The 144179-nt window shown below is 40.7% G+C and overlaps 1 protein-coding gene across 5 annotated transcripts; it reads right to left on the bottom strand.

Moving 5' to 3' along the window:
- Window positions 1-24151: 24151 nt before the first annotated feature.
- Window positions 24152-143686, bottom strand: LOC124721877 (molybdopterin synthase catalytic subunit-like). Of its 5 annotated transcripts, none has more exons than XM_047247021.1 (11): window positions 143564-143686; window positions 129926-130057; window positions 129527-129658; window positions 108394-108522; window positions 108181-108312; window positions 77783-77908; window positions 77567-77698; window positions 55195-55357; window positions 40507-40736; window positions 40371-40421; window positions 24152-24534 (listed from the first exon to the last, which is right to left on the bottom strand). In XM_047247021.1, exons 2-11 carry the CDS (start codon window positions 130037-130039, stop codon window positions 24436-24438), a joined length of 1308 nt encoding a protein of 435 aa, XP_047102977.1. In that variant the 5' UTR covers window positions 130040-130057; window positions 143564-143686; the 3' UTR covers window positions 24152-24435. The 5 variants fall into 5 exon arrangements, with proteins under 5 accessions (XP_047102977.1, XP_047102978.1, XP_047102975.1 ...); XM_047247022.1 differs by having other exon boundaries at window positions 129973-130057; XM_047247019.1 differs by lacking the exon at window positions 143564-143686 and adding an exon at window positions 143399-143458.
- Window positions 143687-144179: the final 493 nt, after the last annotated feature.

Below are 144179 nucleotides of genomic sequence, written 5' to 3'. Positions count from 1 at the left end.
TGATTATAAACTTCTGCTACCGTCTCGACCTGTGTGACTGTCTCTGTTTCATCCTCTACCTCACTATCATAATCACGGCCGCAACGCTGCTCTAAGATCGCGTCCAAATCACCTTCCTCATCAATGACCCTGGCGTCCTGTCCTGCTAAAAATGTGCCCATCTCATCTCCGAACCTATTCCCGTCGGTAAACTGCCCCTTATCCATTATGCTATCCTCTTTTGTTTTAGCGTCGCTCGATAATAGTCGTGCCTTACTTCTCGTTATCATTCATGCAAAACAAATTTATCAAAAATGCACAATAAAATTAATCTACTCCATATATTTTTTACACATAGACCTAAAGTTTCAACAACGCCGCTCCAACGCTGTAATTATACGCACGATTTGTTGTGGTACAGAAACCGCACACAAACCCAACAAAGTGTGATGTGATACGGACACACCATCAAAGGAACACAAAAACAATGAACAAAAAAAATATATATACTGAAAACAAAAACTGTAATCATGCACCGCTACTTAAAACTAAACGCGGAACTACCAGAAAAAACTTGGGTATTAATCAATAAAAAAAATTAGAGAAAAAAAATTTGAATGTTCGTACTAAGAATACTGTTTGTTAATCAGTGATTCTCAGGAAAGATCCGAGGCTAAGGGTCGCCATATTATGCGAGGTGCCGGGGCTAGCAGTGTATTTAACACTCAATTCTTCTAGAATCTACATATGTACATGATGCTCTAAGCCCTCTAATCAACCCTGCCAGTGGAGTAGAAGAGAGTTTGGCACCTGCAATAATTTAATTTGATAAATAAGTTAATTAAGCGAAGGTTTCATTAACATAGTGAGGAATGATGTGGTTGCTCTACCTATTAAGAGAATTAAAGTTCTGTCCAAAATAACAATATGATTTATTAAGACTAAACACAAAATAATAAACAACAACACATGAAACATTAACAATACATCAAATTGGCTCTAATTGGATACTTAAACAAACGCTGTGAATGTGTTGTCCCTAAACTAGATTGTGAGGATTATGACGAAGTGATATGTGCAGCCAATTCCTAGCAACTCAATTCTTAGAGAAAACACATAGCCAACCCAACATTAATTGCTGCTACCCAAGACAGAACAAAGTTAGAAAAAGACGAACAGGCGCGCTCTGCTGAGCTCTGATTATCACCTAGGAAAATCCCTATCTGCCGGTGCTGCGGACATACATTACCAAACCGACTTCTTGACTCCCAGGACACGATCTGCCGTACCGGAGCCGTTGGCTGGTTGCTTCGACGTCCTCGACCGAAAGGCGAGAGCCAACTACCTACCAGAGCACCCGTACAAAACCGAACACAGAACATTCCCGCCCCCACGACAGTGGCCGTGGTTAAACGTTCCAATCAGCAACTCGAAAACCGGCGGAAAATTCCACTCCATTGCCGGAACGCTACCATTCCACCAATGGAGATTCTTGGCGCCAATTTCTGCGCCGATCTTGCTACGTCACAGAGCTATGCCCTGTGCAAGCCAATCACAGTTACTATTTTGCAGAAAGCGCGGGAATTTTCTCGCCACAGCTGCCTGGGTACACAAGTCATTCCCACGCCTCGCTGGTAGCCCGCCAGAAAGTGTTTTCGCTAAGTTTCTGCGAAGTAACGGAACCTCTAGCCCAGCCGCTACTTCTGGCCCTGTGGGTGTGCCTCTTGACAATGTCGGCGTCTGGAAAGCATTCACTCGACCCCCTCACACCTGTCGGCTCATCCTTTCAAAGTCAGACCGAGCCCGCCTGTCACTGGACCACCCAGGTGACGAGAGACGCTGCGTGGGAAGTCCGCGTGTGAAGGAATAGCAACTTTCCACCGCATGCAATTAGAGAGGAGAATCGTAAGATAGAAATATGAGAGGGGGCTCATGCCACCTCTCAAACCTATAGCAATTCATCGACAAATGGAGGTTCAGTATGGTGATACATGTTTGTCAAAGCAGCAAGTCTACGAATGGAGTAGGAAGTATGCAAATGGTGTGACTTCAGTGGAAGATGCTCCTCGTCCAGGTCAGACACAATGAGTTGTGACTCCACAGAACATAGCAGCAGTTGAAGCCATAGTGAAGGAAAACCGCCTAGTGACTCTGAATTACATTGCGGCATGTTTACAGATTAGTCATGGGTCAGCACACCACACTGTGCATGATGCGCTCCAGTTTCACAAAGTGTCTGCAAGATGGGTGCCACGGCAGCTGACTCCTGAAATGAGAGAACGACGTGTTGATGCTTGTGAAGAGCTTCTTCGGCGCTTTGGGCGAGATGGTGATGGTTTCCTTGCAAGAATCGTTACTGGTGACGAAACCTGGGTTCACTTCCACCAACCGGAAATGAAGAGAGCGAGCAAGGAATGGCGCCATTCCTCATCACCAAAACCAAATAAGTTTCGAACAGAACCATCAGCAGGGAAGGTTATGCTGGCTCTCTTTTTGGGATGAAAAAGGCGTCATTTCGGAGCATTACATGCCTAGAGGGACCACTGTCACCAGTGCATCATACACAGATCTCCTAAAAAAATCATCTGCGGCCTGCAATCAAATCAAAGCGACAGTGCATTGCTGTCAGCAGGTGTCCTTTAGCAACATGACAATGCAAGACCCCACACTGCCCGTACAACAGTTGCAACAATCACAGACCTGCGTTTTGAGTGTCCTCCTCATCCACCATACCCACCAGACCTTGCCCCAAGTGATTTCCATATGTTTGGACCACTCAAAGACGCAATGGGAAGAAAGAAGTTCCGTTCTGATGAAGAGGTACGCCACGCGGTGCACGAGTGGTTACGCGGACTACCAAAAGAGTATATAAAGACAGTAACTGTTCTCGAAAGAACAGATACTGTTGATGACCATGCAGCTTTTCCCTGGCATAAATGATGACTAACTGAAACCCTCAGCTGCCAACAAGTGTTGTTGATATACCTCGATGTGGACAGCTGAAAATGTGTGCCCCGACCGGGACTGGAACCCAGGATCTCCTGCTTACATGGCAGACACACTATTCATCTGAGCCACCGAGGACATCGAGGTATATCAACAACACCTGTCGGCGGCTGAGGGTTTCAGTTAGCCATCATTTATTCCAGGAAAAAGCTGCACGGTCATCAACAGTATCTGTTCTTTCGAGAACAGTTACTGTCTTCGTATATAAAGTTAAAGGCTACCCAGCCATTGACCTTCGTCTGTGCGAATGTGCACAGGTTGCCCAAACTCTTACGTGAATCGCCAAAGCGTGCGCGAGTAATGAGTGGATGGGCAAATGTCTATAAGGTAAATTACATATATAGAATTGTGGACAGTTGGGAATGTGAGTCTCACGGGAAGCGTGCAAGGGATAAGTCCCTGCAGTCGCGCTATTCATCTGTGTCCTCGGTTAGTGTGTCTGCCATGTAAGCGGGAGATCCCGGGTTCGAGTTCCGGTCGGGGTACACATTTTCAGCTGTCCACATCGAGGTATATCAACAACACCTTTCGGGAGCTGAGGGTTTCAGTTAGTCATCATTTATTCCAAAAGAATTTTTTCCTAAAGGAATTTATGCACTTTGTAAGCGCTGAAGGACTTGAATTGAGTATGGGAGAGATTATGTTGAAAAGTGATACAGCTTTCTACCACTTCTGCACAATAAATAATATTTAAAAAAATATTTAAGGTTTTCATTTGACTCACCCTCGTACATTCACAATTATTTGCTGGCTGAATCCAAATTACTGTCTTCCTCTACAGGTTTTACCCCCTACAGCTCCCTCTAGTACCATGGAAGCCATTCCCTGATGTCTTAACAGTTGTTCTACCATTCCATCCCTTCTTCTTGTCAGTATTTTCCATATATTACTTTCCTCTCTGATGCTGCGAACAACCTCCTCATTCCTTACCTTGTCAGTCCACCTAAATTTCAGCATTCGTCTGTAGAACCACATCTCAAATGCTTCAATTCTCTTATGTTCTAGTTTTGCCACAGTCCATGTGTCACTACCATACAATGCTGTGTTCCAAACTTACATTCTCAGAAAGTTCTTCCTCAATATAGGGCCTACGTTTGATACTGGTAGACTTCTGTTGGCCAGGAATGCCCTTTTTGCCAGAGCTAGTCTGCTTTTTGTGTCCTTGCTCTAACTGTCATGAGTTATTTTACTGCTTATCTCGCAGAATTCCTTAACTTCGTCTACTTTGTAACATCAGTCCTACTGTTAAGTTTCTCACTTCTCATTTCTGCTATTCCTCATTACTTTTGTCTTTCTTCGATTTATTCTCAGTCCATATTCTATACCCGTTAGACTGTTCATTCCATTCAGCAGAGCTTTCAATTCTTCCTCACTTTCACTGAGGATAGCAGTGTAATCAGTGAATCTTATGATTGATATCCTTTCACCGTGAATTTTACGTCCACTCTTGAACCTTTATTTTAATTCGATCATTGCTTCTCTGACGTATAGACTGAACAGTAGAGGTGAAAGTCTACATACTTGTCTTATGCCCTTTTTAATCCAATCACTTCGTTCTTGATCTTCTCCTCTTATTATTCCCTCGTGACTCTTGTATATGTTGTGTGTGTTCGAATGTGTGTGATTTCTTAAGGGACTAAACTGCTTAGGTCATCAGTCCCTAGACTTACACACTATTAAAACTAACTTAAATTAACTTATACTAAGAACAAAACACACACACACACACACACACACACACACACACACACACACACACACACACATGCCCGAGGGAGGACTCGGCCCTCCGGCAGGAGGGACTGCGATATGTTGTATATTGCCTGTCTCTCCCTATAGCTTACCCCTATTTTCCTCAGAATTTCGAACATCTTGCACCATTTGACACTGTAGAACGCTTTTCCCAGGTCGACAAATCCTAGGAACATGTCTTGATTTTTCTTTAGTCTTATTTTCATTATCAACCATAACGTCTGAACTGCCTCTCTGATACCTTTGCCTTCCCTAAAGCCAAACTAATCGTCATCTAACAGGCCCTCAATTTTATTTTCCATTCTTATTTACATTATTCTTGTCAGCAACTTGAATGCATGAGCTGTTAAGCTGATTTTGTGTGACAATTCTCGCACTTGTCAGCTCTTGCAGTCTTCGGAATTGCGTGGACGATATTTTTCTGATATTCGGATCGTATATCGCCAGACTCGTACACTACACATCAACGTGAATACCGTAGTCGTTTTTTTTTTTGCCACTTCCCCTAGTGATCTTAGAAATTCTGATGGAATGTTATCTATCCCTTCTGCCTTATTTGATCTTAAGTACTCCAATGCTCTTTTAAATTCTGATTCTAATACTGGGGCCGTCTATATCTTCCTGTCGACTCCCGTTTCTTCTTCAATCACATCAGACAAGTATTTCTTCTCACAGAGTCGTTCAATGTACTCTTTCTACCTACCTGCTCTCTCTCCTCTGCATTTAACAGTGGAATTCCCATTGTACTCTTAATGTTACCTCCCTTGCATTCAGTGTCACTGGAAGTTGTTTTGACTTTTCTATATGCTGAGTCAGTCCTACTGACTACCATTTCTTTTTCGATTTCTTCACATTTTTCATGCAGCCATTTCGCCTTAGCTTCTCTGCACTTCCTATTTGTTTAATCCCTAGCGACTTGTATTTCTGTATTCCTGAATTTCCCTGTACATTATTGTACTTCCTTCTTCCATCGAACAACTGAAGCATTTCTTCTGTTACCCATGATTTCTTCGTATTTATCCTCTTTCTTCCTATGTTTTTATTTTCAATTTCTGTGATGCCCTTTTTAGAGATGTTCATTCCTCTTCAACTGAACTGCTCACTGACCTACTCCTTACTGCAGTATCTACAGAACTTCAAGCGTACTTCTTCGCCCCACTATTTAATAAAACCACGTGATTCTGAGACTCACAGCTCAGAAACTATTCAGTGTTTCTTTTCTTTAAATTTGCGGCTCGATTTTAGTGCGAAAAATTGTAAAACCATTAAACCTTTTTTGGGCTTTTCTAAAGAACCGCCCATGCAATAATGGTGCCTCCATAAACCGATTAAGGTCCACTGCAGAACACATCAAATGCGAAAAGAATTGATTTGCTCCATGGAAGTCTGTAATAGTTTCATCCTGTACTGAAGGGTAGCGAGACTTAAGACGATCCTTCTATTGGGTTTACAAATGGTTCCTAGCCTAAGGGCTATCCAAATTACCTGACCCTACCTTTCCATCGCCAATAGAATGCGAAGTAGGGCTATCCAAACTACCCGACACTACCTTTCAATTGCTAATAGAATGCGAGACATTAACCCCGGAAGGGTTCCATGTTTTATGTGCGGCGTTTTGAAACATGGTAGCGCATGCTGTTGCATGCATACCGATAGTTTGAGACTGTATTGATGCGGTATTTTTTGAACTTAAATTTTATGTAATTCTCATCATGTTTCGTATTTATACCGAATAAAGTTTTAAAATGAATAAAACTACCGCCATAATGTTGAGAATTTGATTTAAAAATAATATTAGTAACGTCTGTGTGGTTGCTTCAGTGGAGAGCGGTGGAATAAAAAAAAAAATACTAAATAGAAACGAGCGGCAAGACCCTACCGGCTGCACAGCGCCGTATTACGCAACACTATGCTCCGATGTCTCCCCTGTTGAAGGAAGCCCATTGCAGCCCAAGTACAGTGCAGGTGTGTAAATATTTATTATTTAATTATTTTTCCCACGCTTCAGACCAGGCCCCCATAAAACTTAAAACTGAATTCAATGTGTAATAAAAGGAGGTTCGAGCCTATTTAAGTTTAATCTTTACGGAAACAGTGTTTGTAATTACTAAATGAAGTAAAGCTTCTTTTTTTAAAAAAATGTATTAATTATTTTTATGTTACTGCTATATACCTGCAACCAACAACGAACATTCACCTTCAATATGAATCGTAGTTCACTGAAATACGATGCAAGGTTCGTGAGTTACATAGCAGACAATATGTCTCGTTCGGCAAATAGCAAACTTACTGAATTTTAACTCGAAAGCTAGTAAACAATTAAGAGATAACTTATTGGAAGTTGTTTTCTTTTACAGTAATTGACAGATGCGAAAGTTACCGATTATTTTAAAAAATACTGAGGTTCACTTAAGTTACCGATTATTTTAAAAAATACCGAGGTCAACTCTCTCTCTCTCTCTCTCTCTCTTTTTTTTTTTTTTTTTTTTTTTTTTTTTACCGATTTTAAATGAAATAGTCCATGTGTCCAGACCTGCCGACGAGATGCACTTACCAACAAGATTTGCCGCCAGCATATCAGGCTGGGTCAGTGTTGGCTAAGTTTGGCTTGAATGAAATGGGCTCAAGTATATTATATTTTTGGCTCACTAGGAGATTATTGGATGTCAGGGGCACTCGGTTACAGACATCCTATAAGCTTCACTATTGACAAGTTTAAATGTGATTCTGCTCTTTATTTGTACAAATGTTTTCTGCTCATTACTAACATTATGACAGTTCCATTGCCATTTGAGTAGCAGAAGTTGTGTTTCTCCCAATCCCATCTGTGATGATAATTGGTAGCGATCCTTATTCCTAATGTTTCTGTTTCTTGAAATCTTTGGTGACTACAGTTTGAGGTTTATTTTCTTTTTCTTTGTAGTGACCTAACTGGATATGAAACACTAATGTACATTATATAAATTTTTTAAAAAATGTAGATGGTGTCAGAGATCTGAGATTTTTTTGGGTATTTTAATTGTGGCATTGCAAACTGGCTAGTGTGAGAATTCAGGTTGATAGAGTTCTGTGTAAGTAATTCTGTTCTGTATTTTCTTTTAATGGGTGTATTTTGAGGTACCTATAACTGACACAGGTGGGAAGGGGGGCTCTTGATTCCGATTTGTCAGTTTGGTAGCACCACACCTAATTACCACCACAGGACCAGAATTTTCAGTGTATGCAACCTGTGCTCCAATTCTAAATGTCAAAACAGTTTATGGCAGTTCAGCTGCTGATATTTTGTGATACTGATCTGAAGGAAGATCTTGTACTTGAACAGAACTTGACCCCACCCCTCTCCCGCCACCAGAAGAAAAAATTATCGATGCCTCTGGTAGATGGACAACTCCTTGTACTACTGATGCATTATTTCTACCTGATAGAGGTTTGTTAGGTGGTCTTTTGGCACATACAAGTAGTATATCTTCAGAACACTCCTTGACCCTGTGTTCATCAGCACAGTGGCTGCATCTTGTTTGACAACTGTGTTGCTTGCTGCTGTGCCAACAATGAAAACAGTTGTAGCACAGCAATTTTGAATAGATGTAAGGTCTTCTTATATTCCATACTCATCACCCACAGCAGACAGCTTGTCAGCAAATGTTATGTTTTTGTAGACAGGGGATGAATTAGACAATTCTACACCACAAGACATTGTATACTGCATATTTCGACAAAACACAGTATCTGGTGTGCTTTGAATATAACTGCAAATAGTAGTAGTCTCCTGTCTGCATTACCATGCATTTTCCTCTTGTACAATCTGACTGACAGTACTAGTACCTCACATATCATTTCTAACAATACAGGATGGTTATAACTGAATTGGTTGGTTGGAAATAGGTTCTTGTCCACTTTATTTTTTTCTTTTTTTTTCAAATTATGTTTACCACAGATAACTGATTTTATATCTGTCCATGTCTCAACAACAGAAGTACTCATTTCGTGGGTACTGAGTTAGAGAAGGGGCTGTGTCCAGATAAACAAGTGTACGGTGGACCTGTCCCAATAAAAAAATGAGAAACTATATATATATATCGAAAATTCTGCAATATAGACCTGATGAGCAGAACCCATTTTATAATAGTAGCTGCTAGTGGCCAACGATGAACAGACAAGATAATGACGATGCACACTCAACATTTTCTGTATTTTGATTGTGACTGTAATTTTGTTACACAACAATTAGCTGTGTATGCTCATAACACTCCCTTTTATTGCCATAATGAATATGAATAATATGTATTTGCACAAGACAACCCTTCCACTGCAGACAGAATGCTAGTTGCTTCATCAACATAGCACAAAGGGTCATCTCCAGCACATTCAAACTGATTACTGACCACATTCCAGATGCTGGTAGTTTAGCATGCATAAGATATAAAAGGGCAATGCATTGATGGAGTTGTCATTTGTACTCAGGTGATTCATGTAAAAAAGTTTCTGATGTGATTATGGCCACTAGATGGGAATTAACAGACTCTGAATGTGGAATGCTACTTGGAGCTAGACGTGTGGGACATTGCATTTTGTAAATTGTTTGGGAATTCAATATTCCGAGATCCACAATGTCAAGAGTGTACCAAGAATACCAAATTTCAGCCATTATCTCTCACCATGGACAACGCAGTGGCCAGTGGCCTTCAGTTAATAACCAAGAACAGGGGCATTTGTGTAGAGATGTCAGTACTAACGAGCAAGCAACACTGCATGACATAACCACAGTTATCAATGTGGGACGTACAACGAACGTATCTGTTAGAGCAATGTGGCAAAATCTGGCATTAATGGGGTATGGCTGCAGACGACCAACATGAGTGCCTTTGCTAGCAGCACATCACCATCTGCATCTCTCCTGGACTCGTGTCCACATCAGTTGAAAACTGGAAAATTGTGGCATTGTCAGATGAGTCCTGATTTCAGTTGTTAAGGGCTGATGGTAGGGTTAGAGTGTGGCACAGACCTCATGAAGCCATGGGGAAAAGTTGCTAACATGGCACTGTGCAAGCTGGTGGTGGTTCCATAATGGTGTGGGCCATGTTTACATGGAATGGTTTTCGTCCTCTGGTACAATTGAATCAATGATCCACTGGAAATGGTTATGTTCAGCTACATGGAGACCATTTGCAGCCATTCATGGACTTCATGTTTCCAAGTAACAATGGAATTTTTATGGATGACAATGTACCATGTCAGAACATTGTGGACAATTCAGTCCTTCTCTGGCAACACTTTCACAATTGTGGATGGTGGTAAAGGCAGCATGGCTCAATATTTTTGCAAGAGACTTACAATGACTTGCTGAGTCCATGCCACATCAAGCTGCTCCACTACGTCAGAAAAAAAGGTCATGCAACACGATATTAGGAGGTATCTCATGACTTTTGTCACCTCAATGGATATTCAACTGTGCATTAATTAAAATATGTGAGTTTGTCCACAAACAAGGACATTATGAAATCATTAATGGTGATTCATACATATGGAAAAACTGGAACCTCTCATGTCTCTTGACAACTACACAACTAGTTTCCAATATCCTAGTAGACTACCTGCCTTCAACAGTACTGCACTTGTTCCCAAACAAAAAAAAATCATATTTGACGACAACAAGGCATTTTCCATTCCACATTCGCATTGAAGAAATGATTTGTAGAGCAAGTGGAGATTTTCTTCTCTTGATTGTTTCTCTAACCTATCAAAAGTAACACCTACCAAGCAAACATAGGACTTCACTTTGTAATAATTTGATGGGGGATGGCGTCCACAGCTTACATGTTGTGGATGTGGTTGTTTCCACTTACAACTGTAAAATATTTTCTTTTCTACTTATTGAGATTGAAATTTTGGATGAGGACCTTACAATTGTAAGAAATACATTACCATAGCCATTATTTGTGCAGTTTATGACTTGCTCTCTTTCATACTTGCTTGATGGTCGGCATAATTGTATTTGAGACTTTTCCCTGAAGATGAAGAGTAATACTCACAACTGCAATCACAACAATTTAAAACTAAAATCTATAATTAATTTCCACTCTGTGGCAGAACATGTGTGAACATGAAACTTCCTGGCAGATTTTAAAATTGTGTTCTGGACCAGTACTCAAAGTTGGCCCATTTGCCTTTTGCAAGTACATGCTCTACAACTGAACTATCCAGCCACGTCTTACTATACACTTGCTGATTTGAGTTCCAGTATGGCAAACAGTTTTAATTTGCCAGGAAGGTTGAAAAGTAAAACATTTTACAGCCATAAATGGAAATGTTTAATACTTCACAGTGTAGCACATGCAAAAGGCACTTACCATAGGTATAAAACGAATGAGGCAATGGATTCATTAAGACACTGGCAATGGATTCATTAAGAGACTGAGGAGGATGGAGGCTTGTGCACCGTCCAGTCATTTTGATTTAGGTTTTCTATGGTTTTCCTAAATCACTCCAAATGCCAGGATGGTTCCTTTAACAAGACTTCAGCAGACCACCTTAAATTAGATTAGATTAGATTAGTTTTTCGTTCCATAGATCTGTGCTGAGGAGATCCTCGTGGATGTGGAACAGGTCTTCTTTTTTTTTTGTTGCTTAAGTAACAATAATAATAGTATGAATATGTACATAATTTGTTTCTATTAAAAAATTCGTCAATGGAGTAGAAGAAGTTGACCACTAGTAAGTCTTTCAGGCTCCTTTTAAACTGATCTTTATTTGTAACTAAATTTTTTATGTTTTCTGGCAAATTATTGAAGATGAGTGTTCTTGAGTAGTGGACCCCTTTCTGAACTAAAGTAAGTGCTTTTAAGTCCTTGTGCAGATCATTTTTGTTCCTGGTATTGTAAGTATGAACTGAGCTGTTTGTTGGAAAAGGAGGTATATGATTTAGGACAAATTTCATTGAGGAGTAAATATAATGAGAGGCAGTAGTTAGTATACCCAGTTATTTGAAGAGGTTTCTACAGGATGTCCATGAATTTACTCCACAAATAATACGTATTACACGCTTTTGGACTCTGAGAACTATTGTTTGACTTGAAGAGTTACCCCAAAATATTATACCATATGACATTATGGAATGAAAGTAGGCAAAGTATGCAAGCTTTTTCATTTTTATGTTGCCTATGTCAGCTAACACTCAAATTGCAAATATATATATTTTTAAGGCATTTCTGCAGTTCTGTGATGTGCTCCTCCCAACTGAATTTATTATCAAGTTGTAATCCCAGGAATTTAAGACTGTCAACCTCTTGTATCTGCTCATCTTCATACTTTATGCATATGCTGGGTGGAAACCTCTTACAGGCTCTGAATTGCATATAGTGAGTCTTTTCGAAGTTTAATATCAGTGAGTTGGCTATAAACCATTTATTAATATCCATGAAAATATCATTAGCAGATCTTTCTTGAACTACACTCGACACACTACAATACTGGACATTAAAATTGCTACATCACGAAGATGATGTGCTACAAACGTGAAATTTAACCGACAGGAAAAAGATGCTGTGGTATGCAAATGATTAGATTTTCAGAGCATTCACAGAAGGTTGACGCCGGTGGCGACACCTACAACGTGCTTACATAAGGAAAGTTTCCAACAGATTTCTTATACACAAACAGCAGTTGACCGGCGTTGCCTGGTGAAACGTTGTTGTGATGCCTCGTGTAAGGAGGAGAAATGCTTACCATCACATTTTCAACTTTGATAAAGGTCGGATTGTAGCCTATCGCAATTGTGGTTTATCGTATTGCGACATTGCTGCTCGCGTTGGTCAAGATCCAATGACTGTTAGCAGAATATGGAATCGGTGGGCTCAGGAGGGTAATACGGAATGCCGTGCTGGATCCCAACGGCCTCGTATCACTAGCAGTCCAGATGACAGCCATCTTATCCGCATGGCTGTAATGGATCGAGCAGCCACGTCTCAATCCCTGAGTCAACAGATGGAGACGTTTGCAAGACAACAACCACCTGCACGAACAGTTCGATGACATTTTCAGCAGCATGGACTATCAGCTCGGAGACCTTGGCTGCGATTACCCTTGACGCTGCATCACAGATAGGAGCGCCTGCGATGGTGTACTCAACGACGAACCTGGGTGCACGAATGGCAAAACGTCATTTTTTCAGATGAATCCAGGTTCTGTTTACAGCATCATGATGGTCGCATTTGTGTTTGGCGACATTGCAGTGAACACACATTGGAAGCTTGTATTCGTCATCGCCATACTGGCGTATCACACGGCGTGATGGTATGGGTTGCCATTGGTTTCACGTCTCGGTCACCTCTTGTTTGCATTGACGGCACTTTGAACAGTGGACGTTACATTTCAGATGTGTTACGACCTGTGGCTCTACCTTTCATTCGATCCCTACGAAACCCTACATTTCAGCAGGATAATGCACGACCGCATGTTGCAGGTCCTGTATGGGACTTTCTGGATACAAAAAATGTTTGACTGCTGCCCTGGCCAGCACATTCTCCAGATCTCTCACCAATTGAAAACGTCTGGTCAATGGTGGCCGAACAACTGGCTCGCCACAATACGCCAGTCCCTACTCTTGATGAACTGTGGTATCATGTTGAAGCTGCATGGGCAGCTGTACCTGTACATGCCATCCAAGCTCTGTTTGACTCAATGCCCAGGTGTATCAAGGCCGTTATTACGGCCAGAGGTGGTTGTTCTGGGTACTGATTTTTCAGGATCTATGCAACCAAATTGGGTGAAAGTGTAATCACATGTCAGTTCTAGTATAATATATTAGTCCAATGAATACCCGTTTACCATCTGCATTTCTTCTTGGTGTAGCAATTTTAATGGCCAGTAGTGTATTTATTGCAATACTTGTATCATCTGCAAACAAAACGAACTCTGCTTCTCAGAGCATAACTGATGAGAGATCATTAATGTACACAAGAAAAAGCAATGGCCCTAAGATGGATCCTTGTGGGACACCACATGTAATTTCTTCCCATTCTGATGATGACTGATGACTTAATTCACTAGTCCCTTGCACTGACACCCTTTGTTTCCTGTTAGCAAGGTATGACTTTTTTGCAGCACTGCCCGTGACACCATAAAATTCTAATTTATTTAAAAGGATGTTGTGGTTACATAATCAAATGCCTTTGACAAATCACAGAATATTTCTTCTGTTTGTTATTTAATGAATTAAGTACATTTTCACTGTAGGTGTAAATAGCCTTCTCGATATCAGAACCCTTCATAAATCCCAACTGTGTTCTTGATAACATGTTATTTGTGGTCAGATGGTTGAGAAGCTGCCTGTACATTACTTTTACTAAAATTTTTGAGAATGCTGGAAAAGTGAAATCGGTCTGTAGTTTGATGGTATCTCTTTATCCCCTTTCTTGAATAGAGGCTAACATCTGCATATTTTAATGTCCCAGTTATAATTGACTGGTTACACAAGTAACTTGTATTAAACTCACAAGAACATGCCTTAATTAACTTTGTTGATATTTCATCGTAACCACTAGAATGCTTTGTTTTTAAAGATTTTATCATGGAAGTTATTTCTTTGGTGAAGTGAGTGACATATTCATGTACCTGAAGCTATTTGTAAAGGCTAGTTTCAGATATTCAAGGGCATTATTTACTGATACTGACAATCCCATTCTATCAGTAACGAATATAAAGTACTTGATAAATAGATTTGCCACACTATGCCCATCGGTTACTAATGTGTCATCTACCCTTAATGCTATTTGCTCCTGTTTCTTTCTGGTTCTACCAGTCTCCTCTTTCACTATATCCCATATTGTTTTTATTTTGTTCCCTGACATTGCTATCTTCTTCTGGTAGTGCATTTGTTTAGATGCCTGAATTACTTTTTTTAATATTTTACAGTATTTCTTTATACAAGGAATACTGTAAAATATTAAAAAAAGTAATTCAGACATTGATAGCATTGAAGCTATTCTTGGTCGACAGATACATTTTCCTTTTTGTCTTACAGGAAATCTTTATTCCTTGCGTAATCCATGGTTTTATTATAGACTTCTGTTTAATTTGAGTAACTTTTAGAGGAAAACAGTTTCCAAACATGGTACTGACATTGTTCATGAATGTGTTATATTTTTCATTCATGTCATGAGCACTATAAACATCTTTCCAGTTCATATCTTTGAGCAGTTTTCTAAAACACTCAATTTTTGGTTGACTGACTACTCTCCTGTACTCAGATTTAGCAGTCTTGATAATCTGCTTAGAATTTCCATCTAAAACAAGGAGCTGCATGTCATGATCTGATAAGTCCATTTATTACGGGTTTTATGGTATGATTTTGTTCCTTTGATTTGTCTATAAAAATGTTATCAATGGTTGTCCTTGAGGATTTAGTGATCTTAGTTGGAAAGTTTAAAGTGTGAGTTGGATTGAAAGACAACATTACTAACTGCAGTAAACGTTTACTGGAAGATTGGATTAGAAAATCTGTATTAATGTCACCAGCAATCAAAATTTCTTTGTTTCTTCCTGTTAAATAACCCAAAAGAGCTTCTAGATGATTTATGAATAGATTATAATTCCCTGCAGGTGCTCGGTAAACAGTTACTATTATATAGGATCTGTAACTGCTTCTGTTGCACATACTTCTAGATGCTGCTCTAAACAGAATTTATTAATGTCAATGTTCCTGAATTTATGGCAGTTTTTAATAAATGTGGCGAGTCCTCCTCCATCCATACCTACCGTATTTACTCGAATCTAAGCCGCACCTGAAAAATGAGACTCGAAATAAAGGAAAAAAAAATTTCCCGAATCTAAGCCGCACCTGAAATTTGAGACTCGAAATTCAAGGGGAGAGAAAAGTTGTAGGCCGCACCTCCAAATCGAAACAAAGTTGGTCCATTGTAATATGAGACACAATTTAGGTCGAATGAATGACGATACAGCTACAGTAGTTTGGTTCGAGTCGTAAGCTTAGCAGTTAAGCTTTACCACGTAGCCATTGCTATGCGTCAGGCGCTCCGTCCGTATTTATACGGGTGCCCTTCCTTTTTCACGTGCTTTGCCTGGTTTGAATCGATTGCTTATTTTGCCTTGCTCTGGTAAGTGCCGTCACTCTTAAGCTGAAAATGCATTACTGCGCTGTGTCATGCATTGTTTGTCGCATTTTGATAGTGCGTGTTTACGTCCTGTCGCGGCTCGCGGCATGGCTTGCTTTTGTGCGCGCTACCGCCGCGTACAATTAAAAAAAAAGAAAGAGAGGAATCGTCTCATTAGCTAAACAATGGCAAGAGACTGCTATTTGTTGTTACTTACACTGCTGCTTTCTTTGATAATGATCAACAAGAATCAAATAATAGACTGCGTATAATAGAACATGTTCTGAACGAGAGTTGGGCGAAAATTTTTCTCCGTTTGAAAATCTTTGCGGCCGCTTCTTTATTACATCAAATTCTGCACAGAAATTAGACATATTAGATTTAAAAATCTAGCCACTTGCCGTGCTTCATTTCTGACTGTATCACTGTTAGGCATAAGAATAATACGAATATAAACATGACACGATACGTATATTCTTCCGCGTTTGCTGTTGTCTCACTCTAGTTTCGTAGTTTATTTGGCAGACAGGATTTAAATGAGATAGCGGCAAACACGAAAGAATACATGGCAAAATGTTTATATTCGTATTATTCTTATGGTGAAGAGAATACTGTATGTGATTCAAATTTCATCAGGTTCCTATTAGCAACCATCTCTTCTCACAGATAGGAAAAAATTCAGAACGTAGAGTTGGCCATATTGACAAACATCCCAAACAGTCTTGCCAGTCAGATTCTCGTAGTACACTGAAATTGTGCTACATTCGAAGATGAACAATACGGAATTTGTATTTACTTCGTTGGATAATGTATGAAAATGCAGTGGTCGAAACTCGCGGCGGAGAAAAAAGCTAGTCTTCAACTTTTTTTTTTTAATTTATTTACTGACGCAGACGTTTTGGCGCCAGTATTTATCTTTGTGCCTACAATGCATGCCTGCGTAGCGCTACATATATTCGACGGCAGAAGTTAGCTGTGGCGGCACCCACCAACATTTTTCATAACTTCCGCTTGCTTTGCACTCGATTCTAAGCCGCAGGCGGTTTTTTGGATTACGAAAACCGGAAAAAAGTGCGGCTTAGATTCGAGTAAATACGGTACTCTGCAGAAGTAGGAAGCTAGCTCGAATCCTAAAATGTCTAACATATCAATACCAGTGGTCACTTGACGTTCAGAGAGGCAGATTATGTCAATTTGGTTAGATGAATTCATTTCATCAATACAAATGAGTAGTCCATCAACTTTATTTCTGAATCCCAGAATGTTCTGGTGTAATAAAGATAACTGATACTGCATACTAATGGGATTATAACTGCTTTGGCGAAGATGAACTGGCAGTTTCTGATTACTTTCTGTTAAACATTGTTTAAATGGAGGCTGTATGCTAAAATCTGACTCCTGTTCATCTGTTTTCTCAAACTGAGTGTGTCTGCCAATCTCTCTTAAAACTTGTTTTCTTTTCCCCTTCCCTATCCTAAAAAAGGCATCCCTCTGACACCTGTGACAACTGGTATTTTACCACATGTCGCAGTGTCCCGCCTTAAGTTTTCTGCAATCAACCCAGGCAGTTTTCCCTTCCCTTTCTTATTGAGGTGAAGGCCATGCCTAGTGTAGTCCCACCTATTGATAGCATCCACAGGAATCAAACCAATATGGGACCCGATATCCATCCTAAACAGCCACTCCAACTCCAAGTTCACCCTCCCGACGGAAGAGTTCAAATGAGGCCAATCATGGCGTCTCAACACAGACACAAACCCCACACTCGTATGCTTCGTTGCTGGTGCTGATGCTCTCTCTATTAAACACACATGTATATGTGTTATTTAGAGACTTTCCCAAATTAATAACTGCTTGAATGGTTCACAGGCATTGTGTCAAATGATGATGTGAAAACTGCACAATATTTTCATGAGGCAGCTGCTTATCATCTTCAGGCACTACTCATGCACTGCTGTTACAGCTCACCAATTTCAGTGTTGATTCGCTAGATAAATGCCAATGGGGCTGTAATGTCATCATAGAGGACACTGATATCCAGTTCCCCCGTCAGAGAAACACATCATGGTCTCCATGGATCCCAGCATAAGAGCAGCACATGTTGATGCTTGGCTTAAGTGCCCTGGCTTTAATTACTCAATTGTGTTCACTTATCACATACGTTTATCTACAGTTGATAATGCCTCAGTGTCACCAGTGCTGGTTCCCACATTTCCCTGAGTTGGTACTGTATGTTCCTGTTAATTAAGCCCTCAATTGTATGCAACTTGACTGCTTCTTTAGTGATGAAGTTGCAGAAAATGGAGATGGATGACTCTTGAAGAGAAACCACTTCAGTAAGCAATTTTTAAGCGTACATGTTTCAAAGATGTTTAGACAATTTTCTTATAGTATGACCACATGGGACAGCAGTGCTTCCTTCATTTTTGAAACATCTTAACACCCTCCAACTGAGATCTGCTTCACCGTGGAAGTTGAGGAAAATAGAGACCTCCTGTTTCTGGATATCATGGTTCATGGAAAAGCAGGCGGCTCCTTAGGTCACAGTGTGTTTCATAAACCTACACAAACTGAGCTGTACCCCAACCTAGGAGCTGTCATTACCCATCCCAATGCAGTGGTGTATGATGGACTTATGTTCATAGAGCTAGAGCTATCTCAGATCTGAAGAGCTTATCACCAGAGCTTAGCCATATCTGTTTTGTGTTTGCTCACAACAGGTATTCCAAAAAGCAGATTCACCATGCATTTCAACCAGCATGCACTAAACATCATTAGGAATAGCCAGAAGAAATGGAGAACACCATGAGGAAGGTTCTTCTACCTTATGTTGATGGTGTGCACTTTAATACTGGCATGCTATTCAAGAAAAATCAAATAAAGTGTCTTCTAGCATACAGTACAGGTGCAAAGAATGCTGGTTTCCGTTAAAGACAACCTAGGTCTATGGAGACCAGGAATATATGAGGGCTATTAGGAAAGTAAGTTCGAATTGGTCACAAAATGGAAACCACTGTGAAAATCAAAAATGTTTTATTTGCAATAGTTAGCTACACCTTACACCAACTTCTCTACACAGTCGCCGCTCTGACTAAGGCACTTGTCACAGCACTGTACTAACTTTCCAATGCCCTCGCCAATTCTCTATGCTCATCTACAGCTCGTTGTCTGTGCCAGAATGTTGTCTTCATAGCCAGCAGTTCATGTGAGGAGACATGGAACTCAGGATGGGCCAATTACAGGCTGTGGGTGATCAAGCACTTCCCATCAAACATGCTGCAGGGGCATCTTCATTGCCCCTGCACAGTGCGGCCAAGAATTGTCATGAAGAACAAAACGATGACAGTTATGTTATGTGGACTGCACAACATTAGGCAAAATCTCTCACCGAGTGCTCATACTTGGCAGAAGACTATTTTCTAGGCATCTTTACACGCTCATTGTGCACTCAGAATTGAAAAGAGCAATGTTCCTTGATCAACGGGCATACTAGAGGCACTACCCAACATGTGTGTGCAAAACTTCATCAGATTTTCACAGTGGTTTCCATTTTGTGACCGGTCATAACTTACTTTCCGAAGAGCCCTCGTATAAAATTCCAAGCCAGTTTGGGAAATTTTATATTGGCCAGATATGTCACACTGTTAAAGACAGATGAGAGGAATACAATGATAGGAAAAAAAATTCATACACCAAGGAGCAGCTGTGCAACATAAATGAAAGTTGATAGGCATGTTTATATATCTGAAAGATGTCTATTCAAATGCCATGCTAATCGCATAAGAGTGGCACTAAGAGGGTGCAAATCTGGTTTGCTTTAAATACATGCTGTAATGATCATGAGTGTTAGTTCTCTTTGAGATTGGATCTGGTGAGCTGATATTAGTCAAGAATGCTTTTAAGGTGACAAAGACGCCATTATCAACACCTCACTGAGTTTGAACAAGATTGTGCAATAGGGCTATAAGAAGCCGGATGTTCCTTCTGCAGTACTGCTGAAAGATTTTGCAGCAGGAATGTAGCCACTGTAAATGATTCCCGACAGCGGTGATCATGAGAACATGTGGTCGCAGGAAGACCAGGCTCCAAATGGCCACTTGGCTCTACTGAGAGGGAAGACCATAGTTCAACATACATTTCTGCCGCATCTACTGCATCTGCAGCAGCAAAATTTGAGCAGCAGTTGGCACCACAGTGACACAATGAACTGTTACAAATCAGTTACTTCAAGGGCAGCACCTAGACACCCTGTAGCCTGCATTCCACTGACCCCAAACCACTGCCATTTGCAGTTTCAGTGGTGTGAAGCAAGAGCTCATTGGGTTTTCTGCTGAGAGCTTGTTCTGCTTTGGTGCCAGTGATGGCTGTGTGTTGGTTAGGAGGATGCAAGTCGAGGGCCTGCAATCAACCTGTCTGCATGCTAGACATGCTGGACCTGCACTTGGAGCTATGGTCTGCAGTGCAACTTCATATGACAGCAGGAGGATTCTTGTGGTTATCTCACATACCCTGACTGCAAAACTGTGGGTAAATCTGGTGATTCAACCTGTTGTGCTGCCATTCATGAACAGCATTCCTGGGGGTGTTCTCCAACAGGATAACACCTGCCCACATGGTGTTGACGTAGTGCCTTGACATGTTCAATCACCAGATCTGTTTCCAATCAAGTACATAAAGATCATCATCATCAGACGACAACTCAGTGTCACCCACAAACGGCAGCGACTGCTCCTGTACTGACAAAGTGTAACAGGCATGGAACTCCAGCCCACAAACTGACATCCAGTACCTGTACAACATAATGCATGCACATTTGCCTGCTTACAGTCAACATTCTGGCAGTTACACCCATTTTTAACGTATTAGCATTTCACATTTGCAATGGCATATTTCACTCTTCCATTAACCTGTGATGTTCCAATGTTAATCACTGAAATATGTTACCTAGAAAAATGTATTCCTGAAATGTCACTAATCTACAGTAATTACTTTCTGGGTTGTGATTTTTTCCATCAGTGTAGATGTCATACAAGATCGAGTCAGCTAGAAAAAACTGCTATTGCCCAACACCATCTTTCCATGCAACATAACAGGAACTACAAAGAGACCAAGATCCTATCATCCGCCTCCAAGTACTGGAATTTCATCTTTAAAGAAGCAGTTGAAATATGTATAACTAATGAGTTAATTAACTGACTCATGGGATTTTGACTCAGCAAAGCACGGGAATCAGAAATGGTGACATTAAGGCACCACCGGCCACAGATAAATGAATGTGATGCTTTAACACAGTTGGGGAATCGAACCAAGACGGTTAAGCTAGACATCAACACCTAGCCTGCACGTGTAGTGATGTCTACAGTTAGCAGCCACACTTTAACGTACTGCGTATGCGGTAACTACAGCACATTTCTCCATCAGAGGACTCTGGATGACTGTGACCTCTATAACGATTTTACAACCTCACCTCTTGGTGCTTGCTCTTTCCTAGTGAGCCAGTGCTTAAACTGGTGAGCCACAACACCAGTGTGTTAAGCACACGGTGTCAGGAATATATCAACACCTGAAAATTATGAGTAGTTGCCTCGTAGGAATATTTGCAGTTTACACAACACTGTCTCATGCAACGATAATGAACCATTCATTCAGTCAGTATGTCAAGAAAGTCTCTAACAGCAAATCTTATAACTCTACAGGGAGGAGTCAGTTAGTAGAGTACACGAGTTCAATGAAAACAACAACAAGAGAAACAGATTGTCGTGCTCTCTCACATTTCTATTGAACTGATGTCTGCCATTTTTAAACATTATATAGACTCTGGGCCAATGGCTTTGTCACAGTGGTAACACCAGTTCCCATCAGATCACCAAAGTTAAGCTCTGTCAGCCTGGGCTAGTACTTGGATGTGTGACCATTCAGACTGCCAAGCGCTGTTGGCAAGCGGGGTGCACTCAGCCCTTGTGAGGCAAACCGAGTAGCTACTTGATTGAGAAGTAGCGGCTCTGGTCTCAGAAACTGACATGCGGCCGGGAGAGCGGTGTGCTGACCACATGTCCCTCTGTATCCAGTGATGCCTATAAGCTGAGGACGACACGGCGGCTAGTCAGTACCATTGGGTCTTCATGGCCTGTTCAGGAGGAGTTTAGTTTTAGTTTTTAGTTTTATATAGACTCTGGAGCTGCTAAGAATATCAGACAAGATTCCAGCAGGGCATTGATGAGAGAAAGACTCTGCTCTACAAAGTGAGAATTACAGTTTCCAGAAGCTTGCTTTCACTTCTGCTTGGATCAGAGTGTGTTTTGTAAATCTAAAAAAACTGACCTGTATCTATGATTTGTCATCACTCATCCCAATGCAACAATGTATTACAGACTCTCATTCACAGGGCTACAGTTATCTCAGATTGAGTGAGCTTATCAGCAGACCTTTGCTCTGTGTTTATCCTAAATGGGTACTATGATAAACATATTTTCAATGTGATTTGAGAATACCACGCACTAAAACCTCAAAAGCAGCCAGAAGAAATGGAGAAACCCATGAGGATTGATTTCCTATCTTATGATGGCAGTGTGTCCTTTAACACTGGCAGACAATTCAAGAAACATCAAATAAATTGTGTCTTCCCACTCTGACATGAGTGCAAAAAATGCAGGGTTCCATTAAAGATCACCTATGTATAACATTAGGAACATATAAAATCCTGTCCCAGTGTGAGAAGTCTTATATTGGTCAGGCATGTCACACAATTAGAGACAGATCTGATTAACACAGACATCGTGCAAAATTGGGTCAGCCTGAAAAAAGTGCAGTTGCTGAACACTGTCTTGACACAGGACACAGAATCCACTACAGAAGCAGTCAAATTACATATAATTAATGACCTAATTAACAGACATGTGATTTCAATCCTGCAAAGCATGGGAACCAGTACTGGCAGCACTAAGATATCATTGGCCACAACCAAACAAATGTAATGAGTTAACACTGTTGGGGAATAAAAACCGAAGCATTTAAGCTGGGCATCAATGCCTTGCCCACATGCATATGCTTGGGTCTGTGGCAAGCAGCCACACTTTCCCACACTGCATTTGCAGAGACTGTGGCCCATTTCTCTGGCAGAAGGCTCCGGATGTCAATGTCCTCTGTGACGATGTTGCAGCCCCACCATTGTCACCTGCACTTTTCCAGTGAGACAGCACATAAACTGGGAACAGCAATGCATCTGTAGCACCTGAAGATGACGTGCAGCTGCCTCATTTAAATATTGTGCAGCTTACACAACACCATCCAACACAATGCCTGTGAACCATTCAGTTTTGTGTGTATATGTATATGTTAGTTTATGTAACATATTTTTCCTTATATTAAGCTGGTCCTACGATGAATAAATTACAATATTATACTAAGGCATTTTATGGTTTAATGTTATTCGAGATAGAGGACCAGCTCAGAGTGGGCATGGATGAAGGGAATTTGCCATGGCCTTTTCACCTTTAACAGTTTAAGCATACCAAAGAAAACCTAAATTTCAATTAGCATGTGATGATTTTCAATGTGCTTCCAGTGAATGTGCACATTTAGTAACATATTACGACTCCTGCCACCATGAATCCCACCACACCACACAGCATGGTTGGACATGCCAGAATACTACTACAAACATCTTATTACAAAAGCATTATGTTGGATTTCTTACATACAAATGGTAGAGGAGGGCTTGCTAATGATTAAGTAGATGTTCAGTATTCAGGAATATAGAAGATAGAAATATTATAAGCTATGAAGAGAGAGACTGAAAGGACATAGAAAAATGCCTGATAGTTCATGTGCCCAAATTTCTACGTCTAGAAAGGAAAAAAATTGGAATTAACTTCCTGTTAAAATAATTTCGAGACAGCCCCCTATCAAAGACTGCTATGGATTATTATCAAAACAGCTTGACAAATGTTTCAATACAATGGAATGAAGAAGCAAAATGCAACTAACTAATTATTTACAATACACCTGAATGTCAAGATCCAACACTTCTCCTGGTGTATACAATTTCAGATCACCATGCCTGGAATGTTATTCTACAGCTACAATTTATTTATCTCTGTATCCTGTCTTTTCTTCCTCTTCCCTAACCCTTGATGTACCTCACTCGGTCTTCTTCCATATCTTTACACCCATTCTCTATTTATTTCATATCTCCATGTCACATGATGTATTACAACCTGTCATCTGAACATACTATGTGGACAGCCTGTTATTCCTACAGAGATCATTTTGAGTTTTTCATAGTAAATTTCAAACCATTTACATTCATCATACTATCTTTGTTTACGATTTGAAAGTGCTCCATCTTTTGCAAACAACCAGAGCCAATTTTCTATTTTTTTCCAATACATTTTCATATTTTCAATTCACACAGACATGGACTTCAAGACTGTTGCAGACAATATCAGAAACACTCCAACATTGTCAATATTGTTTGTACTTGACTGCTCGTAAATTCCCATTCCTTTTTCCTTTCAACACAAAAACAAAGTTGTTCTACAAAAAGTTTGGGATAAAAACCAGTACAATTTGTTATTTCCATTTAATATCATTTCACTATCTCTTTCTGGCTTGAAGTTTCAGGTTTCTTTTCAAACTTCTTTTGAAGCTCTGATATTTTAGCATCTAGCTCATCAACAGTACATCTCTGAAAAAGAAATAACAATTGACATTAAGCAAAATTTGGTAAAATAATGGTGAAAAAATAATAATGTGTGTCACAAAATTTAAACACTGGTTTGTTACAATGTAATACAGTAATAAGAGTAGGGTAAAAGAGAGAGTATGTGTGTTCTCTACGAAGAGGTGACCATTATGCTCTTTCAAAGCCATATTCCCCTGATATTTAACTCACAACAATGATATCCAGTAGTAGTATCCAACAACAATTTTAAAAATATGCAATATGCATGTTTTACACATGATAATGATTACTATTAAAGTTACTGTATCTATTACTCTAAAATGAAACTTCCATTTTGCAGCACAGCAGCAGAACTCCTTTAAGAGAAAGCAAATGAAACCCCAATGAAGTTTACAACTGCACTAGTACAATAGCTGTACATTGGGGAGGGAACACCAAATGACTACAACCATATTGTGCATGTTTTAATTTATGATGAAGCTGAAATTTTATATTTGACTGGTGTTTTTCAGCTATATTTTAACGTACTTCTGCCACAACGTGTGATCCAGTTGTCAACATTTCCTTCTGAAGAAGGCATTTTTGTAAGTGTTGAAACCATGGTAAATGAGTTTTTAAGAAACCCATTTTGCAACTGATTGGCTGTTTACTGTTTCTACAAGAACAGTGAAAAATACTTGTACTGTCCCAAGTTATCTGATGTTTCTACTATATTCGGTATAGGATTTCATCTGTAATTGTTCTACTGCTTAAATAATGATACTTGGCCACGCGGGATTAGCCGAGCGGTCTAAGGCGATGCAGTCATGGACTGTGCGGCTGATCCCGACGGAGGTTCGAGTCCCCCTCGGGCATGGGTGTGTGTGTGTTTGTCCTTAGGATAATTTAGGTTAAGTAGTGTGTAAGCTTAGGGACTGATGACCTTAGCAGTTAAGTCCATAACATTTCACACACATTTTTTTGAATGATAGTTGCAACAGAACTTTCACCTCTTTGTCCCATCCACTGACTTCTTAGGCATGGTGACAACAGGTCCCAGGGACTATTAATTTCTTCTTAATGCCATAATACAACTGTTGATTGACAAACTCCTCCATTATTGGTTGTAAATGATGAGGTATCCTATATGATTTCCTATAAACCAGAAATTTGTCCCACAATTGCGGGATTCTGTGTTGAGGAATGGGTGTCACCAGCAATGGTCCATTAGGACTGAACAAGTCTGCATTCTTTAGCAACAGTTTCTCCATAGCTACCCTATCTTCACCATTCAGATGCTGTACTTTCTCACATAAAGCAGATACATATACTGATGGTTTGCCTATGGCAGAGGTCCATATTTGACATGAGCAAATCATTTCATCTTTAACATCCAAATTGGCAATCCTTTTCCCAAAACCCCCTCACTGGTGAGAAAATTATCCACTCTAACTGGAACCACATATGCTGCATTCCCTTCCCGCATGCGCACCGGGCTCCTATGTATAAAACAATGTCACGTATGCAATTCACTATTGTCTAATTAATGGCTCTAACACACACACAACATTACTTGATACGTTGGTATCCACACTCCCCCAGAGCAGTTTCCGTGTCTCTTTTGGCACTCTATCATGTGAGCTGAGCCTTAATAACTTTGTGCACAGTTTACTTGGTTCTACTCTCATGACTGGAGAACCCTGTAAAAGTGTACCTTTTGCAGCAGTCTCTCCCAGCTGGAACAACGTTCCAATGATTTGACAATCTGATGTGAAAGATTAATTTCTGTGTCATGTTTATTTAAGAAATCCAACCCCAGGCTTGCATAGCAAATCTTACCTACAAGGGGAAACACTTCTAAATTTAATCAAATATGCTTAGCTCCAATGAAAGAACTGAGCAACGTTGAACATAGTGACTCCACATCATTGTCCCTCACTTCGTGTAAGCTATAGTGGGGAGAATTCAGTATTTTCCTACCCAGGTGGTCCAGGCTCACCACCAACACGAGGCCCATGTGCAATAGAAACTTATGTTCTTTCCTATTTATTACACTACCTAAGCACCACTACACCTCTGCATGTCTTTGTTGAGTTGAATTTTAATGGGAATGCTGTCGAGCAGCTTCCAAGTCCATGTTGGTGCATAACAACCCTCTAGCATGTCTTCCTCCATTTTGTTTCTTATTCCTAGAATTCTGCATAAGTTGTCCTCCCACTTCATGCTCATAGCATTGTGCCTGGTGGTACCTCTTGCTTCCAAATGTGATCCACATCAATGATATTTTACCTCTGTGGAAAAAAACACCTTACTTATTCTGCACTCATGCCCCTATATCTACTTACTATGTTTCCCTCCTGTGAACAACAGACCTTACCACTGCAATCACAACGGAGGGGTTGAGAGGCCAGACAAACTTGTGGTTCCTGAAAAGGGGAAACAGATTTTTCAGTAGTTGCAGGGTCAACAGTCTAGATGATTGACTGACCTCGCCTTGTAACATCTACCAAAATTGCCTTGCTGCGCTGGTACTAGGAAAGACTGAAATAAAGGGGAAACCACTACCATAGTTTCTCCCCGAGGTGATGGCATTCTCTTGTGTAAAATTTTCCAGAGGTAAAAAAGTCCCCCATTTGGATCTCCAGGTGGGGACTAGTCAGGAGGATGTCATCATCATGAGAAACAAAACTCGTGTTCTATCGGTCTGAGTGTGGAATGTTAGATCCCTTAATTGGGCAGGTTTGTTAGAAAATTTAAAAGGGAAATGGATAGGTTGAAGTTAGATACAGTGGAAATTAGTGAAGTTGGATGGCAGGAGGAACTTGACTACTGGTCAGGTGAATATATGACTGTAAATACAAAATCAAATAGGGGCAATGAAGAAGTAGGTCTAATAATGAATAAGAAAACAGGAATGTAGGTAAGTTTCTATGAAGAATATAGTGAACGCATTATTGTGCCGAGACAGACACTACAAGCCCATACTCACTATAGTAATAGAAGTTTATCTGCCAACTAGCTCCACACATGATGAAGAGATTGAAGAAATGTATGATGAGATAAAAGGAATGATTCCAATAGTTAAGGCAGAGGAAAATTTAAATTTGATGAGGGGCTGGAATTTGACAGTAGGAAAAGGATGTGAAGGAAAACACGTAGGTGAGTATAGACTGGAGAAAAGGAATGAAAGAGAAAGTCACTTGGCAAAAACTTGCACAGAGCATAATATAATTGCTAACACTTGGCTTACAAAACATGAAAGAACGTTGTATACATGGATGAGACCTAGAGATACCAGAAGGTTTCAGATTGATAATATAATAGTAAAACAGATATTTTGGAACCAGATTTTAAATTGTAAGACATTTCCAGGGGTGGATGTGGACTGTGACCACAATTTATTGGTTATGAACTGTGGATTAAAACTGAAGAAACTACAAAAAGATAGGAAATTAAGGAGATGGGATCTGGATAAGTTGAAAGAGTGAGAGGTGATTGAGAGTTTCAGAGGGAGCATTAGGCAGCAATTGACTAGAACAGGGGAAAGGAATACACTAGTAGACAAATGGGTAGCTATGAGAGATGAAATAGGGAAAGCAGCAGACGATCAAGTGGGTAAAAAGATCGAAAGGAGGAAATATAAAAATGCAGCAAATAAAGCAGGTGAAAGGGAATACAAATGTCTAAAAAAATGAGATTGACAGGAACTGCAGAATGGGTAAGCAGGAATGGCAAGAGGACAAATGTAACGATTTAGAAGTATATTTCACTATGGAGAAGATACCACCTACAGGAATATTTAAAGAGACCTCTGGAGAAAAGAGAACTACCTGAACGAATATCAAGAGCTTGGATGGAAAACCAGTACTAAAAAGGGAACCTCCACATCGCACCCCCCTCAGATTTAGTTATAAGTTGGCACAGTGGATAGGCCTTGAAAAACTGGACACAGATCAATCTAGAAAACAGGAAGAAGTTGCGTGGAACTATGAAAAAATAAGCAAAATATACAAACTGAGTAGTCCATGCGCAACATATGCAACATCAAGTATGATGTGAGCCCAGGAGCGGCATGGTCCCGTGGTTAACGTGAGTAGCAGTGGAACGAGAGGTCCTTGGTTTAAGTCTTCCTTGAGTGAAAAGTCTACTTTTTTTATTTTCGCAAAATTGTGATCTGTCTGTTTTTTCATTGACGTCTCTGTTCACTGTAATAAGTTTAGTGTCTGTGTTTTGCGACCGCACCGCAAAACCGTGCGATTAGTAGATGAAAGGACGTGCCTCTCCAGTGGGAACCGAAAACATTTGATCGCAAGGTCATAGGTGAACCCATTCCTCCACAGGATAACACGTCTGATATATTCTATACGACACTGGTGACGGCATGTGTCACATGACAGGAATATGATGTCGACCCACCTAACTTGTACACTGGGCGAATGGGTAAAAAGATTCTTCTACCTTGCCCGATTTAGGTTTTCTTGTAGCTGTGATAATCACTCCCAAAAAAGTGATGAAAACATAAGAGTTTGTCACATAAACTGCAACAAATGAATGCAACAGTTTCACAGTCGCGCAGTTTTCCCTGTGCTCTGTCAGAACATATGTTTTTAATGTTTTCAAATTTTTCCGTGTGTAGACCGTCAAATCCAGCATATGTCCAAGCAAATCTGAACATGTCCTGAAATTCTGGAGAGCGAAGTTGATTATCTATGAGTGCCTGAACTTTGATAATTGACACACGATCACGTAAACAATACTGCTCTGCGTACCTGTGCAGCTTCGCAAAATAATTGTCTGAAAATAAAGGAATTAATCTTTTCGCTCGAGGGAAGACTTGAACCAAGGACCTCTCGTTCCGCAGCTGCTCGCGCTAACCACGGGACCACGGCGCTCCTGAGTTTACATTATCCTTGATGTTGCCTATCTTGTGCATGGACTACTCAGTTTGTATATTTTGCTTATTTCTTTCATAGTTCCACACAATTTCTTCCTGTTTTCTCGATTTATGTGTGTTCAGTTTTTCAAGGGCTATCCACTGTGCCAATTTATAACTAAATCTGAGGGGGTAGCGATGGGGAGGTTCCCTTGTAAGCAAAGAAGGAAAAGCTGAAAGGTGGAAAGAGTACATAGAGGGTCTATACAAGAGATATGAACTTGAAGGCAATACTACAGAAAGGGAAGAAGACATAGATGAAGATGAGATGGGAGATATGATACTGTAACAAGAATTTGTCAGAGTACTGAAAGACCTAAGCTGAAACAAGGCCCTTGGAGTAGGCAACATTCTATAACAACTAATGATATCGTCGGGAGAGGCACCCATTACAAAACTATTCCATCTGGTGTTCAACATTTATGAGGCAGATGAAATACCCTCAAGAAGAATGTAATAATTCCAAAGAAAGCAGGTGCTGACTGGAGTGAACATTATTGAACTATCTGTTTAATGAGGCACTGCTGAAAAGTACTAACACAAATACTTTACAGAAGAATGGAAAAACTGGTAGAAGATGACCTTGGGCAGGATCAGTTTGGATTCTGGAGAAATGTAGGGATCACACGAGGCAATACTGACCATGTGACTTCTCTTAGAAGTTATGCCGAGAAAAGGCAAACCAACATTTATACCATCTGTAGACCTCAAGAAAGCTTTTGACAATGTTGACTGGAATACTCCATTTGAAATTTTGAAGGTCACAGCAGTAAAATACAGGGAGCAAAAGGCTATTTATTACTTGTACAGAAACAAGATGGCAGTTATAAGAGACAAGGAGCACGGAAGAGGGGAAGGGATTGAGACAAGTTTGCAGCTTATAACAAACGTTATTAAATCTGTACATTGAGCAAGCAGTAAAGGAACCCAAAGAAAAATTTGTAGTAGTTATTCGAGATCAGGAAGAAGAAATAACAAGTTTGAGGTTTGTCGATGACATTGTAATTCTGTACGAGACAGCAGAGGAATTGGAAGAGCAGTTGAACAGAATGGACAGCAGCTTGATTAGGTTAGATTAGATTAGTATTTGTTCCATAGATCATGAATACGACACTTCGTAATGATGTGGAACGTGTCAGGTTAATATTTTTTTTTTTTTTTTGGGGGGGGGGGGGGGGGGTTGGGAAATTACCCACTTACTATATCCAAAAATTCATCTAATGAGTAGGAGTTGCCATTAAGAAAGTCTTCTAATTTCCTTTTAAATGCTATGTGGCTATCTGTCAGACTTTTGATGCTATTAGGTAAGTGACCAAAGGCTTTTGTGGCAGCATAATTTACCCCCTTCTGAGCCAAAGTTAGATTTAACATTGAGTAGTGAAGATCATCCTTTCTCCTAGTGTTGTAGCCATGTACACTGCTATTACTTTTGAATTCGTTCGGATTGAGAATGATGTAAGATGAACATCAACAAAAGTAAAAGAAGGGTAATGGAATGTAGTTGAATTATATTAGACGATGCTGAGGGAGCTGGATTAGGAAATGAAACACTAAAAGTAGTAGATTAGTTTTGCTATTTGGCCAGCAAAATAACAGATGATGGCTGAACCAGAAAGGATATAAAATGTAAACTGGCAATGGCAAGGAAAATGTTTCTAAAGGAAAGAAATTTGTTAACACATTTAAGTGTCGGGAAGTCTTTTCTGAAAGCAGTTGTATGGAGTGTAGCCTTGTGTGGAAGTGAAATGTGGATGATAAATTGTTCACACAACAAGGGAATATAAGCTTTTGAAATGTGGTGCTACAGAGAAATGCTAAAGATCAGATGAGTAGTTCATGTAACTAATGGGGAGAAAAGTAATATTTGGCACAATTTGATTAAAATAAGAGACAATTGATAGGACACACTCTGAGACGCCAAGGGATCACCAATTTAGTATTGGAGGGAAGCACGGGGGTAAAAATCATAGAGGGAGACCAAGAGATGAATACACTAAGCAGATTCAGAAGGATGTAGGTTGTAGTAGTTATTTGGAGATGACGAGTCTTGCACAGGATGGAGTAATGCGGAGAACTGCATCAAACCAGTCTTTGGATTGGTTGACTGATTTGGCAGGAAGGGACCAAACAGTTAGGTCATCAGTCCCATTGGATTAGGGAAGGATGGGAAGGAAATAGGCCATGCCCTTTCAAAGGAATTATCCCAGTATTTGACTGGAGCAATTTAGGGAAATCACAGAAAATCTAAATCATCATGGCCAGATGCGGGTTTGAAACACTGTCCTCCTGAATGCGAGCTGTGTGTGCTAACCACTGCGCCACCTTCCTCGGTCCTTCAGACTGAAGATCACAACAACTGTCTAACTATTATCGCTTCACTTGAGACAAACAATCCATGTAACGACAGCAGCCAAATCCTTCAGATTTTCCATCTGTAACCTTGTCAATGTATAAGCGCCCTTAAAAAAAAAACATCTACTGGCTTGCGTTCAGCCTGCTGCAGGATAACTTTGTCTGTCTCCCCATGTCCTGTTAACATGGAATTTAGGTGAATCACATCATGAATTTTTCTTTTCGTGTGTAGGAGTTTACACCTGCTGCTTCCTAGTGAAATTGTTTACCCTCAGTGAGCCCCGAACCCAGCCCTATGAGGTCATAATTGCAAGATTAGATGAATTTTTTGAGAGTCAAATACACACTGCTGCTGCATGGTACAAATTTTTCTGCACTAGTGATGGGGAGCTCGTGAATGAGTCGTTCAAATGAATGCTTCACTCCAGTGAAGTGTGAACTAACCACTCAATTTCAATGAACTGGTACTTCAAACTCTTCACAGATAGCACACTCCACACTTTTTTCTAGTTCACGCACTCTCTTCCCTTCTCCCTCCCCCACTACATCGGCGCTACGTCACTCATCCTCCCCTCACTTCAGTCCTCCCTCTACTGCCTGTCGACGAATCATGCGGTGTTTGTGGGGAACGATAGGTTTACGATGGGTTGGGTTGGGAAGGTGAGGGGGCGAGGGGAAAGCAGCGTCAGTTGCTTCCTGCAGTGCTGACATCATTACCCATGACTATTTGTGCAGTTATACTTCGCGTCTACGGGTAGCCTACCGTTGGCAGCGCTTGCAGACAAATGAATATTAAAGATACAAACGAAGAGGCTGGCTTTTTGAGCACGCACAGCCAACATGAAAATAAAAGGTTTGTTAATAACACTGAAAGAGGGATTTTACCTGAAATCGTACCAATGACTACATGTGACAGTTTATGTTTTAAATCTGGAGGGTTATTATTCTCAACAAAAATAAAATCTACAGGAAAACTTCTGAATAATTACTTAACGTAGGTATATAGACTTTGTGACAGTGGTAAACATACTCATTCTATTTTGGATTAAATTTTAAAAGGAACATAAAACTGGACTGCATTTCGCTGGTATCCCTAGTTTTCAGTCCATGAATACAACAAACAATGTTTCATTTGGCAAATAAAGACTTTTTTGGGCGCTTTATGAGAAAATGTCGAGCAAGATTAAATGTAATACCTTCTTTATATGTGACAGGCTTCTCTGTTTATCTTTCCTTTGTCCCCTTCGACCACGCTCTATTTAACTCAGACGCTGTAAGAGCGTAAAACGTTGCGTGCACATTACTGCATAGTTCGGCCATCTGTTGGTAAAATTATGAAGTATTACGAAGCGTTACTGTACGAGTGAGGAGAAGCGAGCGTAGCCGCGGCTGAGCGGCGAACTGGGCAACTTCGCCAGGCTTCCGTACTTCGTGAATGAACTACTTCATTTGAACGCTTCACGGGAAAGAGTGAAATGAATGAAGTTCACGGGAATGAACGAGTTCGACCCATCTCTATTCTGCACGCAACATCATAGTGATTAAGCCTATGAAGAATGGATTGCGGAATTGCAGGGCTTGACTAGAGACTGTACATTCAATTGTGTTGTGGTGTAACTTATCACGACAAAATGTTTCATGATGCTATTATTCAGAATCTATCAGATCAGAAACTGAAGGCCAAAATTCTAAAGCATCACAACCTTAGACTCAGTGAAGTGCTGAAGTTATCGATGCATGCAAAGTTCAAGATTTAGCCGAGCAAGATTTCTGTCCAACTATTATCACTTCACTTGAGACAAAGAATCCGTGACCCACCCACAGTCCCGGCCCCAGCACTTGCAAGTCAACACCGTGTAAACAAGGCTCGATACACTAGATACTGCGTTTGCCATACTGGTGCGACACTAATTACACTACTTTAGCTCCGCACAAAGCGAACTCATGGGTGAAATGCTATATAACCCATGATCAGAAGATTGCTTCTTCAGTAAAGCTGAATGCAATTTTTGTCATTGCATACAAAACTGGTCTGCCCACAAAAGTCTAGAAACCCCTCCTCTGTTTCACATAGGGATAATGCAAAGCAGGAATGAACGGAAATCAATGTCGTTTAAGGTTCAGATTCTGCTCAAAAACCAAACAAGTGAAGATGCAGAAAATGCACAAGTTTAATGCGAATACCACATACTTCAAAAAGGCTCTCCTAGAAATTTACAGAAATGCTCTACTGTGTAGGCGGACACAGAGCACAGCTTTTCACAAACACAGAATGGGCAACTGTATTCAGAAAACACACAGCAAACTGCGGATTACCTTGCAAATTTGTAACTAGCCAATGGTTTTTCAGCTAGATATTACAGATTCTGGGATGTTACTTAACCTAGATGAAAAAATTGTCCAACCACCTTTGCAAACATGAAGTCTGCATGTTACTGCCTACAACAGCGACAACATTTCAGTGCTTGGAACATGCCACTTCACAGCAAAATACAAAAACAAGACTAAGGAAATATTGAAACAGGAGAAAACTATAGGGGAACTTGGAGCAGAAGTCAGAGCCCAGAATTGCAACGAAGCCACAGCCAGACAGCAGATGCTGGTCACTGAACTGCACAATTGGCTCCTGTGTCGTCAAACTACAAGTGCCGAAATCAGACCACAAACCACAGACATCGGCTGCAGCCGGCCGTCCCTCCTTCTTGATCAGTGTCCCTCAGCATCAGCAAGACATCCATGACACCATACTGGGTGTCAGAGCCCTGGGCCAGCCTTCAAGAAGCCACTCCGGCTCACCTGACTTCCACGTCATTGACGATTATGAAAGACCCCCAGTCACTGCCCTGTTCCAGATGGTTCGCCGTGGCCCACAAATGCAGTTCTTCGGTGAAATCAGCACCGTGAACCAGCATTTAAATGCTGGCCCATCTGAGTACATCACATTTGGGCATAGAGGGGCCACACCTGGCACTTGCTGTGAGTCAGCTGGGAATCCTCACTGCGAACTCTGCCACCACCGGTCCATGAAGGAGGGAGCTCTGCCTATCTGCCCAGCCTGGGCAGTCAACACTGTGCCATCCACTCACCCCTGCTTCTCATCATCAGTCCAGACTTCTACTCCTGGCAACGCCGTTGTTGTCCTATTGGAACAATGCTACCTCCTGCATCAGAGAAGACCTGGTGGCCACCCACGACCACAGACCAGCTGCATATTGCCACCTCAGCTTGCCTAGGATACTGGAGATGCTAGTGCGGCACTCTGTCTCCCAAGCAGCGCATGCACGCTGCCCGCCATACGTTTACGTCTGCAGCTATGATGTCGGAATAATGTGAGGGAACTCTAGACCACACCAGAGAATGGAGCACAATCAGAAGAGTGTCTGAACTGTATGAATTAGTAAAGGACTAATAAATGGTTGCTGTATCTTCACCAGGACCCGCCTCTGTTGCTGTCCACAACCTCAATCTTTGACAGAGAACCCAGCCCACATCCAGGCAGTCTGTATCTCTCTAGTTTGGTCACACAGGAACCCAAATATTTTGACACTAAAATTTCCCATGCCGCAATTCAACAACTCTGTCACAAGTATTAACATTTGTTCGAAAGTAATTTAGGATGTGCAGAAGATTTTCTTGCTCACATTATGCTGAAGGCTAATGTGCAACCAAAATTTTACCACGGCACGCCCTGTGTCACATGCATTACATGAAAATGTGGCTACAGAAATTCAGATTGGAATCTGTTGGTGTTTTAAAACCTAGTTCAGCAAGTCAGTGGTCATCACCATTAGTCATCAATCAAAAGCCAAATAGGAATATTTGTCTTTGAGTGGATTTAAAATGCCAGTAAATTTACAGACAGTTATTGATTCTTATCCACTCCCATGTATAGAGGAAATTTTGGATCACCTAGCAGGAGGACAGTTCTTCTCAAAAATTGATCTCGCAGAAGCCTATCTTCAACTAACATTGGATGAAGAGACAAAGAAAATATTTGTTGTGAATACTCATGTCAGCTTACTTGAATATCAACTCCTACCTTCCAGGAGCACTTCCATGGCGGCACTGTTTCAAAACTTTTCTGCAGAACCAATGTCCAAGGTGCCTTTATTGTTTTAATTATCTTGCAACATAATTGTCTCCAGACAAACACAAGAGCAACACCTTAAAAATTTGTGCTTTTTTCAACATGATGATTGAATACTCAGGACATAGCATCAACGCCAGTGGTGCTTGTCCTTCAACAAACATTTGCAAGCAATTCAACAGTTGCCATCTCCTAAGAATATATGTGAAATGAAAGCTGTTTCTCGAAAATTGACTTACTACATGAAGTTCATTCCTAATGCGCCTCAGATGTCAAAATGTTCCATTCCACTGGACAAAAGACTGTGAACTAGCTTTTCAAAGACTGAAAAATGCATTGCTTTGTCAACTTGCCTTGTGCACTACGATCTGATTAAACCACCTGTGCTTGCAGTCAATGCCTCGTCCCAAGGCATTGGGGAAGTTTTATCTCACACAACTGGCTACACAGAACGCCCCATTTCATTTGCTTCCAAAACTTTGAACAGTGCTCAGATTACTTAAAGTCAGCTGGTGAAGGAAACCCTGGCTATGGTGTCACCAAATTTCATCATCACCTGTATGGCAAAAAACTTTTCCTGATCACAGACTATAAGCCTTTGACTGCACTGTTTCATTCATCGAAACAAGTTCTTAACCATATGGCGCACAATCTTCAACACTGGTCACCAATATTGTCAAATTACCTGAATGAAATTTTGTATTGCCCAATGGCACAACATGCAAACACCAACACATCATCTCATGTACCTCTCAGTAGCATTCGATGCATCAGAAGCTTCTTGTTTAGATTGCATAAGTCACAGAGCATGACTCATCACTACAATTGCTAAAAAGTTACATCTGCAAAGGTTTCCCACACTCTCAGAAATGTATTCTTAATCCCTTAGTGCAAAGATACTTTGTGCACTGCAACAGTTTATCTCTTCTGAATGATAAGATTTTGCTTCATACACCTAATAGACAAGAGTGTTGATTCCCACTTTGCTGCAACAGCAGGTGTTAAGTCTTTTACATAGAGGTTATTGGGGAACAGTTCACACTAAGCAGTTGGTGCACCAACATTGTACATGGCTCATTTAGATAAGTAAATTAAACGTGTGATGGCACAATGTTGCACTTGGGCAGACCATCAGGCCGCTCCACACCAGAAATTTCTCTCCTGGCCACATTCTGATACTCCATGGCAAGGCTTCCATATAGACTTTGCTGGCCCCTTTTGGCAATCAGGTTGGTTGATTATCATCAATGACTCCAGCAAATACCCTTTTGTTATCCCAATGCATTCAAAAAATGCCACTAGTACAATCAAGGCACTCGCTTCTGTATTTTCCCTTGAAGAGTTGCCACAACCAATTGTTTCTGACAATGGACTTCCTTTTTCTTCCAAGGAATTTGCACAATTTTGCAAACACAATGGAATACCACATGTCAGGACAGCACCGTTCTTGCTACAGTCGAATGGCAAGGCCGAACGTTTTGTTTGAATGCTCAAATCTGACACTTCAAGTTTCACATTCACATAAATATGTCTTAATGATGTGTCAGAGTTCATATCATACTTTTTCTGTTCCTGACATTTTGCCAGCAGAACGTTTGCATGAGAGACACCATTGGGCCTTGCTGCATTTGCTTCAGACTTCACCATGAAGTTTCATCCAAACATCAGAGTTCAATATCAAGTGTACAATAAGCCACACTTATAAAAATCCAGCTTTGTTCTCATATCAGCTGGCAGAGTGCAGTATACTATTCGCAGCAGTGCAGACATGCATCAGCACCACCAAAATCAGCTACAGCTCTGTGAATTTTGTGATCCTGCTTAGACCAAACTGTTTTAGATTTGAAACTTCCTGGCAAATTAAAACTGTGTGCACAACTGAGACATGAACTTGGTACTTTAGCCTTTGCCTTTCCTGAATTAGAGCACTTGCCCACAAAAGGCAAAGGTCCCGAGTTCGAGTCTCGGTCCGGCACACAGTTTTAATCTGCCAGGAAATTTCATATCAGTGCACACTCCGCAGCAGAGTGAAAATCTCATTCTGTTTTAGATTTCTTCACTGCACAAGCAGCTTACCGAGTGGGTGTTTCCACCTGCGGCCATCTCACCAATGTAAGTCTCCACCTGCCCACCTGCAACACCACTGCCACCAACGCCGCAGGTCACCTCTCCTGCAAACATCAATGCTGTCACTCTTGGCTAGTGACCAGCACCCTCTGCAGCACCCTCCATGCTCCTACCTGTGCCTTCAGAAGTGTCCTGCAGCTGATTTTCTGGGGCAGTTTCCCTGGCGCTCGCAACAAGACACAATGTCAGGACACAGGTTGGTCTGCTCTGTCCCCATCCAAACAACCAGCTTCATCACTATCCACAGTATAGCGCCCCCCCCCCCCCCCCCCCCCGTGCCTTCCAAATTGGGTGGGCAAGGGTGCAGTATTGGCCACTATCCAGTCGGCCTCACTTTCAAATGCATGTCATCAGTTACACCACTGTGTTTCCTACAGCTGCCACTGAAGCACGAGGGGAGCTGTCACGAATGATTACTCCACTGCCAACAAGATGCAAGTATTCCCCCTCTCTGGTGCTCTAGTGGCAGGTGTACTTAAGTTTGAACATTCATGCACTAACCCGATTTTGTGTTTGCCAGTTGAGTAACATTTAGAGACTTTCATAGTGACCAGGGCTCAACACTTCTAAATAGACACTGTATTAAAGAGCGACAGATTTATAAATCTTTTGTATCTGCATATGTTTCAATATTTAAAGCTACTGTTGGCAACTAGTGCTGCAACTACAGCAAGAAAGTTATGTGTTTTGTACTACTGGATACTAGATCTAGAATAAATTAATATCTGAATTCTCTGTTCATTAACAATATCTGTTCCTCGCTACCTTATTCACTAAATAACCACATAGTGTGCAAGAAAGTTATAACAGATAACAGAATTCATACTCAGGTACTGGCTTCTAATGAGTATTGTAAGCTCTCTTTTAACTGCATAAAATCCAAAGCAGTTTGTAGCGGAGAGTGTGTTAGTCACACTTACCAGTGGAGGAGCCATTTCACTTTCAAGTAATCAAGAAAACGATGTGCTGAAATTCTTGCCTCTGGGGAAAGTGTGTCCATAATGATATTCGGAATAGGAAGTCAGTTCTACATCTACAAGTACATGATTTCTCTGCAATTCACAGGAAAGTGTTTGGCAAATGGTTCATACAAACACTTTCAGACTATTTCTCTAGCATTTGTCTTTCTTGTGAGCTCTAACTTATTGTACCATGACAGCCATTTTTCCTTATGTAGGTGGAGGTCAGCAAAATGAATTCACTTCTATGGAAATCTCACGAATGCTGGCAACCGACTTGTAATACGTTGCTAAGCCTTACATATCAGATAGAGATTGCAGGTAATGTAGACTTCAGCAGGGTGTTGTGCACTGTGGAATTCTGAAACATTACACTGGTAACAGGTAGGGCCTGTAGCAAAGTTCAATGCTAGATGTAACTGTTGTCAGTATCAACAAAATTTATTAAGTCCAGTAGCAAATATACAATCAGTTACCTCACTGCTAAACACAAGTCAAGAGTCAATACGTACTATTGTCATACAATATCTGGTACATGCAGGGCCTCAGTGCACATTGTTCTTGTCCACAGCAACACACAAAGTTATACAGCTTATGTATGCATACATACTAGAATGTGTTGTCTTTCCTTACTGCAAGAATGTGAACCTGTTACTTCCTGCCATTCTGCACACATCAAGCACAGACAGAGCTACTCCTTCTCAGGCTTAAGAAGTGCATGTGGAGATTATGCAAAAGTGAATACTCACTGACCAGCTTGTTTACACAAATGTGGAGGTTAGGCAACAGTAAAGACTTGCTAACTGACCAACTTGTTTGTAAACAAGTTCCACAAAGGAAGTTTCATTGTAGAGATTCTGTGAGGTGACCTCCACAGCCTATGCCACCTTGACTTTCCCCCTCCCTTACCTCCCAACCATTAGATGCCCCAACTTGAACAGGTGAGAATAGCAACTTCCTCCCCCTTTCCCACCACTCCTGCAACCAATTCCTGTATCACTGTTCTTCTTGCTTCTTACCTTAAATTATATTTTTGATTTCAATAGACATCATTTCACTATTTTCTTATTCTCATTCTGCATTGAAGGTAAGAGCATTGTGTGTGTGTGTGTGTGTGTGTGTGTGTGTGTGTGTGTGTGTGTGTGAAAGGTATCTTCACATAAATTCTTAAAATTAATGTTTAATTTTTTGTAATTATGTATAACACTGCTATACAATAAAATTTCATAATGTGAAGTCATTTCTATTGCACTTAAATAAAAATACATCCTTGACTTCTCTCCACATCCCCAAGATCACTCACTGCAGTTTTTATAGAACATGACTGATGTAGTGCAACAAAATAAACACAGACTTCACTCTGAAAAAGGTACATCATGGAATAATGCTGCAGGATACATACCCTTTTTATCTTGGGCAGAGGCCTTGGAAGATGTAAATTAAATGTTGCATCCTGCCAACAAACATCATTACTAAGAATGATTCAACAAAACGGTAGCACACAACATACACAAGAGTTGTACAATAAGTGAACTTACATAGGTGTATTCTGGAGAAATTCCCTCAAGCTGCAGAATTCTATCTTCTATTCTTTTAAGACGGCTATAAATATCTTTAGGAACTGGTTTCCCCAATTTTAAGTGTACCTCAGCATTAGCAATTCGCTCTTCCAGGATGGGATGAGCAACAGACAGATGAAGTTTCTCTTGGGATGCATCCTTAGGCATCAATTGTGTACCTTCCTCTTTTTCTTCAGGCTGTGGTGCAACTGAGAAAACAAGTGTAAACAATAAACTAGTGTAGTGCCAAGACCCAAATCCTCCCACAAGCATTAAGGCTTTATGAATATGTTTGAAACTAAACCAAAGATCAACTGACAGATGTACAGAATGTCCATATTTTAATAAATCCTTAAGTCAATAATTTGTGAAAATGAATGGCTTAAGCATTAACAAACTGAGCTACTTCACAACATTCACAACAACTCATCGTTTCTTAACAGTATGAAAATAATTTCCACTTATAGAGTTGAGCACAAGTAGACAAGCAATTAATGCCTATCCAAGCAGTCTACAAGAGAAAGAAACAAATCCATTTGGTGGTAACTAAAGACAGAACGACAAATGCAGACAACTAACATCAAGTCTGGATCTTGGCAAAAGATGTGTAACTGGGAGTAAGATGTGCATGTATTATGGTAGTTGAATGAATAATCACAGTATCAGAGAGAGGTGTCCTACCCTCCTGGAGTTGAATGAGCAATTGTGATGCACACTGTCGTACAATTGATGAAAGACACTGATCTGTGTATATCACAAAAAAAGATATGACTCATCCATAAACTTTCTTGATTTTCAAGATCTGAAACAACACCTCGACAATTTAATGACCTGACACTAGTGAATTATTACTGATTACAATACAGAAAACATCAAAATATTTGGAACATCCAGGTTCTCAAAAACACTGGCAAGAGATGAAAAAATATGAATAATGGCATATTCCAAGATCTCTGGTGATGGTAATGACTCTGATGAGGAGGAGGTAAAGGAGGAATTCAGCAGAGTTCAGAGAAATGATAAACATAGCTAATGAAATAATATCAGAAAACTGTGTACCCTTTATCATTCAAAGAAAACAGCCCAGTCACATAAAAATAACAATAATTTGTGACTGAAGGTGTATCAAAGCTATTTTAGGAAAAGAAACAACCTGGTAAGATGAATGATGGAGTATCAAAGCTAAAGTGGTCCCATACTCAAAAAATGAATGCAGGGAAGCAAGTGCAACAGTCCTGCATCACCGTCCTTCGCAATGTCCTAGTGGAAGCGGTTTGCCTTTGGCTTTCCCTGGCCTGGGAGGGTGAAATCTAGTGCCAGCGCATGGCTTACTCCTCTTGAATAGCATCAAGTGACTGCTGACCTTAAAATCCCCATCTGACAGACAGATCACCATCAACAAACAGGCATGTGTTAGAAACTCAGCTACAGGTGCAGATGTGATGGATTATAAAAAGGACGAATTTGAAACAAACTGTAGTTCCAAAACATTCTTTCTGTATTTGTCATGTATATTTTCACTTACGACAGTTGCATTTTTAAAGTATGGTGCTGTAAGACCAACACTATCTGAATTTGCCAAAGGATCATGGAAATCTTTGTAAATCATATTCAGTAATCTGTGTGTCACTTGAATAGAGTCACATTTAATTACTTTAATGTACATTATTGTGTAAAGTTTGGAACTAAACACTGGAAAAACCCAGTTTAAGAAATGGATCCCAAAATAAAATTGCGTATTACAAAATATCTGCACTGTTTCAACTATCTCTGAATCACCAGTCACTGCAAAAATCAGCAGAATTGTGTAGTAATTCATATATTAGTATTTCCATGCTTCTCTTTCTTCTGCCCTTCTCCTTCCTATGAAATTTTTCAGAAATGTCTTTTGGTTAATTTAATTAGACCCTTAAATATTTCCTGCATTTCTATCTCACTTGGGTAATTACCACACGGGTCATACTGCTGTGGAAGATTCAGATGCAAAACCTGTCTTATGCATCCACCAAGCACATCCTATTCCAGTCATGTCACAGGTATATCCCGTCCTATCAGAGGTAAAGCCTTTTGAGAATCCTGTCCTGCCACAGGCATATCCTATCCTAACAGAGCTAAGGCCATCTGTGAAATTAGGAATATCAAATATATGTTCTACTGTAACTTCAGCAAAGACTATTACAATGGCATGACCCTCAACCACTGACTACCACAACAAATTACTACCACAACAAATGACTACCACAACAAATGACTACCACAACAAATGACTACCACAACAAATGACTACCACCAAACTGCAGACAAGAGTAGAGCAGACAAACCAATGGTGAATACACTGCTGATCACAATAAGTTCAACTTCAATGGCTGCTTCACAGCCCCTTCCACCTGGATCCCCCCTCCCCCCACACAATACCAACTTCTCTGAACTATACTTGAGGCAACTTAAGAAGACCCCTGACATCTCGCAGCACTGTTGCCAACTTCCAACTGTGAAACGCTAATGGCTGCAGGTAAAAACAGTTGCCATCTACAAAGCTGTGACAACACTGACATAGAGATGTTTACAAAATCGCATTACATTATTGGTTGAGATAACTGTAACTGTCAGGGATCAACTTACGCCGACTCAACTGTAAACATATGAAAATTGTCCTTACAACACAGCCTCCAATCCCACAATTTTGGCCTGATACAGTATTGCAGCACCCATGTTATTCTGAATTATGACACAAAATTATCCATATTCATGACTGCGAATACATACACTGTACTTCATAAAGGCTTTAGTCACCACAGTGCCTGTTCCTTTGGCCATGCATGCATGTCCAAAGGAACTTTGCATTGTAATTCAAAACAACACAGACACAGCAATATCATATTTATCTGCCGACACCGGGCAACTAACTTTCAAATAAAATGACTCACCTGTACAGGAATATACATAATGAATGTACGAGTAGGCTATAGAAGCATGGTTGATGACACATGGAAGTTTGGGTATGGCTATGAGACGTGCACAAATAGACAAATGGTAAGGCGACCACTCGCGATAAGTGGGAAATCCAGGTTTGAGTCCCTGCCTGGCACAAATTTTCGTTGTCATCATTCCATTCTACAGCTATGTTTGTCCACTATCTCAATTGTGAATACACTTAATGTATTTTGGTTTCAATCTACACAAGCCCTTGTCCTACATCTATCACCATCTGTGGCAGTTCCACCTGCTTTATATTATTTCATTTGTTTGGTGATTGTCCTCGATGTCAACGTATTGCGTTGCTACACTGGCTGAAAAATGGGTTGTGGATTCAGACACTGACTACTATAAATGATGTAGCTGACAGATGCACAGTTACATTTTTCAGTACTTTTATTTCACTGTTCACAACCCCCTAATAATACACAGTTGTAGATATATGGCCAGTGCACTACTGTTTAAACTTTCCATAAGCCAAATTAATTGTTTGCTGACGAAACTCCACATACTGCTACAACAGTTTCTTGTTGAACACCTACGAGCAGTGTAAGCCTAACCACAACATTCACAGTTCTTGAATAATACGCAGGTACGTATAGAACAGACACTGTCACTGTTTTTACACACAGCCTAATTGTTTAACACTTATTCCACAGTTAATATGAAGCATTGTTGTTGTTCTAACCAGCACAGGTTACTTGTCTGAAACTCGGGTGCGGACTGACTGTCTTGTGACCAAAAATTGGTCCCTCATATACCATCACAATAATAGGTGCTGAAACTACACATCGTTTGAAGTTAAATTTACAGAAATTACAATTAAAACTTAACTCATTAAATTAAGTGAATACATCAAAAAATTGGTTCTTTTAGCAGTTTCTTCTCCTACTAGGTTTAAGCTGAATTATTTGTTTAAGTCATGAAGTTAACACATTTCGTTATGCAAAAAATACTTTTGACAAAACTGTTAGTTACTTTGGAATTAATGAACGGCTGGTTTTGCTAACATGTTTTTGAATAGAGCTAAATAGATACTTTAAGATTACTAGTACTTCGTCTTCCAAATGTTCACAATTATTACAGAACTTGTATTTGTTTATATGTCAACAATAGAATTTAAGTTACGAAATAATCACTGATTTTGGCCTATAAAAAAGGATACTAACTAGGAATAGTCAAAATAAATTCGAAAATCAATTACATACATAAAACTAAGCACAAAATTAGATCTGTTGTTATAATCTTTAAAACTGAAGGCCAATCTTTCTTTTTTATGAAAATACAGGTTATACTCACAAATGTTAATGTTAATTAAGTCAAAATGGAAAACTGAATTTTAAGGAGGCAGATGGCAAAACAAAGAGGGGCATTAAAATTATCCCAACTTCCTTCATCACACATCCCAGTTCTCAAGATCCCCGCTTCAGGCATCCTACACTCAAACCCTTCTCCCCACTTTCTCCCTCTTCTTCTGTTCTATTTCCTCCTCCTAGTTCACTCTTGCATGTGTGCATCACTTTCATCTCTCCCTACTTGCACCAGAATTAGGTCACCAGTGGCACATCACTACCCTGTGCACTTGTTACCTCTCCCTCCAAAATGTCAGATGTGAGCCACCCTTCCCTCCAAACCCCTCCCCCCCCCCCCACCCCCAATCCATAATGTGGTTAGCCAGAACACTGTAGCCATGCAAGTATATGAGTATGACTTGTATATTTTGTACTGGTTACCTCTGTAGAAGCAGAAAGCTAAACAATGCATGTTCATGTGCATGACCTTGTGTGTGTTTTGTTACACTGTTTGCTTCAAGTAAAAACATCATTCAAATTCAAAAGCTTAGTGATGATTTCAATCTTGTTTATGTGCCTATCGACCACTCAACACTTCACCTATACATTGACTTTATTCCTTCCATTATTTACAACACATCAACAATTTATTTTCTTGTGAGCTGTATTTCTTCCAGACACCGTTTGAGTAGTGGGGAATGTCATATACCATCAAACTGAAAATGTCACCACTTATGGAACCAAAGCATGTTAGAGTGCTGAAAAAATGTTGACCCTTAAAAACATCAGAGTTTGCCATGGAGGAAACTTGAGTTCCACATATTGATGAAACAACATATTCTGAAAATTCATGAAGTAAAAACTGTAGCCTTTTTTGAACTTTATGCTTTCACATCTGACCTAGCTATGAGCAATACATTGAAACTTCTACCTGAAAATATTATTTTGAAAACAACAGACTACAATTTCCTCTCTTTCGATATACTTTTGCTATAAACATGTGACACTTTTTCTTTAAGTTAGTTTTACATTGAGGATTCAATTTTGCACACAAATTACAGAGTATTACTATAATATGAAAAAATGAACATTTTATAATCACTTGTATGGAGCTGACATACAACTGTAAGTCACAGCTTTAGACTGATTTGTTTTCCGAATGAAGCATAAAACTGCTGTTCTTAACTACACTGAAATTACAATCATGCACAGAACAGCAATTATTTGACTATGAAAATAATTTCCTCCCTCTCTTTAGTGCAAAAGAAAGAACAAATTTTATGTTATCTTTAATGCTGAGGAGGGAAGACTCAAACCTAATAAATGTTATAAACAGTGTTTTTCTTGTCAGTTTGCCTTGCTTTGGCATGAAAAACAGTTAGCACAGTGTCTGTATAGTTGGCTGCAAATGTCCTTGAGACATGCATTCATGTCCAAAGGACATGCATGAAGGCATAAATGTTGGTTTTTTTTTCCAGATACATGAACAAAATATGGATGAGCAATAACATTACTGATACTACTGTCAGTCTACAGTTGTAGTAAATTATTAAATATATTTGTAAACTGTGAATATGACATTACTTCAGTTGTATGGTTTACTAAAGACACACAAAAATTTGTGCTGGACCAGGATTCAAACCTGACAAAGCAAGGCAAACTGACAAAAGAAACATACACTCTCCTTATGTAAGAATCACATATAGACAGTATGAGACATGTAAATTTCTGTCAGCCCGGAGGCATGCACAGATAGCCAAAGTGATTAAGGTGACTGCTCACAATAAGTGGGATATCCGGGTTAAAGTCCTGGTCTGGCACAAACTTTCATGTGCCAGTAAATCATACAACGTGATGAAATACCATATTTGCCATTTGAAATACATTTCATAATTTAATATGGCTGTAAATCCTCAGCAGTGTCTGTTCTCTCAGGCACGCATGCATGTCTAAAGGGCATTTGCATCAAACTATACAGACACTGTCAAATATAGACACTGGACAAACTGTAAAAATTTTCATTTCATCTAGAAAAGTGCAAGTACCCTGTGCCTATTTCTGACAGTAAACCAAAGTCAGAAGTGTTCATGGTGAGGAAAGTGCCCTTCCATGGGAGAACATTCATTACAACTGGTGGGCAGTCACACTAAGAAATAATTTCCTGAACAGCAGAGCAGAGCAGTGCAGTGGTGTTTTCCATGTGAGATGTTTTACATCAAGCCTTTTTTCAATGTTTCTTGTCTTAGTCTAATTTAGTTTTTAGCACCAGTTCAGTTTTATTTATATATTTAGTGAATTGTTTAGTTAGTGGGTTAGTTTGGGACCAGTTCCATATTATTTACACAATTAGTGAATTGTTTAGTTAATGGGTTAGTTTGGGACCAGTTCTGTTTTATTTACATAATTAGTGAATTATTTAGTTATTAGTTTGTTAGGTAACCAATAAGTGCATTATTTATCTTTCCAAAATGATGAATAAACCTTGTGGATTAAAAGGAAAAGGGAACAATAAAAAGGAGAACACATTTGCATAATTAAGAGTGATTCACTGTTTTTAACATGATTAGCACTTGTGTTAAAGAAGTGGCATAAAAAACTATTAGGTAACATCATGAGTCCTTAATAAAAAAGCCTGCAATCCATACAAAAGTTCTGACACACAGGTCATTTGACAATTCTATGTGCCTACAGTGTGTAATTCTTACTACAAGAGAGAAGACTGACATTTCTTGGCAGGCAAGCATGTTGCAAATGACACTGCATGAAAGTAAACATAAAAATCTAACAATGGAAAATTGAGGCTGGAATGTAACAATATTATGAAAAGGAAAGTTGCTAATCAGCAACTAGCAGAGAAGGCCTTCATCAAAAAAATACACACACACACACACACACACACACACACACACACACACACACACACACATCATGTGTGAGTTACAATGTGTGTGTGTGTGTGTGTGTGTGTGTGTGTGTGTGTGTGCGCGCGCGTGTGTCATCTATTTTTGACTAAGGCCTTACTAGCTGAAAGTTTTATTTGTGACAGGATAATTATTTGTATCACAAGAAAGACCACAACACAGCTCCAACAAGGTCCTCAAGTAAAACTGAAATGCTTAACTTGTGGTGTCACCGGCAGACACCCCACTTGCTAGGTAGTAGCCTTTAAATCAGCCGCGGTCCGTTAGTATACGTCGGACCCGCGTGTCGCCACTATCAGTGATTGCAGACCGAGCGCCGCCACATGGCAGGTCTAGAGACACTTCCTAGCACTCACCCCAGTTGTACAGCCGACTTTGCTAGCGATGGTTCACTGACAAATTACACTCTCATTTGCCGAGACGATAGTTAGCATAGCCTTCAGCTACGTCATTTGCTACGACCTAGCAAGGCTCCATTACCAGTTACTATTGATGCTGTAAAACATGTACCGTCAAGAGCGATGTTCACCAATTATGGATTAAAGTTAAGTATTCCAACAGATACGTACTATTTTTGCTAGTCTCATATCCCTGACCTGTTCCAGACCTCACGCCAGCCTGCATGAGCTTAAACGCGTGCCTTTCGGCTTCCTCTTAGTGGCTTGGCTGTCTTGCCAAGCCACAACATAACTGGCTGTTAGAAAATGTGGGAACAGCATTATTTTACTTAGTTACACAAAATAAGCAACAAAAGAAAAAATACTGGAAGCCTATGATGATATTGTGCAGTGACTTTCCCCAAACAACAGCAACCTAAATCAAAACCTGTTGAATTGATCACCGGCAAAGCTTAGAAGTTTCAACACAGGAAGAAATATCCTGGGAGATGTTTGGATATCAGAAATATTACAGTTAGCGGAAGAAGATAAGAATCAATTTCTTGATCTTTTACTTTTTTTAGGTTTAATTAAATTTTGCAGAAACTGCAGAAAGACATAGGTCTTCACTAATCACAATTGTTACATGTTTTGAAACAACAACTTATGATGATTTGAGTGGATACTGCCTGTATGCAGACATACTTGAAATAGTGTACTTGGTTAAAGATGGTACAATTTACGACACAGGATTCTATTTGGAAAAAAAATCATACAGGCTCTAACTACCCAATGCCTTGCCTAAAAATATCACTACCCTTCCTATTACCAAATTTAAAAACACCTTAAACATTTTCTGACTATAAATCCATTTTATTCTCTACAAGAGTTCATGCAGAATTAATAGAAAGTGCCTTCTTTGAAAGTATATTAGGTTCATAGTATCAGATAATCCATGAGAAATCTGCTGATGATTAAAAAACACAAATTATTATCAGTTGTGGTACTGGGATCTTTAATAATATGCTTGCTGTAATATCTGGTGTTTATTGTTTGATCCTGTACTGCAATCACGAATCCTTACGTCTCACTGTACATATTGCCTTTTCTTAGCCATGAGTTGGATGCATCTTGATCGATGTGTGGCTGTGTTAGATGATACGGGTGCTTGCCATGTAGTGTTTTCTTTTTCCAATTTACTTTCTTTGTATCTGTTGATGTTATGTGATCTAAAGGGTTGTAGAAGTGGTTATGAAATTGCAGTGGCGTAGCCGATGTATTTATACGAGTGACTGCTTTGTGTATTTTGCTAGTTTCTGCTTGTTCTAGAAAGAATTTTCTTAAATTGTCTACCTGTCCATAATGTAGGTTTTTTATGTCGATAAATCCCCTTCCTCCTTCCTTTCTGCTTAATGTGAATCTTTCTGTTGCTTAATGTATGTGATTTATTCTATATTTGTGGCATTCTGATCGTGTAAGTGTATTGAGTGCTTCTAGGTCTGCGTTACTCTTATTATTATTATTATTATTATTATTTTATTTGTTTTCATATACTATCTTTCGAGTAGACTACACGATAGTGATGGTCTGATCAGCATTATTTGACTTAAAAAATAAATAAATAAATAAGTAAATAAATAAAAAATACAGGAAGCCTATGATCATATTGTGCAGTGACTTTTCCCATACAACTGTGACCTAAATCAAAACCTGCTGAACTGACCACTGGCAAAGCTTAGACGTTTCATCAGAGGAAGAAATATCCTTGATGATGAAACTTCCTGGCAGATTAAAACTGTGTGCCCAACTAAGACTCGAACTCAGGACCTTGGCCTTTCGCGGGCAAGTGCTCTACCATCTGAGCTACCGAAGCACGACTCACGCCCAGTACTCACAGCTTTACTTCTGCCAGTATCTCGTCTCCTACCTTCCAAACTTTACACAAGCTCTCCTGCGAACCTTGCAGAACTAGCACTCCTGAAAGAAAGGATATAGCGGAGACATGGCTTAGCCACAGCCCGGGGGATGTTTCCAGAATGAGATTTTCACTCTGCAGCGGAGTGTGCACTGATATGAAACTTCCTGGCAGATTAAAACTGTGTGCCCGACCGAGACTCGAACTCGGGACCTTTGCCTTTCGCGAACAAGTGCTCTACCATCTGAGCTACCGAAGCACGACTCACGCCCGGTACTCACAGCTTTACTTCTGCCAGTATCTCGTCTCCTACCTTCCAAACTTTACACAAGCTCTCCTGCGAACCTTGCAGAACTAGCACTCCTGAAAGAAAGGATATAGCGGAGACATGGCTTAGCCACAGCCCGGGGGATGTTTCCAGAATGAGATTTTCACTCTGCAGCGGAGTGTGCGCTGATATGAAACTTCCTGGCAGATTAAAACTGTGTGCCCGACCGAGACTCGAACTCGGGACCTTTGCCTTTTGCGGGCAAGTGCTCTACCATCAGAGCTACCGAAGCACGACTCACGCCCGGTACTCACAGCTTTACTTCTGCCAGCATCTCGTCTCCTACCTTCCAAACTTTACAGAAGCTTTCCTGCGAACCTTGCATAACTAGCACTCCTGAAAGAAAGGATATAGCGGAGACATGGCTTAGCCACAGCCCGGGGGATGTTTCCAGAATTCTGGATCCTTGATGATGTTTGGATGACAATATTATTACATTTAGTGAAGATAACTGCAAACAAACATTGTGCAAAACAATTTTTTTTACTGCTATTTGCACAAAATGAGTTATAACTCAACAGCTTCAAAAAAAAATCATTAATTTTTTCAGCAATTAATGTGCTTCAGTTAAATAAAATATTGTTCAAATGACTTATGGGAATGTAACCACATGCTATCTTCAACACCCAATATTTCGACAGGCACAAATGCAGCAAGGAAGCACTGTGCAACGGAATTTAAAACTTTGGTTTGGAGAGGTTACGCAGCACATGCACGCACACACACGCGTGCGCTGCCCGCCGCCCCCCCCCCCCCCCCCCCCCAATCCCACACCCACACACCTAAGATGACCAATGCAAATTAATACCCAATGAGTAAGTAGTAACAATTACTCTTGTCCCTCTGCTTTTGTTTTTTGACAAGGGAAAGAGCACCCTGAAATTAAGCAAAATCCTTTATCTCTATTGCTAGTGTCATACACTAATTAAATTTCAACCACTTCCTTACAGCATCCTAGGGCTCCAGCCTCCTACCAGAGCAGAGATCTGCAGCTTATCAATTGTATATACAGATCATTTCGTTTAGTTGTATTCTAACATACTTCAGAGTAGACTAAAGTTCACTAACTGATTAAGTTTTTCAGATAAATCTGAGTGCATATCTCTGTGTAAAGGCAACTTTCTTGGGTAGCAACCTGCTGCCTGAAGCACCACGTCACGTGACTACGTTTATCTGAACGGTTTGTGTTAGGACATTCAAACTGCACAGTTGGCTGTGGGGCTTGATGGGAATTAATATGCGCATGGTATGGTTTTATTTAGCGACAAAGCCCACTTTCATTTGGATGGGTTCATCAGTAAGGAAAATTGGCACATTTGGGGGGACTGAAAATCTGCATTTCGCGATTGAGAAATTTCTTCACCCTCAATCGGTGACTGTCTGGTGTGCAGTGTCTAGTCATGGAATAATCAGTGCAATATTCTTTGATGACACGGTGACTACCAAACAGTACATGCAAGTTTTGGAAGATGATTTTATCCCCATTATCCAAACTGACTGTGATTTTGACAAGATGTGGTTCATGCAAGATGGAGCTCAACCTCATCGAAGCAGGAGAGTATTTGCTGTCCTGGAGGAGCACTTTGGGGATCGCATTCTGGCTCTGGGATACCCAGAGGCCACTGGCCACTGGCACGGGCCTCGATTAGCCGTCGTTTTCTCCGAATCTGAACGCATGCAACTCCTTTTGGTGGAGCTATATTAAAGACAAGGTGTACAGTAATAACCCCCAAAACCATTGCTGAGCTGAAAACAGCAATTCAGGAGGTCATAGACAGCATCGACGTTCCGACACTTCAGTGGGCCATGCAGAATTTTGCTATTCACATCATCGCCAATGATTAGAGGCATATTGAACATGTCATAATCTAAATCCAAATATCTGTAGTGATGTTTAGATGTTAATTAAATTGTGTGCACACCGTAGTATGTAAACAATTTATGTTTTTTATGTACTTCAATAATTGTCACCCTGTAGTTCAGACCAGTGCTTTAGAGTTTGTGTATTTGTTTCCTGTCATAGTTTTTGTGTTTCCAGCCAAAAGTAACTGCTGATAATCAATTTTCAGTACTGAAATTTATTTGTGTTCTAACCCTTTCATGGTTGATATATATGTCCCACTAATGTAATGATCAGTTTTGAGTGTTGGAACGTCCGTATTTCATATTTATCTAGTGCCAGCATGTTGTGAGCTCCTTTCAGAACTGAGAGAAAAATATTGCGAACCATGGGGTGGATATATAGAAAGCTGTGAGCGCTCAAATGGGGTGGCAAATGTTTATAGGTGGTACAATGCATTTGCTACACAAAAAGCGGATTTATTCTCTATCTTCTCCATTCCAAGAATAACTGAGGTAACTAACTGTGTTTTCTTATAATCTTAGACATTGTTTTGAAACATTACTACACATCTCCGTAATTCTGCTGGTATTTCCATAATTTATACATAGCGGGAAGTACATGCCCCAGAATATTTCACAGAATGTTGAAAACATTGGCATGTGGTATGTCAATGCCATCTGTACGACATTTCGTATTTTTCATTGTGAAGAGAATAAATATGTCCTGATACTGATTTGTTTTACTTTTTTCCACAATTGCCATCCTGACAAAATCATCTTAAAATTAAAAATCTAACTCTGAAAATCCCAGGTTCACACGAAAGCGTGAATCTAGTTACATTCTTAGGACGCATGTGTCACTTCACCGATTTTCAAAATCGGTCAGCTTAAAATCTCTTTATAGAGAAAATGTATTACTTATCATGCAGGAAGGCAGTTTTTGACCTTTTATTTTTCAAATATATGCACAACGAATTTTAACCATGAAAGGATTAAGAGCTTGTGGCTCTTGCGATCTTGGCCTATGCTGAGAACTCTGCAGAGCAGATTTTAGTGTTTGTTTATTCTCATCATTTATATTTTGCAATCAGACCTACCTCAGTAGCACAATAGTCAGGTAATTTTCTATTTTTCAAAGGGCTGTTTGTACTTTTTCAGTTACTCGTGAAGTTTTGTTTCTATTTTTTTAGATCTTATTCAGTTTTTTTTACACATACAATATGGATAGGAACTGTGGTGGTTGTGAGAACTGACTGCTGTCCATAAACAGCTAGAATCTGCATTGGCCACGGTCTACAGGCGCCTGGTAATTGCACAAAGTTACAACAGCATCAGCGCACACGAGTTGAGAATGCAATACCTTTGGTGCCATTGAAATCCCCTGGTGACCTGTTTGTCGCTGCATCTTCAGGTATGCAACATCTGACCAGCGCATCTTCGCTCAAGAGTAAGTAGTGGACAGTGACGGGTTCACGTGTCACTGGACGGAAAGTGAAAGAGGGAACAGGCTGCATGGCTGGCTCCTTTCACCTTAGCAAAAGGCATGAGGTGCTACCCACTATTAATAATACTTCTGAGCCAGCATGGGATAGCTCTCCTGTTGAGCCAATGGCCAATTTTCGTGCCCAGTCAGAAAAGTGCAGAGGGCACAGGGAAGTAGCAGGCAGGGTGGGAAAGAATACCGGTGTACACTCAATATGTTGGGGGGTGGGGTCCTCGTTCATGACATGGAGGAGAACTTGCCAGCAGCTATCGAGGTGAGGGCACTGAGTGCCTGCCACTTGGGTTCTTGGGCCGTCCTCAGGTCCTTTGGTAGAGAGCAGGCGAACAATGTCCACATTGCCGAACTGCATTGCTGCGGACAACAGTCAGGCTCATTTGTCTACAGTACACTGTATTATACGTTCAAATTTATCAGGGGAATAGTATATATCAAAACTAATTTTGAACAATTGTCATGAGAGAAATATTAATTCATGTCTTGACGATGTTGCGTCCACTGCTCTACAGATTTACTCTGAGTGATGTCAGGAGGCTAAAGCAGCTGACACAGCTTTCTGGAGACATGAAGTGCAGTTTTTCTTAAAATAACAATTGTCTAATGACAAGATAATTGAAACTGCTTGCAATAATTATCACTTACTGTGATTTGAACTGTATTATAAGTAAAAATTTAATACACAACCAAATTAATTTCAACCTCTACCTAACAGAATTTTTAAAAAATGTGTGTGTGTGTGTGTGTGTGTGTGTGTGTGTGTGTGTGTGTGTGTGTGCGCGCGCGCGCGTGTGTGCGTGCGTGCGTGCGTGTGTGTGTGTGTGTGTGTGTGTGACTATAGGTAAGTGTGACCACTACGCGTAAAAATCAATTAAAGGTAGAAAAGACTAATGTAAAAGACTATCATAAAAATAGTCAGCAAGTTGTCATATTTTTCACTGTTAACGGGCATTATGAATGTAAACTAACTTGTTCGACATTACAGTGAGAGACCGCAATTATAATCCAACGAACAAGCAAACAATTCACCATCCTCTGTGACTGAGTCCAGGGAATGCTGACTGATAACATCGAAAACCATCGATATCTTGAGAAGTAACACTTACTGTAATTTTAGGACTTAAACAGTTCATGCCTTGAAAATGACATGTGTTTACATGTGGAAATATCGAACTTCTGATGAATTTATACAGCTGCATACAACATGGTGAGACAAGCTTAACTTCTCCTTGGGCAATATGTGGAACAATATAGTCTAAATAATTCAAAGGATACAAAGTCCTGACCAAACGGCTAAGAAGTTCTCATTATTATGTATGCAACTGATATGTTGACAAACACATTTTTTAAACTACGAGTCTTAAAAACTAAGAAATATTATTACTCTGTTCCAACATCTACATCGTAATACCATCAATTCCTCTATTTGAGCCTGTTTCTGAACAATCTGACTGTAAATTTACTCAGAAGTGGAATATAGGAGTATGATTCTAATAAAGACACACTGTATATACTTACATTCAAATTTTCTCTTCTTTCGCTTTCTGTGTTGATGAACTGTTGCATCAACACGTGCACACACATTTGGATTCATTCCAATATGAAGACAATATTCTTCAACATTCTGTACATCAAGTTCAGCCCGTTTGCGTGCTAAGAACGCCTTTATTCTATAGTCAATCTGAAAATACAAATTATTCCATGAAATAGGAACAATGTTTCAATAATGATTTTAAAACTTGAAAATAAATATAAATTTATTCAGATATGCACAGAATCAATTCAGGTGTAGTCATAAAGTAAAACAATATGACTGACTCATGTATTGGTGTACACGCAATGACATATTTACAGCCGGCCGCGGTGGTCTAGCGGTTCTAGGCGCGCAGTCCGGAACCGCGTGACTGCTACAGTCGCAGGTTCGAATCCTGCCTCGGGCATAGATGTGTGTGATGTCCTTAGGTTAGTTAGGTTTAAGTAGTTCTAAGTTCTAGGGGACTGATGACCACAGATGTTAAGTCCCATAGTGCTCAGAGCCATTTGAACCATTTGACATATTTACACACACCAGTATCACAACAGTTTAAAATTATTGCTTTCAAAGGTGTGGAGTATGTTTGTTGTGTTGCTTGCTTCCATTAAAAAAAACTGGGATATGTTTGCTGTGTTGACTGCTTCCATAAAACAAACTTCGGTACTACAATTAACTGTGGTGTGTTTTCTCTAAGTAAGTTGTCACAGTGTCCTAGGCACCAAATCTTTTCAGGAACTAGCTCTTCGCTCATGACATCTGATACCATCTGGTTGTCTTCAGGTTCCTGAATATTTACTGTCATCACCTCAATAAATCTGGAATAAACAGCTTGAGTTAAAGCTCCAGCTAAACCTAGATCAAAATTTTATAATTACAATCAGTAGCCTTGATTGCCATTGACGGATAATTTTTATCTATTAACATTGGGGAGTATAGCCACAACACTGATGGAAAGTCAGACTCCAGCTGTCACCTGTTACACACCTGCATAGCACCAAGTTATGTATTTAGCTTTTTCTGTATTTTCTTAGTAGCATATTTATTACATTTTGTGCATGTTTTCTGTTTAAGAGGTTTAATCTCAGGTTTTGTAACCATAAGTGTTGAGTCTGGGAGTCTGTAGTACTGTAGTCATTTCTTCTGAACAGCTAGCTATATGGATCACTAAAACATCAGTGTACCATTGGTGACACATCAGGAGTGTAACAAGCTGCATATCTTTTTTTCCGTCCGTGTTTATATAGTTTACTTCTTCAGTTAGCCATGCTAGGATGGGTAGGATGTGTGCAAGCTTTGTGTGAACGCAGGAGAGCTGACCGCAATTTGCAAAGAGCTGAATGCGCTTTTGGCTACAGTCAGTTGTATTCAGGCTGCTGCCTTGGGATGTAGCAGTGGCGAGGAATCTGGTGCATCAGGTGTCCCTTATTTCGTCTACGGGTCTTGCTTCTGAGGCCCCTCCTACTGCACCCAATGCAGTGGATCTGCTCTCACAGCAGGTTGTGTGGCAGGTAGTATGCGTTTATGTTGCCCGAGACGGAGGGCCAATGGGGAGACGGGCTGTCTCACCTCTCCTGTTCGCCCTGTGTGTGCACAGGTGGCTGTTCCTTCAGCAGAGTCTGAGAAGACGCATGGGGACAGGGTTTTCCTAGTTATCGGGAGCTCCAATGCTAGGCAATTATCAAGCTTGTTAGGGAAATAGTGTTCAGGGCTGGTAAGAAAATCAATGTATACTTAGAATGTCTGCTGGGGGGGAGGAGGGGGGGGGGGGGCTCATCCGAGATGCGGAGGCGCCCTTGCCTATGGCTATCGAGCATGCATGGTGTAATCCTCTGCAAGTTGTGGCTCACATTGGCACCAAAGAACCAGTTTCTTGGGTTCTTAGATCATCCTCAGTTTAAACAGGCAGCTGGAGGAAAAGACTGCTGACCCTGCATGAAGCATGCAAGCAGAGCTTGCAATTTGCAGCATTGTTCCCATAGTTGATCAGGATCCTTTGGTTTGGAGCTGAGTTGAGGCTCTAAACCAAAGGCTCTATCGACTCTGTGACAGTCTTGACTGCAGATTTCTGGACCTGCATTATTGAGTTGGTTATCGTACGACTCCCCTTGATAGATCAGGTGGCACTACACACAGGAAGCAGATACTCAGATAGAAGAGTACGTGTGGAATGCACATGGGGATTTTTAGGCTGGGTGTTAGTTTGAGGTACTCTGATGAACACTTGTACACGACATACAGGTATCAAAATCAGACCCCATTCAGAGTAAAGATACTTCGACTACAAAATTTTATTAGTAAATTGTCAAAGTATTTGTAATAAAGTTCCCAAATGTACGGCCCTCCAGGAAATTTCTTGTGCTCAAATTATTCTCGAAACCGAAAGCTAGCTGAAATGCAAAATATTAAGCTCTGAGACATTTAGCAATTCATGGACTGTATATCAAAACCTGGGAAAATTCTGGTCCTTCATTAAGTCACTAAGTTGGTCAGTGACTAACTGGCCAGTCTGGTGTGGCAGTAGAAGACAGCAAAATGAAAGCCAAAGTTTTAAATTTCACATATAAGAAACTGTTCACCCAGGATAACTGTACAAACATACTGTTGTTTAACTGTCACACAGATTCCCATATGGAGGGGACAGAAATATCCTTGGCATAGAGAAATAACTGAAGAGTTGAAAAAAATTAAGTTGCCAGGTCCAGACAGAATTTCAATTCAGTTTTACAAAAAGTCCTCTGTGGCACTGGCCCCTTCCTTAACTTGCATTTATCACAAATCTCTTGCCCAGTGCAAAGTTCAAAGTGACTGGAAAAAGCACAGATAACTCCTGTATATAAGAATGGTAAAACAACAGACCCACAAAATTACAGATCAGTATTGTCAACACCAGTCTGCTGAAGAATTCCTGAACATATTCTCAGTTCCAATATAATAAATTTCCTTGTGACAGAAAAGCTTCTGTCCACAAATCAGCATAGTTTCAGATTGCAACACTTACACGAAACTCAATTTACCCACTTCTCACGTCATACCCTGCGAACAATGGATTAAGGGCAACAGGCAGATTCCATATTCTTAGATTTCCTAAAATCATTTGACACAGTACCACATGATAGACTTTTAATGAAGATACAAGCATATGGTACACTGAGGTGACCATAGTCATGGGATAGCGATATGCACATAATACAGATGGTTGCTGTATCCCGTAAATAAGGTGTAAAAGGGCAGTGCATTGGCGGAGCTGTCATTTGTACTCAAGTGACACTTGTGAAAGGTTTCTGATGTGATTATGGCTGCACACCATTAATTAACAGACTTTGAACACGGAATGGTAGTTGGAGCTAGATGCATGGGAAATTCCATTTCGGAAGTCATTCGAGAATTCAATATTCTGAGATTCACAGTGTCAACAGTGTGCCGAGAATACCAAACTTCAGGCATTACCTCTCACCACGGACAACACAGTGGCCAACAGCCTTCACTTAATGACCAAGAGCAGCTGCAGCATCTACATAGATTTGTCAGTGTTAACAGACAAGCAACACTGCACGATACAACAGCAGAAATCAATGTGGAATGTACGACAAACTTGTGGAAAAATTTTGGCATTAATGGGCTATGGCAGCAGATGATCGACGCAAGTGCCTTTGCTAACAGAATGACATTGTCTGCAGCGCCTCTCCTGGGCTCATGACCATATCGGTTGGACCCCAGATGACTGGAAGACCATGGACTGCTCAGGTAAGTCCCAATTTCAGTTGGTGAGAGACAATGGTAGGGTTTGAATGTGGTGCAGACCCCACAAAGTGAGGTACCCAAGTTGTCAGCAAGGCACTGCGCAAGCTGGTAGTGGCTCCATAATGGTGTGGGCTGTGTTTACAAGGAATGGACTGGGTCCTCTGGTCCAACTGCACTGATTATTGGTTGGATATTGTTATGTTCAGCTACTTGGAGACCATTTCCAACCAAACAATGATGGAATTTTTATGGATGACAATGCTCCATGTCACAGGTCCACAATAGTTCGTGACTGGTTTGAAGAACATTCTCGACAGTTCAAGCGAATGATTTGACCCACCAGATAGCCCTGACATTTATGGGACATAATTGAGTGGTCAGTTCATGTGCAGAATCCAGCACCAGCAACATTTTAGAAATTATGATCCACCACAGAGGGAGCATGGCTCAATATTTCTGCAGGGAATATCCAATGGCTTGTGGAGTCCATGCCATGTCGAGTTTCTGCACTACGACTGGCAAAAGGAGCTTGGGCACGGTACTGGGATGTACCTCACGACTTTTGTCACTTTAGTGTAGGTTACCAGAGATAGTGTGAGGTACGGGAAGGTGACATCGTTGAGTGATTGTAAGAGGAAACAAAATGATTTAGAAAAAATTTCTAGGTGGTGTGATGAATGACAGCTAGCTCTAAATGTAGAAAATTGTAAGTTAATGCAGATGAGTAGGAAAAGCAAATACATAATGTTCGAATACAGAATTAGTAGTATGCTGCTTGACACAGTCACACTTATTAAATATCTAGGCTTAATGTTGCAAAGCGATATGAAATGGAACGAGCATGAAAGGACTGTAATAGGAAAGGTGAAGCGTTGACCTCAGTGTACTGGGAGAACTTTGGGAAAGTGTGGTTTCTCAGTAAAGGAGACCACATATAGGACACTAGTATGACCCATTCTTGAGTACCGCTTGAGTGTTTGCGATCCGCACCAGGTCGGATTAAAGGAAGATGCTGAAGAAATTCAGAGGCAGGCTGCTAGATTTACTACTGGTAGGTTCAAGCAATACACAAGTATGATGGAGATGTTTTGGGAACTAAGACAGAAATCCCTGGATGGAAGGCAACATTCTTTTTGTGGAACGCTCTTGAGAAAATTTAGAGAACCTGCATTTGAAGCTGACTGCAGGATGATTCTACTGCTGCCAATGAACATTTTGTGTACGGACCATGAAGATAAGAGAAATTAGGGCTCATAAAGAGGCATGTAGATAGTCATTTTTCCCTCACTCTATTTGTGAGTGGAACAGGAAAGGAAATGACTAGTAGTGGTAAAGTGTATTGTTGATAAATCATTGTTTGGAGGCGCACTACTGCTTCTGGAACTTGCACCTTTTTCTAGAAGAAGACTACAAATTTCTTTATTATTTTACAGTGGATGGAGCTTTTCTCTCTCATAAAACACACACAGTGAGAACCATATTTCTGTATGGATATTACTCATGGAAGCTACTCATTTAGCTGTGGATTATCTAAGGGAAGAAATCTGTAGAATGTTCACTTGATGTTTTAGTGAAAAAAATGGTTGGAATACATTGTAAGTTGCAGTAGGAAGTCTCCTTTATTTATTGATGGTGACTGGTTTTGGACTTGTGTCCATTCTCAAACCATTCTATGGAAATAAAATCACAGCAGATGTACAACAGTAATACCAGCACAGCAAGAGTATGAGAATAATGCATGTTGTAGAAGGGTACAAAGTTACATACTGTCTTCACAAGTGACTGAATATAGTTATTTATGCATGTGTGGAACAACCACACCAAACAATCCAACTGGTAATTCAGCTAACTTTAGCACACATCAGACAAGTTACAATGAGCAGTGCAAAGAGAACTAATGCTGCGGCTCACCAGTAGCTACCAAGTGACAGCCCCTGAAACCACTAGTAGTGGTGTGCACATAGGACAAAATGTTTATTATCTAACACATTGTTCCAATACTGCAATATTATAATTGCAAACTATATAACAACAATTTAAACATATTGCTATAGAGGTGACATGCTTCAGGTGACTCCTCAAGCATGAGTTGAGAAAATGTGTTTGACAGCTGGACAAGCAACAGTACAGTATGCTCGTCAACTGGGAGCAGTGAGCATCTTATAGGCTTGACACACCCTGAGGAGTTCCCACCGGATGGTGATCAGTGGTGCCCCGACCTCAGCGCAGACTAAGTATGGGCTGGTCCTGCGAGTATCCATGGGCAGACTGATCCCATCATGGTGGATAGTGTGAATGGTCTTCAGGTACACAAGTCACAATGATTTATACACTATGCACCCACAGTCTAGCCATGGGGCCCGTAACCTATCTGACAATGATAACCTTAACCAAGAACTTGAACATCTGATGTCGGTTTCCTAGAAAACGGCTACACAGAGAAGCAAAGTTGGAGAGCTCTATGTCCCACACTGACTGTACAACCAGAGGAAACAGAAGAGGAACCTCAGCAGAATGGGGAACAGCATTTATTCCATTCTGTGGCGCTTTAGTGGAAAAGATAGGTCGAATTCTTGAAAAACATCAAGTGGAGACTGTGTTCTGCCTAAGGACGATCGAGGACTATGGAAATCTGAAATCTACCAGATCACCTGCAAATGTGGCATGACTTACAAAGGTCAAACGGTGCGCGTACTATCGAAGATCATTGTCAAGAACATCAATGGCACACCAGACTGCAACAGCCTAACAAGTCGTCTGTTGCTGAACATTGCCTCTCGGAATTCCACAGAATGATAGTTCTTACACAGATGTCCAAATACTGGGACTGTGTCATTAAAGAATCCATCGAGATTTAAGTACACAAACAACTGATCACCCAAGATAGCAGTTACATTCTTAGACCTGGGAACCTGCTTTGAATCTGATTAAAAGGAAAAAGAAGACAGCCCAACACGAGCTGACTTTGAGTACAGGCAGAAATACTAAGAACACACAGCCAGCATGCGTCCCTGAGTGGGGACCAAGAACGGATTGGATGTTGGGTGCTCCGCACATGGGCGCAGACCATTTTCGGAAAACCTGGAGAGAGGGAGGAGATAAAAGGTCGATGCCGGCAACTCGGCAGTCAGTTCGACAGTGCACCTGATGATGGCAACATGGTCACTTGGCGAAATATTGTGCCCATTGGACACTTAACACCTTGCTGTTCACCCAAGAATTCTTTCATCATGAAGTACGCCGGGAGAAATTGAAGAATCACATTACATACCTTTACAGGGGGGAGATGTATTGCAGCATGAAAAGACTTGACAAGCTGCAGCACCAGAGAAGCTGTTTACTGAGTGCATTTGCATTCCTCATAAGATGCCGTGAAGAGTGTGTGGTGGCAAAATTCGCAAAGGTGGAGCATCACATTGACACAGCCACAGTAGAATCAGGAAATGTGCCAGCCTTGCCGTGGCTTGTGAAAGAATAAGTTTCACTCGCTGGTGCCTCGACTCGACTAACAGATAACTTCTCAAACTACATCTACAGCTGGCCAACCAGCTCATCTCCTGGACATGGGAATGGATTGATGGTGTCAGATGGGCCACAGGGGACTCTGCACAAAGAAAGGCCACTGGGCAACAAACCTCAAAATTTGAGCATTTATAAGAACGACAACCTCTTGAGGCTCTCTGCAAGACTATCAGTAATCTCAAAGCCAGGCAACTGGATGATGACGCACTCTCAGTTCTTAAGAGAGGACTCAACTTCACACCAACTCCTAAAGCAGCACCTATCGTGGATATCATCAGTGCAGTGGACCAGGCAACTGCACGACTTCCACCTGAATCAGCTGAAGAATTATGTCGCGAAACATGTCAACCTCTCATGCAAACTAAACCTGTGAAACCAAACATCTCTAGCAGGGAGAGGGTGGCCATAAAGGAGCTACGAGAAGACAAAGATATTGTAGTCTTACCAGCCGACAAAGGCAACACAACTGTGATCTTATCTCATCAGGATTACATCGAGGAAATGCGCGGTTTGCTAGAAGTCCGTGCATATCAGAAGGTCAACACTGATCCTACCAAGAGAGTGGAGTGGAAGACCACAGCTCTTCTCAAAGAATCCAGCTTACCAGGCAATGTTTTGAAGAAGCTATGACAGAGAGCTTGTGTTTGCCGAGACTTTACGGACTCCTGAAGGTACACAAAGAGGGAGTGCCTTTACGCCTAACTGTTAGCAAAACTGGTGCTCCGATGTACTCACTTGCAAAACACCCGACGGATATGCTTAGTCCTTATGTCGGAAAAAGTCCACTTCGTATTCACGACTCAGTGGATTTTGTCGGGCATCTTAACAACTTCAGACTTTGTGATTCAAACATCCTTGTGAGTTCCGATGTCGTCTCTCTCTTCACAAGGGTGCCTATACAGGAATCCTTGGAACTTATTGGTCAGAAGTTTGACGCAGAGACGAGCAACCTTTTTAGGCATGACCTGATGTCAACATATTTTCTCTTCAATGGTGGATATTAGAAGCAGTCAGGAGGAGTATCCATGGAGAGTCCACTTTCACCAGTCATTGCCAACTTGTTCATGGAACATTTTGAGGAGGAAGCCCTGGATTCACCACAGTGAAAACCTACCTGTTTCTTCCACTATGGTGATGACATATGTCATATGGCCACATGGTAGAGACAAGTTGAACGGTTTCCTCATACATTTCAGTTCCATACACGAGAACATCAAGTTTACCATGGAAGTCAAAGTGGATGGAGTGCTCCATTTTCTGTATGCTCTGGTTAAAAGAAGAGCAGATGGCACATTGGGCCAGAGTGTGTACTGTAAGAAGATGCACACCAACGTTTATTTACATACAAACAGCTGCCACCATCCAGCACAGAGGAACGGCATCCTCAAAACATCGGTTCACAGGGCTCGTACCCTGTCTGACAATGAGAGCCTTAACCAAGAACTTGTACATCTGAGATCGATTTTCCAGAAAATGGCTACACAAAGACACAAATTTGGAGAGCTCTGTCCCACACTGACTGTACAACTGGAGTAAATAGAAGAGGAACCTCAGCAGGATGAGGGCACAGCATTCATTCTGTTCAGTGACACTTTATTGGGAAAGATAGGTCAAATTCTTCAAAAACATCAAGTGGAAACTGTCTTCCGCACACCAATTAAGACACAGACACTGCTTGGTAATGTCAAGGACAATCTAGGACTATGGAAATCCGGAGTCTACCAGATTGCCTGTGAATGTGGCATGACTTACATTGGTCAAATGGTGCATACTATAGAAGATTGTTGCCAAGAACATCAACGACACACCAGCCTGCATCAGCCTAACATGTTGATGGTTGTTGAACATTGCCTCTCGGAACTACACAGAATGAATTACGATCAAAACAAGGCACTTACACAGACACCCAAATGCTAGGACTGCGTCATTAAAAAATCCACCGAGATTTGAGTACGGGAACTGCTGATCAATCAAAATAGCGGTTACATCCTTAGTAAGTCCTGAGAAGCCCCTCTGAATCTGATTAAAAGGAGAAAGAAGACATCTCACCATGAACTAACTTCAAGAACAGGCAGAGATACTAAGAAGACACCACCAGCACATGCCCCTGGGTGCAGTCCGTGAATGGAAAAGATGCTCGACACACTGTACTTTGGTGCAGACCATGTTTGGAAAATCTGGAGGGGAGAGGGGGGGAGGAGGAGATCAAAGCCTGGCGCTGGAACCTCAGCAGTCAGTTTGTGAGCACACCTGATGATGTCACTGTGGTTGCTTGCCAAAATATTGTGTCTGTTGGACACTAATGTCCGGCTGTTCATCTGTGAACTCTTTTTCATGAAGTACACTGAGAGAAATTGAAGAATCACTTCAACCTTTGTTTTGGGATAATTTTCTTTTGTCAGCAATCCCTTTTTCCTTGTTTAGTGATCAACTTTATTTGTTTAGGGGTCTCTTTATTTAGTGATTTCTTTTGTTTGAGTATCATTTCCCCTTTCTTCTTTATTCACTGACCTCTTTTTGTTTGCTTATTGAGAACTCTCACTCTTTATAGGTGCTCTGTATACATTTAAATGTTAGTCTTGGTCTTGAGTCCAAATAGGATTCTCCTTATTTATTAGTTTCTTTCAAATTTTCTATAGCTTTTTTCTGATGGCCATTTGTGTATCCAGTAGAATACAAAGAATGCATGATTAAATTTTTATGTGATTTGGGGTTATACAGGTTATGGAATTTAGTACACAGAGCTGTGACAATGCCTCTAACCCAGTTGGGCATTGAGTCAAACTCAGCCTGGATGACACATATGGCTACATCACTCCAGGCTGCTGCTTCAACTCCACACCAGAATTTATCCATTATAGTGGCTGGAAAGTGGTGGAGTGCTAGTCTCTCAGTAATCCATGACCAGATGTTTTCAATTGTTATGTGATGTACAGAGTGTGCTGGCTAGGCCCACAGTCGATCACCTTCCATGTTGAGGCAGGTCAGCACTTCAGAGGCAATGGATAGTCTTGCATTATCTTGTTGAAAATGAGGAAACAGGTATATCAAAGATAGGGTACACTCACCGACCCCAAGATGGCAGAAAGTAATACCTGCTGTCCAAATTACCTTCCATGTGAACCAGAGGTAATACACTCCTGGAAATGGAAAAAAGAACACATTGACACCGGTGTGTCAGACCCACCATACTTGCTCCGGACACTGCGAGAGGGCTGTACAAGCAATGATCACACGCACGGCACAGCGGACACACCAGGAACCGTGGTGTTGGCCGTCGAATGGCGCTAGCTGCGCAGCATTTGTGCACCGCCACCGTCAGTGTCAGCCAGTTTGCCGTGGCATACGGAGCTCCATCGCAGTCTTTAACACTGGTAGCATGCCGCGACAGCGTGGACGTGAACCGTATGTGCAGTTGACGGGCTTTGAGCGAGGGCGTATAGTGGGCATGCGGGAGGCCGGGTGGACGTACCGCCGAATTGCTCAACACGTGGGGCGTGAGGTCTCCACAGTACATCGATGTTGTCGCCAGTGGTCGGCGGAAGGTGCACGTGCCCGTCGACCTGGGACCGGACCGCAGCGACGCACGGATGCACGCCAAGACCGTAGGATCCTACGCAGTGCCGTAGGGGACCGCACCGCCACTTCCCAGCAAATTAGGGACACTGTTGCTCCTGGGGTATCGGCGAGGACCATTCGCAACCGTCTCCATGAAGCTGGGCTACGGTCCCGCACACCGTTAGGCCGTCTTCCGCTCACGCCCCAACATCGTGCAGCCCGCCTCCAGTGGTGTCGCGACAGGCGTGAATGGAGGGACGAATGGAGACGTGTCGTCTTCAGCGATGAGAGTCGCTTCTGCCTTGGTGACATTGATGGTCGTATGCGTGTTTGGCGCCGTGCAGGTGAGCGCCACAATCAGGACTGCATACGACCGAGGCACACAGGGCCAACACCCAGCATCATGGTGTGGGGAGCGATCTCCTACACTGGCCGTACACCACTGGTGATCGTCGAGGGGACACTGAATAGTGCACGGTACATCCAAACCGTCATCGAACCCATCGTTCTACCATTCCTAGACCAGCAAGGGAACTTGCTGTTCCAACAGGACAATGCACGTCCGCATGTATCCCGTGCCACCCAACGTGCTCTAGGAGGTGTAAGTCAACTACCCTGGCCAGCAAGATCTCCGGATCTGTCCCCCATTGAGCATGTTTGGGACTGGATGAAGCGTCGTCTCACGCGGTCTGCACGTCCAGCACGAACGCTGGTCCAACTGAGGCGCCAGGTGGAAATGGCATGGCAAGCCGTTCCACAGGACTACATCCAGCATCTCTACGATCGTCTCCATGGGAGAATAGCAGCCTGCATTGCTGCGAAAGGTAGATATACACTGTACTAGTGCCGACATTGTGCACGCTCTGTTGCCTGTGTCTATGTGCCTGTGGTTCTGTCAGTGTGATCATGTGATGTATCTGACCCCAGGAATGTGTCAATAAAGTTTCCCCTTCCTGGGACAATGAATTCACGGTGTTCTTATTTCAATTTCCAGGAGTGTACGTACTCAATGGCATCCTATAAAATTACACCAGGTGCTCAGGCCATATATTGACAATGAATGTAATGTGATAACACTTATTTTCCTCAGAGTGTTCACACTCAAATTCTTACATCATGATGCTGTACGCAGAACTGGGACTCATATGAAATGATGTCCAGTGTTGTCATTGGGTGCTCCACTGTTGGTGCACCCTACTCTGCTGCTATGTCAATGGTAACTGCAGCAATGGTCACTGTGTCAACAATCTGTGGTGCTCCAGACATCATCGCATTACCTGTGTGGATACTTGTCTTGCTGCAAACAAACACTGTCCGGATTCAAGGAACACAACATAGCAGAATGATCTTGCATGGCTGAGTGAACATTATGTCCATCCTCTCAGGAACTACTTCGATAGGTTCGTTGAGATGCTGCATAGTGTGGAGTATGACTCTCATGAACCCATCACTTTCATATTCACAGGACAGTCATGGGATCATGACCAAAGCAAACAGCCATATCGCATAACGACAAACCACAATCTTCAAAGACCACAGTCCTGCCACGGTCAAAATTCAACATGTGGTGATAGACATTTCTCCTCATTACATGAGGCACAAACAACTAGCAATAAAAAGTGATTTCTAAATGAGAAATCCCCTGTGTAATCTTTCCCTATATGCAGAATGTAGATGGTGTTGCTCCTCTCTACTCTACACAACTGCACTGAAAGGCTTACCATTGGCATACTCGAACTTGCAACTCACTCCATGCCAGTTTGATGAATGTTGCATGCTGCAATCTTGGTGTAGCAGTTTTAATGGTCAACAGTGTACATGCTTCCTTCTCTACATTTGTTTTGTTTTGTCTTCGGGCGCTAAAACAACTATGGTCATATGCGCCCACAACAGACTTGTAGAATACAAAGACAAAAGGAGGAGCTAGAAGTGACTACATGTTAAACCCAATCGATGGATGGAAGGACAGCTAAAATCAGGTACTTGGAGAAAGGTGTATAAAATGTACCGTAGAGAAACAGAGATCCTGAAGTAAAGATTAAATGTACTTTGCCATATTGCTACAATGGATAAAAAGTAAAATGCGGTCAACAGCCCACGCGTCATTTGTTAAAACAACTGATAACTCAGACGGCAAAATAAATCGGAATGTGAATGGTTAAAAAAACGGCATTCCACCAGGAAATGGCAAATTGTCAAAGGTTGAGGGCAATGAGCACAAAGTGGCAGGGGAGCACCACTTAACAAATGGCGATGGCTAAAGAGACAGTGCTCAGTACACAATCTAGCTAAAATGATGATCTCGTGGCGAGAAGGCCTAGAGGAGGTCGTCCAAGTCGATGGGAGAGGTTTAATTTCCTGGAGCTTGTTACCATGAAGGGAGGACCAGTGGTGATGACACCTGCTGACAGACGGCAACACAGAGATCATCGGAGGGAATGGAAGAACTAGCGAGCCGAGGTACCAGCACTGCAGCCTTGGCAGCAGCAGCAGCCGTCTTGCTTCCCATCAGACTGACGTGGCCGGGAACCCACATAAACATCACTGTGGCTCCATCAAGAGTGAGCAAGTGACAGCTTTCCTGGACCTGTTGCACTAAGGGGTGGACAGTATACAGCACACAGAGGCATTGAGAGAGTCGAAGCAGATGACACAATTGAAAAGCCTGTGTTTCCAGATGTATTGCGTGACCTGATACAGGGCGAAGAGCCCTGCTGTAAATACTGAGCAGTGTTCCGGAAGTCAGTACCAAAACACGTTGGTGCCAATGCCGAAGGCATACCAAACACTACAATCAGTCTGAGAGTCTGAAACTTATGGCGATAGAGCGAGGCTGGACTAGTGTCCTTAGGAAGCAAATGAAGGCCAAGGTGAACACAGGCCACTGCACAAAGGTTGTAAAGGTTTAACACCCATCGGGAAAGTGGCAGGTAGTGTGAAGTTAAGCTGCTGGAGCAAGAGCCAAAACTGAATGCCAGGAGGTAACACAGAAGAGGAACGCGCCCCATACTGGCGATCAAAGGAGTCATCAAAGAAGTAGGCATAGGATGGGTGGCCAAGCATGGCAGACAAACAGCATGCATATATGCAGAGGAGGAAGTCATGGCGGTATGGTAGTGGTAGTTCAGCAGCTTTTGCATACAGACCCTCAACTGGGATAGTGGTGTAAAAGGCGCCAGTGGCCAAACGGATGCCACTATTTTTGATTGTATTGAGACGGTGTAATATGGACAGACATGCAAACACATAAACAAAACACTCATAGTCTAGTTTCGAATGGACAAGGGACCAGTATAAATGGAGGAGGGTGGTTCACTCCGCTCCCCAGGAAATACCGCTGAGGGCACATAGGACATTGAGGGACCACGTACAGTGGGCAGCCAGGTAAGACACATGAGAGGACTAAGAAAGTTTCCTATTGAGCATGAGCCCCAGGAATTTTGTAGTTTCAATGAATAGAAGAGCAATAGCACAAAAACATAAAGACGGTGGAAGAAACCAATTGTGCCACTAGAACTTTATACAAACTGTTTTGTCGGTGGAAAAACGAAAGCCATTGTCGATTCTCCACGAGTACAGACAATTGAGACATAGTTAAATATGCTGCTCAAGGAGACAAGATTGTGGAGAACTGCCATAGATGGCAAAATTGTCAATGAAAAGGGAGCTGGAGATGCCCAGCAGGAGAGAGGCCATTATAGGTTAATGGCGATAGCAAAGAGGATGTCACTCAGGACAGAACCCTGAGGCACACCGTTTTCCTGGATGAAAGTGTCTGACTAGGCAGAATCCAAACATACCTCGAAAATTCGGTCTTTTAAAAATTTCTAAAGGAAATGGGGCATGGGGCCACGGAAGCCCCACATGTAGATAGTACGGGGGATACCACTCCTCCAGCACGTGACATAAGCTTCCTCCAAATTGAAAAATACAGCCAAAGTCTGTATTTCAGCAGAAAATCATTCATGACATGGGTTGACAAAGTGATGAGAGGGTCAACTGCAGAACGGCTCGCTCTAAATCCACACTGTGTGGTGGTAAGTAAATTGTGAGACTCCAGCCACCATACCAGCTGGGCATAAATCATATGTTCCATCACCTTGCAAACACAGCTGTTGAGAGATATGGGGTGATAACTGGAAGGAAGGTGTTTGTCCTTACCAGGCTTACATATGGAACTGACAGTGGCTTCATGCCAGCATCTGGGAAACGTACCCTCTGCCCAGATGCAATTGTATGTATGAAGGCGAAAGCGCTTGCCCGCAAGAGAAAGGTTCTGCAACACGGGGGGGGAGGGGTTTATTAGTGATTGGGAGCTCCAACGTTAGGCGGGTGATGGAGCCCCTTAGAGAAATAGCAGAAAGGTCAGGGAAGAAGGCCAGTGTTCACTCTGTCTGCTTGCTGGGGGGTCTCATCCGAGATGTGGAGGAGGCCCTGCCGGCGGCGATAGAGAGCACTGGGTGCACCCGACTGCAAATTGTTGCTCATGTCGGCACCAATGACTCCTGCCGTCTGGGTTCAGAGGCATCCTCAGTTCATACAGGCGGTTGGCGGAGTTGGTGAAGGCGGAAAGCTTTGCTCACGGGGTGGAATCTGAGCTAACTATTTGTAGTATCGTTCCCACAACCGATCGCGGTCCTCTGGTCTGGAGCCAAGTGGAAGGCTTAAACCAGAGGCTCAGACGATTCTTCGGAGATCTGGGGTGCAAATTTCTCGACCTCCGCTACTGGGTGGAGAAATGTAGGGTGCCCCTGAATAGATCAGGCATGCACTACACGCAGGAAGCAGCTACAAGGGTAGCGGAGTACATGTGGAGTGCACATGTGGGTCTTTTAGGTTAGAGAATTCCCCCCCTAGGCCCGACAAGACGCCTCCTGAGACGCGGCAAGGTAGGAGTAGGCAAAATGCAACAGGGAATAACAATATTAATATGCTAATAGTAAACTGCAGGAGCGTCTATAGAAAGGTCCCAGAACTGCTCTCAGTAATAAACGGTCACAATGCCCACATAGTACTAGGGACAGAAAGTTAGCTGAAACCAGATGTGAACAGTAATGAAATTCTAAACTCAGATTGGAATGTATACTGCAGAGACAGGCTGGACAGTGAAGGGGGAGGCGTGTTTATAGCGATAAGAAGTGCAATAGTGTCGAAGGAAATTGACAGAGATCTGAAATGTGAAATAATTTGGGTGAAGGTCATGGTTAAAGCAGGCTCAGACATGGTAATTGGATGTCTCTATAGGCCCCCTGGCTCAGCAGCCGTTGTGGCTGAGCACCTGAAGGATAATTTGGAAAATATTTCGAGTAGATTTCCCCACCATGTTATAGTTCTGAGTGGAGATTTTAATTTGGCAGATATAAACTGAGAAACTCAAATGTTCATAACAGGTGGCAGGGACAAAGAATACAGTGAAATTTTTTTAAGTGCTTTATCTGAAAACTATCTTGAGCAGTTAAACAGAGAACCTACTCTTCGCGATAACATATTAGACCTTCTGGTGACAAACAGACCCGAACTATTTGAAACAGTTAACACAGAACAGGGAATCAGCGTTCATAAAGCAGTTACCGCATCAATGATTTCAGCCGTAAATAGAAATATTAAAAAGGTAGGAAGATTTTTCTGTTTAGCAAAAGTGACAAAAAGCAGATTTCAGAGTACGTGATGGCTCAACACAAAAGTTTTGTCTCAAATACAGATAGTGTTGAGGATCAGTGGACAAAGTTCAAAACCATCATACAATATTCATTAGATGAGTATGTGCCAAGCAAGATCATAAGAGATGGAAAAGAGCCACCGTGGTACAACAACCGAGTTAGAAAACTGCTGCAGAAGCAAAGGGAACTTCACAGCAAACATAAACATAGCCAAAGCCTTGCAGACAAACAAAAACTACGCGAAGCGAAATGTAGCGTGAGGAGGGCTATGCGAGAGGCGTTCAATGAATTCGAAAGTAAAGTTCTATGTACTGACTTGGCATAAAATCCTAAGAAATTTTGGTCTGATGTCAAAGCGGTAGGTGAATCAAAACAAAATGTCCAGACACACTGTGACCAAAATGGTACTGAAACAGAGGATGACAGACTAAAGGCAGAAATACTAAATGTCTTTTTCCAAAGCTGTTTCACAGAGGAAGACTGCACTGTAGTTCCTTCTCTAGATTGTCACACAGGTGACAAAATGGTAGATATCGAAATAGACGACACAGGGATAGAGAAACAATTAAAATCGCTCAAAAGAGGAAAGGCTGCTGGACCTGATGGGATACCACTTCGATTTTACACAGAGTACGCGAAGGAACTTGCCCCCCTTCTTGCAGCGGTGTACCGTAGGTCTCTAGAAGAGCGTAGAATTCCAAAGAATTGGAAAAGGGCACAGGTCATCCCCGTTTTCAAGAAGGGACGCCGAACAGTTGTGCAGAACTATAGACCTATATCTCTAACGTCTATCAGTTGTAGAATTTTGCAACACGTATTTTGTGAGAGTATAATGACTTTTCTGGAGACTAGAAATCTACTCTGTAGGAATCAGCATGGGTTTCGAAGAAGACGATCGTGTGAAACCCAGCTCGTGCTATTCGTCCACGAAACTCAGAGGGCCATAGACACGGGTTCCCAGGTAGATGCCGTGTTTCTTGACTTCCGCAAGGCATTCGATACAGTTCCCCCCAGTCATTTAATGAACAAAGTAAGAGCATATGGACTATCAGACCAATTGTGTGATTGGATTGAAGAGTTCCTAGATAACAGAATGCAGCATGTCATTCTCAATGGCGAGAAGTCTTCCAAAGTAAGAGTGATTTCAGGTGTGCTGCAGGGGAGCATCATAGGACCATTGCTATTCACAATATACATAAATGGCCTTGTGGATGACATCGGAAGTTCACTGAGGCTTTTTGCGGATGATGCTGTGGTATATCAAGAGGTTGTAACAATGGAAAATTGTACCGAAATACAGGAGGATCTGCAGCGAATTGACGCATGGTGCAGGGAATGGCAATTGAATCTCAATGTAGACAAGTGTAATGTACTGCGAATACATAGAAAGAAAGCTCCCTTATCATTTAGCTACAATATAGCAGGTCAGCAACTGGAAGCAGTTAATTCCATAAATTATCTGGGAGTAGGCCTTAGGAGTGATTTAAAATGGAGTGATCATATAAAGTTGATCGTCGGTAAAGCAGATGCCAGACTGAGATTCATTGGAAGAATCCTAAGGAAATGAAATCCGAGAGCAAAGGAAGGAGGTTACAGTACACTTGTTCGCCCACTGCTTGAATACTGCTCAGCAGTGTGGGATCCGTACCAGATAGGGTTGATAGAAGAGATAGAGAAGATCCAACGGAGAGCAGCGCACTTCGTTACAGAATCATTTAGTAATCGCGAAAGCGTTACGGAGATGATAGATAAACTCCAGTGGAAGACTCTGCAGGAGAGACGCTCAGTAGCTCGGTACGGGCTTATGTTGAAGTTTCGAGAACATACCTTTACCGAGGAGTCAAGCAGTATATTGCTCCCTCCTATGTATATCTCACGAAGAGACCATGAGGATAAAATCAGAGAGATTAGAGCCCACACAGAGGCATACCGACAATCCTTCTTTCCACGAACAATACGAGACTGGAATAGAAGTGAGAACCGATAGAGGTACTCAAGGTACACACACCATCAGGTGGCTTGTGGAGTATGGATGTAGATGTAAATGTAGATGTAGAACATCTGAATGTTAACATCATCCAGCCCTGGCGTGCAGGATCGGGATGAAGTGAGAGCATGATCTAGCTCCGTCATAGTAAAGGATTGCAGCACTCACTATTCTGAGCAGAGAAGGGTATCATCCGAGCCTCCTCCAGTCATTCCCAATGGAGGAAAGCAGGGTGGTAGTGGGAGGAGCTAGAAATCCCCACAAAATAGCGGCCTGAGGTGTTGGAGATAGCAATATGACATTGTCTACTACTGTTAAAAGAACTAGTGAATGAAATCCAGCTAGTGTTTTTGCTATCCCAAAGAACATGACAATACTGTGCATCCAACTGTTTATAATGTTGCAGTTTGCCATTGTAGGATGATGGTTAAAAAAAAGGAGAGCATGTTTCCATGCACAAATTGCATTGCGGCACACCTCAGTCCACCAAGAGGCCAGGACATGGCGAGTAAAGAGGACATGGGAGGAACAAAACGTTCTGTGGTGGTAAGGATAATATTTGTAAGATATTCTACAGGGTCATCACAACTGGGGAAATTTGGTTTATCAAAGGCCACCAGAGTTGTAAAATTGCCCAGTGTCAGGTTAGCATTCCCATCTCCTCCTCCAGCTATGCAACAAACCAGGTAAAAGGCAGGGTAAAGCTGCCAGTTGGCCTTAGAAAGCTGTCATTTGGGTGTCCATCTAGGTGGTGTAGGAGTCAGCAAATGGATAGCATATGGGAAATGGTCACTCGAGTACATATCAGAAATAACAGACCACTAGAGACAATCGGCAAGCGGGGCAGTGCAGAAGGAGAGGTTCAAGTGGGAACTGGTGTGTGTGGAGTCTGAAAGGAACATGGGTGCTCCCATGTTAAGGCAGATGTTAAGTTGATTGAAGAGGTCAGCGAAGAGGTCACCTCTCTGACAGGCTCTGGGAGAACCCCAAAGAGTATGGTGCACATTAATGTCACTAAGCAGCACATAGGGGTTAGGGAGTTGCCCAATAAGCTGGAGGATGTCTGCCCAGGTGACACCGAAATGACGGAGGGATTTAAATGGTACAAAGGGAAAAGATCAAGTCAGGAAGGAAAATGTGGACTGTAACAGCTTGAAGCTGGTAGTCAGGGAACTGGGTTGACTATGATCATCATCCCGGCTGAGCAGCAAGACTCCCCCATGAGATGGAATGCCGTCCTCGGGGGGGGGGGGGGGGGGTCAAAGTGGACCAGGAAGAAATGCAGCAGCTCAGAGCAGTCGTGAGGGCACAATTTTGCTTCCTGGAGGCAGAGAACATGTGTACACTGCGGTTCTAAGAGCAGTCATAACCCCTTTTTGTTGGATTGAAGGCCATGAACATTCCATTGGAGGAGAATCATGACAAGGAAAGGGGAGGGTGGATAAAATGAAGGTGTGTCACCTCAGTGGCTGCCGTGTGCCAAGCCTTCGGAGACACTGCTACACGGCAGAGAGACTGGAGGCTCCTGCTCCACGAAATCTACAGAGGCATCGGCATTCTCTTTCTATCAGTCTGCAGAGTCCAAGGCAGAAAAACGGTTGGCAGTGCGCGCAGGTGATGCAGAGGTCAGCTGGGCGAGTATATCATGTGCCAATACCATCAAGGAGGATCTTCAAGTCAGTGAAGGAGATGACCGTTTCCCTTTGTTTGACTTCTTGGAGCCTTTCTGGTTGGCAGAGGAAGACTCAGATTTTTTTGCTGGAGGGACACAGAAAGTCTTCAGGTGAGTATTCCTTCTGTCTTTTCTGGCCTGATGATTGTCTAGTAGGTGATTTTGCCCCACGAGGCGAAATTTTGGTGGCTTGTTGCACAGATGGAGGAGGAGATGGGGATGCTACCACGACACTGGGTGATTTTACAACACTGGTGCTGAATTTGAGGCTGCATGTCTGCATGGTGATGTCCTTCATGGAGTGAGAAGCACCAAGAACAGTACTGAAAGTGGCGGATGGTAGAACGTAGGGTTTCTGACTATTCAACAACTTGTGAATGACCGGGAAAGGAACTTTTTCCTTCACCTGGATCTCCTGGAGAGCCCACTCCTCAAGACACACGGGAAAATCTTGGATTGGGACAGCATGGTTGCCATTGCAGCTGATACAGTGGAGAGAACGAAGTGGACAATCGCCCTCGTGAGCATCCCTACTACAGGTTACACATTTGGCCGGGTATTGACAGAAAAATCGCATGTGTGACACTGGTAGCAGCACATCGGGTTTGGAATGTATGGTCAGACTGTGATAACTTCATAACCTGCTTTAATCTCTGATGGAAGCACCTTTCTATCAAAAGTGAGAAGAGTGTGTGTGGGCACTAAAAATGTATCTACCTTTTTCATCGCCCAATGGACTGCAGGGACACCCTGATCAGAGAGGTACATTTGGAAATCTGCCTCAGTCAGACCATCGAGCAGCCTAGTGTAAATAACACCACAGGAAAAATTCAGCGTTCGATGGACCTCAACACTAACAGCATAGTCATGGAGGAGCAAAGCAGCAAACAGTCGCTGTGCTTGAGAATCAAAAGTAGTCTCCAAAAGCAAAGTGTCATTGTGTAAATGAGAGCAGGATTTCGCAGGACCAGCAATTGCATCAACAACTTTCTGAATAATAAACGGATTTGCCGTAGCAAAGGACTGACCGTCTTAAGCATGTGAAACCACAAGGAACTGTGGTGCAGCTGTGAGGGTCTTTGAATCGTTAGCCTCATTCCATTTAAGTTTGGTAGACATTGACTGTGAAGATGATCATTGGCTCATTGTGAGAAAAACCCCATGATTCCCAGTGTGTCTGATGGTGCGTTCCTTCCAACTGGGGGCTCCCCTAAGAAGGGGGCACACTCACCTTAGGTGGTTGTTCACACCTCAAGTCACGCCTCCTCGACACCTGACAGAGGGACCAATTGGCAATTTGGGAAGGTAGCAGCTCAGGCAATCATCCTCACACAGTGTCATTTCATGTATACAAAACATTCTTGTACTTGATTTTCCTTAGTTCGTAAGAACAAAAGCAAGATGAGGGCTCAATATCCTGCTGATGACGTCACTGCAGATGGAGTACAAGCTCTGACTGGGGAAGGATTGAGATGAAAATCTGTCATGTCCTTCCAAAAAACCAGTATTTGGCTTAAGTGATTTAGGGAAATCACAGAATGACCAGAAGGGAATGTGAACCACTGTCCTCCTGAATACAAATTCAGTGTATTACCACTGCCACCACCTTGCTCTGTGTAATCATATGAAGAGCAATGGAGCTATCTGAAGGAGATCACTTATCATAGTATGTATATGTACAGCTGCTAAAAATAAATATTAAAAAACATCCAGAGTGAGAAAATAATTTTCTTAGTCATGGTGGCAGATGTAGAAAGGGAGGTGGAGGTGCAGGTGGCGCATGCTGTATGTTGCTGCAGACAACAATCAAGTTCATTCAGGTACTGTACACAGCCAATAAAGTGTGGCAACACTGCAGTCTGGAGGAGAGCACTTGTCACAGTTTAGCATAACAGTGGGAGATAAAATATCATTGGCTACAGTTGGTCAGTGGGGATGGATGATCACGACAGTTCACTCAAAACCAAGCCACCTTCTAACAAGATGTGCACTAGAACAGGATTTTGAGGGGGGGGGACAACTGCATTTGGGACAAATGGAATACATTGTCTTTATAACTACGAAATGATGCAGAAGTGCCATGATCCAAGAATACATCTTCAATGTTATTAACAAATTAAACTGAAACTAGAGCAATACTAGTAACAGCCATCAAGATTCTTTCCCAGTTCCCACACATGAAGATGTATCCAACTACAGCAATCCATTTCACTTACTTCTTTTGGAGATGCTGTCATTACTATTAGATGTGGAGGAATCATGCCTGCGCAACTACCAGGACGATAAGACAGATATTCTTCCTGTAGTCTTGAGTCTTTAGAAGCATTCATATTTTCACATCGTTGGGCCTGGAAAATATTTCATTTGCCATACATGAGAAATATGATTGTATACTCTGTAAACACATAAAGGAACAGACAGATACCACATACCTCTGATGAGAGTCTTGTCCCACTCAAATATGTGGATGCTTCATCAGACTGGCTGACACAAGAATGTGGTGACTGACTTATTTCCAAGTCTTTTTCGGCACTAGTCGTAGGAGTATTTTGTCTTTCCTAGAAAAAAAATAGTACTGTGGTATCACCACAAATATGGAACTTTCTCACAATGCAGATACTATCTAACCAGTAACATTTACAATTCAGAAAGAGAAAAGTCGGCCCTTACATTCAGGAGGTGCCACTGTGCAGCCATCACATTCAGCTACAAGAAGCTCTTTTAGAGCAGTTGGGAAGGTAGCTGTGGCAAGATGACATAATTTGGTGTGAGGTACAGATGACAGATGGTTTATTCAAGACAGGTATCGTGAGAAAGACCGCATAAATTGTGGTCCTTCTCCATGATTGGCTACTGCATTCGGTAGTTGCATGCGAAGATGACAATCTTCTGTTGTTAATATTAGACAAACTAAACAGAGTATTGCTTGCGTGTTATATTTAAAGCATCTCTCAATAGCGTGCTATCATTCCATTACTTTTCAAGTACTAATAATCAGCAGAATTATAAACAACTGCAAAAAACAGGCAGATGAAGCAATTCAGTGATCTTCGGATTGTGCATAACTTGGATGGCGGGCAAAGTGGTTAAGCCAAAGATCAGAGTAAGTTGAGGAGTCTCAGAGGACAGACATGTTGTCCACCGCAGTATCAGTTAAGACTTAATTTGAAATGTCTAGTTTGTAACTGTGAGAGCTGGTTAGGAATCCTCGGAGGACAGACATGCTGTCTGCCATGGTCAGTGTTAGTTAAGACTTTATTAGCGTTGTATGGTTATTTGAACATATAGTTGAGAACAGTGTGATACTAATTGTGGAAATATGCAGTTCATTAATTTGTTGAAACATATAAATCATTTGTGACTCTAACGTGCAGTTTCTCATGTTCTGCTAATAAAAAGTGAATGGCATCCCATATAAACAAATCGATTGGAGATTTAATCATTTCTAAAACAACAGTTCCTCGCTAAGAGTTTCTTACAGTCTCCAGATAACAGATTCATGACCTACGTGCTGTTTTCTACACAGGGGATAACAACTATAGAAGACTGCAGGTAGGTGAACATGTACTGGAACTTATGCATTCCACTCAAGGAGGTGGAAGCAAATAGGCACCTCACGTGTACTGGTATCTTAGTACAAACGAGATGAGTGACACGTCATCTGTGGTAACATGGAGGAGGTACGAACACTCTCTCTCTCTCTCTCTCTCTCTCTCTCTCTCTCTCTCTCTCAACTTTTAATACCACTCCCAAATCACAGCACTCATAGCTCACAGAAGGAAAGAGTAGGAAGAGGAAATGGTTCAGGAAGGGGAATGCCTCTTTTCTGGAGATGATATCTATCTATTATTTCGAAAGATACGAGTGCTGTGATTGTTTTATGAGTTCGTATCAGAAGTACTGCAAATTTTCCTCCTGAATGTACCGATTATCCTTTATGACTTTAACAGTTTTCTGAATTGAATTTTCGTTTTTATACAACACACACACTAACCAGTTCAATGCATTTTATAATTCCATGGTACCAAAAGCTCTCCTATCAATTGCTGATATTCTACCAACTGGCAGAATGAATGACAAACAATAGGTGCTACTGGCAATAAACAAGAATACTGCAAGAATCAGTATTTTGAAATCATGTGCCTCTCTGCATTTTCTTATTTGAATACTATGTGGCATAACAATTTTACATGGAGTACTGCTGTTCCTAGATTGATCTGTAATTGCACAGAGATGTTTACATCCCACATACACAAATTAGACTGCTTATAGAAAGATAGTGAGTGCAAAGGGAGTCTCATTTTTTGGTGTTTGTGTGCATTTGACATCTACCTATCTGTCTAATGTTAGGATTGGCCGACATATATCCTACATAAAAGTGAGTTGGTAATCAGCTGCCACAGCACATCAGACCAGAAGACCCAACAAACTGTCTCTAAAAAGACCACTGAAAATGAGATTTTGTCTGAGATTACACAGGTCTACAGATTTATACTCTGCAATTTTTTGTTGATCATTTTAGGTGAGTTGAATGTTTATTGATATGTTAAGTTCAGATATGCTATGGGTTCCCTCTCTCACATAAGGGTTTTCACAAGGTAATGACAAACAATCAGAAAATTCATACAAAACACACACTCAAAAAAGCTTTATTGATATAGACATGATAAAATAAGACACTCCTAACATTATAATGAAGTGTTTTGTTATTCATGTTTCATGCAAAGGCATACATTTTAACTTCTCTTCTTTTTTCCTTCAAATCTCCATTGTATTTTCTTCTTGGCTTTCTCCCAGTTCCTCATTCACAGCACCTAGATTTTCTAGAAAACAGCTGATGCGGGAGTCCAGAAAGTGCAGCTACAAGCTCACTGAGGCATCCTATTTACGGAGTTATCCAGCATGTTTCTGATTCTTGTAATCAATGTCCATGTAGTTGCAAAGAAACTTGTTGACAACTTGTTAAAAGGATATCCAAGATTACCTTTAAATTTCATCTTCCATTCGTTTCTGAATATCAGGTCTGATGAACACTCCATTCTTTCATCTCAACTTTCGATAGTAGTGGTAACGTCTTCCCACACACTTCAGGATGTCACCATCTTTTGATAGGGCTTTAATAAATCATTTCATAATGCAAGTTTTATGTGAAGTGGAGGCAGAAGCATTTTTTGGGTACATATCTGAAATGAATTATACATTTTTCCCTCCAACTTATAGCGTTCTGATTGGCCTGATTTTCTGAGACCAGTGCCTGTCTTTCGCATGACTGCCCCATTTGCTTAGGAGACAGGAGTCCTTCCTAACAACTTGAACATACTCAGTGTTGTCCTGATCCCTAATCTTTATGTCAAAGGACACAAAATACACTTCTTTGAGAAAACTGCTGTTTTCGCAACAAATCTGTCAAAAATGTATCAGAAGTGATCAGGAGAATTAATATAACCTCATGAAGCCATAAAATTCGCAAAAGCAGGAACCAGTGGAATTGTCACTCATTGCTGAAGTTTGCATCAAAAGCAATATGTAAAACAAATATATAGGACTCAATATTACAATGTCACTGAAACACATAGGAACATCTATGTGATTACTTTGCAATCCACAATTAATTGTCAAACCACCTTCAAGCTATTTCTCTACTGTTCCACTTAAATCTTTATGTGCGAGCTGTGATTTCTCTTATTTTATCATGATGATCATTTCTCCCTATGTAGGTGGGTGCCACCAGAATATTTTCACAACCTGAGAAGAAAGTTGGTGACTGAAATTTTAAGAGAAGATCCTGCCGCAATGAAATGAAATGAGCTCAGGTTCGATTCACAGCCCGGTCGGAGATTTCAGCTGCTCGGGCATTGGGTGTTGTGTTGTCATCATCGTCATCATCATCATCATCGACGACAACAACAACATCGAAGTTGCAGAAGTGGCATCATATATAAAGACTTGCAAAAGGCGGCTGAACAACCCCACATGGGATCTCCCACCTAATAATGCCACATGATCATTTCATTTCATTTATTTCATTTTCTACATGATGATACAAAACAAGCTGCCCTTCTTTGAAGTTTCCCAGTCCCATCTGATGCGGATCCCACACTGCACAGCAACACTCTAGAAAAGGGCAGACAAGCATGGTGTAGTCAGTCTCTTTAGTGGACCTGTCGCACTTTCTATGTGTTCTGCCAATAAATCACAGTCTTTGGTTTGCTTTATCCATAACATTATATATGTGAACATTCCAATTTAAGTTATTTGTAATTGTAATCCCTAAGTATTTAGCTGAATGTACAGCCTTTAGATTTGTGTGAGAGATTAATTGTGTAACTGGAATTTGTCAGATTTCTTTTAGTACGCATGTGGATACATGTTTAATTCCAGAGGTATGCAAAAACTATCATCCGAAATCTTGCTAAATGCATTCTCTGACAATTATTTCGAGCAGTTAGTTCATGAGCTCACGCGAATAGTAAACAGTTGTGAAAACACACTTGACCTCTTAGCAACAAGTTAATAACGAGCATCAAAACCGATTCAGGGATTAGTGAACACAGACTTGTCCTAGTGAGACTGAATATTGTAATCCCCAAATCCCAGAAAAATAAGCGAAAAATATACCTATTCAAAAAAGCAGACAAAAAGTCACTTGACACCTTCCTGAGAGACAATCTCCAGTCATTCCAAATTAATAATATAAGTGTTGACCAGATGTGGCTTAAATTCAAAGAAATAGTATCAGCAGCAGTTGAGAGATTTATACCAAATAAATTACTGAACGATGAGGCTGATCCTCCTTGGTACACAAAACGGGTTAGAAAACTGTTGCAGAAACAATGAAACAAACATGCCAAATTTAAACAGATGCAAAATCCCCAAGATTGGTGATCTTTTACAGAGGCTTGAAATTTAGTGCGGACTTCAATGTGAGATGCCTATAACAGTTTCCACAACAAAACTTTGTCTCAAAACCTGGCAAAAAATCCAAAGAGATTCTGGTCATATGTGAAGTATGTTAGCGGCAAGAAACAATCAATGCCTTCTCTGCGTGATAGCACTGGAGATACTATCAAAGACAGTGCTGCCAAAGCAGATTACTAAACACAGCCTTCCGAAATGCCTTCTGTGGTGTCACCGCCAGACACCACACTTGCTAGGTGGTAGCTTAAATCGGCCGCGGTCCATTTAGTACATGTCGGACCCGCGTGTCGCCACTGTGTGATTGCAGACCGAGTGCCACCACAAGGCAGGTCTCGAGATACGGACGAGCACTTGCCCAGTCGTACGACTACATTGCTAGCGACAATACGGACGAAGCCTTCCTCTCATTTGCCGAGAGACAGTTAGAATAGCCTTCTGCTAAGTCCATGGCTACGACCTAGCAAGGCGCCATTAGCCTTACCTAGTTTGAGAGTTATCGTATAAATGTCTCAAGAAGAATGTTGTAAACCAACAAAGAATAAAGTTAAGTATATTCCAAAGCTACGTATTTTCTTGATAGCAGTCATAACGTATCCTGTTCCAGACTTGACGCCAGTCGGCGTGTGTGTACGCGTGCCTTTCGGCTCCCTTCTCAGTGTGGCGTAACTAGCTTGTTACGCCACAACACCTTCACTAAAGAAGACCAAGTAAATATTCCAGAATTCGAATTGAGGAAGCTGCCAACGTGAGTAACGTAGAAGTAAATATCCTCAGTGTAGTGAAGTAACTTAAATCACTTAATAAAAGCAAGTCTTCTGGTCCAGACTGTATACCAATTAGATTCCTTTCAGAGTATGCTGATGCATTAGCTCCATACTTAACAATCATATAAAACCGTTCGCTCGACAAAAGATCCATACCCAAAGACTGGAAAGTTGCACAGGTCACACCAATATTCAAGAAAGGCAGTAGGAGTAATCCACTAAATTATAGGCCCATATCATCAACGTTGATGTGTAGCAGGATTTTAGAACATATATTGTGTTCGAACATTATGAATTACCTCGAAGAAAATGGTCTATTGACACACAGTCAACATGTGTTTAGAAAACATCATTCCTGTGAAACACTGTGAAGTGTTGAGTACTATTGACAAGAGATTTCAGATCGATTCTGTATTTCTGGATTTCCGGAAGGCTTTTGACACTGTACCACACAAGCGGCTCATAGTGAAATTGCGTGCTTATAGAATATCGTCTCAGTTATGTGACTGGATTTATGATTTCCTGTCATTGAGGTCACAGTTCGTAGTAACTGACAGAAAGTCATCGAGTAAAACAGAAGTGATTTCTGGCATTCCCCAAGGTAGTGTTAGAGGCCCTTTGCTGTTCCTTCTCTATATAAATGATTTGGGAGACAATCTGAGCAGCCGTCTTCAGTTGTTTGCAGATGACGCTGACGTTTATCGACTAATAAAGTCATCAGAAGATCAAAACAAATTGCAAAACTATTTAGAAAAAATATCTGAATGGTGTGAAAAGTGGCAGTTGACCCTAAATAACGAAAAGTGTGAGGTCATTCACATTACTGCTAAAAGGAACTCATTAAACTTCAGTTACACGATGAATCAGTCTAACCTAAAAGCTGTAAATTCAACTAAATACCTAGGTATTACAGTTACGAACAACTTAAACTGAGAGGAACACATACAAAATGTTGTGGGGAAGGCTAACCAAAGACTGCGTTTATTGGCAGAACACTTAGAAAATGTAACAGCCCTACTAAGAAGACTGCCTACACAATGCTTGTCCGTCCACTTTTAGAATACTGCTGCGCGGTGTGGGATCCTTACCAGATAGGGCTGACAGAGTACACCAAAGAAAGGCAGTACGTTTTGTATTATCGCGAAATATGCAAGAGTGTGTCACAGAAATGATACAGCATTTGGGCTGGAAATCGTTAAAAGAAAGGCGTTTTTTGTTGTGATGGAATCTTCTCATGAAATTCCAATCACCAACTTTCTCCTCCAAATGCAAAAATATTTTGTCTACACCGACCTACACAGGGAGGAACAATCACCACAATAAAATAAGGGAAATCAGAGCTCGTACGGAAAGATATAGGTGTTCATTCTTTCCGCATGCTATACGAGATTGGAATAATAGAGTATTGTGAAGGTGGTTCGATGAACCCTCTGCCAGGCACTTAAATGTGATTTGCAGAGTATCGATGTAGATGTATATGTAGATGTCACCTACATAATTTACGTAGGTCAGAAACAGCAGAGGACCTATAGCATTTCCTTCCGGAATGTCAGATATTACTTCTGTTTTACTCAATGGCTTTCTGTCAGTTACTACTGACCCTGCGGCACAAGATCCCCCTGCCCTCAACATACATTTCGTGTAGGGACCAGGAAGATAAGGTACAAGAAATTAGTGCTCATCTGGAAGCTATCTGCGAGCAGAACAGGAAAGGAAACGACTAGTGGTAAAGGGTACCCTCTGCCACGCACCGTATGGTGGCTTGCGAATTATGTATGTAAATGTAGAAGCAATTTGATTAGAAGATGCTTCTGAGGAACAGTGTCAAAAGCCTTCTGCAAATCAAACATATGTAATCAATTTGATATTCCCTGTTGACAGTACTCATTAATTCACCAGAATACAAAACCAGTTGTGTTTCACAAGAACAATATTTTCTGAATTCATGATGAATATTTGTTATTAAATCATTTCTTTAAGGTAATTCCAAATGCTCGAACACAGTATATATGTTTCAAAACACTACTGCAAATCGATGTTAGTGATATGGGTCTGTAATTCAGCGAATTATTCATATTTGGTATCTTGGGTACTGGTGTGACTTGTGCAACTTTCCAGTCGTTACGTACGGATCTTTTGAAGTGTGAGCAGTTGTATATGATTGCTAAGTATGGAGCTACTGTATCAGCATACTCTGAAAGGAACCTGACTGATTGGTACACAATCTAGACCAGAGCCTTGCTTTTATTAAGTGATTTGAGCTGCTTCACTACACTGAAGGTACATACTTCCAACTTCTAACTAGGGAAACTCCCCATCACAACTCCCTCAGATTTAATGGTCAGAGGGCCCAGTGGACAGCCCATCAAAAACTGAATACAGATCAAGCATGAAAACAGGAAGGAGGTATATTGAACTGTGCAAAAAAAGGCAAAATAAAATATCTGAACAGTCCACGTATAAGTAGTGCAACATAAAGCAGTATCAAACTGACATGGCACCGTGGTAAAGTGGTCATTGTGTTGGACTACAAAGCAGGCAGACCGTGATCGAAGCTCCCTCATGCCAACATATATGTTTTTGAAGTAGCATTCCATTTTGGAAGTTATGAGTCTTGAATTCCTTTGTTGTAACATAGTTCACACCTGTTTATTTGATGTTTTCATTTCTGTGAGACATCAAAGTGGTATCTCACCTACTCCTACAATTCATGACATATACTTGTGATGGTAATGTATGCTTACCACATGACTCCTATTTTATAACCAATGCATAATATGACAACTGCCAAGATGACAGAAAGAGAACAAACATTTCAATGACCAGACAGATGGTTCATAATGTTGGGAGAAAAATAAAAATGACACACAGTAGTTTTGAATCTGGCTCATCTGCATTGCAGCCCAACACTGTGACTACTTAACCATGAAGCTGTTATTCTTATACTTCACTCGATGTTGCACTTGATAAGCTTGGACTGTTCATTGTTCCTATTTTGCTCCCCCCCCCCCCCCCCCCCAAAGTTCAGTATGCCTTCTTCCTGCTTTCATGATTAATCTGTGTTCAGTTTTGGCCGGACGGACTATCCACTGGGTCATCTTACCACTAAATCTGAGGGGGCTGTGATGGGGAGTTTCTCTTGTAAGTTCATCAAGTACTCAGTTGTTCTAGATTCAAATTCTGGAGTATTTACTACATCTGTTGAATGAGTTTCAGAAAACCATGTTTAGTAACTCTGCTTTAGTGGCACTGTCGTAAGTGATATAACCATTGTTATTGCACAGCAAAGGTACTGATTGCGTCTTACCGCTTCTGTACTTTACATATGATCAGAATCTCTTTCGGTTTTCTATCAGATTTCAAGACAGTTTTTTTGCTGTGGAAACTTAAGGTACTCAGTCTCGCTACAACAGCCATGTGGACCATAATCCCTGTACCCATTATGATGCTCCCTAATTTCTCAGGATTACCAATTTTACAGACTATAAGGTGCACTTTACAACTTTGATTAATTGCCTCCACACTTCAGGTGCATCTATACTTAAAATAAATATAAAAATGTCAAGTGTTTGATTTAAAATTCCCAACAGTCTTAAAAATGGCCATATATTCAATGCCACAGGAAACCTATTTCTATCTGCCAACATTGGATTCAACCGGCAGTAGCAGTGCACCAATGTGACAAACATGAGTTGTTGGGATTCACAGGTTTGCTAACACTGTCTCCCTCCCACCACACCATCACAAACTCAGAACACTGTCTAGCCTATGACGCGACATTGCAGTTTACAGTGCCAGTGAACTTTAACTGAAAGTGACTTGTCTTATTAGTAACAGTACAATATTTTTATTAGAAGCTAGTTTCATAATGGAAAAAAATAAAAGATATTCATAAATAAAAGTTATTCATATGATGTGGGTGATAAACTGAAAGTAACAGCAATATGCAGAACAACAAGGAAACAAGAGCATCTGAGAGGAATTTTGTCCCACTACCAACAGAAAAAACCATTCGCGATTGGCAGGCTACTAAAGAAGAACAGAGAAAAGTGAGGAAGACTAAATGTGCAAATAGAGGACTGAATGCAAAATGGCCAAAACTAGAAGATGACATACTAAAATGGATTGAAGGATACCATCAAAATTACACTGAAATTAATACAAAAATTATTCACATACACACTTGTATGCTAGTGCTATGGTGGAACTTAACAAACTTTAAGAGTGGAGTTGGTTGGTGCTAGAGGTTTAAGAAGCATCATGGACATAGCATGCAAACCAAAATATTTCAGAAAATACCACAAGAGTAGGAACTGAAAATGTTATCTTTCCATCATTTTATTATGCAACATCAAATAGAAACCAATGAGGAACTAAGCCAAATAGCAAATATGGACAAAACTCCTCTGACGTTTGATGAGCTGAGTAACAGAACTGTTGCATGAAAGGTGCTGAAACTGTAACTATAAAAACAAGTGGACATGCAAAAATGCACTACACTGTTGTCCTTTTATGTTGTGTTGATGGTACTAAACTTAATCCACTGATTGTTTTGAAGGACAAAACAAGGCCAAAGCTTCTGAAATACCACCAGGTGTTGTCCACGTACATGACAAAGGTTGGATGGACAAGGCTGGTATGAAATTATGGATTAACAGTGTGTGGGAGAGAAGGAAAGGTGCTTTATTGAAGAAGATTTCTTTTCTTGTGCTAGTTCAGTTTTGAAAAAGGTACTAGACAGGGAAATACAGAGCTTGCTGTTACTCTAGGAGAATGACTTCACACCTGAAACCTCTTGATGTATCAATAAATAAACTATTATGTGTATATGACAGAGGAATGGGAAGAACGGATGATGGAGGAAACCTAACATGAACTCACGTTGAAGGGATCTTTAAAATGACCTACAATCAAACAAGTGTCTCAGTGGATAAAACAGTCGCAGTCTAAGAGTGAGAGAAGACATTATTGTTAAATCTTTCAAGAACTGTGGCATAAGTACTGCTTTCGATGGCAGTGAAGACTATCTTATATAATGAGAGGACAACAATGAGGAGGAGGAGGAGGAAGAAGAAGAAGAATCAGAAGAAGAAAGTTGAGAGAATGATTTTCAGGGATCTTGAAGGCCAGTTCGGTGTTTATAAACAAAGATTTTTTTTCAGTCTTGCATTGCGATCTAATAATAAAAATGGTAAAAATGTGTGTCTCTTTTTCTGTAGCATTTTATAGTCCATAATACACAGTATTTGTTGCTAAGAGGTTAAGCATGTTTTCGCATACATTTACACTTCAAGTGGGCTCCTCAACTAGTTGTTCACAATAATGTTCCAAGAAAGCATTCAGTACAATTTAAGATGACATTTTATGTCTACAGTTTTTAATGTTGGCAGGCTTTAAACAAGTATTTTTGCCAACATACTGAGGAAAGAATAAAGTCACCACCAACTATAATTGTACGAGTGCGGATTCTGTTTGAAATAAGTCTCTTTGAACTGTTCAGCAACTGTATCACCTGAGCCAAGAGGTCGGTAAAACAAACTGCCCAGTCCACTTGACACAATCCCTGCTACCTGTGTAGCCACTTCCTGTGTGTAGTAGACTTCCAGCTATTAAGTGGAACCAGGAAACCCACTACCTGACAGCCTAAGTTGAGGAATCTACCGCCTACTCAGTCACAGAACTGCCAGAGTCTCTGATTCAGACCCTCCATTCAGCTCTGCACCAAAGGATCACAGTCAGTTCTGTCTATGAGGCTGCAGATGGTTAGCTCCATCTTCATCTCACAAGCAAGACTGGCAGTCTGGTTGGTAGCAACGTGAGCCACCACTTGTAGTTGATTACAACCTGTGCTCCTCATGGCATCCAAAAGCACTCTTTCCACATCTGTAATGACTATAAAATTAAACATCTTTTTGTAGTGGGTAGCATTGAAAACTTTCACAAAAAAATACTGGTGACTGATTTGTCTTCACTCATGACGTGTATAATTTCAGAAAGTGTGTGTCCATACAGTTCACAGGCCTGTGTCAGTTCACGGTACGGCTCTGGTGGGCTGCCAAAGAAGTGGCATTATTTAAGCAATCACAAAAACATTCTCGGTCTATTCTTTAAGCTGTATAACTGTTGTCCAGTCAATGTGTTCAGTGTTCTGCACAACCTGTATCTTACATGTTGCTCTATAAAGTACTATGTTCCATAAATCGAGTTTGTAATAAACTTGGCGATAAGTGAGGGTTACATTTTCTCTGCATGTTAGCAACAGTGCTCAGTCACCCAACAAAAATATTGATCAAATAAATACTCCAACATCTCCATGCTCAGCAGCAAGCTTTCGCGGAACAACAGCAGGCTCTCATGACCACTCTCAGTCGAGTAGCTCCTGCATGTTTGTGGCAGGCTACTCTACCATCAGTGTAACTGTTACCCTTTCCAGCATATGATGAATCGGCTGAAGATTGGGACCCCTATTAGACACAGTTACGCCAACACTTCTACATTTTTCATGAGGGCAAACCTGTATAGGTCTGCCTTTCTTTCTTTCCTTGCCTTCATTGCGCATGTATCAGTTGTTGTGCCAGCTTGTGCCTTTGTAAGTATCGGCCAGCTTATTTTCTGATGAAACGTGCAAGCGACATGTGTAGAATTTTACCGTTGTCAGAAATGCCAAACCAATCTTACACAGCCCGGGCTGCAGAATTACACTGGTTGAGCCGTCATTGTAATTTTGTCACTAGCACCCATCACAACTCCTACCCTGATCACATGGTGCATGATATTATCATCTGTCTGGCTCCAGATAGGGAAGTTGTAGAACAGGCACACTTCAGTGTGAGAATCCGACACTTATGGATGTGCTCAATACAGCACAATCCTTTCAAGAGTCACGAGCAGCAGGCAATCAGACTGCTGCATGGGGAGAAGTATCGGAAGTTGCTCAGTCAACACCAGTTAGGCACACTGCAAGTGTTCAGGATGACAGGGAACCCTTTGCACCAATACAACTTCCAACTCAGCATTGCATGGGGCAGTGTCGGTTACGGCTACAGCTGCAACAGGTCCCGTCACAGCAGTGGTCGCGTGCCCCCCTTCTGTCCTGCTCCTACCGCTTCATCCAACATGAGCCTGCTGCATGCCCCAAGTTTTGGGCAGTTTGCAACAAGTGTCAAAAGGAAAGCCACATTGCATCAGTGTGTAACTACTCTACAAGTTTGGGAGGTACAGTAGTATCGATGGACTTAAACTGTGTCTCTATTGTGGCTGTTTCCCCAAACAAATTGCTTATTGACTTGTGTGTCTTTAATAAACCAGTGAAAGTGCAAGTGGACACAGGAGTTGTAGTGCTTTAGTAATGGTACAAACGCACATGGACTTGGGGCTCCCATCCTCTTACACAGGTTTCATGGAAGTTAGTTAGCTACAACAAACGGCAAATTCCAATCCTAGATCAGTTCTCCACTCCTGTATCTTACAAATCTGTTGTTCATCGCTCCTTTCCTCTTGTAGATCATTTCCATACCATACAAATGTTCAGGTTAGATTATTTAATGATTTCAGTTTCTCCATTGCCGATGAGGTAAATTTAGTGTCTGATCAAGTTCCATTTCAGCAATTTTGAGTCCCTCTACTCTGAGATTTCATCTGTTTTCCCCTTGGCTAGGTTGTGCTACCGTTTTTCAGGCCCACATTACCATGAAAGAGTCCACCTGCCCTTGTTTTTTTCGGGTGTGACAGACACCTGTCACATTGTGTGACTCCACCAAGGCCGAATTAGACCATCTGATGTCATTCAATGTCATTTGACCTATTTGTTCCAGTGAATGGGCTATACCACAGGTCATCACTACGAAGCCGACAGATAAACTTCATCTCTGCAGTGACTTCAGTTACGCACAGTCCGTGATACATAAATACCTTTTGCCCTGCCCTGATGAGTTGCTAGCAAAATTGTCAGGCGGTCACTACTTTTTGAAGATTGCTCTGTTAGATGCACACTTCCAGCTCCCATTGAATGAGGCTGTTAGGCACCTTCTTGTCTTCACTACACCTTTCGGCCTCTATCAACATCAATGCTTGCCTTTTGGTGTCGTTAGCTCACCCACAATTTTTCAACATTTTTTAGAACAGCTGACAGCCTCTGTACCCGACTGCATCAATTACCTCAACAATATCATTGTTTCAGGTTTTTCCACCGAAGACCACCTTAGTAATCTCCGATCATTGTTTTCTGTTTTGCAGGCTGTGGACTGTGGGTCTCAAGCGCAATCTTGCCAAATCTCTGTTTTTTTCAGCCAATCAATTGAGTGCCTAGGTTTTGAGGTGTCTTACACAGGGGTCAAGCCACAGTGTCCCCATGATGACGCAATTGTAGCTTCACCATGGCTGACCTCTGTTAAGGAACTGCAGGCATTTCTAAGTACAGTTGTGTACTACCATAAGTTATTACTAGACACATTCACTGTTGGTCAGCCATGTGCTTTCGAGTAAAAAAGTGCCTTTTTCTACTGCCCAGCTTGTGATCGAGCATTCACTTTGCTTAAATCTAACCTTCAAACTGCCCTGTGTCCGGCCACTTTTCAGCCGGGTCAGCATCTCATGTTGGCTACAGATGCCTCTCAGCACAGTCTCAACACAGTGTTGGCGCACAAATACGAGGACGGGTCTGAACGACCCATTGCTTATGCTTCTAAGACTTCGACTTCCACTCAACAGGGGTATTCTCAGGTTGAAAAGGAGCCTTTAGCTATTGTGTTCATCCTCAATAAATTTCACGTCTTCTTGTGAGATTTTAAGTCATTGGTTGCTCTTTTTAATCCTTCGGCTTCCATGCCTGACAAGGAAGCACACTGTTTGCAGCAGTGGGCTCTCTTTTTCTCCCTTTATCATTATCAGATTCAATACCGGCCAACTGTGCAACACGTCAACGCCGATGTCTTATCTCGCCTTCCAATTGAGCTGGACCCGGTATTCGAGCAAGACGATTTGCTTTGTTTCTCTGTAGATACTGAGAACCAGAATGTGGTCAATGGTTTTCTCATCACTAGTGGCATGATATCATCAGTCGTCGCCACGGATCCTGTACTTGGTCAAGTCCTCTGCTTTGTGCAGCACAGTCAGCCTGAAAAACCCATGGGCCATGACTCAGATCCCTTGAGTAATTACTTCTCCATCCAGCACCACCTTTCTATGTTTGATGGGGTTCTTTTTTTAGCTATGGTGGATGCTGCTCCCCGGGTTGTGACTCCTGCTTTCTTAAACCGTAAGGTACTGTGGCTTCTACATCTCTGTCATTGGGGGACCTCTTGCACCAAAGCTTTGGCCCACCATGCATTTTTTCTGTGCCTAGGGTTTTTTATGTATGTATGTATGTATGTATGTATGTATGTATGTATGTGGTTTCCCCACCCCCTACAAGGGAGGAGTCCCCACCCCCCAGAGGGGAGGAGTGATTTACCTTCACTCATGATGCACGTGACTCCAGAGACAGCGTGTCCATGCAGTTCACAAGCTCGATTGTAGAGGGCACCTGGGTCGGCCACCTAGCACTTTCTAGTAAGCCGGTAAGGAAACAGCATTATTTAAGCAATTGCAAATGAGTCATCAGCCTATTCTTTACATTGTATTACTGTTGTCCAGTCAATGTGTTTAGTGCTACACACAACCTGTACCTTGCATGTTGCTCTATGAAGTACTATGTTCCATAAATCATGTTTGTTCTTGCTATAACAGTGATAGTATATCAAACAGCTAAATTTTGTGTACCTCTTAGAAATTCTAAGTCTGTATCAAAACTGCCTATGATTCAACATTCTACCTACTTTACCTGAAATCAGAAACCAAAAATACACCAGGGAAACCTTTAAGAAAACATTTCATTGTCAACCAGTGATATTAAGAGGCAGAGAACCCTAACCATGCGATTCTAACAAATGAGTCCGACCACTAGTTGTTACAAGATCACTGTCATGAAAACACTACTGTCAAAACCTCTTATCACCATCAAAATGTGCAGGTGTTGGAGAGATATAGTCATAAGCCACACTTTTGTCGAAATTGAGATACTCACGCTATGACATTCTTAGCAATGCCCTCCTCATCTTGGATTGAAGTAGTTCCGTCTCTCTCCAACAGGTGGCAGGTGATGACGTAGTCTAGATCTATACTCTGCCACCTGGTGTCTTTTTCAGAAGACACACAGTCACAAGCCACATCAAAATGGCTGGATTCTCACGTACATCTGAAGGTGCTTCATACATTCTAGGAGTATATAGCAGGGACTGTAGTGTAAATGAGGATTCTGATCCTTTTGACTGTGATAGTGATGAGTCTTGGTGTCCCTCAAGCAACAGTACTAGCTCAGAAGATGTCTCGGTAAGTATACAAAAATATTTTTTACTGGTGATCATTGTTCAGTGGCTTGTGACTGTTTCTCGTAACATTGTTCTCACAGTTGATCATCATCTTTTGTGTTAATGAGAAACCTTTAGAGCCTAATTTTAATGACCACTGATTTCAGTAATAATGTAGTTTTCATGGCTACAAAATTGTAAGAATATATTTATTATCAATGCCATTTCAGCAGTATATAATGATTTGTGTGGCTTGTGACTATATCTCACAGTTCTGCTATTATTTTTCTATTCATATTACAGCTTGAAATAAGTAGAGCAAATGAAGTATCACTCCAGAAGCCAAGCTCTTCAAGAAAAAGAAAGCGTAATATTGATCAGTCGAAAAAAAATTAAGGCCAAACGTCGACGTAGCATGGGTCAGCAATATGTGTCTTCTAAAACCAACAAGACTGTTCAGGAAGCATCTTTTTGACGTCCCTGTAGTTGTTCAAATAAGTGCTATACGAAACTACTTTCAGAAGACAAAAACATTTCTCACTCTTTTTCTGAAATAGGAAACTTTAAAGCCTAGAATAATGATCTAATATGTTGTATGAAAATGGTACCAAAAAAGCAAAGGTTCATTTCACTTCTTTTAAAAACGAATGGACCAATTGTCACAAATTTACTTTACCTTGTTCTGCTTCACATTTCTTTCTTTCACACCTACCCAAAAAAGACTACAAAGCAAATTTCATCTAGAGCTGTGACATTTTCATACAATGTGAAAGTAAATGGAATGGAAATCCTGACTTCTAAGCAAGCTTTCCTCAGGGTTCATGGCTTACAGAACCACACAAGAAGAGTGGGGTCGCACGGTTACAAAAGAAGATGGGAGAGGTTTGTATATTACATTTTACTATTCAGGCAAATATGGCAATCATCTACATAAATTTCAAGATGGAGCTGTGCAAGGTGTCAGAGACTTCCTCAATGCTATATCAAAATATAAACATCACTATAGCAGACAGCAGAACCTCAACAAAGTATATTTTGGATGTGGTCTAACAATTGCATCCTTACTTTGGGACAAATACTCTGAATACAGGGTGCCCCACTGTACCACAAAGCAAATTCAGGGCAATTTTTGTATCCAAATTTAACATAGGCTTCAAACTACCAAAAAGCGACACCTGTTCAACATGTGAAACCTTTTTAACAGCAATGAGTAACCCAGTATTATGTGCAGAAGAAATTACACAAAGGAAAAAACAAAGTGAGTTGCATCTATGAGTAAGAAAGGCTGATAAAATATGATCATGTCCTTAGCTTCTCTGGGTAAAGAGAATGTGAAAGAGCACCACATAAAAGCAATGGACATGCAACAAATGTTTCCCACGCCAAAACTAACAGTTGGCCCAGCATTCTACAAGACAAAAATATTGATGTATAACTATGGTATCCACGATTGTAGGTCAAATAAAGGATACATATTTCTGTGGAATGGGAAGGACAGAGGAAGGGGTTCAGATGAAGTTAAGAGCTGTTTATTAAAATACTTGGAACTGACTAACACTCAAGCCACAAATTTCCACATAATCACACATAACTGCAAGGGCGAGGCAAAGAATTGGTCTCTTATTGCCCTGGAAAGAACTCTCGTTGCCACCAAAATATTTGAATCCATGCAGCATTATTTCCCCATGCTAGGACATACTAGACTTCCTTGCAATCGTGATTTTGGTCACATCGAAATTTATGTGAGAAACAGACGTCCAATAGTATACACATCAGATGAACGGGCAGAAGTATTCAAATCTGTCAGTCCAAAAAATTTCATTGTGACGAAAAGGTACAGACAAGACTTAGAAGCTTGGGCAATCTCGATACCCACTCTATTCAGATCAGGAGATCCCATTTGTTTTAGAGAAGTGACACAATTTGAGTACAAAGATCCCTTCACGCTAAGTGTGAAGCACTGCTACTCAGATATAGGAACCGTCATGTTAGTGGATCTACATAGCAAGAGGGAAGGAAGACCTGCTGAGCCAGAGCTATTACAGTTGCTAATAAAATATAGAAATCCACTTCAAATTAATCAGAAAAAGATTGATGACATGCTGTATCTTATGGCATACATGCCTGCAGCACATTATTGCTTTTTTCAGTCATGTGCTGGAAATAAAGTGAACGATGATGACATAGAAGAATTCTCTTGATTTCAAATGGTTCAAATGGTTCTGAGCACTATGGGACTTAACATCTATGGTCATCAGTCCTCTAGAACTACTTAAACCTAACTAACCTAAGGACATCACACAGCACCCAGTCATCACAAGGCAGAGAAAATCCCTGATCCCGCCGGGAATCGAACCCGGGAACCCAGGTGCGGGAAGTGAGAACGCTACCACACGACCCCTTGATTTCACATTTACAGTGTAAAATAAAGTATTAGACTGACTTATCTGTTATGTTTGTGTGTATATGAAAGTGAAAATATTGTTAAAAAGTACTAGTTGTTGTATAACTTTCAAAATTAAACCTTCAAAATGTACTTCATGTTCTAAATTATTTTCAGGGAGAGACAGCCATAAGCCATTTTCGATCACATCATAATTAAATTTACTCTCAAATTAATATTACGTAACAGAAAGAAGATTGCATATTTTACACAAGATTTGCAATGTATTCAAGTATAATTAAAAGTGATAAGGAAGTGTCTATTTTATCTTCAACATGTTTTTTACTTCCATGGAACTTTAAAGTCCCTGTATCTCAAAACTAGTTGAATGTGGCTTATGACTATCTGTCTCCGACCCTTCATATGTCAACATGAAAACAATGCATTAAGTATAACAAGGATGATCAGGAGAGACTAATGCAAGTCACCAAGTCATCTTTCATCCTATTTCCAACAGCACATCACATTTATGTATAGCAGACATCAAAGAAGTTTGTTTATTGGATTGCCTAATTGTTTCCATTTAGAACAGAGCTCATTCTGTGACAGTATGGCAGCATTTTTGTGGTACTCCATTTGCTTTATTACTATCAAGAGAATTCCTGCAAAAAATCATTATGACCAAGGGTTATGTAGACATTTTATGCGACCACATTCATATGGTGGAACAGACATTACCCAGCTAGATAACAATGCCCCTATTCACAGTATTAGTTCTGTTCAAGTTTGGTTTGATAAACTGCAACAAGTCTGCCAATAACTCAACTTGAACACTGTGTGAATCACAGTATCCTCCAAGATAAATTTAAGTTTTATGGGGCTGATCACATAGCCAACCCATGGATAATGTCATATCTAACGAAAAGAATACAGAAAGTTGTACTTAGTAACCCAACAAATATAGCCCGGGAACATTATTGTGACTGGAGAGAATTATATATTGGGTTCTCCAAGGCTCAATCTTGGGTCCACTATTGTTCCTCACATATATATATAAAAAACGATGTTCCATCTAATATATAACAAGCAGAAGTAGTTCTTTTTGCAGATGACACTAGTATTGTAATAAATCCAAGCATACATACATAGCAGAATAAACAAAGTTCTTGAAAGTTCACTGACTGGTTTTTGTGAATGGTCTCACCACCCTCAGTTCTAAAAAGACAACATATTCCAGTTCTGCACATCTAGAGGTACTGCACCAATGTTTGGTGCAACACATGTTGAGCAAATAATAAATAGGATAAAAACTAGAAGTGTCATATTGATGAGAACTGAAACTGGAAAAAGCACATTTTGGAATGTCTAAAACAACTTAGTTCAGGTACATTAGCACTTACAATCACTGCAAATCTTGGAGAGAGAGAGAGAATCAGTAATTGACATAGTTTGTATATTTTCATTCAACAACATCATATGAAATAATATTCTGGGGTAACTCGTCTTTAAGAAAGGAAGTCATCATAGCTCAGAAACGTCCTGTAAGAATAATATGTGGAGCTCATCCACAATCATCTTGTAGACATCTGTTTAAGGAGTTGGGGATTCTGATTACTGCTTCACAATATTTTTATTTCCTCATGAAGTTTGCTATAAAAATCCACTACAATTCAGTCCACATTAAGACTGTATTTAGCACAAAAAAGGGTGCACATACTACAACTAAAATTATTGATCACTTACCGGGGGATGTAAAATATCTCAGACAGCAAAGTAAAATTTGAAAACAAACTAAAAAAGTTACTACTTGACAACTCCTTCTATTCTGTAGAAGAATTTATATTATTGTAATGACTAAAAAGTTGGTGGGGTGGTGGGTAGGAATTAGTAACTCTCTCTCTCTCTCTCTCTCTCTCTCTCTCTCTCTCTCTCTCTCTCTCTCCCCTCTCTCTTTTAACACATGTTCAGGATGTAGCCAATATATAGAAATTAATTTGTGATGTGAATGTAAAAAACTCATTCCACATCATTACAAGTTATTGTGCAAAATCGATGGAACATGAAACCAACAAACTACCACTGTGGCCAGTTTTAGATCACAGTACCTCAAGGGCATCACTGCTTTATCATCACTGCCAGAACTATTCTGGTTTCCATAAATTGAAAAAAAATAAATAAAAATAATATCACAAAAGCTTGTGGAAAAAAAGTTGATATGGATGTTGACTGTACAGTTACTACAGTAGTATAGTACTAAAGTATAAAAGGCATACAAGCAGCACTGAAATCTATCAATGTCATCTCCACCTAGTTGACAACTGCATGTTTAAGAGTAGGAGAGAAATTGCCACCTGCTTACTTGTTTGGCTTGCAGTTTGATGCAAGCCATTATAATTGATGCAACTTGAGATTTGTGTCCCAGGAGTCTTTAACAGTAATTGTCTCAAGTACGTGATTGATGAGTGTGTCTGCATAGATTTGTGTTACGTTCGTGTTGACAATGACAATGGTAGTGGTGGCGGGAGAAAGGAGAGTTTGAAACCCAGTGATAAGCTTTCAAATAGCACCAAAGAGGCCATTAAGAGTAAAGTCCCGATCTGACAAACATATAGCCATCAACAAACATATAGCCATCAACAATGTCCTATCCATTCGCTCTGCGAGGCATGGTACAAAGATTTGGCATTCAGCCCTGGACTTAAGTGCAAAGTCTCGTGATCACAAATGTTATGCCTGCATCTCTCCTCCCCTTGCCAGACAGATACTGGGAATAAAAAAATTCTTACCAGGATTTGAACTGTTCCAAGCATTGATTTTTAATCTCAGCTATGTAGATGCTTACTGTGATAGGGTAAAAGGGCACCTTGGCTATTCAACTTTGTTGAATGGCCCTCATGCATCATCTACTGGACAAAATGTAATGGAGGGTCATTGGCATATTGAAAACAGATCAAACTCAATAGAGTTGGACAGTTAGTTAAATATTCACCTCTCACACAGTGGCAAAAATTTCAGATCACACGTTTAATATCCTGAAAGTCCAGTCAAGGAGGCTGAGAGAAATGTCACGAATGTAGTATCATAGATTGATACCACACTCACCAGTGTCTCACAGTTGGCAATCAAAACTCATGGTTCCAACAGACAATAACAGCGGTCATGCAGGGAGCCCATGGATCGAATGATGAATGCCTGTTAAGTCATGCCTTCAGTGGCTCTGACTACAAGCGTCCTCTGCTGCTGCAAATTGGATGGCTGGTGGCAGCTACATGGCCCAGTCTCAGTCGCAGGCATAGTCTTCAACAGTCTTCACTCTTAGTCAGTCAGTCTGACAGTTCGCTTGTGCATTAGTAGCAGGAGCCTCACATTGCATGATGCTTTAGTTTGCTTCTCGTAATGGCTGGATTCTATTGCTGTTTGTTCGTTTGTAAAGTTTCTTCAAATGCTTGGAGAAATCTACAAGATAAGTAAAACTTCTGTTTACTGTATTTACATGTTCGCTAATCATTGCTGCTCCTATCCTGCTTCCTTATGACGACAGCTGCTGCAACACTCTGTAACTCATTTCTCTTTACCGTTGTGTATGAAGTACAACACAACAATGAAGGTGTTACATATCCATTACACCAACCATTTCTGCACTGTTAAAGGCTCATAATAAGAGATCATTTACAGGGGGTACTAGTACACACAATGGATGATAGAGAAATGGAGGACTGCTTTCTTTACTTTATATGTGAATTCCATTTTTTTTTTTTTTTTTTTTTTTTAAAAAAACAACATGAATGACTTGGGTAACTTAAACTCTTTATTGTAATTCTGCCACATTTGTGTTTGATTACGCTGGTGACTATTTCAAACTACAAAGTTCATTTTCAAGCCAGGCCAATTAAAACTGCACTAACAGCAGTTGATTAGGTGTCAGTCAATTTACACAAATGTAATATACACATGATGCATAATCACAATGCATGCAGACCAGTTTCACAATGTAGACGTGTTCACAAAGTGCAGTTAAACTAGACTAGTACCCAAGCACTGTTAATGTAGCTTTAATACATATGTCTTGAAATTGAAAATGAACTTTGTACTTCGAAACTAGTCGCCAGCATAATTACATGCAACTGTGACGGAATTACAATCAAGAACATGTTATGATTTGGCAGAGCTGGAATACGTTAAGATAAATTAAATACCTGCGAAATGGATATCTCAAATAGCAAACAGATGAGCACAAGCTGTTGGTAGACACATTGTTGTTCACACTCTAGCCCAAAACCTTGCCATGATAAGCTTCGCAAGAAGAATTTCATTCACTTTCTAAGAAACTAGCTGATAGGCAGTATCATTATCAGTATTAAACATCATTGTATTACTCCTCTGCGTAATCACGCTCCCTGTCAATATTACTCTTGCTTAACCCAAGATAAATATCAATTTTGTGTATTTCCAAATAGTTCCTTGATAACTGCCCTTTATGATTGATCTATACAGGCGCAATTCATGAACCACTTTCCATTTCCCATTCTCGCAGTACCTTACTCAGAAGGTAACCATGTATCGTTAGGTGAGAATTTATATCTTCCCCTCACATGAGAAGTAGCTATTCATGAAGATGTAGATGCATATAGAACCCTGACGTCAAGTATCGAGAGCGGTGCAAGAAGTATCAGCCACTGCAGATACACTGCAATGCAAAGTGGTATCATGATGCATCCAATGAGATGCTAGAAAGAAGCCGTGCCTCTTGTAGTTCCGAGGCACCACTGCTGTGCCTCTGATCTGAAATAGTGATGCCACTGACCAGGAGCACAGTTCTGTTTGAGGTGAGATCCTGCCCACTTCCAGGAAGATCCTGTCAGAGTAATGCCGTCATGCTGTCTACTAGCCATGACTCAGTCTGTGTCAACCATTGGGGAGTGAGGTCATTCTGAACCTGTTTCAATTCACCACTCAGGAATCATGGGTCATTTAGTGTGTTCTGAACCACGAGTTCACGTGTGTTGTTCCATAGCTACAGCTGAGCCTGGCAAGCAAAGATAAGTTTTGTGGTAGTTAATAAAGTATTACTCATTTAGAGTGTTCTAATTAAATGCATTATTACTAGCGACCTCAGTGTCCAAGAAGTCGGGCACAACAACAGATAGAATAGGATGTAGGATTTGGAGCTGGAAGGGCAGGGGAAAAGGTAGTGTTCAAAAGCAGCAAGGCTACGGGCATGGAGTACATTAGTGTACAGGGAGGTGGCACATCCGCAGTGACAAAGAGGGATCCAGATAATGGAGTGGGGACGGTTGACAGTTAGTGAAGAAAATGGTTCCTATCTTTAATATGGGACCCTAGGCTGTGGACAACTAATTGGAGGTGTTGGTCAACAAGAGCAGAGATTCCTTTGGTGATTAGCAACAATGGGGCACTGTTGGGTTTATTGATTTGGGGATGCACATGTAGGGTGTGTGGGTGGAGGGGGGGGGGGGGCAGAGGGTGAGGGGAGTCATATATTGCTGCAGCAGAACTTGTAGGTGAAGTCACACAGTTCTGTAAGGCGATCATGAGAGTGATTTGTCTGCAGGGAGGATGATAAAATCAGAGTCTATCTTGAGATAGCAGATGGCTGATCTTTCGTCGCTTTTTGCTTTCAAACTTCACACAAATTCCCCTCCATGTTTTGCTGTATTAGCTCACCTGACAGAACTTAAATTTTGGAGAAGTGACTTAGCCAGAACCTAATGGTTGTTTCCAAAATGAAGCTTTCAGTCTACAGTGGAGTGTACAAAGTTGTGAAACTTCTTGACAAGATTAAAACTGTGTGTGATTCCAAGACTCAAACTTGGCCTCTCGCCTTTTTCATGCAATGCTCATACCCACTGAGCTATCCAGGCATGGCCCACTTTGACTGCTTCAATTCTCTCAGTCCCTTTCTCTCACCACCCAAACTTCACAGGAGTTATATGGCTCAGAAACTATTCTGCATTCCTTGTTGGACTATCACTGCTTGCAAAATGGATATTATGGAGAAATGCCTTAGGTACAGCCTAACTGTTTCCAGAATGATTTTTTGAATCATAAATCTTGACTGGATAGTTCAACACACAAAATGTATTGTGAAAGGCAAGGGTCCAGATTTGACTCCCAGTCTACAGCTAAGTTTTAATCAGTTATGACGTTACATACTGTTTGTATAGAACTGTGAGTCTGTGTTTTCTTTAAAAGTGTGACACGTATTCTGCACTTAATATTCACAATTCATACCATTTGACTTACAATTTCTTAAGTTTTTATTATTTTTGTGTCTCTCCTTATTTTCTACACAACCATTAAAAAATTTGGTACATTATTTCAATGGAAACAACTGAGCTGGAAAAATGACTGAAATATACTGAGATCGCAATACAGAGCAGTAAACATCTTAAACAGGTGGTTTTTTTTTCCATTTCATTTCATTTTCAGTCACATATAAACAAAATACTGTGGTTTCACAACATATGGCATGATAGTGTAACAAGTAATAATTACTGATATAGATTTCAGTTAAGTCATTGTCCCAGAGAACACTGCAATTCAAGCTGAATCTATCCGTTCTGTGACAAAAATGCTGCTGTATAATCAGTTATGATTGTCCAATACTAGGGGTTTGCCAATTGAAATTACGTACAAAGCACAAGTGGAGTACCCAATATCCTTAAATGAAGCTGTAGTAACTGCGATAGTATTAGCAGATATATGCATTGACCAGTATGGGGGAAAAGAAAGTGATTTTTAACATAAAAATGATGTGCTATTGATCTGGTCAGCATGGTCACATCAGCAAAATTGTAGGAAACCTCAGGGTACAAGGTGTATTAGAGTGGGACACTCAGAACAGGAAAGTCCATGCAGGTTTCCACAAGCACAGGGAATGTGATCACAGGTTAGAGCTCAGATCTTTGTGTTAAAAGAGAAAGGGAACAGTGTGCCCACTGTGTAGCATTACCAGTAAATGTAAGCACAGAATAACCATGTGCTGAATCAGTGGCATACTATTGTTTGAGTACCTATGGAGGAGGAAGGATGTGCAAATTTTTATTGGATACAAGGTCACAGGTATCCATAGCAAGTCAAGGTATACACGGTGTTAAGAATCTGAACCTGCCTCAGGGTATACTAAGTGGCGTAGGTGAGAGCAGTCTTCATTCACTTAGTTTTGGCATGGTTAAACTTCCAAGTGGGAGAGAAAGACTTCTGGTCTTGCATGGAAGTACTTCCTCATATTAGAAAAAACAATTATGTCATACTTGGACTGAATTGTCTGTGTAAACATACTACCAAAGTCGATCTGGAATGGCGCAGAGTAGAACTGGATGGGAAATCATTCTGTTTGAAGACAGTATTTGGTACTGATAACGCAGAACACCTGAAAATTTATGTTCTGTTCTGGGTAACAGAGTCAGTTTATTCATTTAAGATGATGGAGATCTCTGAAAAAGTTCATACAGCCAAAGGTGCATGTTTTATTACTTGTTGCACCTGAAAAGTCCCACATATTACACTCCACTTTGGAACTGCTGCTGTGTCGGGCCAAGGGAGTCACAGTCTGCCCTACAAAGCTGGTACAAACAGTACAGGGTCATGCAAGCTCAGCCTGTACACAAGTTGAAGAACCCATGTAAAAGTGTTCGTGGGAAATGTCAATGGGGAGGAAACGAATACTTTCGAAGTTTAGACCCCAGTGGCTCTTTTAGGTGGCAGACCTGTTAACTGTCATCTGCACATGCTATGACCAAGGACAGTTGAGTAACACACAGTGACTAGAGATACAAAGAAGAAAGCCTAATAATCGATCACACACACTATGACATCTTTGGTCCCTCTTTTCAATTACCTGCCACCATTATTGCAACCACATAATCAAATTCCACCTATTAACTACTCTCCCTTCCTGATCTTCCCTTTGAAAATCTCTCTACAGAAAGCCTATTCTAAGTGTCCTAGCCTTCTTGCCTTACTGGACCAGATGCTTACCACCCAGAATGGTTGGATTTCACTACAGCAACTATTTGGGTATATAAGGAAGCATCATAATGAGCATCAGCCAATACTGATCATGTCAAGAACTTCCACATCAGTCACACTCATAAATTTGCTAACAACAGGTGTCATCCATTACTATCCCAAGTATAGTGTATCTTAAAATGTAGTGTTGAAAAGGTCCTGCTCCTATCCACCTTCCACCTGCAGGCTTATACGGGGTGTCCCACAAAGGGCTTTACACTATTTGAGCTGTAATACCAAAGGAGGTATTAATGACAACCTGATCCAATTGTGATTATATGGTGCTCTCTTGATTAGGGTGTGTAGCCATTCATTTGTTTATTTTCAGTTGCCAGTAACTACACATTAATAAAAAGATGGCTGGAAACTTGTCCTTGGACCAAAGAAAGTGGATTTTAAAGTGTTATTGGAAATCTGAAAACAAAACAGAAGTGCAGAGACAATAACAGGTAGAATTTGATACTGCACCACCATCATGTGTAACAATAACTAAATTATGGGACAAATTACACCGGGAAGGAAGTGAGTGTGATCTGAAGAAGGGACAATGTGGCAGGAAGAAATCAGTAGTGGACAAAAGAGGGGTGAATGCAGTGGTACAGACAACTTTTCACAAGATCCCCAAAGACATCCATATGGCAAGTTGTGCATAAATTGGGTGTAAGCAAATCATGCATTCACCACATTTTAAAGCAAGCAAAGTAGAAACCCTACATTCCCATGTTTCTTCATACAATGCCTGAGGATTATCTGGATAAGTGCCTTGAATTTTGTGAATGGATTTGTGATAATGAACAGCTGACTGATGTCATTGTTTGATCTGATGAGGTGACATTTAAACTGAATGGAAACATCAATTGCCATAACTGTGTATACTGGGCAAGAGATAATCCCATGTTATGGAAGAACAAGCTGTTAATATTTCTGGGTTGCTAGTGTGGTGTGGTATGCCTGTCAAGAGGACTTGTACAGCCATTCTTTTTTGAAGGAACAGTGACAGATGTAAAGTAGCTTTCCATGTTGCAGGAACAAATTGTACCAGCTGTTCACCAACTGTACCGAGGTGAAGATTGTTGTTTTCACCAAGATGATGCACCACCACATTTGTTGGGAAGTGGATAGGTCGATGAGGAAGTATTGAGTTTCAAACCAGATCCCCCAATCTAATGCCTTTAGATTTCTTTCCATGAGAAACTTGAAGGATATCATCTATGCTACAAAGCCACATACGCTGGGTGACACGAGCGAGGCTATTGTGACTGCCATTGAATCCATTTCAATGGCAACCATAACACGTGTGTGTCATTCTATTCTGCAGCATCATAAATGCTGTATTACTAACACATGACATTTTGAACATCTTCAACAGTATAACATCAGTAATGCATGGTCATCTACACAACCTAAAAGTTCATAGCTTTTGCTATTTTTGTTCAAGTTATCAAATGTTCAAACAGTGTAAACTCCTTTGTGGGACACACTGTACTATTAGTGATGGTGCCTGTGAGGAAGAAACTTAGGTATTGGGGAGTTGCAAACAGGACTACTACAAGTAATGTGAGCCAAGAACTAATAGAATGTGTCCGAGATGAACTGTAAAAGTTATTACTTCCAGGTACAGTAGTGGACAGAATTCAGAGGGCTGAATTCTTCCAAAAGAGGGAGAGAGTAACAATATGTGTCTAACATAAGACATCTCATTGCCCTAACGAACCCATTTGCCATTTGCAGGCACTGTGTCATGACGCCCACACTAGATGCCACAACCTGCCCGTTGGTTGGTGACCAGCTCATGGCATACATGACATTTGCAGCAGCCACACCACAACAAACATGCTTTGGTGCGTATAAATACTGGTCATCCATAGCAGGTTGGTAATCGAATCAGTGAGTCTTTACATTAAAAGTCAATGCCTTCCTTGAGGCCGCCACTGCTCAACTGTCATCCCGACTGGACAGCCTCCCAGGGGATTCACCAACAGAATCAATCAACTGAGGGTCTAACTCAAGTCCTCCCAGCCACTGAGCCAATGGGCATTTGCCAGTGCCAGATGCCACCTGCCACCCTCGCCTACAATCCAACCCGGCTGCTCCACCTCACATCGCAGCTGAGCAGGACCTCTGGCTGCCTGAGTATGTGTACACACTGCCGGCAAGTAAATAAAGGTTCCTGCTGCTGCTGCTGCTGAGCTCTTTCTGACTCACCCTGATACACTAATCTCAACCAGAGAACACCCACAGCTGTTAAAATATTTATAGTTAGCTCACACTTTCTGTGGATGATGCAGTTACCTATTATGAGATACTGCCTAAAAAAATTTGCACAAATATTCAGTAAAATCCTGGTGAGATTTCAAAGTGGTGCAAAAATTTTTAACTTGCTTTAAATGTGCAGTGTATGTCTCTGTAGCTGAGTAGTCAGCACAGATTGTTGCCATGTGGAGGACCCGAGTTTGATTCTCGATACTGCCGAGGATTTTTCCTTTGTGGAAGGACTGGTTCAGGGTGCCCTCCACCTCAAGATACCACCTGAGGAGCTACTTGACAAAAAAAAGAAAGAAGAAGAAGAAGTTGCAGCTCCATGGTCTGCAAAGCCTGTAAAATTGCCAGGAGAGCGATGTGTTGACCACATGCTGCTCCACACCGCATCCACATGATGCCAGAAGGCAGAGGTGGACATGGGGCTGGTAGACATTCCTTGGGCCTTCACAGACTGAACAAGAGCTCATTTAAATGCAGAGATATGTAAAATTTTGCACTTCACAAAACACAACACTGTATCTTATGATTATGAATGAATGACAATAGGAACCAGTCAACTCAAATAGCTGGATGAAACAATTTGTAGGAATATGAAATAGAATGATTATATAGGTGATCTAAATGATTAATGGAAAATCTCATATAGAGATGTGAAACAAATACTAACAAAGAGATAGAGGGGCTGGCCACTACTTACCTCAGCTCAGTACAGCCGATAGATACACAAAAAACAGAACCAAAAATTTACGTTCCTAGCTTTCGGAACAAATGTTCCTTCATCAGGGAGGAGAGAGGGGAAAGAAAGGGAAGAAGGGAAAGTAGATTCAGTTACTCACAATCCAGGTTATGAAGCAACAGGGAAAGGAAAACAGGGATGGTAGCAAGGATGGAGGCACGGTTGTCAGAGGGAAGCCAAAGATATTCTACTGTAAGTACTGTGCCAGCTTCAAACCAATCACACGTAAAGTAGCTGGTAGACTTCAGTTCATTGCTATGATGCTGGAAAAATACTGAGAGTCTACAAAGGAGATTGCTTAAACAACAATCGTATGGCCCATTCTAGAATATTGTTTAACTATATGAATGTGTGTTGTCTCCTCCTTCAAAAGGATGAACACCACGCAGATCCCGTAGCTGTGAAACATTACATGTGAATGGAATGGGTATCACTGCTGTCAGCTGCAGCAGGACATTAAGTGGAATCAGTGGCAACGAGCAAAAATGTGTACAGGACTGAGGTTCAAATCCAGGATCTCCTGCATGAAAGACATTCGACCTCCTGTGGGAATCTCTGAGTAGCGAACGGGAGTATAATGGACAGGGACTGCGGATAGGTGGCACTCGGTGGGAATGTGGATCGGCCGTGAGGTGTACTGAGATAGTCCATGCAGTTGCAATAGCGCTGTGTTCCTGATGGCACAGTGGTTACCCCACCTGCCTAGTAGGCAGGAAATTCTGAGTTCGAATCCTGGGCCAGTACACATTTTTGCTTGTCGCTGCTGATTCCACCTGATCTGCTGTAGCTGACAGCAGCGATATTCATTCCATTCACATATAATATTGTTTAAGCTTGCTGTACAAGTACTTTATAGGGCTACCAAGGGATAGTGAACATACACAATGAAGGGCAGAACAAATAATCACAGATTTCTTTGACCCACAGGAGAATGTCACTGAGATGCAGAAAAAACTGAATGGGTGTGATGCTTGAAGATTGACAAACTATATTGTGAAAGCCTACTTATAAAACTTCAACAAAAATTCTTAAGTTAGGACTCTAGGGATATCATATAACCTCCTAAATATTACTCATGTAGAGACTGTAATGACAAGATTAGACTTATTACTGCATGCATAGAGGGATTTCAGCAACCACTGTTCTCATATTCCATAGGTGAATCAAATAGAAGCAAGTCTTGATGTGCGGTAGATTGGGATGTACCCTCTGTCATGCACTTCACAGTGGTTAGCAGAGTATAGATGTGATAGATGGACATTCTGGGGAACCTCGGAAAATTTAAATTTGGAAGGAGAGATGGGGTTTGAATCCCACAAATAACTGTGCCTGTTACATTGATTAAAACAGTATTACAATGAACTTCCACACATTACAGTGTTATACTTACATCTTTTGAAGATTTAGCTTGTAAAACTGAACGAGAATCACTAGTATCATCACATGTGCCACTGAAATACTGAGCACCTGATGTGTTACAATCAGTTAGCCTGCGATCTTTTGTGACCATAAGTATGTGAACCTGCAACATATTTCTGTAAAAATAAACATTGTACTACAATTCAACAATAAGAAACCTAAAATAGTAAAACTAACAACTTACTTTCTTTGTAGACTGATTTGTTAGGTCTGACTGTGAGGAAGCTTTTTCAGGTTGCTTGATAGAATGAGGTAGAAGCAATACCTTCCTTTCACTTTGCTTGGTAGCGCTTGTGCACGGAAGCTGCTGATCCTGTAATGTAGTAACAGCTATGACAACACATTCGCAAACATTCTCTCTTCACATTATGTAAATCACAAAACCCAACCAAATGCACTCACTAAACATCTCTACTTTTAAAGTTTTAAACATGGTTGCTTTTTTTAGTGACCATTTATAAATTAAAATTGAAACAAATGAGCCATCGGTCACAATTTTTAGTCTTATTAACCAGGTTTCAACACTTCTAAGAGCGCCTTCACCAGAATTTAAATTCTGATGAAGGCACTGTAACCATGTGTTCTCTGCTCTCGCAGTAAACTGATGTTTGACTTTTACACAACAGTGACATGGCCAAAAATTGTTATTACAAAGTAATTGCTACCCCTCTGTAGAACAACAATCAAAACAGACCCAATATTTGAAACAGACAATAATGACTGTTTACTGGTGTTACCAGTTCTCAAAACATGATTTAATATGAAGGATGAACCCTGCTCAATGGAACAAACAAAAATTATGAGCTGAATGTCACACACAGGGAAATTCAGAGTCCTATGTGGTTGAAGTAATAGCTTAAAAAAGTACACATCTTGTTTCATGAAAGCCAACTATCAGTTTTTTAAATACGTTCACACAATACCACGCATGTATCCTTCCGCAGGCATGTACTTTAAGTTGGTGCTCCGTTTACGGAGAGCCACTTATGTACCAAGCTCAGAGCAACCAACAGCATAATAATTTTTGGCAGGGAAGAGGTTCAAAAATTATTGTTGATCTGAGACTGAAGATCATTTGTTGTGGCATCATGATGACACTAGCAAATGTTTCTTCTGCAAACTGTAGGAAGAAAACACTGGTATCTGAGAATGTACAAGATAGTAAGGCCTGCTGTAGTTTCAAATGATAGTTGCACTTGGTCCTGAACAGATCATCAGTGTCACATTCGAGCTTCATTTGACGCTTTTGTTATTATGTCCGATCATTCTTGGCACTGTTAGCCACTCCAAGTGGAAGAAACGGGCTGTTGTGCTCCGCTTTTACATTGTTTTTATAAGATGTACTGATGCTGCAGCGTTCATCTTTGGCACACTAGTGTAAAAGGTGACACCAAACCAGCTAAGCGTAAAATCTGTGAAATTCACATGTTTATTTACTTATACTTACTTATATAAGCAGACTTCAGATTTTTTCTTTGTGTCCGATTAAAATCAAGTGTCTCAGATAAAATAACCTTGAAAACTTAGGTCTAAAAACTGGACATAAAATTTAAATGTGTTGCTTGTGTTGACTGTGTAGGGCTTCCCCTGCATATTTCGACCACCACATTGACGTGTATGTTTCGCAGGCCAGGTACAGCCCCTACCTCACCTAGGAGGTTATTTGTAAACAGAAGACACAAGGAACTGTGTACAGTCAAGCTGCCAGCATCGCCACAGTGTCTGGGAGTGTCAGTCTTGCCACTATGTGGTGTGCAAGTCACAGCACATAGTGCTGCAATCGTGGGCACTAATTTGCGTCCACATGGTCACGTGCTTACGTGATGTCCTGCACATATCCTTCAGCAGGCATGTACTACAGTCGCACTCTGCTCACAGACAGCCAGTTATGTCTCAAGCTCTGAGCAACCAATAGCCAGCTCAAGTCTCCGTTACAGACACCACCTGCTGCTGCCACTTTGCTGACCGCCAAAGTGGGGTGCCACCCTCGTCCTGAGCCCGCTCTGATGATGTGCTTCCACCAGCCACTCCGAGGGCATCGCTTCGCATTGTTTGTTGTGACTGTCCACATGCTTGTTGCCTTGTGGGACCGTGTCATTATCAGTAGACTGCCTACAAGCTCTCAGCCTCATAGGACCATATTATCACAGCACCTGCTGCTCATCAGGAGACTGCCTATGAGTTAGCAGCCTCACGTGACTATATCGTCATTAATCTTCCCTGCCCCTTAATACACTGCTGTTCTCCAGTTTCGTAGACATTGTTCTCAGAGATTGTACTTAGCTTAGTTCCTGTAAATAAACGGTTGTTATTGCAAAGTGACTGTCTCACTTCAGCAAACCTGGCAGGATAGAACATTTGGTAACAAGCATAAAGGTTTAGTGTTTTGATTCTTCATGTCGCTTTTACTGTTTTGCTGCATCTTACAAGGGGAGGCCGCCAATTGTGAAATTCAGATTCGATTCATACTGCGCATAATAAAAGCTCATGGCCAGAGGTGTAATGTGGCAAAGCACCAAGATGCACTTCTCAGCCGTTGTCGAGAAAATCGACAGTTAAAAGAAACCGTTGCGGTGAAATACTCTCTACGATTAACAATATCCTATAGCGTCGTGGCGCAGCGGTAAGCGCTCGGGTTCGTAATCGAAAGGTCGCCGGATCGAATCTCGCGCCATGCAATTTTTTGTGTGTGTGTGTGTGTGTGTGTGTGTGTGTGTGTGTGTGTGTGTGTCTATCACACACACACACACACACACACACACACACACACACACATATATATATATATATATGAATTGCTTATGCATGTTGGTGAAGGCGGATCGCTCTCCAATTGTACCGCCTCCATTTTTCCGCTTTTTTTTTAACAGGGTGTACCAAAGCTCTCCCGTCAGCACTGATTTTCGACGATGTTATAAGTTGCGCTAGGGACCGCATCTACCTTCTTTCGAAGTTAGCTGGCAACTACGCTGTTATGCGGCGGCTCGTTTCGGCCCATTCAACATCTGTCCTTCAAGTGTAACGAGCGAGTAACGGAGTTTATATTTCATACCTGCCACAGCAAATTTGTGTTCGTGGGATCTCTATTCTAATTCGAACGTTTGACTTACGCTATACGTATTCGTTTCGGAATATCGTTTCTATGTCTTCCGTTAACTATACGTGGTTAACATTATGAAGACAATTAATAACATTTTTTTTTTTCCAATTACAAAAAACATACAAAAAAAAGGTTGCATGGCGCGAGATTCGATCCGGCGACCTTCGGATTACGACCCCGAGCACTTACCGCTGCGCCACAACGCTGTAGAAAATTGTTGATCGTAGAGAGTATTTCACCGCAACGGTTTCTTTTAACTCGATTTTCTCGACAACGGCTGAGAAGTGCATCTTGGTGCTTTGCCACATTACACCTCTGGCCATGGGCTTTTATTATGCGCAGTATGAGTCGAATCTGAATTTCACAATTGGCGGCCTCCCCTTGTTAGTTCGTTTTCTGGAAAAGGGTTCATTTTCAAGTTTGTTCATGTGGTTTCCCAATCGAGTGGATTTTTGCTTGTCTGATGGTTCATTTGTTAGGGCAATGTCTCGTGCTTCTCGTGTTGCTGTAGGCAGTGGTGCCTATCACATTTTGCACTTCCTATGACATGGCACATTTTTCAGTACATGCACATATGTGAACCAAATTTTATAGTTGTTGTCTCTTCAGCATACTTCAGATGGCCCATTCATGTGTTGTACAAGTGTGACCTTTCTCAAATGAAACTTTTGGTCCGAGTTCTTTTCAGTACTTGAAGGTCCAAGTATCAGTTCACTGGCAGCATATTTTTGCATTAAGTTTGTCTCTCTCTTTCCATTATCATGTCTGCACATTGTCTGAGCTGTGTTTGTCTCAAGTTTTTCAGTTACATGAGCAGAAAATTCAGAAATTGCTGCAGGGTGTAACTCAGCTTGCTCAGGTTTTAACTTCTACTCGGCATGCCCCCCCCCCCCCTTCCCCCACCTGTGCGAACCTTCCATGTGTTTGATGGTGAGAAAGAGGACTGGGACCTGTACCACCAATAGCTGCAGTTTATAGTCTATGACACATGAGGTAGGTAATGCAATGCTCATTTTGTTGCCACTGAGGATGTGGAAAATTTTTTTGTTTGTGTTGTCCAATTTTTCCAGGCTCTCGTCCAGGGACATGCATGGAAACTTTTTGGTGGACTGGTTAGGTGTACATTTTGTTGTGACGGTTGCCTTCTGCTAAGTAATGAGCATGCCATGGCCTTGGTTAATATCGATCAGTCATCACCACAGTGTTCAAGTGAACTTGTTCAAGAACAGTGTCCGGACTCGGCATCCAGAAGTTGTGTGTGTGGAAAGCTGGCCCATTTTCTATCAGGTTGTTTGCAGTGTTGTCATATGGTGTGGCCCTCGGACGGTTCACAGGGTCCTACGGCGGGAGTCCTGTTACTCTTCGTCCAACCCTAGCTTGTGACACAATCAGACACTGATTCATCTGTCATCAGCATCAGTTCTGTCAGCGCTGGCCTTGTGACGGCAGGCCCTCCTCTAACTGTCAGTCCTGTTGGCACCAACATTAGCTGCTATGTCAGTGAGTTCTTTGGCACTGCCACGACCTTTCCTCTCGCCACTGCCGTGACTGCCACCACCACTGCCGCCGCCGCCGCTGCTACTGTCGGCCCAATTGTTCCCAATGGCATCACTGCGGCTGCCTGTGCCCACTTCTGTTGGTGCTGGCAGCTCTCGCACCAGTCTCACTGTTCCCAATGACACTGCAGACCCTGTCATGTGTTATTCTGGACCCTGGTTTGCGTCTTTGTGGACGTTTCGTTGCAAGCTCCACCGACGTGCGTTTGTTGTTTTGGGGCTCAATTTCTTGTTTAGCAGTTTCATTTAGTATATTCATGTGCCTTCCACTGAGCTTTTGGAAGTTATTCTGCAATGTGTTTTTTTTTTTTTTTTTTAACCCGTACTCAGCAGTCTTGTTCATCGTAGCTTGCATTCTAATGCAAATATTCATGCGATGTACAAGGTTCTTTTTCTATATAATGTTTTAGTTCTATTCTGTGCTTGTGGAATGCAAGGTTACATTAAATTCATTATCCACGTGTTGGCCATTTTTCAGTCACATGTTTACACGTTGGCTGACTGTACTGTTGTTTTGTTCCAGTTGTTTAGACAGTCAGTGCTGGCAGCTATGGTGTGCCTCCTCCCTCATGTGTGGCACTTCTTTGAGATGGCTGCACCTTCTCCTTTTAAGGAGGCAGGGATGTCAAGTAGAGGCAAGGTACAAGCTGCCAGCAGTCGCCAAAGCGTCTGGGGGGCATGCAATTAATAGCCAGCACACAGCACTGCAATCATGGGCACTGATTTACATCTGCATGGTCACATGCTCACATGATACTTGCGCATGTATCCTTCAGCAGGCATGTACGAGGGTCGGTCAAAAAGTAATGCCTCCCATTTTTTTTCTACTTAAAGAAATTAAGTTAAGTGAAAAATTTGAATTTGGCGCCATTCCTCAAACCTTCTTCTGCAATCCACTGCAGTAGTAACTTTCTGTGTCAACAGGTGGCAGCACAGCAGAAGTTTGTAAGATGGCCGACATCGATGTTCGTTTGAGACAGCGTTGTGTGATTGAATTCTTGAATGCAGAAGGTGAAACGCCCATACGCATTCATGAAAGACTGAAGAAGGTGTATGGTGTTGTGACAGTGGATGTCAGCACTGTTAGACGATGGGTTCGTCGTTGTAAGGAAGCTGAAGGGCAAACACCGTTGACTGACGAAAAGCGGAGCGGCAGGCCGGTGAGTGCAGTGACTCCACACAACATTCAGCAAGTTGATGACATCATTCGTGGTGACCGTCGGGTGACTGCAGATGAAGTGTGTCGCATTATTTCTCTTAGTAAAGGCAGTGTGATCACGATTATTAAACAATTGGGGTACTCAAAAGTTTGTGCACGGTGGGTTCCAAGAATGTTAACCGATCAGAATAAAGAGGCAAGGAAAACAATAGCCTCCCAACACTTGCAGCGCTTCCGTTTGGAGGGAGATGAGTTTCTGAAAAAAATTGTGACCGGGGACGAAACATGGGTGCATTTTTTTGAACCCGAATCAAAGAGGCAGTCAATGGAGTGGCGTCACACAAGCTCGCCGAGGAAGAAAAAATTCAAAACTGTGCGATCGGCAGGGAAAGTTATGGCAACAGTTTTCTGGGATACAGAGGGTGTGATTCTGGTTGATTTTTTGGAGCAGGGATGCACAATAAATTCTGTTCAATACGTCACAACCCTCAACAAACTTAAAGCACGTCTTCAGCGAGTTCGCCCAACAAAATCAATGGCAGATGTTCTTCTTTTGCATGACAATGCAAGACCACACACCAGTCGTCACACCTCTGACGAGATTGTCAAAATTGGACGGGAAGTTTTGCCTCATCCCCCATACAGCCCTGACCTGGCACCATCAGACTTCCATCTGTTCGGGCCACTAAAAGAAGCTCATCGTGGGATTCATTTTGAAGATGAGGAGGCCGTCAAAACATCCGTGCGTCAATGGCTTAGGAAGCAGAGCTGTGATTTTTACCGTGCTGGGATACATGCCCTTGTTCAAAGATGGACCAAAACTGTAGAGATGGGCGGAGATTACATTGAAAAATGACAAAATGATCCTCAATGTTGTGGTTTTCAACCTATGTAATTGCATTTAAATTTCCTGACAATTAAACGTAGAAAAAAAAATAGGAGGCATTACTTTTTGACTGACCCTCGTATTTAAGCCAGTGCTCCACTGATGGAAAGCCACTCACGATCTGAGCTACCAACAGCCGTCTCCAGTCACCGCTGCAGTCACTGCTGCCATCTTGCTGCCTGCCAAGGTGCCATGTCACCCCCATGCTAAGCCCCATCCGAGACTGCGCTTCCACCAGCTGCTCCGAGAGCACCTCTTTGCAGTGTTTGTTGTGACTGCCTGTGATGAAGCAAGCTGGGATATTTTTACTTCCCCTCTTGTTTTGCCATCTGCCTCCTTAAAATTCATTTTTTCATTTCTGACTGATTACCATTAACATACATGAGTATAATTTGCATTTTCATAAAAGAGAAATGTTGCCCCTCAGTTTTAAAGAATATAACACCAGATCTAGTTTTGTGTATGTCATCAACTTCCTAATTTAATTCGACTATTCCTAGTTAATATCTTTTGTTATAGGGTGAAATCGGTAAGTGTTTCGTAACTTAAACTATTTCTTTTCCTGATGCCTTTGTCCCGCAGTTTTGCAGGGTCGGTATGGTTAGGAACGGATTTGGCAATGTTAATTTTAAGGGGTGGCCGGATGCCCTTTCTGCCGTCACCCCGTACCCCCTGGGACAGGATTAGTGTATGTACCCCAGCTGTCTGCATCTACGGTAATTCATGGAAGAGTGTCCAGGAAGAAGTGCATTAGCGCTCTCGGCTAACATGGCAGGTTCATAATTTAAATTCTATTGTTGACTTATAAACAATTATAAATTCTGTACTAATTGTAAACATTTGGAGGCACTACCAAGAAATTCTGAGCTAAAAACAGGATTAAACTTGAGAACCAAATCCATCGGATTAAAAATGATTTTGAAATGGAGGTAGAAACCAAGTGTGCAGTAGTGGTAGAGGAAAAACAGTTAAAAGTAAATAAAAATGTAGATTCAAAATTGGTTGAAATAGAGAAAAAGATGGAAGAGGTACAAAATCTAAAGCATAGAGTACGTCCTGTCCCAAACAGTCCTTCATTTCCAGAATGAGATTTTCACTCTGCAGCGGAGTGTGCGCTGATATGAAACTTCCTGGCAGATTAAAACTGTGTGCCCGACCGAGATTCGAACTCGAGACCTTTGCCTTTCGCGGGCAAGTGCTCTACCAACTGAGCTACCGAAGCACTCAGTTGGTAGAGCACTTGCCCGCGAAAGGCAAAGGTCCCGAGTTCGAATCTCGGTCGGGCACACAGTTTTAATCTGCCAGGAAGTTTCATAGTCCTTCATTTGTTAATTGTACGAAATTTAATACTTTTGAACCATATGGGGAAGTGCATCCAACTGATTTCATTGGGGAATTTGCCTGAAATGCGGAATGACAAAAAGAAAATGTCATTTGTGAGAGGTTTTTTGAAAAGGGATGCTTATGGATGGGCAGCTCAGGTAGCTGATAAGTTATATTTCATGGTATAGCTTTGAGAAAGCATTTTTAGACGAATATTGGTCCAAAGAGAAGCAGCAGAGAATTTTGAGTGAATTTTGGGGAGGAGAGAGATTTGACTCAAAGAAAGGTACTCTGAAAGGTTTCTGTCAGCTTTGGATAAATAAACTGAAATATTTGGACAAAGACCTCGGTAGTGAATCAATAATTAGGGTTTTGAAACCAAGTTGCCTCAGAAAGTTAGAAAATTGCTTGTACCTGCCCCTAGGGGTATTATTAGTGATTTCTCAAATTATGTTGATAAAGTGGACAGACTGAAGCCATCAGTGAAGATTGTAGGAGGAATTTTGATGACAATAATCAATCAGGGAGAGAATTTCAGGTAAATAGGATGAACAGGACTGTAATTAGACCTGTAGAAATTCAAGGAATGGTTGGGTGGAGGATGGCCAGAATGAACAAGGAAATGGAAGGAGAAATTCAAGTAAAAGAAATGGAGATGATTTTAATTCTGGATCAAACCATTTAAACTAGACAGTGCTCCAGTTTTGGCTTGCACTCTACCAGGTGGCTATAAAGTGCCACTTGTATATAAATGTGCTGTAATCGCAGGTAAGGGTAATGTAAATGATAGTAGTAAGGCAAGTGTAATTTCAATTCTAGTAGAAGTTGAATGATGGTGTGGGTAGCAATGTCTATCCCATAAAAGGAGAGGAGGTACTTGCTTTAATGCAGACAAGAATCTCAAGCAGTTTGATGGAATACAGTGAAATAATTTTTGTAAATGATAATTTTGTCTGATTAGTAGAGTTAAGTTTGCCTTAGCATAAGGATCTGTTACTGTGGAGTGTTAACAGAAAGGGCAGTATTTTAGTGAGGTACAAGTCATATAATGCTGCATCATTGGATCTATAAGTTATCTGAAAACTTCTATTTGTGTTTTGAGGAATTATGAGCTTAAAGTGGTAATACTGAAACAAAGAACAGTAATTTTGCTGATCAACTGATAACTGTGGAGCTAGTCTGGTGTGAATATTCCGACAAGTCAACTATTTGGTAACATTTTGAGATTTTGTGAGGATTTAATTTTCTGTTTGAATGAGAGTAGTGCTCAGGCTTGAGTAGAGAAGTGGGGCAATGATTTGGAACAACTTCCATCCCCTTGTTTTTGATCTGAATACTAATTAAGTTATGTGATGGTGACTATTCTTTTTTCATAATGTAATGATTAGTAAATCTATGCTACTGCACATCATGAGTCTTTGCTACTTTGCAAATGGGAAAGAAACCAAAATCTTTCAGGTTTAAGTTTCAGACAGTTATGACTTAGAGTAATGTTTTGTAGTGTAACATGCATTTGATTTTAAATTTTTACTAGTCTACACCTTTCATACTATAGTCAATTTCAGGGCTAATTATTGTAATGTTATGAGAACTATGTAATGTATTTATTTATGATGTAATGACTATCATTTGCCATTAGTGTTAAACATTTTTTTAGACTTACTTAGAAGCAAAAGTAAGTGTACTAAAGTCTGATTATTTCATGTACTTGGGGCAGAGGAGAGCCACTTCCAAGGGAACTGATAGCAATGCATTTCCTTACTAACTGCCACTTGCACATGTTGAAGGCATGGACAACCTGGTGAGAAAGTGTGTAAAAGCTCATTGAAAAAGAGTGAAAGTACTTGTGAAAAATAGTAAACACTGAGCAAGTGTCCAGAAAGTGAATTGCAATGCGCACTGTAATTTAACTTTTTGCAACCCATGGGGATTTATTCTTTTAAGCAAGACAGATTCATGTAAGTAGGAACCTGCTCTGCTATCCAATGCAGAACTGATTCTGTAGGTTTGATAAGATTTCTTGTGTAATATTCTTTTTTGTGTAGAAAGTTAAACCAACTTTCTGGCATCACGTGTAGTCATTGAATAGCCCAGTTAGCTATTTGCAATAACTATCTGGTCAATCCAATTTGGGGGGGGGGGGGGGGAGGGGGTCATGTGACAAAGCAAGCTGGGATGTTTTTACTTCTCCTCTTGTTTTGTCATCTGCCTCCTTAAAATTCTTTTTTTTTTTTCTCATTTCTGACTGATTACTGTTAACATAAGAGAGTTGTTGTTTGTTGTGGTCTTCAGTCCTAAGACTGGTTTGATGCAGCTCTCCATGCTACTCTATCCTGTGCAAGCTTTTTCATCTCCCAGTACCTACTGCAACCTACATCCTTCTGAATCTGCTTAGTGTATTCATCTCTTGGTCTCCCTCTACGATTTTTACCCTCCACGCTGCCCTCCAATACTAAATTGGTGATCCCTTGATGCCTCAGAACATGTCCTACCAACCGATCCCTTCTTCTGGTCAAGTTGTGCCACAAACTTCTCTTCTCCCCAATCCTATTCAATACTTCCTCATTAGTTATGTGATCTACCCATCTAATCTTCAGCATTCTTCTGTAGCACCACATTTCAAAAGCTTCTATTCTCTTCTTGTCCAAACTATTTATCGTCCATGTTTCACTTCCATACATGGCTACACTCCATACGAATACTTTCAGAAATGACTTCCTGACACTTAAATCAATACTGGATGTTAACAAATTTCTCTTCTTCAGAAACGCTTTCCTTGCCATTGCCAGCCTACATTTTATATCCTCTCTACTTCGACCATTATCAGTTATTTTGCTCCCCAAATAGCAAAACTCCTTTACTACTTTAAGTGCCTCATTTCCTAATCTAATTCCCTCAGCATCACCCGACTTAATTAGGCTACATTCCATTATCCTTGTTTTGCTTTTGTTGATGTTCATCTTATATCCTCCTTTCAAGACACTGTCCATTCCATTCAACTGCTCTTCCAAGTCCTTTGCTGTCTCGGACAGAATTACAATGTCATCGGCGAACCTCAAAGTTTTTATTTCTTCTCCATGAATTTTAATACCTACTCCGAATTTTTCTTTTGTTTCCTTTACTGCTTGCTCAATATACAGATTGAACAACATCGGGGAGAGGCTACAACCCTGTCTTACTCCCTTCCCAACCACTGCTTCCCTTTCATGTCCCTCGACTCTTATAACTGCCATCTGGTTTCTGTACAAATTGTAAATAGCCTTTCGCTCCCTGTATTTTACCCCTGCCACCTTTAGAATTTGAAAGAGAGTATTCCAGTCAACATTGTCAAAAGCTTTCTCTAAGTCTACAAATGCTAGAAACGTAGGTTTGCCTTTCCTTAATCTTTCTTCTAAGATAAGTCTTAAGGTCAGTATTGCCTCACGTGTTCCAGTGTTTCTACGGAATCCAAACTGATCTTCCCCGAGGTTGGCTTCTACTAGTTTTTCCATTCGTCTGTAAAGAATTCGTGTTAGTATTTTGCAGCTGTGACTTATTAAGCTGATAGTTCGGTAATTTTCACATCTGTCAACACCTGCTTTCTTTGGGATTGGAATTATTATATTCTTCTTGAAGTCTGAGGGTATTTCGCCTGTCTCATACATCTTCCTCACCAGATGGTAGAGTTTTGTCAGGACTGGCTCTCCCACGGCCGTCAGTAGTTCCAATGGAATATTGTCTACTCCGGGGGCTTTGTTTCGACTCAGGTCTTTCAGTGCTCTGTCAAACTCTTCACGCAGTATCATATCTCCCATTTCATCTTCATCTACATCCTCTTCCATTTCCATAATATTGTCCTCAAGTACATCGCCCTTGTATAGACCCTCTATATACTCCTTCCACCTTTCTGCTTTCCCTTCTTTGCTTAGAACTGGGTTTCCATCTGAGCTCTTGATATTCATACAAGTCGTTCTCTTATCTCCAAAGGTCTCTTTAATTTTCCTGTAGGCGGTATCTATCTTACCCCTAGTGAGATAGGCCTCTACATCCTTACATTTGTCCTCTAGCCATCCCTGCTTAGCCATTTTGCACTTCCTGTCGATCTCATTTTTGAGACGTTTGTATTCCTTTTTGCCTGTTTCACTTACTGCATTTTTATATTTTCTCCTTTCATCAATTAAATTCAATATTTCTTCTGTTACCCAAGGATTTCTACTAGCCCTCGTCTTTTTACCTACTTGATCCTCTGCTGCCTTCACTACTTCATCCCTCAAAGCTACCCATTCTTCTTCTACTGTATTTATTTCCCCCATTCCTGTCAATTGCTCCCTTATGCTCTCCCTGAATCTCTGTACCACCTCTGGTTCTTTCAGTTTATCCAGGTCCCATCTCCTTAAATTCCCACCTTTTTGCAGTTTCTTCAGTTTTAATCTACAGGTCATAACCAATAGATTGTGGTCAGAGTCCACATCTGCCCCTGGAAATGTCTTACAATTTAAAACCTGGTTCCTAAATCTCTGTCTTACCATTATATAATCTATCTGATACCTTTTAGTATCTCCAGGGTTCTTCCATGTATACAACCTTCTTTCATGATTCTTAAACCAAGTGTTAGTTATGATTATGTTGTGCTCTGTGCAAAATTCTACCAGGCGGCTTCCTCTTTCATTTCTGTCCCCCAATCCATATTCACCTACTATGTTTCCTTCTCTCCCTTTTCCTACACTCGAATTCCAGTCACCCATGACTATTAAATTTTCGTCTCCCTTCACAATCTGAATAATTTCTTTTATTTCATCATACATTTCTTCAATGTCTTCGTCATCTGCAGAGCTAGTTGGCATATAAACTTGTACTACTGTAGTAGGTGTGGGCTTCGTATCTATCTTGGCCACAATAATGCGTTCACTATGCTGTTTGTAGTAGCTTACCCGCATTCCTATTTTCCTATTCATTATTAAACCTACTCCTGCATTACCCCTATTTGATTTTGTGTTTATAACCCTGTAGTCACCTGACCAGAAGTCTTGTTCCTCCTGCCACCGAACTTCACTAATTCCCACAATATCTAACTTCAACCTATCCATTTCCCTTTTTAAATTTTCTAACCTACCTGCCCGATTAAGGGATCTGACATTCCACGCTCCGATCCGTAGAACGCCAGTATAATCTGCATATTCATAAAAATAAAGGTTGCCCCTCAGTTTTAAAGAATATAGCACCACATATAGTTTTCTGCTTAGTTTTGTGCGTGTCATCAATTTCCTAATTTAATTTGACTGTTCCTAGTTAATATATTTGGTTATAGGGTGAATTCAGTAACTGTTTCGTAACTTAAATTCTATTGTTGACCTATAAACAAATATAAATTCTGTATTAATTGTAAACAATTGGAGGAACAGCTAATAGTATTATTAAAGGATCTATTTGGCTCTATCTGAAAACATGTTAGCAAAGCTAGCCCTTAATTAATTCCAAAGTAATTTCCAGTTTCATCAAAAGTATTGTTTGCATAACTATATTTGTTAATTTCATGATTTAAACAAGTAATACAGCTAAAGCGTTGTTGTAGAAGAAACTGTTAAAAAGTCTCAATTTTTCGATGCATTCGGTTAATTTCATAAGGTAAGTTTTAATTGTGATTTCTGTAAATTAGACATTAAACAATGCGTAGTTTCAGTGCCTATTATTGCGATAATATATAAGGGCCTGATTTTTGGTCATGAGACAGTCAGTCCAGGGCCAATTTTCAGACAAGGAACCTGTCTGAATGCATCAACTTAACCGTGAAAAGAGTGCTACCCCAACAGGCCATGCGTCAAGACAATGACAGTGTCTGTTTCAATTTATTTGAAGACTGAACTGTGTGGTTACGCTTTTACTGCACGTAGACGTTCAACAGTAAACTATTGTAGCAATATGTCGATGTTTGCCTGCAAACTGTTAATGAGGCTTATCATAATAGTACACTGGTCATATAACTGTATAATATTGGGAGGCGGGGAGGGGGGGGGGAGAAACAGTGAAAGTAAAGAACTGTGAAACACAAATGTGCACCCGTCAGCTACATCATTTGAAGCAGTCAGTGTTGAACTTCCACACCCCATTCTTCAGCCAATGTAGCAACGCAGTACGTCAATGTCGAGGACAATCAACGAGGAAATAAAGCAGGCAAATGTCACATGCCCACGTGTTCGTAGGCTTGTGTGACCATGTTGTTACCAGTAGACTGTGTAGAGCTCTCAGCCTCAAAGGCCCATGTCGTGACAGTACTTACAGGTCATCAGGAGACTGCCTACGAGTTACTGTCCTTGTGGGACTGTGTCATCGTTACTCTTCCCTGCTCCTCAATACACTGCTGTTCTTAAGTTTCATAGACATTGTTCTCATAGGTTGAATTTAGCTTAGTTCTTGTAATAAACAGCTGTTATTGCAAAGTGTATGTTTCACTTCAGCAAGTCTCGCTCAAATACAAAAAGGTAAAGGCCATTGGCAGTTCAAATGTACAGTGGATAACGATACCACTTAGAGAAATGGCAGCAAGAAATGAGAATGAACACTATGTGCACTCGGTATGTACATCTTGGAGCCTCATTCACCAAATTTAAAAGGCTATGTCACTAGCCATTCAGTGAGTGGGGTGTAACCAACTACAGATTTTGATGCACATTGGGACAAACGATGCGTGCTGTCTGGGCTCTGAAGTCGCACTTGGATCATTCCAGCAACTGGCAGAGAAAGGTGTGAATACCAGCCTTGCTCACAGAGTTTCAATGATGCTTATAATCTGTAGCATTGTAACCAGAACAGATTGGGCTCTCTACAGTTCTCAGTTGAGAGGGAGGTTTGAACCACAGACAATGGAGATTCTGTGAAAAGCCAAGTCGTGACCTCCTGTATTTGCATCATAAGCTTGAGAAATGTAGCATCCCTTTTTATGGGTTAGGTGTGTACTAAACATCACTTCAGAGGCTGCTACCAAGGTAGTTGACTGTGTATGGGAAGCGCACATGTATTGTTTCAGATTAGGCAACTCTTCATCCAGTAAATGTAATGCTAGCTATACAAGATCCAAAAGTATCAGTGTAAAGTCCAAAGAAATGCTGCCCACAGGAAGAACATTAAAATCCTAGTGGTTAACTGGCAAAACTTCACAACAAAGTGCCACAGTTTGAAGAACTAAAAAGCAGTGAAGCTAGGTACAGAAAGATGTTAACAGCTGAAATTAAAAACAGGGTGACTTTTGAGAGAAATTTATGCATATATCAAAAGTATAAGTTAATCGGTTGGACTCAGTATAGGGGGTGGGGAGGAGGGAGGCATAAAATTGTAATTCAAGCCTTCTTTGACCACGAGACTCAGCACCTGATGTAACTGAAAACTTCAGAGAAAACCTCAGTTTGCTTGTAATTTAAGTCCCCCAGCCCCTCTTAATTACAATCTATTGCATATCCCCCGAACAAAAAACTGTGCCCAGTAGTTGGAAGAAAGTGCAAGTCATGTCCATTTAGAAGTAGTGTAGTAGTGAACCACAAGATTACTGTCCAACATCTTTGACATCAGTTTGTTGTAACATCTTACAGCATATTCTGAGCATAAATTTAATGAGATATCTTTAATAGACTGACCTGCTCCATGACAAGCAAAATGAATTCCAAAAACATTCATCATGCGAACCCAACTTGCACTTTTGTCACATGCCACACTGAAAGCTTTGGATCAAGGCAGCCAGTAGATGTAATATTTCTTGGTTACTGAAAACATTTGATTAAGTAACACATCTATACTTATTACCTAAAGCACAATGCTATGGAGTATCAAGCCAAATTTTCAACTGGACTGAGTATTTTTTGGCAGGGAAGATGTAGCAGCTTACCTTAGATGGAGTCATTGACAGATGTAGAAGTAATGTTGTGTGTGCACCAGGAAAGTGTGTTGGGATTGTTGCTGTTCATGTTGTATATTAATGACCTTGCGGACAATATTAGTTGCCTGCAAAGAGGTACTGTCTGCAAGAAGCTACATAAATGTTCAGTCACATTTCGAGAGAATTTCAAAGTGGTGCAAAGATTGGCAACTTGCTTCAAATGTTCAGAAATGTAAAATTGTGCACATCACAGAATTAAAAAAACATAGTTATCCTATGACTATAATATCACTGAGCCACAATTGGAATGCACATCTACATACAAATTCCGCAAGCCACCATACGGTGCCTGGAGAGGGTACCCTGTACCACAACTACTTGTTTCACTTCCTGTTCCACTCGCAGATAAAGCAAGGAAAAAACAACTGTCTATATGCCTCTGTATGAGTCCTAATTTCTAATATCCTTTTTTTTTTTTTTTTTTTTTTTTTTTGTGGTGTCTAAATGAAATATATGTTGGTGACAGTAGGATTGTTCCGCAGTCAACTTCAAATGCCTGTTCTCTAAACTTTCTCAGTAGTGTTCCTCGAAATGAATGTCTTCTTCCTTCCAGGGGTTCCCACTTCAGCTCTCGAAGCATATCTGTATCACTTGCATGATCGAACCTACCGGTAACATATGTAGCAGTTCACCTCTGAATTGCTTTGATGTCTTCTTTCAATCTGACCTGCTGTGGATCCCAAACTGAAGAACAGGTCACACTAGCATGCTAGATTTGGTCTCCTTTACAGATAAACCACACTTTCCCAAAATTCTTCAAATAAACCGAAGTCAACCATTTGCCTTTCCTACCAAATCCCTCATATGCTCACTCCATTTCATAATGCTTCACAATGTTACGCCCAGATATTTAAACTATGTGACTGATCAAGCAGGACATTACTAATGCTGTATCTGAACATTAGGGGTTTATTTTTCCTACTCTTCCACATTAACATACAATCAACTTACAGTCACTTATCTTCGACACCTTCCTGTGAGCATCATCAGTGAACAACCGCAGATTGCTGCCCACCGTGAACAACTGCAGACTGCTGCCCACCCTGTCTGCCAGACCATTTACGTATACAGAAAATAGAACGGTCCTATCACACTTCCCTGGGGCACTCCTGATACCCCTGTCTCCAATGAACACTTGCCATTAAGAACAACATACTGGGTTCTATTACGTAAGAAATCTTCGAGCCAATCACATATCTGGGAGCCTGTTCTGCATGCATGAACATTGATTAACAGTCTGCAGTTGGGTACCGTGTCAAATGCTTTTCGGAAATCTAAACCTATAGAAACAGCATGTCGCCCTTCATCCACAGTTCACAGTATATCATGTGAGAAAAGAGCAAGCTGGGTTTTGCGTGAGTGACGCTTTCTAAAGCTTTGCTGACTCGGTCAACTCATACAAATACACTTTACAGGGATATGAAATGCAATGAGATTCATACAAAATAGGAATAATAGGGGATATTGAATGTGTGGTGTGCGTACTGTAAGACCTTCGGTACACACACCATCAGATTATTTGACTTGTCGCTCTAACGAAGTAGGCGAGTGTAAGCAATATGTCTCGTGGTCTTATCGTGGCATGTTTATCTTCTGCTGTTAGGTCAGACAATAGAAATGCCACTTGCACGCTTAGAGTAGCAGATTGATGGTGACCAACTTTAAACAGAACTTGATTAATTTTCACACACATTTATTAAAATAATAAAAATCATAGACATTACGTAACTTGATTCTGGATGCTGTTTACAATTGACAATCTGAAGTTCCTTTGGTCTTGGTACATTAATCTTATTCTCACATATCTCTGATACTTGACAAAGTGTCTATTCATTTATCTTCATGGCTATGTACAGGAATATGATAATCTTATTAGGTGCAGACTGAAACTTGACTATAGACTAATGCAGACTGACTAATTGGAGGTCTGTACACTCATTATAATATCTCGCGCGTTCAGGTATCACTGCACGAGTGTGATCTGCGAGGAGAAAAGTTTCTACGTCAGCAGTAATCTCATTGGCTGTGTTACATATTAATATATGGATCGACGGAAGCAGAATTTGGTCCATCTCTATGACAGCGCCATCTCGTAGTGCGGAGACGGACGAGTGCTGCGCCTGCACTGTTGTGCTTAGCAGGTGCGCTCTAGTGGGAAAGTTGTGTACGCGCTGACTACGCAGAACTATGTACACAACAGAATGTATACGGAGAAGGGCAGCACAAATGGTCAGTTTCACAGACATGCTGAAGAAACTGAACTGGCAGACTCTTGAAGATGATGTAAACTTTCCCCCAAAAGCCTACTTACAAAACTTCAAGAACCGGCTTCAGGCATATGCTACAGCCCCTTGTGTATAATTCTCACAGGGATTGTGAGGGCAATATTAGATTAATTACATAAAGCATGGAGGCATTTAAACAGCCATTCTTCCTATACTCCATACGTGAATGGAATAGTAAAAAGTCTAATAACTGGTACAGTCACACTCAGACGTATCCTCTGCCGTGCACTACACAGTGGTTTGCAGAGTATAGCTACAGTTGTAGATTCAACTCATGCTTCACTTGGAGAAACAAACTCTTTAACAGAAAGAAAGACATTTCAGTCATATTGGAGGTGACAAAGATGGTTCGATTTTATTCACAATGTAGTTCTGTCAATGGTTTGTGTGAATTGTCATGATCTGAAGATGGCCAGTAATGGCTGAAATCAGTAATTTAGTACTGACATTGTGTGTGATTGTGCTGCTATCATCTGTTAGAAATATGATACTTCCACACATAATACTAGTTTCATGCCTGTGTCAAAATATTAAATGGCAATGGCTGATCTTGCTAGTTTTAAGGATACAGACAGACACAGACAAGGGATCAACCTACTGAAGATATAGGTCGCAAATGGGGAAATCCACTGAGATAAGCAAATTTCACAGAGGTCAGTTATTACTACACACAGCCTGTACATGGGTATCTCAAAAACAGTGAAGCTCGTTGAATGTTCACATGCTACTGTCATGTGCATTAAATGGTTGGATGTCTATGGCTCTTCACAGAACGAGGGGTTCGGAGGCTTGTCTGTTCTGTATAGTAAGATAGATGGTGACCTATGGCATCTCTGTCTAAAGAGCACAATGCTGGTCCATGCACAAGTGTTTTGCAGCACACCATTCATAGTACATTACTGAATATGGAGCTCCACTGCAGATCCCTCCTGCGTGCTCACATGCTGACCCAAATTCATCAATTATGACTGCACTGGGCATAGGACCATCGGGATTTGACCACTGATCAATGGAAACATGTCAGCTCTTCAGGTTAATTACATTTCTGCTACACTAGGTCGATGGTCGTCTCCACAAACGCCGACATCAAGGTGAATGGAAGCTCAAATCGCACAGCGTGCCATTGACGCAGGCTGGTGGGAGCAGTATTATGCTACAGGACACAATCTCCTGCAACTGCATGGGACTTGTGGTAGTAATGAAAGACACGCTGACAGCTGAGAACCACCTGCACCCCTTCATGCTTGATGTCTTCCCCGACAGTGCTGTAACCTTTCAGCACTACAACTGTCTGTATCTCGAAGCCAAAACTGTGCTACAGTGGTTTGAGGAGCATTACAGTGAACTCATGTTGATATCTCAGCAACCAAATTCACCTGACATTAGTCCCAAGGAACCCATCTGGGTCACTATCAGGCGCCATCGCCACATAAGCAAATCAGCGGCCCGTTATTTACATGAATTACATCACCTGTGCCGTTATTTACATGAATTACGTCACCTGTGCATAGACATTTAAAGCCACATACCTCCACAAACCTACCACCAAACTATCAGATCCTTGATATGCAATCAGGGATATGTTTCATTTAAAAGACAGTCAAAGAAGCTATTACGCAGGTGGTCAGAACATTTTGGCTCATCAGTGTGTGTCACAACAGAACAGAGTTTAGTCATCAGAAAATTGGCATGGAATTGGCCATTCAAAAGTAAATAACAGTATTAAATACAACAGAGTGATGCCGAAAAGGTTTTTCATATGCACAAAAAAAATGTAGCAATCTATGCTTCAGCTTTATAAACAGTTTGATGCCAGAGCTGGATATACTTTTGTCAAATAGAGCTGTTATCAGCACAAATTTCACACAGAACATGGCTGACTCACTATAATTATGTGAACATTCATGACAAAATTTTGTGCCAGACTGGGACTCAAACCCAGGTTCTTCCATTTACACAGCATTGCTCTACAAATTTTATATCCGTGCACTTCTCATAAACTTCATCTTTTCACTTGTCTACATCTAACAAGCCTCACAGAGACTCTCCTTAATACAGCCTGATGATATGAGGTATACACCAATAGTGCACTGTGCACAAAAGGCAGGTGGTGGTGGCGGTTAGTGTTTAACGTCCCGTCGACAACGAGGTCATTAGAGACGGAGCGCAAGCTCGGGTTAGGGAAGGATTGGGAAGGAAATCGGCCGTGCCCTTTCAAAGGAACCATCCCGACATTTGCCTGAAACGATTTAGGGAAATCACAGAAAAACTAAATCAGGATGGCCGGAGACAGGATTGAACCACAAAAGGCAGGGACCTGGGAATCAGGTTCAGCCTTTTTGTAAATGTTCATCACACTGTACAATCCACTTGAGTAGAAAATATCAACACAGAACACTAGCAAGAGGTTAAATCGAGCTCTCTACTGTTTCCAGTCTTCCAGATGTTCCAGTCCTGCAACCTACAAGGATATCCTCTTTAGGAATTTTATGGTATAGTGGGACATAAGTGACAAGTTGAAACTTTGACTTGGTTAATGAGGAACACATGAATAACGCAACTGGCAGCACATAGCCCACAAAAAGGAGAGATCTGGGTTTGAGTCCCAGTCCCACATAACTTTTTAACTTGTCATATATGTTCATTGCAGTATATGCCCTGATAAAAAGTGGAGAAATGTCATCTCTAGAACTTAGTGATAGAATCTGCATGTAGATATAAAATATTGTTTCATTAGACTGTGGCTCTATCTGTCAGCAAAAGAATTTTGATATAAATGTCGAAGCAGTCTTCCAATTTTCCTATATCTGGCCACACAACATGTTGCAGGGACAGTAAGGGAGCAGTTTGATAAGGCTAAACTTATAGATATGGAGATAGTGTACACATAGCAATTTATTCACAGTTTAGAGTTACTGTAAGCTAATAGGTTACATAAGCAGCACGAATTTTCACAGGTGTTTTTTGCCCCTTCCAGTTCATGAGTGGGGAAAACATTGCTAGTTCCAAACAAAAATGAAATGCAAATATCTTCAATAACAAGACACTGATTATGTTTGCCCCTAATATTACAACTTCTTCTGAATATGTAAAAAATCTTACTGCTGTTGAAGGTGCAGACATCAGAATTAGATGGACAGGTTTTTCCGTGGTTTGTGTAGCAGTGGAATTTGATGGATATGTCATCACAGGTTCACTTATTCTGTTATCCAACAAACATTTTTGCTGTTTGCCCTATAACAAATTTTATATATTGTAATAGTACCAAACATTCTTGCTAATCAGTTTAATAAAATATATCTGAAACTTGGCATAAAACCATAAAAGGGAATAGTAAATGCATAGGAAAGGAATGAGTGAGTGAATATCTGTGTGTGCACACACACACTAATAATAACACAGCAAATGAATATTGGGAATGCAAAGTACAGGTAACTGTTCTGTACAAACAACGCTCAAATGAATACACAAAAAATCTTTGGCTACAATACTAAATCTTACCACTGTCAAGGATGTAGGCATAATTACTACATGTAAAGGTCCTTTACCAGGTTGCTTATTAGTAGATTGAGTGATGTGTGCTTCTTTAATTTGCTTTTCGCCGTTATCATCCATAACTGTATGAAGACAGTCCTGTAACATACATCACAGTTATAATGTCAATAGCATGTTATGATTAGGAAAATATGATACACTAATTAAATTTTCTGCCTTCCTCACTGTCAAATGAATCCTTAGGACTTTTTAGGTACTATGTATTCTTTAGATTATTTAAGGTTTCATTGGTTCCAATTGCCTGCTCTGTTAGGGTTCAAGCCCTAATGCAGCCATTCAATTCCATTAACAGACTAATGTCAGCACATAACATAATTCATGCTGATAAACAAGTCAAATATCTCTTTTCTGCTGTACAAACCACAAATAAACACAAAAATCTAAGAATTCACCCAAATGTCAATAAAATAACAAGTTTGTTTGCATGGCCACCCCACACAGCAAGCACAGAAATACTTGTTTTGTAAATAAAACCATATTTTCTTTCTGAGACTTAATTTATTTTTCCCAGGTGCATTTCACCCTTTTTTTTTTTTTTTTTTGCTCTATGGCATCTTCAGTGGGATCTATAAAGATAGAGTTTTGTTATTTTTAGATTACCAAACAGTTCATGTCATGTTTTTTTTATGTAAATGAGTAATTACTTGCAGTTTGCTGTGATCTGTGTTCCCTCTCATCTGGTATGGGGATTGCACCACCAATTTATTTCCAAAACATATGCACAATTTTGAATTCCGAACTTTTTCACACTGTTCACCATGTTCTTTTTGTGGTGTTCTCTTATTCTTTTGCCACTAACTACAGCTATTTGTTCAAACACAGTACTTTTAACAACATAAACATTGTAACTAAAACCAAAGGGTCTGTTTACCTACATGTTGCCACTCTAACGGAACATATGTTGAAAACCAACTTCTATTTGTGATGAAACTCCCTGGCAGATTGAAACTGTGTGCCAGACTGAGACTTGAACTCGGGACCTTTGCCTTTCATCTACTGTCTGAACTGTCCAAGCACGACTCGTGCCCCATCCTCACAGCTTTACTTTTGCAAGTACCTTGTCTCCTACCTTCCAAACTTCACAGAAGCTCTCCTGCAAACATTGCGGAACTAGCACTCCCGGAAGAAAGGACATTGCGGAGACATGGCTTAGCCACAGGCCGGAGGTTTGTTTCCAGAATGAGATTTCCACTCTGCAGCAGATTGTGCACTGATATGAAACTTCCTGGCAGTTTAAAACTGTGTGCCGGACCAAGACTTGAATGTAAAGGTAGGAGACGAGGTGCTGGAAGAAGTAAAGCTTTGAGGACAGGGCATGAGTCGACCTTGCGTAGCTCAGACGGTAGAGCACTTGCCCGCGAAAGGCAAATGTCCGAAGTTCGAGTCTCAGTCTTTTTGTGTGTGTGTGTGTGTGTGTGTGTGTGTGTGTGTGTACTTTATGTACACCTCAAAGAGTGATGCCACAGTGTTTCATGTGACAGCTCATCTCCATAAAAATGGTGTTACTATTTAAAAATTAATTTATAAATGGCTAGATCTATGTATGATACATATCTCTAATACAAAATTGAGCAAAGAAATTTAGTGTCCATTTCCAGTATGGAGTTTCTGACATCACTGACTGGCTATTATCACTTAAGGTGGTGTAGTTTTTGTGACAATAATCTTTGCTGTGAACTGAAAAACATGGTGATAATTGCAACTTAAATGAAAAGCTAAGTATATTAATCCCGCACACAATATAAATAACTGCCAATATAATTAAGAAAGAAATATGATTTGATATTGTGTGTAGCTCTCATTCTTCTACAACAAGGACGAGTTTATTCAATTGGGACTTTTGGTCACTCACAACTACCTGCATCCACTGTGAAGTTACCTTGGATTTTCATAACCAACTACGTATGTACATGGTCCAGTCACATTAATGTGACTACCATCTATGTTTGACATCAGTTTGTAATAATCACCCACAGATGGCAGGTGGCAGCACTAGCAGTGAAGGGGAAATAAAGCACATTGGAGGGGCACGGAAAACAGTGCGGTCACTATCATATGCAGAAATGGAGCAATTTATCTGACAGCAAAAAGGCATGATCATTAGTTTTCGGTGCAAGGATGGAGGCATTTCTAAAATGGTACTGTTTCTAAACCACCCGTGTTCACATATACTGCTATCCAAAAGTGGCACAGAGGCAGCTGTGGTACACCATGGGTTATAAACGACAGGGCTGAACCAAGGGGCTACCAACAGTATCTCCTCAATGACCATTCAGCAAATGTTGCTGCTTATGGGCCTCCACAGCAGGCACCTGGTTCACGTACCCATGCTATCTGCAGGAGATCGGCAATGAAGACTTGAATTTGCACACCAATACTGCAACTGGACATACACTTCGTGGTGACACGTGGCTTTTTCAGATAAATCACATTTTGTGCTCCACTGGACAGATGATCATTCGTGTGTACGGCATGAAATGTCTGAAAGTAAACACCCTGCAACAATCATCGGAAGGGTGCAGACTGGAGAGCATTCCATGGGTGGTCTCGTCATATTGGAAGGCACAATGGATCATCACAAGTATGCATCTATCCTTGGGGACCACGCCCACCCCTACATGCAGTTTGTTTTTCCTCAGCACGATTTCATCTACCAGCAGGGCAACACAACAGGACACACAGCTTGCTGCATACATGTGTGATTTGAAGAGCACTAGCATGACTATCACACTCTCCTGGCCACCAAATACCCAAGATTTAAATCCGATCACATTTTTTGTGCCATGGATAATCAACCGAGAAATTTATCCCAGCTGGTCACAGCCCTGGAGTCAGCATGGCTTCACATCCCTGTCAGTACCTCCCAGAACCTCACTGACTCTCTTCCTTCACATCTTACAGCCCTCCATGCTAAAAAATATGGTTAAGCAGGCTTTTGACAGGTGGTCACATTAATGTGACTGGACAGTGTACAATGCAACACCAAACTGCAAGCATAGCTTCTCTAATAGGGCAGCGTTTCACACACAGTGCTCACCTGCTGCTCATATGGAAATATGTGGGAAAACCTAAATTATTTCAGTCTGAAATGAAATAGAAGCATTTTCTTAACCTTAACATCACAAAATCCCTGCCTACACCCCGCCCTCCACCCTCCAGGTGGGGCAGGGTCATGACCACCAAAGAACATTTAACTAAAAGCATTTATATTTTTGCATATAACAGTTCCGAATTTCCCAATTGATTCTCAGAGAATAAAATAGTATAAAACTTAAGGGGGTCTGAAACAGCAAGAAACACTTAAAATTTATAAGCTGTGTTTAATGTAATACACTTCTCAGTTTCTTGCCTGACGGCTTGCCCACACGGATCAGCTTGTGGCCAGAACAGCTGCAGATAACATTCCATCAGTGTCTAGATGTCCAACAACAAATAAGACAGAGTTCACAGGCAGAACAAGCAAATTATACAATGGTGATTCAAGCTAGACAGAAAGAAAAATAACTTCCACCAAAGAAAAAATAACAAAGAGTGTAACATTTATCTTTTATCATTTGGATAATGTACTTTACGCTATGATAGCCTTTGCTATTATTTCCTGTAATTGTTCCTTCCAAAATTGTCATTACTTAATCTTCACCACATCTGAATTCACTCCTATTCCATGCTGCTAGATGGCATAACTGTATACTCCTGATAGTAACATTCACGATATGGGGCACTTCTATCACATGTTTTGCAGAGCTACCTATGACTAAACCTACATCCACACTCTGCAAACCACTGTGAAGTGCATGACAGAGGTACATCCTACTGTACCAGTTATTTTTACTTTTTTCCCCTTCACTTACGGCAAGTAGGATGAATGTTAGTTTAAATGCATCTGTGCATGCTGCAAAACAACATAATCCCATCCTCACGCTCCCTACAGGAGTGATACATAGGGGGTTGTAGTATATTCCTAGAGTCACAATTTAAAGCCAGTTCTTGGAGCTATGTAAGTAGGCTTTCTCAAGATAGAATCTGTCATTCCAGTTTGGTCCTATTAGCTACGGGTCCCACACCCTTGAGCAATATTCAACAATGAATGGCGAGTGATTTGTAAGCAATCTCCTTTGTAGATTGATTGCATTTCCTCAGTTTTCTACCAACAAACTGAAGCCTCCCACAGGCTTTACCCATGAATGGGTCTATGTGCTTATTCAATTTCATATCCCTACAGTGCGTTAGAACGATTCTATATTTCTGAACATTTAAAGGAAGTTGCCAATCTCTGCACCAATTTGAAATCCTATAGTGTTCTTAATCAGTAGTTGTGCAGCTTCTTTCAGACAGTACTTCAGTATAGGCTACTGCATCACCTGCATAAACTCTGTGGTTACTACTAATATTGTCCTCAAGATCATTAATATTAAACATGAACAGCAACAGTTTCAACACACTTTCCTGGGGCACACCTGATGTTACTTCTACATCTGTAAATGACTCCTTCCAAAGTAACCTACTGCATCCTCCCTACCAAAAAAATACTCAATCCAGTCACAAATTTCACTTGACACCCCATACCATCAAACTTTTGATAATAAGTATAGATGTGGTACTGCATCAAATGTGTTTTGGCAATCAAGAAATACTACATCTACTGACAGCTTTGATCCAAAGCCTTCAGTTATATCTTGTGAGAAAAGTGTGAGTTGCATTTCACATGATTGATGTTTTTGGAATCCATGTTGCTTGTCATGGAGCAGGTCACTCTGTTCACAATACCTCATTATGTTTGAGCTCAGAATTGCTCTAAGATGGTATAACAAACTCTTGTCAAATATGCTGGACAGTAGTTTCGTGGATCATTTACTGGGCACAGCTTTTTCTTCGATGGATCTACAATAGATTACAGCTAAAAGAGGGGCTAACTCAGCTGCACTTTTGGTACAGAATCTGATAGGGATTCCTCAGGCCCGGGGGCTTTGTTCAGTTTTAATTATTTCAGCTGTTTCTCAATGCCACTGTCACTAAGACTTATTCCACTCATCTTTGCAATGGTACGAGGATTAATTTAGGGTAGTGCTCCTGGATTTTCCTTTGTAAAGGAACATTTGAAAACAGAGTTAAGCTTTTCTGCTTTTTATCCTCTGGGTGAAAGACTAGTCTTCTCAACCTTCTCTGCCAGTTGCTGGAATGATCAAGTATGACCTCAGAGCCCAAATGATAGGTATAATTTTTTCCAACATGTGCCATAATCTGCAGTTGGTTGCACCCAGTTCCCTCCAGGGCTGTTGGAGTATCCTCTTCAAGATGTTGAATGAGGCCCTCAGGCACACACACTGAGTGCACGTCTCCTGACCTTGCTGCCAGTTCCATAAGGGATATAATTATTCATCATACAACTGAACTGCAGATGATTAACATACCCCTGCTATTTTGCATTTGCCTCATCTTGACACAGGCAAAGCAGGTTTCCCAACAGGTGAAGTGAGTCCCACTGGCTCAGTTTCAGTGGTAGCTAGCACCTCGAACCTGTTGGTTAGGGTAACACCCTGAGTCCTCCCTCGTCCCTCTTTATCACATACACGACACCTAGACCTACCATTGGCATGCCACTCACAGTGAAGTGGATGACTAGTGATTGATCCCGTACTTTCTGCAGTGGAGACAGCATTCACAGGAGGAGACAGTACTTGTGATACCTTCAGTAAATCTGATACATGATTCTTAGGAGCTCTGCCAACACAATGATTCACAGCAGCTGCCAGTTGTTTGACAACAGTCATGGAGGTTTCCAGTTGCTTACGAATGTCAACTAATTGGTTCCATGTTTGAGAACAGCATTCATACTGGGACTGCATTGAGGCTGGTGCAATGTTTTACAGGAGAGTTAACAAATAATTTTAAGCCTGGTAATTATCTTTTAATGTTGAGCTAAAAATATTACTAATTCCCTCTAAGAATTGAAACAACTGCTACATAAAACAAGATATCTGTTAAAGCAACGGAAAAACCTATGGTAAAAATTACTAGTTTCTGAAATTGTTAAAAATCATTCAAAAGTCGAGATCACACAAAAACTTTTTATTCAAGACAACTGGTGCAACAGTCTCATCATCTTCAGGTCTGTAAGAAAATGCAATACATGGACTATGTATGTCTCATTTGATATAAAAGTTTTAATTCGGTATTATAAAAAAAATCAGAAGTGGACCTGTACATTTACATACCTTAAACATTTTTCTGCAGTAAAACATGTTCATTTTACACTGAACATCATGCACAAGATGGCCAGTGGATAAAACTCAGCACATCATAAACATTTGTCATCACTAAAATAGTTAAAAACACACAGCTCCTTGTCCAAAAGGCCATTTCCATATTCACGTTGGTCACAGATGCTTTTTACGTGATGGAGTTGTATCTCATACACCATTTAAAGGGGATATGTACTGTTTAGTACATGTCCAACATATGTAAACAGATGTGCTATAGTGTAACATACCTGTCTCATGAAGCAAGCATATGTGAGCAATATGCATACAGACATGGCCTTTTGGACAATGTGGCGTGTGTTTTTATATATTTTAAAAACAATATATGTTTGTAATGTGCTGAGATTTATCCATTTGACATCTTGTGCTTGAGGTTCAGCATAAAATGGACAAGTTATATTACAAAAAGTGTTTAAGGTATGTAAATGTACAGGTCCACTTCGGGTTTTTTATAATACCAAACTGTATTTTATTTTCTTACAGACTCGAAGATGACAGCCAAGATTGTTGAAACCGGTTGTCTAGAATAACAAATATTTTGTGCAATCTTGGCTTTTGAATGGTTTTTAACAATTAAAACAAATCGCCCTTAAGTACTCTCGTAATAAGAAAATTCAGTAGTTCCTGAAAACTTTTTGAGATTACTAACAAGCTAAAAACAGCATAATCTAAGCAGGACTCACAGCGAGATGTGGCAGGAATGCAAGGGAGTGTGTCACAGCTGCTTGTAAGTATCCAGTGACAGAGCACCATACACATGGTGTGTTTTGTAGCATCAAGATGAAGTAATTGTGACAAATCATGAGGTGAATAGAACGACAGAATGGGCAATGTGTTTGGAATGAATGAACCACTGTAATCCCAAAAGTTCAGAAGAAATCCTCTATAACAATAAAAATAATTCTGTGGCTCATTACGTCCAGCCAAAATCACAGCTTGAAGTGTTAAGTAACTGTCGCCAAGTTTCCTTCTCACATCACTAGTGATATCTGAGTTTTTCCTCAGATCATATTTGTTGGGTTTGCAAACTCACAATCAACCCATGACCTTCACACTTAAACTAGGCAGCAGGCTAGGGTGAAGACCAGTATGTCATCACACCCTTCATTCCTAACGTGTGGGAAAATATGGTAGCTGTGGCAGTGGTAACCTTTTGTGATCAAATGTAAACATGAGTAATGCGAAAGGGGGGGGGGGGGGGGGAGTTAATTTCGGCACTGCTGTTGGCCAAAGTGGCACACTGACACATGGTTATTAGCATGCCTTTTTGGTGTTTACTTATACCGATACTTGATGCTGATGTGAACAATACTGATTACTTGGTAGACTTACTTGTATTTGCCACCTTGAGTAACTGATATAGCGCATTTTACCATGCCTAACTTGCTTTGATCATATCACCATAGTTTCAACTAAACATCAGCAATTGGACAATTAGCACCTCTTCTTTAAAAATTGATTCCTCTGATAAGGTGTAATATCTAACTGATTGTGAAACTGTTAGCCATGTAACACTATCACAATAACATTTGCACAAGGTCCTATTAATTTTGTATAAGCTCTTTCCAACAAATGCATCCTCTCCTCATGAAACATCTTTGTACATTCATGTGTCTGTATAGACCACTTATGTTCTTCCTTGTATTAAATTGACAAATCCTATCACTATAAAATATTCCTTTGACAAATAAATTACTAGCATCAACCTGGTACAAACTGCTGTGTTATGCCCCAATGATACTATTCTTAACAATGTCCTGCTTATCATCTCAATGACACTCTTAAATTAAAACACATGATCAACTGATTTGTTTGTTGATTTACGGGGAGAGGACCAAACAGCAAGGTCATCAGTCCCATTGGCTTAGGGAAAGATGAGGAAGGAAAGTGTCCGTGCCCTTTCCAAGCAACCATCCTGGCATCTGCCAGAAGCAATTTAGGTAAATCACAGAAAACCTAAATCAGGATGGCTGGACACAGGTTTAAACCATTGCCCTCCCTAACATGCTAACCAATGCTCCACCTTGCTCAGTTATTCAACTGGCACAAGTTAATTCACCCAATTTTTCATGATATTCACTGTTATTTTCGAAGAACAACTCCAACTGCAGGTCCATTAATGATAAAGTATTTATCAATAAAGAAAATAAATTTCCTGATGAAGTATTTCTTTTGAAAACAGAAGTTCCACATTTACATTTTATTATTTTACATCATTCTTTGCAACTAGTTTAATGGTTCGTTAGATTAAACTCATAAAAATTATTTAGCTATGACAATGCATTTAGTTTCTCATCATGATGATATTTCTAGTCGTCCTAACTTGAAAAAATAGAAACTGGCGTAAAAGTTTACCTTGCCATCCTGCACTGTCTTAAAGCCCATATAGACACACCTACATTCATTTTACAACTTCACAAGAGATTTAAATTGCACACTGAACTGGCATTTCACTTCTACTAAAGGTGCTGTTATTTTACTTACAGTTTTCCTGTTTGCAGTTAGTATCAAATTTCTTCCAAGTCACATTGGTAGCAAGATCGGATTGTTCCAATTGAACTTATGCAATCTTCTCTTGCTTCAAGGTGACTCCTCTTTTTAATTTACACAATTGTTTTCCCCAACCAATCTATTTCAATTTTGGGGACATTCTGCACAATTTCCTGATGCAGCAGTTGCTTTGGCTCTCAATTCACGTTTTCACCTTGTCAAAGCACTTTGCTGTTTCAGTTCTATGTTTTTTTTTTTATCCACATTATAAATGTTCTCTTTATTTTTTAAATATATAATTTACTTGTTTGCTAACAAACTCATCTAGTAAACTCATAGCATGCTCCACGTAGTTCTTTTTCTCTTAATGAGTTCTTTGCTGAAATAATTTTACAATTAACACCTTGATTGTTTCTTTTCTGATTTTCTAATGCCTTAAAATAGCTTCTACATCCCCAATATATTTATACACATCTTCCCAAAAATGTGAATTATTCTACTGCAAAATTAAAACTCACCTGATCCTCATAAAAACAAAATCATTTATGCTAAGCATAAACACAAAATAGTCATGATGATGATGCACCACATTATTTTCCATATTATGTTTATATTGGAAGACTATAATAATATTAATATGGCACTTGTATCTGTAATACTTACAATGTGAACAAAAGACAATCAGAGAAATATACTGAACATTCAAGAACTTCAGCTAGTTAGTAAAACCTTTCAGTAATGGGAAATACGGAAGCGTCCGATCCCACCCGTCTGCTTTGACCCATGACGTCACGAATATGGCGGAAACAAAAACAAACACACACACTTTCCACAAGAAGCCTAATGACACTAACGGGACAAGCGCGGGAAATGGGGTGTTTTGGGTGGGGGGCAAACTAAATATAAACAAATTTAGACGCCTTGCGTAGCTACAACGTGTAAGTGAAGACAGCCATGCATGAATACCCACCCACCTCCCCAGGGGTCGTAACCCCCCCAACCCATAGAAGATAAAGATGCTTCAGTAGCTGATTAGTGTTTTTTGTCTTTTTAAAAAAAAAATATCACGGGATAGAACGAACAGATCAGAAAGATAAATATAATAAACTAAAACAGAAATTCGAGGAAACAGATAATTAAAATAAGTAATAAGTGTTTTTAAATTTAAAAATAAAATCTCATGAGATAGAACGAACAGATCAGAAAAGTAAATAAAATAAAACAGAACTGGAGACAGCCACACTCAAACCAAACTCCGCGCCGTCATGACGTCACACACGACAACACCCTTACGTCACGGGTCAAAGCCGACGCGTTGGATCGGACGCTTCTGTCGACCCCAGTAATGTCAATTACGTAGGCTTGAGACAGGATCAGCTGCATCAGTCCACTCTAATTACATGAGGGGTTCAGCAAGTTTTTCTCCCCAATGATGAATCCTTGTTTTTTAATCACGCAATAATTATCGACAAGCCAGTTTACCGCACAAAAATGTTTTATTTCTTACTTTTACACAAATCATCATTTGACTTTTTTGTTTTACAATCCTTGCTGATGCAAAGATTTGGAATTATCAAACAACACAATTCCACTAGAAATACAGCACCATCAACATGGCAGAAGTATGAGCCACAAAAGAGGGCAAGTTGATGACAACACTACAAAATAAAAACATAACCAAAACAAACACTGATACGCTAAATGGAGCTCCCTGGGATAGGGAATTTTAGGTGGAGATGTTCTTGTTATTAAACCCTCCAAAAAAATTAAAAACTTGACAATATTAGACCAAAGTGGGAAAAGTGTATTTCCACCACAACATAATAATAACTATCCACTGCCCAGTGTACAAAAAGAACTGTAATGAAACACTGGATGGCTTTGCCAAATCAAAAAAATCTGTCACCGTCCAGTTCAATCTAGACCTGAGGCTACCTTGCAGATCAATCTGTCACCACAACCTACATAGGAGGCAAAAGAGAGAACTGTGGGAATAATAGTGTCAATGGTTAATGGTCGAAGCAAGACAGCAGTATCACAATATTCAATGTACTGGCTACCTTCACTAGACCTGCATACTACTACCACTGAAAATGATCCACGCCATTGGCATTTTTAATGGCTCACCATCACCATTGCAGCTATGTAAGTCTGGTAAACAATGCAATCGAAACCATTACCCAAAAGAGCCAAACAACATAGTATAAAAAAAGTCAAGAAATAAATAAACAAAAGTGTTGCAGATTCCACCTATGCAGCACATGGTGTCCCGTTTCAAAGGATATGCCAATGGCTCACAAATTTCACCAGACCCATCTGCAAATGATCTGTTATATTACACTATCAAATGCCACGCCATTGTTATCGCTACTGACAGAACATGATGCACATGAGGAAATACTGCATAACCTGGCTACATGTCCAGTTAAGGAACTAACAATGAAGTTATTAGGACAGACTAATGGGAACTACACTTTATTTAAGAAAGGACAGTTAATATGCCAAAGGTAACAAACTTCAAAATACGAAAGAAATAAAACAATCAATTTCTGAGAACAGTTATCACAAGGAATATATTTAAATGCCAAATATGTGACTAGAAGATTACTAAACCTCACACCACACTCCTTACACGAGGATATAATTTTTCAAAGGTGCACAACAGCTACTGCAGGATCTTGCATGTTCCATGGATCATATTCACGACAACTTGTCATTATGTAGAATGTGTCAGTAGGTTTACAAATATGATAATTTTTTCTGTAAAAGCAGGGGTACATGCTAGCCTTTTACATAACTGGACTTTTCATTTAATCTATAACAAAATTTGATGCATGTGACACAATCACATACATACTATCTGCTCAGAAATCCACGTACGGAGTGTAAAGAGTTGTCAAGTAGGAACAATATCAACTGGTTTTTAAAACTTTGATTATCTGTCTGCATCATTAATACACAAAGGTGGTGTTCAAATATTTTTATGGCTCCCACCTAGGTTTTTCCTTGTGTAAGACTTAGGTTGGATTTTATGTTCCTGCTGTTATATTTAGGGACGATTATGTTATTTTCAATATCAAATTCAATATGTACTCAAAGTTTGTGTTAGTTACTTGTAAATGTCTCATGAAATTATTTGTCTTAAAGCAACACAGGTATTTCTTTTTTAAATGTGTTCACTGCCTCTTGTGTTATTTCTACATGGAGTGCACTTATGGTTTAGTTTCAAAATTCCTTTCCTATTATTCTGTTCTTGGGCCAGCTCTCATGCCATTAATTGAACAACATGAATTACAGGTGATACAACAATGAAAACTCTCCAACTAGGATTTGAACTTAGTTCATCATCCTGCTACTGATGGTGTAACTTTAGTTAGAAGTCAAAACCTGATATTACGTTAATAATTTACTAGTAAGCATTCTGTGAAGGATGCAAAGAAAGTAACTTGTATCATTACTGAAGAGGACATTAAATTCAAAAGGAAATGTACAGCAGAACCCTTGCATAAGGAAGTATAATTCAAATTTGCCTCTGTTCCTTTAGATTCCATGGTAAACAGAAAAAAAAATATTCTAAAAACATAAATGCTACCATGGGAGACATGGAAACAATCATTAATAAATACAAGCAATTGTTAAAAATTATATTTCTTGAAAAAGTCACTCCAATAATCTGTGGAGACTACTTTTGCCTTTAAAATTACTTCCACTGTTGACAGCATAGTACACACTATGGGGTAAATACACCATGGACCACACTACAGGTTTGATTATTACCACAACCTTTATTAAAAATTCACATTAGTTGGCTTTCTCAAGAGGCAACCATACTGTCACTTTACAAATTAACTAACATACCCTACCTCCAACTTAGCTACCGATCAGTCTGTAACCACCACAAAGATTTGAGAAAGGGGGTGGGCGGGGCCACACTAACACATTTTCTAACCCAATGCAACTTTGCTTGCACAATTTACAACTACTAGATCTGTATTTTTTTAATATTTGCGTAACAACTTTACCCAAGTGGCAATACATAAATGTCTATTGCTATGTGCGGCAGCGACGTGAAATGCATCAACTGATAAAAATGAAAACTAATTTTCTCATTCCTAATGCCAGAAAATGCAATAAATAATTACATAATGTGTGGTGTTCTTTCACGGTCATGTTGTAGGCACGTATTTAATGAGTGGCATATTTTGCCTTCTGCTTCACAATATATTTATTTCCTCATGAAGTTTGTTTTAAATAGTCCACTGCGGTTCAAAAAGGAGAATTGTGAACATCAATATAATACGAGAAGGGCAAAATGCCATTCATTACTCTGCATTAACGATGTCTTCGGCACAAAATGAGGATAGAAAATGTTGCATCGCAAGTTTTGATCACTTACTCAGTAATATAAAATTTCTAGCTGAAAGTAAACAAAGTTTCTCCTTGACAACTTCCTCCAATTCCACTGCAGAATCTCTAGCGACGTAAAGTATAAGAGGTGATAGGTAAGAATTACTAACTCATGTCTATGGCCTATATTTATTTAACTAATAAAAAACCTTGTATTTAAAAATTGATTTGCTATTTGAATACAAAATGACTAGTTCCAAATCATTACGTTTTATTGTAAAAATGATATGCGGCAAATGAAACAAATGAACTAATGACCTACGTTTACATTGCACAATAGGCAACATAATCTCCGGATAGTAAACATAAGTAAACTGATGCTAATGACATCACATTCTACGTAATTTCGGAATTGTATACAAAATCCACAAACACACTGTAACATAAAATAAGCTTGCTGAAAAGCACCAAAATCAGTGTTCTGTACCTAAAGTCACATCATACAAGAAAATGTAAACAATTGGATGCATGTTTTAACAAAGCGCAAACAGTACCAATTCATGTACAAAGAAAAAACATATAAACAACCAATTCAACACCAAAGACATTTACTAACAAGCACGAAAGACAGTAATCAAAGATACACTATTCTGAATTTCACAGGAGACACAACGGCAACCAGCCTTACTGTTTCAATGAATGATTTATTTCGCCATAACATCATCAGACAGCAGTACAGGCCCGAAACTGTTTACAGCGAAATAAATCATTCATTCTGAAAGGGTTGGCGCTTGCAAATTTTTCAATTATGCTTACGGAAACAGCCGCAGTATTCTCAAACGATAAGAGACAGAATACTCTAATTTTTTAACAGTAACATGTATTGGAAATCATGGACACCAGGCAACCAGAGTTCAGGATTGTAGAAGATGGTATAACCAGAATATACGACTACGAAATACGAAGCTCCCCCTGTTTTATGCAACTTCACTACTGCAGTGCTGCTAAGTGGCTGGCGTGTATAAACACAGTGAGAGAAGATTGCGTATTGTATATACGGAGTGGCGAAACACACTCGAAATGCAAATTAGAAAGTATTTCTG

The sequence above is a fragment of the Schistocerca piceifrons genome, chromosome X (assembly GCF_021461385.2).
Source record: "Schistocerca piceifrons isolate TAMUIC-IGC-003096 chromosome X, iqSchPice1.1, whole genome shotgun sequence".
In the NCBI taxonomy this organism is placed as follows: domain Eukaryota; kingdom Metazoa; phylum Arthropoda; class Insecta; order Orthoptera; family Acrididae; genus Schistocerca; species Schistocerca piceifrons.
This window is presented reverse-complemented; position numbering and strand designations above follow the sequence as displayed.

Excerpts from the sequence above, each read along its gene's own strand:
- LOC124721877 (XM_047247019.1), bottom strand. The coding sequence starts at position 143,443 with ATGTTTACTATCCGGAGATTATGTTGCCTATTGTGCAATGTAAAC. Across the intron at positions 77,909-108,180 it reads AAGCTAAATCTTCAAAAGAT|GAAAGACAAAATACTCCTAC; the intron begins GTAAGTATAACA and ends TTTTTTTTCTAG. Across the intron at positions 24,535-40,370 it reads CTCTGCCCAAGATAAAAAGG|AGATGTACTGTTGATGAGCT; the intron begins GTATGTATCCTG and ends TTTCTTTTTCAG.